Raw genomic sequence first — 144,179 nt, forward strand, 5'->3', positions numbered from 1 at the left:
TATTTGGGGGCCATGAACTGTCAGCCTCCACCCCAAACCCTGCTTCACCTCCAGCATTTATAATAGTGTTAAATATAAAAAAATGTGGTTTTAATTTATAACAGGAGGTCACACTCAGAGGCTTGCTGTGTGAAAGGGGTCACCAATACAAAAGTCTGATAACCTCTGAATATTACTACAGTTTTACCTCATTTGTCTCCTCCAGTATCTCAGAAGAAAAGAGAGTTGTTTCTTCTCAAGTCCATGGACTTCAGTACATCAGGTAAGTCTTTTTCCAGCCCTACTGAGAGCTTGCTATTGAGATTGCTCTTTATGACGCATGTCAGATTATCACTCCTGCCTTCGTAAATCCATGTTAAAGGATAATTGGTCAAAGTTTTTGAAATGCAGGTTTCTGAAGTTCAAGAGCTCCCTCAGCCTCTCTTAGCCGAGGAAGCCTGGCATCACTGGTAGCTTACTCATGCTGTTCAAGGTAGCCTAGATGTTAATTCTCATGTTTTCAAATATAGAAGGAAGAGTTGTTTTTTTCTTGTCCTAATTTTTGAATTGTAGCTTTTATCCTTTAAGAAGGCCTTCTTGCAAGAAAGCAAACATGCCCTGCTCTAAACAAGCCATACATACATACATTGTATATCCCCAAAGTATGAGTAGGCTTTACAAACTGAGACTTTCCCTACCAGCTGTGAAGATCTTCAATTATATCAAACTTGGGGATATTTTCTTCTCTCACTCAGATGTTTTCATAGAGACTTACTCTTGCTACAGAACAAAAATGGTCCTTCCTGTTGCATAAGGTGAACTACTGAGGCTCTTCTAGTCCTTATGTGCCTAGGACTATACTGATACTTTTGGTTAAGGGATGCCAAAGTTTAAAAAATGTTTGGTGAGAAATAGGGTCCCTCTTTCAGATTCTGTCATTCACACCTTCTGAGACAGGCAGGTGCTTTTAGATCAAGACCTATCAGGATAGGTACCTATGGGGGAGAAAAGATTTTTGGTAACAACTCTTTAATCTAGCAGAACAGACAACATAGGGACAATAAGGTTGAAAAGAAAAAGTGAATATCTCTAGTGACTTTTTAGTCAGATAGTAATATAATTTGAGATTTTTCTGACAAAGTGGAAACATTAAGGAACATGTTTTTTTCCTTCTTCTTTCCTTTTACTTTTTAAAAAGGAGAAAACACTAGAGCATATATTATTAAAAATTCTGTAAGTAAAAAAGCTTCAGCAATTTCTGAATCTGCATCCTGGCCTCCACTCTCAAAAGTTGTCTTTGTATTTTTTTTTGTAATATGTAACTGACATAATAAAAAAGACTTAGCATTGTTACAATCAAAAAGATATTCCTTCTGATGTTTAATTGAGGTTTGGAAACACAAGAGACAAATTCCTTAGGCTGAGTCATTAGAATGTGTGCTCAGGAACACTTTAGTATGCACTATCACTAAAATTAAAAATAAATGCAAGTAATTACCAACATGGTTTATCTATTTATTTCTGTTTTAATAATTTTTGCTGAATGTAGCCTGCACAAAATGGCAGCGTATCAGATCAGACCTGCCATATGAAATGAATTTGATACCTCTGCTCTCAAGGATCTTTACAGAGTATTTTCTAACTCGCCAGGTGGGTTCACCACATCCCCATTTCTTTGCAGGGCCCTGCAGTTGAGCTTTGATTGGTCCAACATATAATCATTTTCTCCCCTTCTCAGTTGTCATTCCTTTAGGAGGAAGAATCCCATATCATCTTTTTGGATTGACCCTTTGTTATGTATTTGTCTCAATGTATTTGTAGTTCAGAAAGTGCCATAATAGTTTATGGGACAGATGAAATCATTTCAGTGCAGCCAGTCTCAGGGCTCATCTAACTTCTCCATAGGGAGATTGCAGTCCCACTGCAGCTTGGGCAACAAAAATAGTAGCTTCCTACTTATAGTGGATTAAAGGGACAAAAGCCCAGATCCTCAAGTGTTTTTAAGCACCTAACACCTACATTGGGCATTAGGCACCTACATGCCTTTGAGGATTTGGGCCATACAGCCAGCACCAAAGCCAAAATAAGTCAATGGGAGGCAATGGGAGTGTATCCAGTGGCTTTAATAGAAACTGGATCAGGTCCACTGTTCTTAGACAGGTTTTGGCGTAATAGGTGAAATCCTTGCCCCACTGAAGTTTACGATAAAACTCCCATTGTCTTTGGTGGGGCCAGGATTTTACCCATTGAGTGCTACATTAACTGATGTTGCTGTTGTTAATAAACCAAAACACTGCATTAATTCCACCTCCATTCAAAACAAAAAAGGGGAAATTTAATAGGGGAAATATTTTCAGGATCCCAGGAGCAGGGTTTGAATTGAGGAAAGACAGGGAAGAATACTGCTTCCGTTGGTAAAAGACTTGCTAATATTGAGACGCTCAGGATAGGGATGAAGGAGAGCCACTCATGTTAAACATTTAACATTTAATCTTTGCCCAACATCATTTCACAAACCAATGGAGTGTTAAAAAAGAGTGATGGTCACAGATTCCTGCACACCCTTGTTTTTACAATTATGACATAACGGTGCTTATTTATCCTACCTAAGCATAAGTATCTACACAAATTTACAGCATGTACTTAAATTCATTGTCTGCAAAACAAACTTTACACACCACAGATGAAAACACTTCAGGCTTATTTGAATAGAAAATAAAAGGGATTGCATTACTCTACTCCTTTGCAAATTGGAAAAAAAGAGGCATATACCCCTTCAAAGTTCAGATTTCATTTTCTTCAAATGAAGTTTTGGCAGTTATATTTACAAAACCTCTATTCTTTGCACAGATCTATAAATATTCCAGATTTTTTAAAAACAAAACCCTTGTAGTGAGTTAAAAAGAAAATAATAGGCTGACAAAAATTCAAACCGAAGGTCCCAATTTAGCAAAAAAATGGCAAGAATGAAATTTGAGCAGTCTCTAATAACACTATAACTCTGGCCTAGATCACTTTAAATTGTTAAATTCATCTCCCCAAAGCAATTGCATTTTATATATAACAAAACTGAATATGAAGTGGAGAAGAAATGTGTATAAATCACTTGGATTGTTAGAAAATATACCTGAGTAATAAGCCAATATACATAACCTATCTTATAGGCATGTATACAGATTTATGGTTTGTTTTGCAATTTGGCATTTTTTTCAGCCTGCCATGATTTTGTCATTTTAGTACATTAAAACAAACAGCACGGAAACACAAAATACTTCTTCCACAGCTGTGTTTACTACTTTTTTTTTTCTTCTCAACCAGGCAACCAGTCTGGAGATAAGAGGTTTTCCTGCTGTGCAACACAGTGTAATCAGTTGCACACACAGTACCCACCTGGAGTATTCCAATGTGCAAGAGTAGATGGAAATTAAAGCATTAGAATGGAAAAGTCAATAGCTTTTCCAGCGAGACATGTTTGAAACAGCAATAGACTCATTCCCTTTTTAACCATATACACATATAAAAAGGAACTTGGAGTATTTGCTCACAGTGTAAGTCTGGATTATACAGGAAATAAACAAAAGGGAACTCAATTTTTTTAATCAAAACTTTATTTTAAAGGCTTTCCAAAATATTTCCATATTATCTGTTTTTTACTGGTAAGCATGATCTGACTAGCTATTTTACAGTGTTGTTAATACTTTTTGATATAGATTTGGCATTTGTGAATGTGAAAACCTAATGGACAGAGATCCAATACAAATTAAATTATTTCACCACAATTTTGAATTTTTGAAACATTGCAACAAGTCTGTATAAGATGGTCAACCCCTCCCCCAACCCAACTAAAACATTGCTGAATTCTTTTACAAAATATTTTTGAAAATGTTCATAAACAGTTTTGACCAGCCCTAATATCTACCTTTGAAATGAAATGTACATGTCTATGGCACCCTTTCTACCCCAGGAAAAATAGTAGACCTGGTGTAGAGAAAAATACTCTCTCATCTTAAATCAATAATGCTGCTTTCTATTCTTCATCCATTAGTGACAGGCAATAACATTTTCTAAAGCACCTATATGACTTAGGAATTTAAGTGCCATTTTCAAAAGTGTCTTTGGTACTAGGGAGCGTAAGTCACATTTGTGACAGATATGGTGATTTCCTGCAATATCCTGGACATACGTTATTGAATTACATTAAACCTTATTGAATTAAGTTTATGTATCACTGTGGGCCAGGGATTGGGTGTAATTCCGTGGGGGAGGGTGACCATAGCTCTCCAGGAAATAAGAACAGTGGCGCGTGGTTAGGCAAATTCACTCAGGTTGTAATACCTCCAGCGAGCTACCTCCGCTGAGGGAAAGATTCACATATACTGGTTCAGACTGGATTTTCCAGGGACCAACAGACAAAGAAAAGATTTTTGGTTAAATAGCTTGAGTTTAAATTGACCCCGGGCCTTATTTCTGATCCAACAACTGGATTGGACCTTCAATAGGGCCCTCATCCTTCCTGGGAAGGGTTGGAAGGACTTGGCCCAGTCTGGGGGCTTGTTCTGAGCTAACAGCTGTTATGAACTGGAGATCACAGGAAAACCCCTGGGTGGGATTTGAAGGTCTGCTCACTGGACAGAGCTCTTGTTGGAATGGGGGTGATCTCTGCTAAGCTTATTAGCATGCATGTAGGTTCCTTTTATTATTTTTACTATGTTTTCTCTGTAATGCGTTTACCTTAAGAATAAATGTGCTTGCCAAGTTAACTTACCAGCAGTTCTTTATAAGCAATTACACGGTTAAATTTCTGAGGAGAAAAGTAAAGAAGGCCTGCATAGGCAGCTTGATTTGTAGGCTTATTTTTCAGGTTTTTGTTATGTTATATGAATCCCTATGTTATAACGGGTTAATGTAATGATGTTTGTGTGCTGCTTATGCACATTTATGGTTTTGGATGCAAACTTGTTGGCATCGCCATATTGAATAGGGCTAAACAATAGCCCTTCTCTACAGAACTTTCGCGCCATAGAGGTTATATATATATAAGGACACTGTGTCCAGCAATGATGGCTGTCTGCCCTAGAGGCAGCCCGTGAACCCATCACTTTGCGTGGATTTCAAGAGTCAACATTGTCGGCATCACTTACCTGCAAACCATCCAGGAGGATCCTGAGCATGTGCCGAGCCGTACCATTTGCTCCATCTCAGCCAGGTTCCTGCGGTGAACTCCATCTTGAGGCAGTGGAAGGTCCGGACCCCAATAGCCGCTGTAGGGACTAGGTTCCCGGTCAGCTGTCTGCTGTCCACTTGCCAGTCACCACCATCACCCCGCAAGTATTAAAAGGATTCTAATTAGGGATACCCATAGTTTGCTAAGGGTTATTTGGGAGCCAGGCTTCAGGCCCAACTGGTTCCAACCACTGTGCTGTTTTGCTCTGTTTATTGTTTCTCCCCCTTAACTGTGTTCACTTTCCCCAAATAAATAACACTTTGTTTGCACCTTAGGCTTGGGTTAAATTTTACTTACCTGGGGAACGGGGTGGGGTCTGAGGGATTTTATTTTCCCAGGTGATAGTTACTGGATGCTGGGGCCGAATCACAATCTTCTAATTTTGTTTAACTGTTGTCATAAGTTCTCCAGTACAACAGACTTTGCTGGGGAATTCACAATGTAAGCTGAGGGCTGTGCCACCTGGAAATTCCCTGGTCAGGAAGGCAAGAGACATGGGTATCATCCCAAGAGAAGTGATGGCTTAGAGTGGGTGCCCTTGCTGGACCATGAAAGGGAATACAGGTGCAGTTGCCCTGAGCTGTGACACCATTCCATTGACTTTCACTGAACTATATGCTGCTAAGTGCCTAAGGCCTAGATTTTTAAAGGTATTAAGGCATCACTGTGTTCTACATTTCAATACCTAAGTCTTATTTTAAAAAGCGATTTAGGCCCTTAGGAACCTAAATCTCATTGTCAATGGAGATTTTGGCCCTTAAGTGCCTTAATCCCTTTTGAAATGAGGTGTATGCTCCTAAATCAATTAGTCTTGCAACACTGAGTGCAACAATGCCTAAATACCTTTAAAAATCTGGACCTAAGTCTCTTTTTTGAAAATGGGACTTAAGTTCCTAAGTCAATGAGGCACTTCTAAAAAATTGTCTCATAAGCTGGGATTTTAGGCAAATTTGGGTGCTTAACTCCTCCTTTGAAGATCCCAGCTGTAAAATTATGTTCTGTTTCCCTATAAATTGATCATTTTTGAAAACTGTCACATGATAAAACAGAGTATTGTTTCCTCTCATGTTCAGAAGATATGGTGATTTTGAAAGGTACACAGTAGGACCATAGTGCTTTATAAAAAATTCCAATATTTTTTAGCATGCACATAGAGATACTTGATAAAGGATACAAACTGACATCTTTAGAGGAAGCTCACTAATATATTCCCTTTTCTATTTGCTGTATCTATCTGGTAAATCTCTTAGAGTGTCGAGAGGAAACTCAGTGCAAATCCTGAAAATATAGAAAATACCTGAAAGCAGATCAAACAGAAGTTTGACCTCTTTCCAATCCTAGAAAAAGCAAGAGAAAGATAATGATCACTTCTTAGGAAGGAACCAAGGAAGTTGTATAAGTACATACCCAGACTACTACTCATACCAAGGATACAGGTTGAATAAAGTAAAACATTTATAGTGGCACTGGCTGCAGTGTAAGGTAGCTACCAAACTTGGCTTGTCAAGATGAATGACCCAATTATCTCTCCTGTAACATGGTATGTCTGTTCAGAATTGTAGCTATACATGATCCACTAGAAGTATAGAGCATCAACATGTCAAGGCAGTTCTGTGTTGTATAAACTTTCAGTTGCATCCAGAAATGAAGAGAGGAGCTTTCTATAACTGTGGGTTATATCTTTTCATTCTTCAAGGGTCATATAAACAAATAAAAAAACCAGGCCATGTCTTTCCCCCAAAGCCATATGGACTAATAGATTAATCCCAGGACAAAAAGCTATGAGGTCCTATATTCTAGCCAATGGTTGGAAGCTGAAATCAGAGAGTTTGAACTAGAAACAAGCTACAAATTTTTAACAGTGAGAATAATTAATCATTAGGACAACTTGCCAAGGAACATGATAAATTCTTTATCACTTGGGGACATCAAATCAAGACTGGATGTCTTTGTAGGGTGGGGTTTTCAAAAGCATCCAACATTAACCTTAATCTGCTCCTGTTGAAGTCAGTGGGGGCTTATCATAGATTTCAGTAGAAGCAAAGTTAGGCCTTTTTGAAAATCCCACTCATAAATGATTTTCACTAGTCCAACTCCCAGTTGTTAAGCTAGATGCAGGAATCTCTGGGCAAAATTCGTTGGCCTGTGTTATGCTGGAGGCAATAGTTCTAGCCTTAAACATATAGGGCACTTGTTACAGCTGTTACATGCATTTCCATCTCTGCTACTGCCTGGCCTTAAAATACTTTGCATTCATCTAGCAATATAATAATTGAGCCTCATTTCCCCATACTAATATAGGGGTAATGATGCTGACCTACTTCATAACAAAAAATGTCTATAGAGTGCTTGTATAAGTGCAGAGTATTAAAACCTGAGAGCTGCATTTTTTCTGAGTTACTAACCATTTTCCTTTCCAGTATCTCCTTTGTAACAGCTTCCTGCAAATGTTTATGCACAAGGGTGATTTTATGTTTGGGCATGGTTCCCCTGAATTCACTTGGACTACTCATGTGCATGGGTTTGCAGGAATGGGGCCTGTACATTTATAACGCACCTCATCAAAATTCTCTTACAAAACGTCAGATAATGCAGGAATTCCTGCATTGTGGTGTAATCTATAAATGAACACTTGCAATACCAAGATTTTTCCTCAAAGAGTGTCAGCTTTTCTAAGGATTTACGAACACTATTAAGTAGAAAAATAGATGTATGTAGACATAGACTGATCACATCCACAATGCCTATGCATTCCTTTCCTTCAGGATTGTTTACTATTATATCCCTATGAAAGACACTTTCAGTGCTGGTGTCCATAGAATATAACTGAATGAGGAGTGTTTTCCTTCTCATAGTTTTTAAAGAAAGGTGATAATCTAATTAAATGAGTAATGGGCCTTCAAATTAAATATTGAAAAAGAAACAAAGACATGATTCTTAAAAATGTGAACAGATTAAAAAGAAACAACCCACATTCTGTGCCCAAAGATCTCCATGCAGGGAAATTAATGGACAATCTTGAGAAATCCGTTGGATACAAAGCTATTTTACTGCCATGTGCCAGTTTCCTTTTTACGTTGTTTCAGCATTTCTGTCATAACAAACATTGCCCAAAACTGTGGCACCCTTTTCTCTTACCATTTTTCGACTGGTAGTGGAGTACACATTGATCTGATTTCTTTCATTTTTTGACATCGTTATGTCATCTCTATCCATTTACTCTGACAGCATTTCATTTTGACATTGATATGTCATCTCAACTGACTTTGCATTGAGAACACCACAAGCGTGTTGTGATGATACTATACTAACTGCAGTTTGAATAAATAGGGTCTTATCATGACTGCAGAAAAAAAAATTATATCAGAAGTAATTGTTGTGCATGCTCAGTAACAGAGTTTCAGACTCAAATATTTCAGCTATTTCAAAGCCTTTTCTTTTAAAAATGATGAAAAGACTTTATACTACATGCTATGGGCAACATTTAGTCCAAGTGTAAGCAGGTGCAACTCCAGTAAAGTTTATATTCCTGTTACATTAAAAAAAAGATGTTAAAACAATGTTGTTTATGTTGCAAAATCAAGCACTCGGTAGTTAAGAAATGCCAGAATTTAGGATGCCATGCAACCTTAATTCTTCGGCCTTGTGTATATGCATTATGATAGTCTTTAATTACATGCTCACATAACATATTGTTTTAGAGGATCTCTGCCTCATTCAGTGCAGAGGATGGAAGGTGCTCAGGGAATTAGATTGTTCAATATTTTTTATCATCATCATTACATTAGTGGTCCCTAACTTATTTACTGCACACCATGCAGTGAACACTTCAGTCTTTATTTCATAGTCTCTTCTAGGACTCTCATCACTGCAATATTCAAGTGCTGGGTACACCCAAACTTAGGTTAAAATGTTCATGATCAGTTATTATTTTGGCAGGCTGCCAATATTTTGTTGCTGCTCCAAGTAACAGAATGGAAACGATGATTTTCAGAAATGTGTATCTCAGTCAAATCTGAACTGAACACCTTGGGGAAAAGAAAAGGCACTTGTCTGGCTCCAGGGCTTTGTCCCAGTTGACTTGCAAAGGCATGGTACAAAGAATGGAGGTGTTAGTACTACTCACTAAAGGTCAAAAGAATCTTTTATAATGAAAAGTATTAGGCAGCCTAAATCTAAGGGTTTCTGCCAGCTCCTTCCATAATAATTGCCACAGAATTCTTTCCTCCAAAAAACAATAGACCTATTTTTGATCTCACTTTAGATCAAAGCAAATCAAGTGTAACTTCAGTTTTTACACTAGGGCAAATCAGTTATAATTCTACTGGAATCAAAGAATTTACAGTTAGTGTGAGATTAAACTCATCCTCTATGAGAGGAAGCATGGCCCAGTGCATAAGGGTACTGGACTGAGACTTACAAAATGTGGCTTCTATTCATGACACTTTTACTGATTTTCTGAATGGCCTTAGACAGAGCACTTTACCTCTTTGTGCCTATCTTTCTCCTTCCACCACTTGTTTATTTAGACTGTAAGCTCTTCCAGGTAGGGAAACTCTCTTATTAAGTGTTTGTACAAGGTCTCTCTGAAGGGGCCCTGATCTCAGTTTAGGCCTTTATGCACTACTGCAATACAAACAATAATATATGGCTCTCTCAGATCTAAATTATGGTTTTGCTTCTTCATAACTTAGGGTATGTCCACACTACCCGCTGGATTGGCGGGTGGCGATCGATCTATCGGGGATCGATTTATCGTGTCTTGTCTAGATGCGATAAATCAATCCCCAAACGTGCTCCCTGTCGACTCCAGAACTCCACCAGGGCGAGAAGCGGAAGCGGGGTCGACAGGGGAGCCGCGACTGTCGATCCTGCGCTCTAAGGATGGGAGTCAATCTAAGTCAATCTAAGATACGTCAACTTCAGATACACTATTCTCGTAGCTGAAGTTGCGTATCTTAGATTGATTCCCCCTCCCCCCCACCCCAGTGTAGACCAGGCCTTAGCGATGATGTAACTAGTTATACTATTTTGCACATAAAATGTTCATGAATTATTAAGTTTAGAAAAATTACCTTTATAGAATTAAACTTGGTATCAACATTGACAAATGCTACCAGTCATTCTTGGCTTTTTTGTCTGAAGATAACAATACACACTATGCTGTATACATCAACACAGGGGGTTGGATGAGATGCCCTCCTGAGGGCCCTTCCAGCTCTACAGTTCTCCGATTCTATATAGATATGGATTTTTTTTTCTTCTGCTTGGGCAAAAATTGCTATCTTTTATTATTTTTATATACTTCTATAGCTGTGCATGGTGCTTTTCAGTCTAATAGAAACATGGAGGGGGGGGTTGTTCTCGCTTACACAGATGTAAACAGTGTAATATACTGGAGTAGTGTCATTGCAGTTAATGTGTGATTGGAAGCAAAATAAAAGTCTGTTCCATGAGGAGTTTGCAATCAATTAAATCCCGGACAATACAACATGACAATAGGCCATTGTGGACAGGGACATGGGACTGAGGCAGAGAAGGAAGACAGTAGGATAATTAAGATCTTGGGGAGCATGGTTCTCCAATGAAAAATATATAATATATGTTGCTTATTTAATATCTATTGATCAGGCACTTTCAACCTGAAAAATGACTTGCAACTGAATCCCGCTTGCCTTATTCATATGAATAGTCCCAGTGAAGTTGGGAGTGCAGGGGGCTGAGACTGTTTTTGTTTAAGTAACTCAACAGCGTACTTTATATGTCTAGGATAGCAGATAATGGCAGGTGAGTATTTATGACACATATATGTCATGGTATGAGGGACGTGGGTCTGATTCCTGTGGTTTGGCTTGGAGATTGGAGTTGGCTTCAGATGCTCTCCTGTTGCTGGCAAGGAGGGGAGGGATACATATTGAGTTATTATCCACAACATATACTGCACTGCTGATGATTGCTGTGTGAGCTTTCTATTGGCAGGGAAGTGTGGTAATAAAACAGTGGGTGAGATTCTGGGCTGCAACTCTTGCAGGCCCAGGAAAAGGGATAGCTTTAAGCCATCTTTGCTCTTTTCTGATCCTAGGGTCTTCCAGGGGGTTAGGACCCCCCCCCCCATAATTAAGACAGCCTAAGGGAAGCTATGGCAGACTCTGCTGCTGTGTGGGCCCCAGATGCCTGGAATATCTCTGCAGTGCTGTGTGCTGTGGCCCCCTCCCCAATAATTCCACCCACCCACAGAGCCACCTATCCCTCCCTGCCATGTCCCATACACCAGGGATTTTAAGGGGATCCAGAAAGCCATATAGTGTCTCCAGGGTGCCTGCACACAAGAATTCTTCACTGGCCAGAAATAGGTATTTTAGAGCCTTTTAATCTGCTTCGGCCCTTTTACCCAGTGCAAAGGGGACACAGAGAGAGAGAGGGTGAAGGTCTGACCCAATGTGCCTATCTGTGGTCCTCATGGTGCCTGCACATCTAGGGTAGCCATTGTTCATCGGTTATCCCACCTAAAGGGTAGAATATTTTTTATACTGGACATGACCTCATTTCAGCCAGATTCAAACTAGTAGGACTTGAAATAGAATTTGTTGAGGTAAAATGCTCCTTTTAAGTCAAAGCGCACTGCCTTTTTCAGACACTTTGGCCCCAACAGAGGTGTGTGGGGCACATCCAATGGAAAACCTAGCTGTGGCCTATTCCAGAGCCAACTGAAGTCAACAGAAAGATTCCCATACACGTCAGCAGGCTTTGCAGCAGGCCCTTGGAGCATAAATCATCTTGCAAAGGGCTACTTGAAACAGAGACAAGGGGCCACATTCTCTACTGGCCCAATTAATGCAGCCCAGCTGAAGTCAATGGCTTTACACCAGTTTACATCAGTAAAGCATTTGGGCCAACGTGTCATTTCTGACACTCATCACATGTGAATATTTCACCCTCACTTTGTATTGCTTTTGTTTTCAAACTCAAGCTCCAGGTTCAGCATTTCCATTTCAGAAAATGAACTATAGTTCAGAGTAAAGGTTTTTTTTTAAAATATCAAACCGTATTAAAATAACTAGGTAAGCTTTTAAAAAGCTGTTTTCCAAAAAAGCTTAAAATGAAGTTTCTTGAGTTTCCGTTGATCAAAAACCTTCAGTTTCTTGCAAAGCTTAAATCTGGGATTACTGCCAAGTGTTTGCTTCTCTATTGCTACCATATTTTGACCTCAAATGGAACTCTCTAACTACATTACAAATATTATTATATCATGCAAATTAGGAAATGTTTAACATAAAGCCTGAGATAAAATAGTTGCTACTGCTATTTTCCGTTATTTTATGAAGTGAGAAAGCTGTAAAGTATTTTAAGTACTCAATCCTGTCACTTAAAATGTTGAAGAATAAGATACTCTGCAGAGGAGTGTCTCTCAGAAGTTTGCTGAGCCATGATATGGATCTTTGTCTCCTTCCCTTGTCATTTTCAGTAACAGTTCTTCAACAGTGCTTTCTGTCCCACTAAGAGTTATGTTTACTTTATATCATAGGTACCATATTAGATTAATCCAAGGGTATTCTGGCCAGTTAGTCACACATTCCTTAAACTTAATTTTCATCGTTTTTTATAGTAAAAATCTTAATTTTTAACATATACTTTGCTGGAGGGGGAAAAAATCGCAGAACAATTAACAGTATTGTTTACAGGACTGGGTTCTTCATTTGCAGCCAGATGAATATGATTAATATGCTATTGGTGTGGAACAACAGTGACACCTAGTGTTCAGTTAGAGTGCTCTTAGGAGTGTTGTCACTACTAATATATGTCATATGTGACATGTAGTTACCAGATTTTCTGTTCCTGTGCCGGGGCAGCAGATGGCAGGATAAACTGAACACGAAGAACATAAAATGTTGTTTTAATAACACTTGCATTATATGGAGAAATTAGCTGGCAATCTGGTAGAAATAATAAAACAAATCAAGTATTTTACAATTGTACAATTACTATTTGAATATAAAAATAATGGGCTAGCTCCTCAGCTGGTGAAACTGGTGTATCATCATTGAATTCAACAACATTTTTAGTTATGCTTTGAAACTATAGAGAGAGTGGAGCTATGCTGATTTATAACATCTGTGGATCTGGCCGAAGAAAAACTAAAAGCAGAGGCAGGAAGTGCACAATAAATCAAGCATCTACTCTTCTCTTTAAAAAGAGATATACACAAATAAAGGCTTCCAACATTTAAAATGATATAGTCATCACTTGTGTGCCACATTGCTAATGCTATTTGCCAGTTTTGTATTAGAATAATATAAATTCTGTAAACTTCATGCAAAATATTGCATACAATCCCAAAGAGATACATGGTATTCCAACAAACACTTTACAATGTAATTCATATACCACGGTCTTTACAAATCAATAAAATAGGCAATCAAAACAAGTATTTTTCTGAATCGTGGAAGGGAAGTAAATTTCACACTAGCTAAGTTCAAAATGTATCATTTTGAAGTGCCCTGTCTTCCATCAACTCTACTCCTATAATTTTTAGTTCTGCTGCTTCTCCAAGATGATGCAGTGCAGCAGAACCAGCACCATAGAAAATCATCATATTCTCCTTCTAAAAATGCTAGGTTGTACCAATTTACTGGGTGAGTGGCATGGGCTTGGAAATGTAACACAGCTAGTGCCAGCATACCATCCAGAGGAGGAATACTGTGCTTGGAAAGAAGGTTCTGACTCAAGGCCCATGAAAGCAAATCAGTCCACAGTTAAGTGCAACAAAGGCCTTGACTCATCTCACTGGACTGGACCCAGATCGGGATTACCTGGGGTTCCCAGGTGAAAGGCCCCCAGCAGCAGAACATCTGTGGAGGCAGCAGAAAATATCCTGCAGGCAGCCAGTACTGCTCAAAGAATGGCCAGTACTGGGCAGGGAGAGTATAGCTTGGGGAATGATTCAAATGTATGGATTAAGAGGTAAGGCCCTGATTCAGCAAACCACTTGAGCATGTACTTAACTTCAAGCAGGTGCTAGTCCCATTGACTTCAGTGGGACTTAATAAGGTGCTTAATGTTAAGCATGTGCTTAAGTGTTTTACTAAATTGGGGGTTTACAATGCAACAGAGCAGCTGAAATCCCCAGTACAATTTTTAATGTATTTTTTTACTTACCTTTGCTACAATGATGTGCTCACTGGACAGCAGGAGGAGGAGGAGGCTGGAGAACAGCATTAAAGGGGATGGGGGAACTACCTCTCATGTCACAGCCTTACTACCCAGCAATGAGATTTTCACAAGGCAGTAGCAAAAAGAAGAGGAGGAAGAGAGAACGGAGAGAAGGGAGGAGAAAAGACACAAAGTGGGAAAGGAACAGAAAAATCAAAGAGAGGCAGAGCAGCACCTGTTATGCTAGTAGTGATATTTATTTGTTGTAGTAATAAAACAGAAATCTGTGATGACAATGGTCAGATGTTTGAAATACCACAGAAAACTCTAGGAAACCTTATGCAATGTATAGGACTTTACTCTCCTGGTGTGCACTCCAGGCAGGGCCGGCTCCAGGCACCAGCTTATCAAGCAGGTGCTTGGGGCAGCAACTCCGGAGTGGGGTGGCACTTTCAGGCATTCGGGGGCAATTCGGCGGAGGGTCCCTCACTCCCGCTCGGAGCAAAGGACCTCCCGCTGAATTGCCGCAGATTGCGATCGCGTCTTTTTTTTTTTTTTGGCTGCTTGGGGCGGCAAACCCCCTGGAGCTGGCCCTGGCTCCAGGCTTAGAATTTGTCTTCAGGTCTTCCTTGCGGTAATCCTAGCAGCTGGAAAATTGTGAACTGAATTCCCCCTTCCAGGGGCGGGGGGGGCGCAGCAGCGGGCCGCGCGCCCGGGGGGGGGGGCGGGGGGGGGGGAGCGCGGCTCCGTGGAGCCTGCCGTGCCTGTGCCAGCAGCAGAGCCCGGAGCCCGGGCCGGCGCGCCTGCTGGCGGTCATGCTGCCCGCGTACCGTCCCGCCCGTCCGCGGGTCCTCCCCGCGCCCCGGGGGGCAGGTGGCCTTGTCCCGGCCCCGTCCGTCCCCGACCTGCAGGCCGGCGGAGAGGAGCCGGGAGCCAAAATGCCGCCCTCCCCAGGATGCGAGCCGCGGAGGAGGGGACCGGCCGGGGACTGGGGGGGGCGGCGCGCAGCGCCGCGCTGCTTGGGGCAGCCTACTTTGTAGAGCCGCCCCTGCCCCCTTCAAATGCCATCAGAATGTAGCATTTGAGTCCTGACTTGCAGCATTCAGGATGCAGGACAAAACAGGCATGCATGTATGTGTTAAGCTGCTTGTTTGAATATGACATCCCGGCTTTCAGTTTTGAATGGGTAGATTGTATATTGAAAAAAATCAAGACCAGGAAAACATTTTCCATATTTTCTGATACATGTAAGTTCTTTTAAAAGAAATATCATGAGATGTGAACTTTCATGTTAAACACAGTGACCTCTAATAACAAAAAAAGAATAAATCAGATGTAGACTTCCAGGCTGCTCTCCCAAGTTACTAAGTCACACCCAAGTCACTAATAGAGATCAGTCTAGATCAGCTGATAAACTGGGCATAAGCAAATAATATGTGTTTTATCATGGCTAAATGAAAATGTATAAATCTAGGAACAAAGAATGTAGGCCATACTTACAAGATGGTGGAATCAGTAGGAAGCAGTGACTTTGAAAAAAGATTTGTGAGTGGGGTGGATAATCAGCTGAAAATGCGCTCCCAGTGCGACACTGGCCAAAGGCTTAATGCAATCCTTGGATGTCTAAGCAGGAGTGTCTCGAATAGGAGTAGAAAGATTACTTCACCTCTGTATTTGGCACTGGTGTGACTGCTGCTGGAATACTGGGTCAGGTAGTTCTGGTGTGAACAATTCAAAATGATGTTGACCAACTGGAGAGGATTCTGAGAAGAGCCACGATAATGATTATAAGATTAGAAACTCTGCCTTATAGTGATAGACTCAGGAGCTCAGTCTATTCAGCTGAACAAATAGGTTAAGGGATGACTTGACTACAGTGTATAAGTAGCTACATGAGGAACATATATTTAATAACGGGCTCTTCATTCTAGCAGAGAACGTTTTAACATGGTCCAATGGCTAGAAGTTGAAGCTAGACAAATTCAGACTAGAAAATAAGTTTAAATCGACAACGGTGAGGATAATTAACCATTGGAGCAATTTACCAAGGGTTGTGGTTGATTCTCCCTCACTGATCACTTTTAAATCAAGATTGGATGTTTTTCTAAAAGATCTGCTCTAGGAATTATTTTGGGGAAGTTCTAAGGTCTGTGTTATACAGGCAGTCAGACTAGATGATAACAATGGTGCCTTCTGTGCTTGGAATCCATTAATCTATACTGTGAGAATCAGAAACTATTTTGACTCTCTTTTAGAATTCTTTGTTCTACTTTTATTTAAATTCCCTGCAGAGTCAGTTACATGCAATTTTTGTATATATAAAAACGTTTGTTAAGAAAGATAATAAGGGGGTTTTCTTTTAACCAAACCAAAAAAAATTGTAACCACCAGTCTCCCACTGAAAAACATAGGCTTGCTTAGGCTATTTGTCTAAAGGGATATTGTGTTGTCAGACTGGAACCTACTTTTAGGATATGTAAATGCAAGTTTTAACATTTCCATACTGAAATTTTCAATGGAAACAGGGGATTTTGTTTACTACAAATAAACCTCTCCCTATAAGGTCTGCAGCTCAAACATTACAGCAGGGGTAGGCAAACTACGTCCCACGGGACCGTCCTGCCCGGCCCCCAAGCTCCTGGCCCGGGAGGCTCACCCTCAGCCCCCCCCCCCCCCGCTGTTCCCCCTTGCCCGCAGCCTCAGCTTACTCACTCTGCCACCAGTGCAACGCTCTGGGCAGAGGGGCTGTGAGCTCCTGGGGAAGCGCAGCTGCAGAGCCCGGCCTGACCCGGTGCTGTGCTGCATGGTGGTGGCAGTGGCAGCAGTAGCGTGGCCTGGCTCCAGGCGGGCGGTGCAGCTGTAGTGTCGCCAGCCACCGGTGCTCCAGGCAGCGTGGTAAGGGGGCAGGGAGCGGGGGGTTGGATAGAGGGCACGGGAGTTCGGGGTGGTGGTCAAGGGTGTGGGTGGTGGTCGGGGGGGAAACAGGGTTGAATGGGGGCACGGGTCCCGGGGGGCAGTCAGGAAGGAGTGGGGTTGGATGGGGTGGTGGAGGTCCGGGACAGTCAGGGGACAGGAGCGGGGCATGTGGATGGGGCAGGGGTCCCAGACAGGCCGTCAGGGAACGGGGGGGTGGGTGGGGGGTGGGGTTGGATGGTGCCGGAGTCCCAGGGTGGGCAGATAGGAGGTGGGGGCCGGGCCCGACTCCCTCCCCTAACTGGCCCTCCACACAGTTTACGAAACCCGGTGCGGCCTCAGGCCAAAAGGTTTGCCTGCCCCTGCATTACAGCCTTGCACTTGTGCATAAGAGCCAGAGAGTGAAACTGACTAGAAATGAATTACATACAACTGAAACTAATTTGTCCATTTTCCCTGTACAAATTGAGAGACCTGTGAAAACACAACCAAGCAGCTAAATGGTGTAAAATAAATCAAGTCTTTGCAATGATATAAGGTGTTATTAGTGAAAGAGTTCAGAACATTGGTTTTTTAAAAAATATATGGGGAGAGGTCCTTAGCTGGGCCATAGATCTGCTCCTAAGGAGGCTATTAAGCCACTTCGTGCTGCCCCGATCTTTTGAGCAGCTGGGGCCTGGGTCAGTTCTGCTTCTTTCTGGAAGAATCATTTAAATTCAGATACCCATCCATGGTGACCATCTAATCCAAAGAAATCAGACTGCATACCTCTCAAGTGAGGTATTTTCTTATGTGTAGCATGTCCTCTTATTGGCATGTTTTGTCCTAGACCAACTTCACCCATAGCAAAGTAAACAATGTTTGATGTGTCAGAAGCTCTTGTGTGTTAGTGGCCTGATTTTCAGTAATCCGGTCTGCTTACAGCATGTGTGTACAATGATGTACCAACTTTGCATACGCACCACTGTGTATGTATGTGTGAATTAGCCATTGCACACACATGGCTAGATAGACCATAATGGCCTAAATTTTCACCAATGATTTTGGGCGCCTCAACTTGAGACATCTGAAAAGGGCCTGATTTTCAGAGACACTTCGGTATACTTCTGAGCTGTGTCTTGCCATCTGAAAATAAGGCTCCATTAAGATGTCTTAAGTTGGGCACTCAAAACACTGGTCACTTTGGATAACTGAGGGCTTATAATAAATAACTATCACAGACATTATCAACCAAACCCATCAAACTGCAAATTTCTTGTCTAAATTTAGGACTGTGAGAGGTCGTTCATGTTAATCTGCCAAATGAGAAACTCTTCTCTTCATCCCGAGGGACATCCAAAAGATGGACATGTAGGCTATTTGGGTTGGAGAGATGAGCAAAGAGCTGGAAGTGAGGATGGTCTGAGTTCTAAATCTGGCTCTGCCCCTTACTTGCTACAGGGTCTTGGGCAAGTCACTTCATCACAGTCTCAATTTTCCCACCGGTAAAATGCTGGTACAGTACTAAACTATCGCACAAGGGTGTTGTAAGTATTAATCATTAGTGGCTGTACAACCTTGGGAACAAGCAACACTCTATATACGCTAATTATTATAATGAGCTTAGAGTCTTCCTCCTCCTTACATGTTTTCCCTTTGTGGGCATGGTCAGCCTCCCTCCTCTGATCATGGACTGCAGCACACTGGCTGAGACGTACCTTTCCATCATCATGGGACAAAACAGTCATAATGTTAAGTTTTTATTTTTTTTTAACTCAAACGCTACAGCCAGCCAGTGCTGACACAGGTATCCCTCCTTCTCTCCCCTCTCTCATTTTAGAGACTAAACAAAGACAAGATTAAGATGTGTTTAAAGTCTTCTCAGATCTACAAGCATTCTCTTATTAGATGGTGTTCAAACTATTTCTGAATGTTTCAGCATATCTTTACTTTTCTTTGATTCTTCTGAGGTTATATGGGTGGTTACTGGCAGAACTATACAAATACAGTGTTCACAGCTCAGCAATCCTTGGATCCAGATTTGGAGTTCAATGTGGGTGGCATGTGAGTAAATGCCAATAAGGAGGCTACGACAGGGTTGTTCCTTACAGAAACTAAATGACTCAGTACAGAGCCTTTGCAAGCTGCAATTTAAGGGCCAGAAGTATTTTTTTGTAACTACTCAAATGCAAGTAGTAAAGCTTAAATTTTGCAATGTTATTTATATTTTTATTAACATTTTTAATCTTGCCTGAAGGCATCTTTCTGCTAGCCAGTGTCAAGAGATAATCAATGTCTTTCAGTACTATTGCTGCTAAGGACATTTGCAACTCTCTGTGCTGCTGGAACATAATTCAGTTCATTTTAGGGTTAAGACTTCAAACCTCAGTAAATGTATGTTCCCTCTGAGACATCTAAATAATCTATATATAGATTTCCTTAGCACACCCTGTACTTTTCACTGGTTTCGTGGATAACTTATCTCATGAGGAGAAAACATCACCCAAACTACTTTTCAGAAAATCCATCATATAGATATATTGCAGACCAATACAAATCTGTGCAAACCATAGAGGAAACAGGGTCTAGTGGACAAAGCATGGATTTGAGAGTCAGGAATGATGGCAATATAATCCCAATTCAGCCACTGACTCAATGTGTGGGTGGGTTTGGGGGATATCACAACCTCCCAGATTCTCCATGTGTAAAGTGGGAATGCTAGCACTTTCTAAGGTGTTTTGAAGCCTAGTTGGATTAAATTTGTACAGTGTTTTGAAATGAAAAGCAATATGTAAGTGGCAAGTATGTGTAACTATATTTACATCATAAGACACACAAACACACAATAGCCAGGTGGGAATCTGGAACAATATCAATGACAGCAAGAAAACAGACTTTCAATTTATGCAAATACTAAGTATTTTATCCATATGTGTGATATCATCCATCTAATGAATATATATATAAAATTAAAATTGGTGATATATATCAATTGCAGCTGATGGTCACCTACGGAGAATATCCCTTGCTGTTTGTCACCAAGGGTACATCTACACTACAGATGAGCATGCCATCTTTTTAATGCTTCTGTAGGGTCCCTCTGTCTGGACTAACTTTGAACATGTCTATGTTAATCCTCAGATTGAAGTTCTTCTGTCTGCACTATGTTTCTTTGCAGAAGATTCCACAGTCTTTGATATTTTCATAAATGTATTTAATCAGTCCATTAGCAATGGAAAACTCACTTGTTACCAGTTTTCTAAGTCTTAGTTTGGTCCAACACCAGGAGGATGGAACAGCTGTACACATCTGGTTTTTTTCTCCTTATCAGTACAATCATCATTGTTTCTTAAATCCGATGTGACTTGTGTACTGTGATCATTTTGCTGTATTTCTGAGCTGGGTCTTGATGTGTTTCTAGTAAAGCAATAGATCTGAAATATTTCAAAACTGGTCCTTGGTATTGTTCAGTAGCTGAGCTCAGGGGTGATGCATGCTATATGTTTCAAGAGTCTCAGAACCTTAGATTCCCCCTAGATCTACAACAAAATAGTTATAAGAATCTGAAATTGTTATAAACATTCATTTTAGGGTTGCTGTATCTCAGGAATCCCTTAACCAAACATTCCCAATTTGCACCATGATCTGCACCACAATCCCTGTTGTGGAATACCAGTTTCAAGACAATTGCCTTATGAATGTGCATTATTCCAGCAATTTGCATATTAAAAGCAGCTTCTTACTGAGGGAAGTGGGGAAAGGGCTCCATCTGAGGAACTCTTGGATCAAATGACTACATTTGCACAACCAACCCTACTCCTGTTCCTCTTAAGGTACAGAAATTTTCAAAACAACCAGGGTACGCCTGTGGATTTTACAGCTGTTAAGGTTGAGATTAGTGTAGTGTTTAACTATAATGGTGCCATTACCCCGGTATGATACACTTTGCTTAGATATGCCCTGAAGGCTCAATTTTCATTGATTTTCCAACATGTGAATTAGGTGTTTCACCCAGTCATTAATATAAAATAGATATTTTCCACCTTTGTTCAATGATCAACATTTTTATTTAAAATAGGAGAATATATGTTACCAGAACACATTATTCATAGCCACTTAAAAGCAGAATTTCCTCAAAGTGAGCATTCTAACTTTAAGAGGTCACTGTCCAGAATACTTTCTACAGTGTTATAATGAAATATAATAATTGTCTATATATTAATTTGATTCCCCATAAAACTGGCATGTTATTTCCATAAAGTCTCAATATATTGTTGTGTCAAATATGATAACACTAAACCATCACTTAATATTTCAGTGTAAACCAGGTCACTGAAAGGTAAAAAGCAAATGTCTTTCACAAATTAGCTGCGAGTTTGTAGTTAGTAATCTTGTTTTTTCCAATTCTGAAAACTAGTTTTATGTGGTACGTAGAAAATATCTTCTATTTGCTATATCAGGGGTTCAAGCCTATGAGCCACAGAGCTAATTAACTATATAACTAATTAATATTAAAATCCATATTTCATACATGTCATCTTCTCAGTGACGAGAGACACAGCACTTCTTTTAGATTATTATTAGCCCTGCCTCCAGATGTTTTTTGAAATGCAACCATGGCATTGTAATCTCCAATTTGGCCAAGGAACTTTCAGTATTTATATGCAGAACTATACTTTTCCATGTGGTGCCAGATTTAAATCAGGAACACTGATACCTGGTGTCATACAAAGAATCCACAAAGGAAACATATTTAGAAGAAAATCCCTGTCAAGGCATCAAAAAACAAATTTGCAGATCAAATGAACAGAGAGTGAATAAACAGCCACTCTGATGCCCTCAGGCTGTAATCTAGTACTGATTTTTTCAACTAAGGAATGCCATAAACAGAATAGAGTGGTTACAGTACTGCACATTGTTTCATGTTGGGTTTATATTTGTCCTATGATTGCAACCTCTGAAATTGCTTTGAGAGAGGAGACTCATATCTGACAGTCTAGGGAAAAGCAAAGTATTTTAATAGACAGCCAATAGGTTAAACTTCCCTGGACAAGTAGGGTGCAATCAGAGAGCATCTAAGGCGATAGCCATGTAGTTTACTGGTAGAATATTGTTTATGACAAAAGATGAGTGCCAGCAGATTATGTATATTTTGTTTTACCAATAGAAAATTATTTGGATTCTTTAAATGCCAACTCATTTTAAAAACAAAGCCTTGTATCTGAAATCCCGCAAACTCTGATGAAGTGGATCCACATCTGAACTTTGTCGCTTTGTGCTGAATCAAAATGATGAACACTCTCAAACTATGGAAAAGTTCAGATTTCAATTCAACTTTTGCAGTTCAGGCTCCAGCTGTGTTTTAAAGTCTGCAGCATGTTTTGGCTTGTCTTTCACAATTACATTTCCCACTACCAGAACACTGAACACCTGCATTGTTCCTACAGTGGTTGGGTGTAGTAGAGTGTATAGCAGGTATAAACTGTCACAACATTTAACAAGGCTCAAGCTTCATTACTTTCATGTGTTTTTTCTCATCCCTATGTCTTGCCATGTTGCAAAGGTAGAGGAATAATAACTGATTTGTGACTAGACAACTTGGTAAAAAAGGTATGTTCTTCTCAACGCCTTTGCCACGAGTACTGCTGCCAAAACTGAAGCAGCCACATAGAGTGCTGAGGAAACTTAAAAAACTTAATTAGGGGAGACAGGCAAACAAAATAATGCTGTAGTGTATTTACTTAGAGCTGCAAGATCACCAGGGAAACCACATATGCTTCTCATATAAAACATATTTAACTAAAACAGGAGATGGGACTACAAGCTTACGTCTAAATTCATTTCAATACATGTTTGTTGTGTTCAGATTCCCTTTGGGTTAATGTAAAGTTGATCTGAAAGCTTTAAAGCAATGTAAAGCAATCAGTTTTTTCCCTATGGCCTTGGGGGCCCTATCCTGTGAGATTTGGAGTGCCCTTAATTCCCATTAGTCAGTGGAAGCTGCAGATTCTCAGCAGCTCCAGGAAGTGCTCTGTTCTTCACAGGCTTGGGCCATAAACAATGCTATTGTTTTACAGTCATATACAGTTGTTCTACCTACCCTGGCAACTTTTTATAATCTTAATTAATTTGATGTAGTGATATTCCCCATAGGAGGTGTTAAAGAAATATTGGTCATTCTTTATGTTTTGCATATTTTGTTTTTCAAAACACCAAATGGGACTCATTCCACATTTAGGACTAATTTGAACAATTCGAATGTATTTTGCCATCTGAAGCTGAAATCAAAATAATTACCCTACAGAATCAGGGTATTTTGGAGAGGATCTGCCTTCATGGAGATCACTGCAGAATTAGGACCTAAGTTCTTGGCACTACATCAGCCTGGGTTTCTTTACCCTGACCTAGCTGTGCCAGGCCCTCAAGCCTTCTCTAGCACACACACAGGTAAGGCCACACCCATCGGCAGATGGACATCACAGGGAGTACCCTCACCAGTGGGCTATGGGATATTCTGATGTAGGTCTCCCTCAATCTCTCCTGTTAAAGTTGTTTCACTTTGGGTAACTAAGTAAATATTACTGGGCCACAGAGACAGTGAAAATGATGCTATAGCCTGGTGGATAGAGTAGGGCACTCACTGTGGAAGGGGTAGACCCAGGATCCAGTCTGCCTACTCTAAAGACTCTTTAATTATTTATCCAAAGGAGAACAGCTTCAACAGCAGAAACTGAGGGAGCCCTTCATCAGAAAATCACACAGCGCAATGATGAAGGCACTCACCAAGGGATGGCAGATCCCTGTTCCAATCCCTTTTCCTCATCAGGTGAAGAGGGGACTTAAAAATGGGTGGTCTCACATTGTGGGTGAGCACACTAACCACTGCGCTAAAGTTATGAGGGAGCTCCCTCCTTCTCTCCCCTCAGGCTGTTTTGTGTAGCACTGCGTGGCCTCTGAGCACGCTTAGTGGATTTGGCCCTGCATATGAGTTAAGCAGACAAATACCTTCCCTCCCCGCCCCAGGTTCATGAACTGTACTGGAGCTTAGATCTTGAGTGAGGCTGCAGGACACATGCATGGAGGCAGAAACATAAGCATCTAGAGAACTTTTACTGCAGCTACAGGGTTAAGCAGCAGCCACGTGGAGGTTTTGTGAATACCAGTGGTACCTAAATCTGGAAGTCAGGAGCCTAAGTAGCTTTGTGGAATCAAGCCCAATGTGCCCACATGCAGAATTCCAAATTTCCACAGGCTGGTATCTTTTTTTGCTAACAGTCACTTTATGTATTTAGACATTAATGAATATTTTCTAATTTCTGTTCTACATAACTTCTCCCCCAGTTCATAATTTAGATAATTATGCTGTCTCAGTTATACAGACTTCCCATATAGAAAACAATGTTGGTTACTATGGCAAGGTAACTAAGACCAAGCAGCTATACATATACAAAGACCTAAGGGTGGGGGGATTTAATGCATGGTGGTGACATTACACCATGTAACGCTATATTTTATTATGTTAGTTAAATTCAACTTCATGTTTTGAAATTATTTGGCTATTTTCATTGTTACTAATTAATTTGGTGGGTACAGCTGAAACAAATGAGTGTTGCTATTTGAAACCCTCACTCCCCAACCACATACAAACACACCTACCCCTTCCTTCCTTGATGGGCCACACACAACTCTACCTCCCCACAGAGACATTTTATATAGAGCATTTTCATCTCAGCCTTGCAAAAATTTACTTCTTTGCTCGCCTGGGGAAAGCGCTCTTTGGAAAGGCAAATAAAATATTATTTTTTCATTACCCGGGTAAGGATGGAGGAACAAATAACCACAGCACTGTAGACACAGCAGGGCACTGTCTGGCAGTGATCTGGGGAGAGGGTTATTATTTTTATTTCATAGTGCCCACATGTCTGCTAGGCACTTCACAGAACATGCATTAAAAAGGCAGGTTCAAGCTTTGAATTGCTGAGGATCTGTATGATAAATTTATCAGGAGTGAGGATATCACACATGCCAGGGAAACATGTCTTCACTCAGGAAAAAAAAGTATAGTTTTTAACTCATGTTAAGCAAAACAGTGTTGAAATCCTAGGTTGTCTTCAGTGAAAAAAATGTGTTTTTTACATATAGATATTAAGGTTAAGATTTGGTCACGGTTAGTCTTAATTTTTGTTTATTGCCTGCAACCCGTCTGTGACTTTTACTAAAAATAATGAAGTGGGGGAGTGTGGTGGGCTGGCCGCTGGGGACAACTGACAGCTCCATCCCCTGTGGCCATGGGAGCTGAAACCAAAGTAGTCACGGAGATTTGTTAAAGTCACAGAATACGTGACCTCCGTGATTAAATTCTATCCTTAGTTAGCATATACATAAGGCACTTGTAGTTTTAATCTGTTACTGGTTCAGTTAGACTATAGGGCCAGCAAACACTATTTAAAATTACAACTGTCTACAGGTACTTCTACACAGTACACTCCTTGTGGCAGTGTGTAGCACAGGGTATACCAGCATGGGTATAAATAGCAGTGTAGATGGTGAGGAACAGCTTAGGTGAGAAGAGTAAGGACATAGCTGAACTCTGCGGGTATGCACCCCACTTGCCAAGCAATTCCTTCCCCCAGTGTACTGCTGTCTCCCTGCTGCAGTGAAAGGCTTCAGTATCAGGGAAAGACTAAGGGGGAGGCAGCAGGAAAAGACTCCTGCAGTGCGGAGCTGCCAGAGCCTTTCACGAATAGGTGTAGCTGCGCACTGCAGTGTGGACACAGCCTGCTTTTCACTTCAGCGAGTAGCTACACCCTGCACCTCGCTGCCAGGAGTGAGCAGTACAGACATAGCTTAGGTGGGTTAGTTAGCAAGGGTTAGCTTCACACTAGTTTAAATGCACCATTTTCACCCAATGAAGACAAGCTTTTGACAAAGCCCAGTGTAGGAAAGGCCTGTTTCCTGCACGCGGAAATCTGAAGGCCAGGGTGGCACCTAGACTAGCAGGTTTGGAAAGAGCTAGTGGCATGGGTGGTGGGTGGAGCCCTCCTTAGGGGAGGCTAGCACTCAGCTCTACCTCTTCCGCCCCCCTTCCCCTCCCCCAGTCAGAGCCCTGAGACCCCTTGCTGCTGCCCCGTGCCAGTGCCGAGTACCCCCTTCCCAGAGGAGTCCCGAGCACCTGCCCCTCAGCCAGAGGATCCGCACTAGCTGGAAGCCCGAATGCTACCCCCCCCCCCCTCGGCTGGAGGAGTCCTGGGCTAGCCGAAGCCCTGAGCCTCCCCGCCGCGATCCGGAGGTGCTCAGGCCAGCCACAGCCGTCCTGCGCCTCCCCTCCACTAAACCCAAGATACTGCAGGGAAAAACCTCTCAGCAGGCTGCCCTTGAAGGCTACACAGCTCCTCCCATCACACCTCCCTGGGACCTTTCCCTCCCCGATGGGCTGCTCAGCACCTTCTTCCCCTGACAACCGTTTCTTTCTACCCTCCCCTTCCACACTTTGGAAGCTCCTCAAAGTCACGCCATCACAAACTCAACACAAAATTCTCAGGTCTCCCCCTTACTGTCACAGTGAAAATCGTAACAAAAGGAAAACAGACAGGAGGCCAGCCTGCTGCCTGTCCACTTTTCTCTCTTCCTCGCCCCTTGACCAGCTGCCACCCTGTTTGCTTTGGCGATTGTCCCAATGCCTGAGGCCAGAGTATTTCCCTTTGCGACTCTGAAACGTGCACTGACATGCAGGTCTGGAAGCTGGGCCCAGCGGCGGAAGGTGATGTAGAGGCTTTTGCTAGGGCAGGCAGGCAGGGGTGTCCTTGATGGCTAATTGTCTCTCTGGAGGTGAAAATCAACACTGTGAGGTATCAACAGAAGTCGCCCTGGAAGGAGCAGGTGAGGAATGTGCTGGCCAGGAAAGGCATTTCTTTCTCCCCATTCAAAAGGTGTTATACTCCCCGTTCTTTGTAGGTGACAAATCTGAGTAACTGTCCCAGATTGAGATGTCATTAGAGGAGGTTTTGGAACAAACTGATAAAATAATAAGTCACCAGGACCAGATGGTATTCACCCAAGAGTTCTGAAGGAACTCAAATGTGAAATTGCAGAACTACAAACTGTAGTCTGCAACCTATAATTTAAATCAGCTTCTGTAACAAATGACTGGAGGATAGCTAATGTGATGCCCATTTTTTTTAAACGGGCTATAGAGGTGATCCCAGCAATTATAGGCCAGTAAAACTCACTTCAGTACCAGGCAAACTGGTTGAAACTATAGTCAAGAACAAAATTGTCAGACACATAGATGAACCTGATTTGTTGGGGAAGAGTCAATATGGTTTTTGTAAAGGGAAATCATGCTTCACTAATCTACTAAAATTCTCTGAGGGAGTCAACAAGCATGTGGACAAGGGGGATCTAGTGTACTTAGATTTTCAGAAAGCCTTTGACAAGGTCCCTCACCACAGGCTCTTAAAGTAAGCTGTCACAGGATAAGAGGGAAGGTCCTCTCATGGATTGGCAACTGGTTAAAAGATAGGAAAAAAAGGGTAGGAAGAAATAGTCAGTTCTCAGAATGGAGAGAGGTAAATAGTTGTGTCCCTCAGGGGTCCGTACTGGACCCAGTCCTATTCAACATATTCATGAATGATCTGGAAAAAGGGGTAAACAGTGAGGTGGCAAAATCTGCAGAGGATATAAAATTACTAAAGATAGTTAAGTCCCAACCAGACTGTGAAGAGCTACAAAAGCCTCTCACAAAACTGGGTGACTGGGCAATAAAATAGCAGATGAAATTCAGTGTTGATAAATGCAAAGTAATGCATATTGGAAAGCATAATCCCAATGATACATATAAAAAGATCTAAATTAGCTGTTAGCACTCAAGAAAGAGATCTTGGAGTCATTGTGGAACAGTTATCTGAAAACATCCACTCAATGTGCAGTGGCAGTCAAAAAAGCAAACAGAATGTTGGGAATAATTAAGAAAGGGATAGATGATGAGATAGAAAAGATCATATTGCCTCTATGTAAATCCATGATATACCCACATCTTGAATACTGCATGCAGATGTGGTCGCCTCAGCTCAAAGATATATTGGAATCAGAAAAGGTTCAGAAAAGGGCAACAAAAATGATTAGGGGTGTGGAATGGCTTCTGTACGAGGAGAGATTAGTAAGACTGGGACTTTTCAGTTTGGAGAAGAGACAACTAAGGGGGTATATGATGGAGATCCAGAAAATCATGACTGATGTGGAGAAAGTAAATAAGGAAGTGTTATTTACTCCTTCTCATAACACAAGAACTCGGGGGCCATCAAATTAAATTAATAGGCAGCAGGTTTAAAACACATAAAAGGAAGTATTTTTTCACACAATGCACAGTCTGTGGAACTCCTTGCCAGAAGATGTTGTGAAGGCCAAGACCATAACAGGGTTCAAAAAAGAACTAGATACATTCATGGAGGATAGGTGCATCAATGGCTATTAGCCAGGATGGGCAGGGATGGTGTCCCTAGCCTCTGTTTGCCAGAAGCGAGGAATGAGTGACAGGGGACGGATCACTTGATGAGTCCCTGATCTGTTCATTCCCTCTGCGGCACCTGCCACTGGCCACTGTTGGAAGACAGGACACTGGGCTAGATGGACCTTTGGTCTGACCTCGTAGGGCCATTCTTATGTTCTGTTCTTCCTAGGTCCATCAGTAATCTCCCTGCATAGGGAATACTAAGCAAGAAGTCGCCTCCAAACCCCCACAACCAGGGGTACAGGGGAGGCAGAGCCTCCCTTGGTCTATTACACCCGCAACCCATGGCTAGTGGAGTCATACGTATGAGGCTCCGGAGGCTCAGGCCAGCCCAGGGAGAGGAAGTGGTTGCAGTCCCAGCCAGGGAGCCTCCACGCGTGGGCATGGGGGCGCCTGAGCGCGCTGGGCCGGGGACTCCCGGGCTCCGCCGCCCCTCCTCTCCCAAGGGGCGCCCCGCCCCGGCTGCTACTCGGTGTGGGTGGCGGGTGGGGGCGAGCGAGCCCCTGAGCTAGGCCGGGCCGGCTGGCGGGGAGTCGCTCACTGATCCGCCCCCCACCCCGGGCCTGGCGGAGGAACCCGACGCGCCGCGTCCCGCCCCCGGTGCTCCCGCCTCAACCCTCCGGCACAGGAGCGTTTCTCTCCGCGCTCCGCTGCCCACCCGGGGAGCTGCCCCAGCACCGCCCTGCCCCGGCGGCAGCAGCGCAGGCCGCGGTAGCCCCAGCCATGCCGGGCCCTGCAGCCCTGCACGTGTCCCGTGTGCGGGCTCTGTACCGGCGGATCCTGCTGCTGCACCGGGCGCTGCCCGTGGCGCTGAAGGCGCTGGGCGACGAGTACGTGAAGGAGGAGTTCCGGAGGCACCGCTCGGTTGGGCCTGCTGATGCCCAGCGCTTCCTGCGGGAATGGGAGGCAAGTGCCCTAGGACCAGCCTCCCCCGTCTGCTGGGAGGGCTGCGGGCATCTAGTTCCTCCCTCACCTCGGTCTTGCTTTAGGGCCCTGCCTCAGCTGCACCTATCAGCTCACAGCCTGGGGCTGACGCAGGGGACGGGGGGAGTCAGGAGATCTGGGCTCTGCTCCGACTTTTGTGGCGTGACCTGGCCTGGGCGAGTCCGTAGGCCCAATATTTTCAAAAGTAGTTGCCGAGCACCTGCAGGGTGCTTTGAGCAGGGGATTGGACTGGATGACTTCCTGAGGTCTCTTCCAACCCTAATATTCTATGCAGCTCCCAGTGATTTCATTGTAGGGCTTAATTTCTCTCTGCCTCAGGCCTTCCTTGTATAGTATGGAAGCTGTGCTGTTGACACACCTCTGCAAAGTACCCTGAGAGCTGCAGATTTTTTTTAATAAAGCTGGATAAGTGTAACCTATTTATTATTATTGTATACTAACCTCCAGCAACCTCAGCACAAGATTAAGAGATACCCATAATAATAGGCTTCTCTCTGTGCAGGATTCTCATTGCATGGCACCAGTCTAGTAGAACTCTTATAGCTCTTAAGGTTTTTGGCTGGGGTGGGGTATGTAGGTCTCTGAGTATCCTTTTGCATTCATAAGCTCAAAGTGACCACAGAGGCAGAGTTTCCTGATATTGGTATGTGTAGTGGTCTGTCACAATTATTCTTAGTCCTGTGCAGGTCTACCACAAAACCCATAGTATCTTTGAGGCATTCTTCTGACCCTGCATTGGCAGAGGTAGAATCTCTTGATGCGTTGGAGTGTTTTTTGTGTTAAGGCTGATGCTCATGCACCAGGAGTCTGTTTTTCCCAGGATAGGAAGTCTTGACAATGATGATCCCGCACCTCTTATGGTGAGGATTTCACAAAGCAGATAACATGCTCTAGAACCTCTCCATCACTTCCAGCTGTGTAAATGAGGGAAGGCTGAGTATCAGGGTGATAAAAGCTGCTCTTTGGACTCAGGTGAGCAAGAAGACTAATTCTGTGCCAGATAATCTCAGCAGTAGAGGAACACACCAATGTCTGTACAGGAGAGGAGCCCAACTTTCTCCAGTTTTTCTAGAAGCTGACTAAACAAATGCATTTTAATTGAAACTGGTCCAAAAATTTACAAAGTCCCCAGTTGAGGTACATAGGCCAGGCTGCTCTTGCATCCTATTTTGGACCAGCAACTGAAGGAGGTGTAGCAGACCCTTCATGCAACTGTCCAAGCCTGGAAGACAGCCAAGGAAAAAAATATTTTCTTTGTGAGGCTGATCCCAGCTATCAAGCTTTCTGGAGAGACTCAATAGCAAAAGTACCAACCTGAGGGCAGAGTGTTAAGAACCAGCACCAACCCCCCAAATTGGTCATGAGTTCTATTAGATTTCACCAACCAATTATCAAGTATAAACTCTCAGGTACTACAAGTGCCTTAACATAGAGTCACAGACAGTCCCCTTGGGTACTCTATCAGGCTTGCCACCCAGATAAGCCCACCTTTGTGCTAGATGGTACCTTACATCAAGAGTCTCAGCAATATTCAGGTTACTTGTAGTCCAAAAGGACCAGTCACTTACCTCAGGTCAATTGCACCTTAGAGCTTACACCAAAGACAATGCTTGTAGCCAATCCTGAACTATCTAAAGATTTATTAAATAGGAAAAGGAAACAGAGTTATTTACAAGGTTAAAGCGAGTAAACATATATACAGAAATAAGCTACAATCTTAAATTTCAAAAGGTAATAGTAGATTCTCTAATAAGCAAGCTCTGTATGTCCTTTAGGGCTAATCTAGGTTAAAATGCAGGGGATCCCTGGTTTATGACTAGGAACCTTGCCACCAGGGTCCAAGCAGCAATGAGAAACAGTTCCTTCTTGTTACAGGTTTTTATTCCCTCCCCTTCTGCTCTGAGCTGCAAACTCATCTGATGGGAGGAATTCACTTGCATGATTCATTTTTATAGGGATGGCGGAGATCAATCAGCAAAGTCTTTTGTCCTCTTTAATGTTCCATAATAGTTTGTTTGGAGTTGATGGGTCTTACCTGTTGGGCAGGACATAACACCTTCTGTGGGAGACCAGCATTTCACACTAGTTAATGTGCCTCTCCTGTCTAATGATTTACACAGTTACCGAGGCTTACAATACAAATGCTCAGATATTATTGTATAATATGGGATACATGTTATAAGTGAGCATGCATGCAGCAACTCACAAGCATTCAATAAAATCTAACACATTCTTATAATTCTGATATCTATTATAACAATACTAATACACAGGTAAGCCTGACTGATTCCAGTTATAGATTTGTCAGTGTTCAATTGAGGCATGGTGACCTTGGCATGAGCTGGTACCTGGTCTCTCAGCATCACACTGGCTATAGCTCTCGCCCTCCTTATGAGAGTTTTGTGGAATCAGCCGTGGCTAGAGGGAAGACCATTTGTATTGCTCCTGAGTATATTTGGAAGAAGAGTTTACAAGATCAGAACACTATCTCAGTCTGAGTCAATCAGTAATATATTCTCACTAGTGGTCGGAGAGGAGGGAGTGGTGGATTAGGCCTTCATCCGAAGAGGGACACCTTTCTCTTTGCCTTTCACTGGAAGAAAAAGCTACTGGTCTTCTGCTCATGGCATCAAGAAAAGACCATGTTAGCTAAGGATATTTTCTCCACCAGCTGGGGAAGGATGCTGCTGTACTTCTTTTCAACAGCCTACCTCTGGTAGCAAAGGACCTGTTAAAGCTTATGAGACACAAAGGTTTAATGATCCTAATAGTCCCATATTGGTCCAATCAGGTTCAGAATACGGCTTCAGTAGTCATTCAGAACTAGTACTTCTCTATCAACCTGGGAGCCATCTCTCTGACATCTTGTTCTTTTTAGGTTAAAGATCTTCAGGTATGGTATCTCTGAGCAGGTGATTTGGTCCTCCTGGCATTTCAGAAGCCATCTACAAAAAGGAGCTACAACTCCAAGTGGATAATTAAGAGTCCTCTCCAAGGTGGTGTTGGAGTTTCCACAGTAGTGAGTCTGTCCTCTTGCCAATGCTCTTTTCATGCTAGAGGAAGGCCCTTCATCATGAGTTTGGTGTAAAAGGGTCTTGGAATAGACTGAGACATTTAGAAAGTCCACTTACCTTCTTGTTTCTTTTGTCACCAGTTCAGTGGGCATGGCTGTTACTACAGGACTATACCTGAATGAATATCTGATTGCATTTCACATTGCTAGGACCTGGCTGACCTGAAACTAGAAAGATATGTCAATGTTCGCGCAATTCAGGTGAACACTGACCATAACCTACCTTCATGGATGTTTCCATCAGACATGCATAAAGCAGCTACATGGTTTTCTCTCCACACGTTCACAAAGCATTATTGCATAGGCTCATCCTCCAGGAGGAAATCCTGTTTTGGATTCTGTGTTCTAGAACGCATTTCCAAGGTGGAGAAGGCCAAACTCTTCCACCTGCAGAAGTTTTTGTTTTATGTCAAGATATCCCAAATTTTCATTGGTCTCACTTGTGTGGGTTTTTCTTTCTGATAACATTCAAGTCTGCTGAAAGAAATAATTATGTCCAATTATTTGATTTGTAAGAGTCACTTGCTGCTCTTTATACTGTTTAATACTTTACATAATAAAAGAAGATCTCAGTTAATGCTTTTGTCATTAACTTTGTTATTGCCACTTGTTTTAATTTCTCTCTCTTTGGACATTTTTCAGTCTTTCTTTCCTGAAGTGAGAGTCCTGCACAGATGCTCTCATTAGACAGGGAAAAATATTTAATTTATAATTCTCCTTCTCTGAAAAGATCCTCTTTCAGGATTCTCGTTCACCTGCCTGGTTCCTCTAAGAGTCTTTTAACTTTGAATTTTTTTTTAAAGACAGCTTTCTCTTACACCTTGTTTCTCATTTTTTGTCTGAGGTGCACTTTTTTTTATTTGTAATCTCACATTGATCATCTTGAATGGTTTTTTCTTTCTCTTACCTTCATGTGCTGCTCAGTATAAGAACTGAATAATTAGAAGGCAGCACTTTTAGAATCAGCAGTAGAGGCGTGCAATGGCTAACAGGGGGCCTGACTTGCATTCTTTATCTCACTACCTCTAACCTTAAGGGTCAAAAACCTTTTGAGAGTAAGAACAGTTCTATCAGCTTTTCACTAAGGAGTCACAGCTTGGGTGTGAGAATCCTGCAAGATATCCTTTTCAGAATAAAAAGTAAATAATTTTCCAATTTTCATTTCCCTCACCAACTGATAGAGCTTGGGTTTTATTTGGTAGTGAATTCTATAATTAAAGCTGTAAAACAGTTTCCTTTCATAGCTGCCTGTAGCTTACAACTTTGGGGTTTAAATTTTCCATGGCTGGTTCTTCTCCAAAAGTTACTTGGAATTTTTTTATTTTTATTTTTAACAAAATCCCTTTTAGTCCCATTGGAGTTGTGAGAAAGTGGTAAAAATACGTTTTTCAGCAAAAAAACCTGAATTTCAAAACCTGAAATTTTGGATGATCTTTAATGAGCATTAATGGTTTTGCAAGGCATGGGGTTGGGAGCGGGAAATTGGTTTTAGATTTAATAGTGTCTGTTTGAAAATGGCATAGTGCACACTTCAAGAGGGATGTGTTATATGGACAGCTTGAAAAGATGCCAAGGTAGATTCAGGCTTTGGCAAACTGTTCATGTGGATCTTTTTACCTATATCTCAGTCTTCTTATTTCCTCCCAAAATTATGTCAATCTGAAGGTGTGATTACTAAAAATCTCATATTCATTTCACAGGGCTAAGGGACTTTTTGCACCTCAGAATGCGTTAAGACTCCCAGAGCCTTGGAAACATGAAATAGATAATTGGGGAACAAGTCCCAAAGCATTTCTTCATCATTCTCTTCCCTTGCTGGGAAACAGGTTCTCAGGCTAGTGTTTAGCTCCTTTTATTCCAGTGGGATATAGGTTGTCAGTTTATCCCTTGGCTGGAGGGAATAGCCCATTCAATACTAACTTCATGGAGGCTGTAGATTAGTTCTTGAACATCCTGCAATAGTGCATCTATGAAGTGCATGCATATGGTACACTTAAAGAAGTGTGCATTAGCGGTACTAGCATATTGCTTATTACAAGAAACACAACTGTGCTTTCAGAAATTCTGCATGCACCCAGATGTTTTTCTTTCTTTAAAAAACATCTAGAGGCATTTTTAAAACAACTGACAAAATCATCCAAAGCATAGGACTTGGTGGTCATGGTGGACTTCAGCTACCCAGACATCTGGGGAAAATAATACAGCAGGGCACAGATTATCTAGCAAGTTCTTGGAATGTATTTGAGACAATTTTTTATTTCAGAAACTGGAGAAAGCTACTAAGGGAGAGGCTGTTCTAGATCTGATTTTTAACAAATAGGGAGGAACTGGTTGAGAATTTGAAAGTGGAAGGCAGCTTCAATGACAGTGATCATGAAATGATGGCGTTCATGATTCTAAGAAAAGGTTGGAAGGAAAACAGCACAATAAAGATAATGGATTTCAAGAAGGCAGACTTTATCAAACTCAGGGAGTTGGTAGGTAAGATCCCATGGTATGCAAATCTAAGGGGAAAAACAGTTCAAGAAAGCTGGCAGTTTTTAAAGGAGACATTATTAAGAGCAAAAGAGCAAACTAGCCCATTGCGTAGGTAAGAACGGAAGTATGGCAAGAGACCACCCACTTTCAATGATCAGAAACGCAATAAAGAGTCCTACTAAAAGTGGAAACTAGGTCAAATTACAAATGATTAATATAAACAAATAAAACAAATATATAGGGACAAAATTAGAAAAGCCAAGGCACAAAATGAGTTTAAACTAGCTAGAGACATAAGGGTAACAAGAAAACATTCTACAAATACATTAGAAGCCAGAGGAAGACCAAGGACAGGATAGGCCAATTATTCAATGAAGAGGGGGGGAACAATAACAGAAAATGTGTAAATGGCAGATGTATTAAATTACTTCTTTGTTTCAGTTTTCACCAGAAAGATTAGTAGCAACTGAACATCTAATATAGTGAATGCCAGTAAAAATGAGTTAGGATCAGAGGCTAAAATAGGGAAAGAACAAGTTAAAAATTACTTAAACAAGTTAGATGTCTCCAGCAGGGCTTTGGAGTGGAGCCTGGAGCTGGAACGCGGAGCAGTGGAGCTGCAGGTTTTTGCCCAGAGCTGGAGCGGAGCCAGAGCACAGAAAATCTTGACTGCTCCACTGCTCCAGTTTTTAAAAAAATTTCAATCCAAAATGAATTATATTTAGCAAGAAAGCCCTAAAGGTGCCAACAAGTTTCAGATTGTATAACCATTGATATTAACATCTACGTTACCACTTTACGTAATATGTCATAGTTATTCTCACTTCAGCCAAAATCAGGATTTAATGTACAGATACAAAATTACAAAGTTTTTTGGAGATATGTTTTATTAAAGAATCACATAATTATCAGACATCCGGCAACACTGCAGACTGCTCCCACCCTTGTGCCAAGGTTAGGCTAGTACGTACTCACGTAGATTAGTTAGCTAGATTAGTATGTGTTGATACTTCTTTTGTAAGGGTTGATCAACGAGACACGCTGAGTGCTGCGATTATGAAAAGTGTGACGCAAGACGCAACATTTAAGATATCACAAACAGGTATATTGCAAAAAAAAATAATGTTTTTGTTTATTGATATATTAAGATATCGCAAGAGATATTAACCAACTTGTTAAATGAACCTGTTATTTGCTCTATCTTTTATAATCTATTCAGGCTGATGAAGCAAAAACAGATTTCTGAAAATTTGCTCTCTCTATTAAAAGGACTGTGCTTGCAATTTGAATCTGCTTTCCCGTTAATGTTTATTTTCAGCCTTGTAACGTGTAGCCACTGTTCTACAATTAATGTTGTAGAACAGTGATAGCACGTACTAACGCTACAGCACATACCAAATTTAATTGATATATCTATATTAAAGCGTTTTTGAGATAGTAATTAAAAACTTGGAAAATATTTTATAAAAAACCTAATTTGCAATTTATACAATAAAGTTTATATTAATTATGTATATTAAAATACTTCTTACTTCATTAAAACTGCAAGAAACATGTTAAAATATTAACATATACTTTAATAATAATTTTATGTAAAAAGAAAATGCGATAATTTTTGTACAGAAAATCCAAAATAAATTCGATGTACCTTAAGTGGTTAAGATATCACAAGCAGGTACATTATAAAAAATGTAATGCTTTTGTTCATTGCTTTTCGAAGATCATAACAAGAAACATTTGGATGTGGTAGCAGCACAAGAAGATTTGGCCATGGCTTCAACAAAAAAATCAAATCTGCCCCCCATGATTGATAGCTGATTTATGGAAAAGGATCTCAACAACGTCTTTACTTTTGAATTTGAAAAGCCAAAATTTGGGCATTGGGAAAGGAAAGAAGAAATCGGCAATGTGCAAGGTAGAAAAGGAAGTGAATGGTGAGCTCAAACCATGTAGCTTCAAGACAAGTGAAGCAAGTGTCATGAAAAGTTTCAACCTTTGGCAGCATGTAAAATGTAACCATCCTGAAAACTATGCGGCTCTGGTTACAAAAAAGGACCAGGAAGATGAGGCAAAACAGAAAGCTGATGCAGCTAAACAACATTCATCTGGCTCTTTGAAAACTCCTGGAGAAAAGATCTTTTGCAGAGCTTCATCTGAAAAGAAACCCAAAATTGAGCAAACAAAACATGACTCATATTTGAAGTCCCCAAAGGTTACAGTCACCGTGGATGCCAATACTTTCTGTGAAGGGCTGATTGAAATGGTTTGCTTGAGTTCAACACCGCTCACTACCTTCAGGCTAAAGAACAAAGGATTCCAAAAAATTGCAGGTGAAATGGGTCGGCAGCTTGGTGTTTTTATGGGGCATGATGCAGTTTGTCATTTAGTTGTTGACACAGCTGAGTCTGGTTGCGAAGAGCTCAAGAAAGCTTTGGAGCAAAAATTGTGCTACCTGAAAATGGATGTGGCAACCTATGGAAACAGAAATTTCCTTGCAATCAATGCTCAGTACTATGAAGACGGAAAAGATAAAGCTGTGGTAAAAACCTTGGACATAATCAACACTGAAGGGCATCACAATTCTTTGTACGTGAAAAGTCAAGTAAAAGCTATTTTAGAAAAAATTGGGATCAGTGAAATGCAAGTGCTGAGCATCTGCATTAACAATGCAGAAAACATGACCTGTGTCTTCAAAAATTTCAGTGAGGACAATGAAACCATTTCTACCTCTGAGAATAGGGATGTGGACAGAACTGAAGCTATTTTGCCCGATGAAGGAACTAAAGGAATGGATGAAGTCGAACTCAACATGGATGCTGCTGCGCAATGGGTTAATGACCCTAGCCTCATACTTCCAACATGGCTTCATGAGGATGACTCAAAGTCCAACTGATGATGTGTGGTATTCACACTCTTCAATTGGCAATTTGTAATGGACTGAACAAAGAACATGTGAAGAAATTTCTGGGAAAAATTCGACAAGTCATTGTCAAACTACAAACTCCAAGGATTCGAAGTGTTCTGCTTGATCTACATGGGGTAACTCAATCATTGGATTCTGTGACTCGCTGGGGTTCAACATTTGCGATGATTGATCAGCTTCTCGTTTTTCAATCTTACTGTGAACAAGTGACTGCTGCTGGAACAAGAGAACTCAAGTTAACAAAAGCTGAATGGGATGAAGTGAAGAATCCGCGAGACCTCTTGGCAAAGCTAAACCAAACAACCGTGAATTTTCAAGCTGTCAATGTAACCCTGTGAGTTTTAATGAAGGAATGGTGAAAACTGTCAAAATTCTTGCAAGAAAATGGTGGGCAAATTGCAGAAGGAATTCTATCCTCCATGCAGAAACGCGAAGAGAAGCTTTTTGACAATATTCATTTCCTTGCTGGAGTTTATGTTGATCCACGGTGTCGGATTCTTCTTACCGCAAGGAAAATACCAAAGGCAAAGGAAGGGCTCCTTGATATTGCTCGACGACTCAAAAAACAAAATCTATTGCTACATTTGAATTTGGCGAAAGAGGTTGAAGAAAACAAAACACAACAAAAGGAGTCATCAACAATAGAATTTGCTGTTTCGGAAAGTTCACATCCTTCAGAAATAGCAGGCTGTTCTCAAACTTCTGTCTTCACTCTGAACTTGTTTGAGCATCCATCCCTGAGAAGTCATCACGGGGAACTGGAGATAATTCAAGCATCAATTCTTCAGAAGATGACTTTGAAAAGGAACTGGATAAACAAGAAAGACGCCGGCGAGTTTCTGCGATTTATATTTGTAATGAAACATTATTCGAGAGAAACTTTTGAGAAGACTGTGAGGCGATGGAGTCTATTTGTAGGCTAAAAGTTAAGTCTGTTTTTGAGGCCATTTACAGCTACCCACACCGCATTCAGGCTGCCTGTAGAATTGCTTCGAGCATGCCAACAACTCAAGCTAGTGTAGAGTTACTGTTTTCGGCTTTGAAGTTAATTTTAAATTATTTGCAGCAGGCTATGAAAGGCAACTTGATTGCTGCAATAATTTTTTACAGAATGAATTATGAACGATTCTAGTTTGTATAATTGTTGATGACATTTAAATTGTTTTAAAAGTCTGAATAAAAATAATGTTTTTTCAAAATTACAGTATACACTTTTTTGTTTAGTTAAAAATTAATTTGAGTCAGCGCGCGGAGCGGAGCTGGAACAGTCACTATTGGTAGCAGAGCTGGAGCGGAGCAATTCAAAAATCTGATTGCTCCAAATTCCTGGTCTTCAGGTCACCAGGGCCTGATGAAATACATCCTAGAATGCTCAAGGAGTTGACTGAAGAGGTATCTGGGCCATTAGCGAGTATCTTCAAAAAGTTATGGAAGACAGGAGAGATTCCAGAGGACTGGAAAAGGGCAAATATAGTGCCAATCTATAAAAAGAGAAACAAGGACAACCTGGGAAATTAGACCAGTCATCTTAGCTTCAGTAGTATCCAGAAAGATAATGGAGCAAATAATTAAACAATCAATTTGCAAACACCTAAAATATAATGTGACAAGTAACTGTCAGCATGGATTTGTCAAGAACAAATTATGTCAAACTAAATGAATAGCTTTCTTTGACAGGTTGACATGCCTTGTGGATGGGGGAAGAGAGGCAGATGAGGTATATCTTGACTCTAGTAAGGCTTTTGATACTGTCTTGTATGACCTTCTCATAAACAAACTTGGGAAATACGGCCTAGATGGAGCTACTATAAGGTGGGTGCATAACTGGTTGGAAAGCCATTCCCAGAGTAGTTTTCAATGGGTTCCTGCAGGGATCAGTTCTGGGCCGAATTCTATTCAGTATCTTCATCAATGATTTAGATAATGGCACAGAGAGTACACTTATAAAGTTTGTGGGCGATATCCAGCTGGGAGGGGTTACAAGGGCTTTGGAGGATAGGATTAAAAATCAAAATTATCTGGAAAACTGGAGAAACGGTCTGAAGAAAACAGGACAAAAGTCAATAAGGACAAAATGCAAAGTACTCTACTTAGGAAGAAACAAATAGTTGCACACATACAGAATGGGAATGACTGCTTAGGGTGGACTACTGCAGAAAGGGATCTGGAGGTCATAGTGCATCACAAGCTAAATGTGAGTCAACAGTGTAATGTTGTTGCAAAAAAAGCCAACATCATTCTGGCATGTATTAGAAGGAGTGTTATAAGCAAGACACTAGAAGTAAATCTTCCTCTCTACTCCACACTGATTAGACCTCAGATGGAGTACTGTGTACAGTTCTGGGCGCCACATTTCAGGAATGATGTGTGCAAATTAGAGAAAGTCCAGAGAAGAGCAACAAAAATGATTAAAGGTCTAGAAAACATGACCTCTGAGGGAAGATTGAAAAAAATTGGGTTTGTTTCGTTTGGAGAAGAGAAGACTGAGGGGGGACATATCATCAGTTTTCAAGGACATAAAAGGTTGTTAGAAGAAGGAGGGGGAAAATGTTCTCTTTAACCTCTGAGTATAGGTCAAGAAGCAATAGGCTTAAATTGCAGCAACGGCGGTTTAGGTTGGGCATTGGGAAAAACTTCCTACTGTCACGGTGGTTAAGCACTGGAATAAATTGTCCAGGGAGGTTGTGGAATCTCCATCATTGCTGTTTTTTAAGAGCAAGGTAGACAAACACCTGTCAGGAATGGTCTAGATAATACTTAGTCCTGCTGTGAATGCAGGGGACTGGACAGGATGACCTCTTGAGGTCCTTTTCAGGCCTATAATTCTATGATTCTATTAAATGCTAAATAGTGTGTCAAAGCAACTTCGAGGTTTCACAATTAAAATAATGTAACAGTTAAGTTTCTTATAGCAACATTAACTTGGCATGTTGCACATGTGAAGTATTTTTATTCCTGATTTTCTTGTTAGATGTACAAATACAATTTTAATTCCTGGACAGGCTTTTTCCTCACTCACTGCACCATACAAGATGCATATTGCAATGTGGTTTGATATATTGTGTTAGTGGAGAGAGAGAATGTGTGATCTTATAATTAAATATTGTATCTTAATGTAAACACATGAGAGCTGAGCTGTTCCAAATGTGATGTTAACTTTGTCATTTCCTGACTCTGAGTATCTAATTATACAACCTTAATATTCTCAGCATTTTTTTGTTTCTTTGTTTTTTAATGGATTTTCCTGGATTTAAAAAAAAATCCTTAATCTGGAGCTATTTGACTTTGTGGTTGAAACTCTTGTTAACTCCAAGAGAAGGCTTGGCCTTGCACCACTGCAGTCAATAGGAGTTTCAACATTGATTTCATTCGAGGGAGGATCATGCCCACTGTGTGTCATGCCTTACTGAGTATGTATACTGGGCTGATTATAATTGGGACTGTGGTTGTGTTGTGCCTTCTTGTTATCCAACCTTCTTCCTGGATACTTACTAATCGTTAAAATAGCCTTGGCATTTTTTGACCAAAACTTACCACTGTTCCAAACAATTTTATTGTTCTCACTTTATTATTTACATAAAACAGCAGATTCAGGAAGGTGAGTGCATCAGGTGTTTATGTCAAGGAAATCAATCCGCATCATTTAAGTTCTCCATATTTCTCTATTTTGTGACCATCTTTTGTATCCTAGTATTTTAGGATTTTAGTTTCTGGACAGATATCCTTAGATATGAACCCAAATCTCAATGTGGAACTTGAACCTATGATCTAGTTCACAGGCAAGGATGCTGCCATCTTAAATACATTTGCAGAATATAAAAAGATAAGCAAAAGATTAAACAGATTTCAAGACTAATTTGAAAGAAAAATGAGAGAAATGGGATCAAGTTTGAGATATGTCTTAATAGACGAACACAGAATAACCCTTGAGTTACTGTAATATTGCTGTATTTAAGATCCTACTTCATTTGCGATATTGCAGAAATTGCAGATTCTGCAATATTAGGCTTTCACCACAGTTTTGTTTTAAATCAGCTTACCTTGCACAGTCCACAATTTGCATACGTTTTGAGTTTTGGAACACGTACTTTTTTGCTCATTAGTACATTAAATGAGCTTGGAGAGTTTTGGGATTCATCTGCAGTTCTACAGCATTTTCCAGAGTTAGCAGAGACAGCAAAGCGATCACTATTGATCTTACCTAATTCTGTGGATGCTGAGTGTGCAACATCTTGATACAGACAAGTGTTCACAAAGCAAAGATAGGACATGAAGGAGACCACTGTAGCAGGGTGTGCTGCACTAACATTCAATCCCTGTAAAATATAAATGGCTAAAGTGAATGAATTTCTGTAGCAGTTCTGTTAAGAATTTGTCTTCTGAATTTTATATTGTACCAGTCACTTTTTAAAAAATGAATAAGAACATAAGAACTGTCATACTGAATCAGACCAAAGATCCATCTAGCCCAGTATCCTGTCTTCCGACAGTGGCCAATGCCAGGTGCCCCAGAGGGAATGAACAGAACAGGTAATCATCAAGTGATCCATTCCCTGTTGCCCATTCCCAGTTTCTGGCAAACGGAGGCGAGGGACACCATCCCTGCCCATCCTGGCTAATAGCCATTGATGGACCTATCCTTTATGAATATATCTAGTTCTTTTTTGAACCTTGTAATATAATATAGTTGCACCAAATTGACTGGTTATCTTAAAAAAATAAATAAAATAAAATTAGCAGGCATAACTGATGGATTCACAGGTCTCGTGCTCTGGAACAGCCTCTGGGAGAACTCCCTTCATTGTGTCAACCTTCCTTGAGTGTTGCACACAATGGGGTAAGCCCCTTGGCTTCACCGCCTCTTGGGACCAAACCTCGCAGCCTTCAGCACCTCTGCATCACCTTATGAGCTCCCCTCAGCGAGTCCACTTGAATTGAACATCTGGGGAAGGCTTGCACACTCAGAGGGCAATGCAGCCTGACTTTATTAAACTGGAGTGACTCATAGACAGCATTGTAAAGGCAGATGGGTTTATTAGATAAAGTCATTCCATTAGCATAAAGAATGGAGAAGCTACAGCAAAGTCAATCTGGGTCTGTCCAGGACCCTCATCTTTCGTGCGCGCTCTCTCTCTCTGACCTTGCTTGAGTCCCAATCCTGAAGCGAGAGTCTCGCTTCTAGCAGGCTGCACTATACCTCACCCCAAAGCCGTCCTCTGTCTTTTGTTCTGATTCCTGGGAAAAACAGGTCACCTGGCTACTCACCTCAATTCTTTGTTCTCTGGCTGGTTGCAGCTGGCTGGCTTCTTGCAGAGGGTGGGTCCCAGGGTCATGAATTGCTAGGTTACAAAATGTCTGGGACATTGTCTGGGACATTGTATGGGCCCAGGCAGCTAGGTGGCAGTCACACCTGGTCCTCTGGGTCTCTGCAAAGATTAAACCACCTTTTCCTACCACCTAGTTAAACATGCAGTACATAGGGGAAACTGAGGCACACACAGTATTCATACAAAATATTAAGAAAAATTCCCACTTTGTGTTAATAACATAATAAATGAGTGTTTATATCATTCCAGCAAATTTTTTTTAAACAAATAGGTGTACTGTGGCTTTTCCAAATTACAGCTATTAATAAAGGTCCATTACTTTTCTATGATTTTCCATGTCTTGTCCGCAACTCAGCAGCAATTATTTGAAGAACATCCCACGATTCAGGTAGGGTCTTAGCTATACTATAATTTTTACTAAAAAGAGACAAAGAAGGGTCACTTTAATTTGCTTAGTACAGGAATTTAGGAAGCTTGTTAAAAAAATAAATCCCTAAACTCTTAAAAAGATGTAAGTGGCTAATGAAATATTTTTACAGGAAATCTAATTTGACTTGTTTGAACTTACAAAATAAAAAAATGAACTGCTTTTTGAATGCTGTCGCATGAAACAAGGCCTCTAAGAATTAGATTAATAGAAACAGTCTGTATGTAAATGTTAACTTTATAAAAATAATTAGTAGTGTAATGTCATGTTGTGCCTATTTATTTTTTATAGCAGTGGGCTCAGATTAATGATTTGTATCTTGAAACCCATGGGGAAGTATTAATACTAGAAGGAGATTCTTCTAAAGAAAACAAGCTTTGTTAGTCAAGAACTATAGCTCTTCAGGTGGATTCAAATGAAGCATATCAATTATTAATATACATTGCTTTCTATTTTCTAAATATTTAATATTTTAATTAAAATAATTGGTGCTCATTAACAAGAGGCAGCTGGTATAATTAGATTGATAATGATTATTGCCTGGGAATGTTATTAATGTTGACAGAGCTGATAAGTAATTTAGCTCAACCTCTAAATTGTACAATAATTGATGAGTATGTATTGCTTAAAACAAATAATAAGCTAATATTAGTTACCGAACTGGTTGGGTTACAAATTATGGGTTAGTGTTGCTACAGCAGAAAATTCAGCTGAATCTTTTTTTATTCACTTCTAAGACATTTGAATTGTCCTCCTCCAATCCTTAAGGCTGCCATGTTATGAGGACCAGTCTTCTAGCTAAGAAGGCTTAGGCTGTCTTGGGGCTACAGAGAATCACTGAAGAGTGACGAGTCCATCTTCCTAACAGGCTAAATAAATTGCCCTGTACCCGTTTCTAGCCATTATTGGCCCTGGAGCATGGGATTCTGACAGCCTTTCTATGAGCTGCTACGTGGACTGAAATTGATTCAGAGTTGTGCTTTACCATAGTTGCTTGGCTCATTGAAAAAGAGAGATGCTTGTATTACTCTCTAGTAACACATAAAGGCATATCAGGAGCTGTGGAAAACATAATTCCAACTATACATATAAAGTGATGGGGTCTAAATTAGCTGTCAAGAAAGAGATCTTGGAGTCATTGTAGAAAGTTCTCTGAAAACATCCACTCAGTGTGCAGCGGCAGTCAAAAAAGCAGATTGTTGGGAATCATTAGGAAAGGGATAGGTAATAAGACAGAAAATATCATTGCCTCTATATAAATCCATGGTACGCCCACATCTTGAATACTGCGTGCAGATGTGGTTGCCCCATCTAAAAATATATATATATTGGAATTGGAAAAGGTACAGAAAAGGGCAACAAAAATGATTAGTAGTATGGAACAGCTTTTGTATGAGGAGAGATTAATAAGATGGACTTTTCAGCTTGGAAAAGAGATAGCAAAGGGGGGGATGTGATGGAGGTCTATACAATCATGACTGGTGTGGAGAAAGTAAATGAGGACGTGTGCTATGAGAAGGAGTAAATAACAAGAACTAGGGTTCACCAAATGAAATTAATAGGCATAGGGTTGCCAGGCGTCCAATTTTCAACTGGAACGCCCAGTCGAAAAGGGACCCTGGCGGCTCTGGTCAGCACTGCTGACCGGGCCATTAAAAGTCCAGTTGGCCGCTCGCAGCAGGGTAGGAAGGGTGCCTGCCTAGCTCCGCACGGCTCCTGGAAAGCTGCTGGCATCTCCCTCCAGCTCCTAGGCATAGGGGTAGCCACAGGGGCTTCCGTATGCTGCCCCATCCCCAAGCATCGCCTCTGCAGCTCCCATTGGCTGCAAGCAGGGGCAGCACACGTAGAGCTGCCTGGCTGTGCTTCCACCTAGGAGCTGGAGAGAGCTGCCTGAGGTAAGTGCCACCCAGAGCCCGCATCTCTCACTCCCTTCTGCACCCTAACCCCCTGCCCCAGCCCTGAGCCCCCCAAAACTTGAACCCCTTGGCTCCAGCCCGGAGTCTGATTCAACACCCCGAACCCCACATGCCCATGCCCACCCCAGAGCCTGCCCCAGCCCGGAGCCACCTCCTGCACCCTGAATCTCTCATTTCTGGCCCCATCCCGGAGCCCACACCCCCAAATAGAAAGTTGGCAACCCTAAATAGGCAGCAGGTTTAAAACAAACAAAGGGAAGTCAACACACAGTCAAGGTGTGGAACTCTTTGCCAGAGGATGTTGTGAAGGTCAAGACTATAACAGGGTTAAAAAAAGAACTAGATAAGTTTATGGAGGATAGGTCCATCAATGGCTATTAGCAAGAATGGGCAGGGAAGCAAAACGATGCTCTGAAGTATCTCTAACTTCTGTTTGCCAGAGGCTGGGAATGGGCAACAGGGGATGGATCACTTGATGATTATGTGTTCAGTTCATTTCCTCTGAAGCATCTGTCATTGGCCACTGTCAGAAGACAGGATACTGGACTAGAAAGACCATTGGTCTGACTCAGTATGGCTGTTCTTATGTTCTGGAGGGGCTGGTCATTTAGACTGAGGACCTCTAGGATTATTAATTATTCTGTTTAGTTTTTCTCACTAATGTTGTCACGGAAAGATAAAAGCTCTGATAAATCAATGTTATTTAATCAGATTAATTTCCAAACTGTTGATATGACTCTAGGTGTTGGGTTTATTTACTTGTTTTTACATCCTGGATGACTGCAGGATGTGGTTTTAGGGATCTTATAATATTTTACAGAACATAAATTAAATGCTGCTATTCACACACACTGTCTGATGTTCTGCAGGGTCTGCCTTTAATAATGGCCTTATATGATCCTGATGTGACTCCCTTTAACTTCAGTGAGTGTTGGGTTGGGCACTATTTGAAGTAACATGTGAAAGGCGCCATCCAGCTTCCTCCCTATCAATGACTGGGTCTCCTACTTTCACATAACCACAACATCATTTCCTGCTTCTGAACTCCTTGGGCTCGTGTGATTCTCCCTACGCCGCTTTTACTTGTTCTTAAGGTCTTTGCCCACCCACAAATGGACTGAGATGTTGAGAGGTGAAACCGAAAAACAATTTTTCAGGTGATGGTTGAGGAATTGCATTTAGGGTACTGAGCTTCTGCTATCATCTGTGAATGCTGAAATCAACCTGGGCTATGAATGGAAAATCTGGGGTGCCTGTTTGATTGTCCCTCAGCAACTGTATTGGATATATAAGCCTAAGGGTATGTCTTCACTACTGGCCGGATCGGCGGGCAGTGATTTATTGTGTCTACTCTAGATGCCATAAATTGATCCCTGAGTGCTCTCCCGTGGACTCCTGTACCTCAGCTCAGCGAGAGGTGCAGGCAGAGTCGACGGGGGAGCAGCAGCAGTTGACTCACCATAGTGAAGACACTGCGGTAAGTCGATCTAAGTATGTTGACTTCAGCTACGTTATTCAAGTAGCTGAAGTTGTGTCACTTAGATTGTTTCCCTCCCCCCGCAGTGTAGACCAGGCCCAAGACTGCTGCTACCTTTCTATATTCTGCTGTAAGTGGCAATGAAGTACATTACATAGATGATCTGCTCTTTGTCTAACAGTATAATAGATTTTTGAAAGTTAAATATGATTTTGAGGGATTTGTCATTTCAGATTTTATAAAAATTGTGACATAAGGAGTGCTATTTCATTGACATAGTGCAACATTGCCAGATACAGTAGCATTGGTTTTTAATGACCTTTTGATTATGTGGATCAAAAACTATTAACAGTAAATTCCTATTGCTGCTGATAACCTTAACTCTAACTTAGAGTGTTCAATGGGCATTTGGTTGTAAGGATCACATTGGAAACTGTTTCTTTAGTTTTCTTTGATATTTCCCAAAGTCAGGAAAGACTTTCTCACTCTTTTGAGTGCCTTTAGTTGTGGCTGATGAGTGAGAGCTTGTGAGAGTCAGACAGGACCACAGATAGAAAATCAGGATGCTGTTCTGACCTGTCAGGCTAGATGTGTGTGGTGTGGCTGCAGTGACTTCCCTTAATCTGCTTGATCTGCTTTGGCATTAAATGCTGAGTCTTATTCACTCTGTATGCAAGGTGAAGATTTTGTTTTTTCTGCATCTTTGATTTGGGAAGTTTCCATAAAACAGCATTGAGGTGTAGTGATCATTTGGATAGAATAGGGGTAGGCAAACTTTTTGGCACAAGGGCCACATCTGGGTATGGAAATTGTATGGTGGGCCATCGATGTTCATGAAATTGGGGGTTGGGGTGCAGGAGGGGGTGAGGGCTCCAGCTGGGGGTATGGGCTCTGGGTTGGGGCTAGAAATGAATTCAGGGTGCGGGAGGGGGCTCTGGACTGGGGCGGAGGTTTGGGGTGCAGGTGGGTGGGACTGAGGGGTTTGGAGGGTAGGAGGGGGATCAGGGTTGGGGCTCAGGAGGGGGTCAGAGGGTGCAGGCTCCAGGCAGCTCAAGCAGCTCCCAGAAGCAGCAGAATGTCCCTCCTCTGGTTTCTACGTGGAGGCATGGCCAGGCGGCTCTGCGTGCTGCCCCGTCCGCAGGCTCCGTCCCTGCAGCTCCCATTGGCCCCATTTGCTGGCCAATGGGAGCTGTGGGGGAGGCGTTTGGGTGGGGGCAGCATGAAGATCTCCCTGGCAGCCCTTAGGCATAGGTGCCGGAGGGGGGACATGCTACTGCTTCCATGAGCCATGCGGAGCAACCCCCTGACCCTGCTCCCCGGCAGGAACTTGAGAACTGGGTTAAAATGTCTGAAGGGCCGGATGTGGCCCCCGGGCCGTAGTTTGATCACTCCTGGGATAGAACAATCAAAATGAAGGTTCCCAGACAGATTCATAAAACAGGATTCAACTGTAATATAGCCTTAAAATTTCATGGCCCCATTCTCATTCTACCGGTGCTGCCTCCAAATCTAGAAAAACACAAGCAGGGTTAGGGCCCTTAGTCAAGAATCCTTACCATATAGTGGAGTCTTTTCTTGCAGAGAGAGTTGGAATGACCTGGGAGTATACCCAGTAGATGAGTGTGTGTGTGTGTGGGGTGGGGTACACATCTGTCCTGAGAAGAAGCATTTGGTACCTCTCATTTGGAGAGTGACGTCATTCTCTTTTAGATTAGTCTGCCCACTACTGAGGTCGGTAATTTTGTGTTTTTCTTTGTTCACGTGGATATGGTATAATGTTTGATTAGCTTCTTTTGTTAACTCTGTTATATGTAAATACAGCACCATTTCCCCTCCCATTCCAATAATGGTGTGGTCTTGAGTTAATGGAAAATGAGACTTAAAGGAGGATGTGAGATGTGCATTTGGTACAGGCCTTTACTGCATTTTCCAAGTTCAAAATGGCAGGGGCAATACTATCAGTATTTTTAACACTGCTGCCATATTGCGATACCAATTATTCTTTTTGTTGTTAGTATATGGATTTTAAAGCTTACCCTGTAGTTGTACCTGGGTGATCTTATGTCTAAATATTTAATGCTTTCAGTAACAACAGCTTGGATTTTTATACCAGGGAAAGTATCAAGAGTTATACTATTACTAGCACATTATTTAAAAAATTGTAGTTTAAGTACAGAATTATGTCCTAGAACCCCTTTACTCATCTTTGGATGATCCCTACTTCTCTCATAAATACAGTTTAGTAATAGCCAACACATGATTAGGTCTCTCAAAAGAAAATTATAGTGAACATATTTGTTATAATCAGCATTAGAAAGAATATGAAGTTATCTTTTAAAAGATAATTTAGGTTTCCACCTAGTGGTGGTAGGGTATTCTGTCCAACAGAAATGAGACAAACAGGAAAAACATCTCAGCTACATATAACCTATTTATCTTGTTATGGGATTTGTAGATTTAAAACGTAACAAATCAGAAGATTGTGAACGCAAATTATGTGCACAACTGTACATGACCTTGGGCTTTGAGGTTTTTGTAACTTAGGGTCATAATGATTAGAACCTGCTGTTATCACAGGAGTACATTCAGGTTCCGGAAAAACTTCTGAATCTATCAGAACCTTATCTCTTGATCTGTTGCAAATTTGCTAATATTTCTGTTTTTTCAGTGCTCTTGGATTATGCTTTAAAAAAAGTCTAATTGGATATAAAAAATAGAGTGAAGATCAAAATCTGTAAAGCCCGTCTTTGTTTTTATGTGTACAAGTAAACATATTTTGTTAAGTTTCCAACTTTAGCACTCCTTACTTATTTGGGCAAAACTGACTTTATTAGGCGATCCCTTGAGTAAGAACTGCTGAATATGGCTTTAAAGAAGTTAAAGAGGAAAAGTTACCAGATGTTGCCTTTTCCATTTTGTTTTTCTTCTACTATCCAGTTTTATTATTTGTTTCACAGTAGTGCCTAGAAACCCTAACCAGATTAGGGCGCTATTGGGTTGAGGATCTATACAAACACATAGTCAAAGACAATAACTGCTCAAAAGAGCTTGCAGTCTTAAGCTTACAACAAAATGTAACAAGTGAGTGAAACAGGCTGGGGAGAAGTAAGATGGAGTAACAGAAAAACAAAGTTATTTTTTCATAGAGCTGCTGTATGCATGATTTTGCAGATAGGGAGATAAATAAGGAGATTTGTGCCAGTAATCTCTGCTTGCCAGCTGCCTAGCTATTATCAGCTCGAAATGATCTATAAGCATTGCAGTAAAAGTGAATTCAAAAATAAAAAAGTAGAAAAAACTAGCAAACCCTCTTAAAATCACTAGCTTTCCACAATAGCTATAGATAAAGTAGCATGTTCTGGAATAATTGCAGTCAAGTATCTAGTGTTGTATTTGTGTATACATTAAGCATGTCCACCTCAGTACTGTGAAAGCCTGTATAAGACTGAGGATACCACAAAAAAGTTATTTTTTATGACCTAATGTTGTGGATGTATTTCATATTTAATCTGGAACTCTTCTTAAATAGTAACTCTTATCATAGATGCATAGATTCCAAAGCCAGAGGGACTACTGTTATCATCTAGTCTGGCCTCCTGTGTAATACAGGCCATAGAATGTCCCTGAAGTAATCCCTAGAGCATCTCTTTTGGAAAAACATCCAATCTTGATTTAAAAATGTCAGAGATGGAGAATCCACCATGATCTTTGGTAAATTGTTCCAACTGTTAATTACCCTAACTGTTTAAAAATGTATGCCTTATTTCCAGTCTATTTCTTGCTTCAACTTCCAGCCATTGGATCATGTTATAACTCTCTCTGCTAGACTGAAGAGCCCATTATTAAATATTTGTTCCCCAGGTAGATACTTATAGACTGTAGTTTTAAACTTAACAAAGAGAAGATGAATCAATTGAGCTTTTTGAGTTTATCACTATAAGACATGCTTTCTAATCCTTTAATCATTCTTGTGGCTCTTCTCTGAACCCTCTTCCATTTATCAACATCCTTCTTCAGTGGTGGGCACCAGAATTGGAAACAGTATTCCAGGAGCAGTTGCTATATATTGAGGTAAAATAACCTCTAAATGTGTACTCAAGATTCCCCTGTTTATACATCCCAGGACTGTATTAGCTCTTTTGGCCACAGCGTCACAAAAGGAGCTCATGCTCAGTTGATTATCCCTCACGCCCCTAAATCTTTTCCTAGTCACTGCTTCTCAGGATAGAGTCCCCCATCTTGTAAGTATGGCCTACATTCTTTGTTCCTAGATGCATACACTTACAGTTAGCTGTATTAAAATGCATATTGTTTGCTTGCACCCAGTTTACCAAGCAATCCATATTGCTCTGAATCAGTGACCTGTCGTCTTCATTATTTACCACCACCCCAATTTTTGCCATCTGCAGACTTATCAGTGATGTTTTCTTCCAGGTTATTGATATAAATGTAGAAATAGCATAGAGGCAAGAAACGATCCCTATGGGACCTTAATAGAAACACACCTGCTTGATGACAGTTCTCCATTTACAGTTACATTTTGAGACCTATCATTTAGCCAGTGACTAATCCACTTAATGTGTGCCATGTTAGGTTTTTAATCAAAATGTCAAGCAGGACCAAGGCAAATGCCCTCCTGAACTTGAAAGTGTATTATGTCAACACTATTACCTTTTATCAACCAAACTTGTAATCTCAACAAAAAAAGATATCGTTAGTTTTCCATAAACCCATGTTGATTTGCATTAATTACATTACCCTCCTTTAATTTTTTATTAATCAAGTCCCTTTACAGCTGTTCCATTATCTTGCCCAGTATCAACGTCAGGCTGACAGGCCTGGACTACCTTGGTCATCCCACTTATCCTTTGTAAAAACTGTCACATTAGCTTCCTTCCAGTCTTTTGGAACTTCCCCAGTGCTCCAAGACTTATTAAAAATCAACATTAATGGTCCTGAGAGCTCCTCAGCTGGCTCCTTTAAAACTCTTGGATGCAAGTTTTCTGGACCTGCCATTTAAAAATGTCTGACTTTAGTAGCTTCTGTTTAACTTCCTCCAGATTTACTAGTGGAATGGAAAGAGTGTTATTACCATAAATGAGACTATATCATCTGTTTTCCCCCAAAATTCAGAACAGAAATATTTACTGAGAACTTTTTTCTTTTCTGAATTATTATTGATAATTTTACCCTTTTCCATCCAGTAATAGACCAATACCATTGTTGGGATTTTTTTTTTGTTTCCAACATATTTTAAAAACTCCTTTTTGTCCTTAACTCTGCTGGCCATAGATTTCTTCTTGTATCCCTTTGCTTCCTTCATCAATTTTCTACAATTCCTAACTTCTGATTTGTATTCATATCAGTTTCCTCTTTCTTCCATTTGTTATATATTACCTACTTATTTTGTATAGTTGCCTTCACTTCCCCTCTTTAAACCAGGTCATTTTTTTAAACCGGTACCACCTACTTCCTCAATTACAAGATTGTGGCTTTTGGGGCATCTAGTAAGGTGTTCTTAAATGATTCCCAAGTAGTATTCACATTTTTTTAATTAAGTTCTTCCTCCCAGTGGATTTAGCTAATAATTTTGTTTAGCTTTGTGAAATTGGCCCTATTAAAGCAGCAGGTGTGTATGTACACTGGTTTGTAAATGTGATCAAGACATGATCACTGGTACCTAAGCTGCTATTAATTTTTAGTTCTTTGATCAGTTCCTTTTTATCTGTTAGGACGAGGTCTAATAAAGAATCCCCCAGTGTTGGCTGCAACATCTTTTGTGTTTAGAAACTCCAAGGATGTTTAAGTACTGGCAGCATGAGACCTCCAGCGTATACCATTCAAATCGAAGTCCTCATGATCATGCAACTTTTGTTCCTATACATCATATATAAGTGTGAAAGGAGGTGGTCATCCTGTTCCCAGTGTGATTTGGTGGTCTGTTGCAGACACCAACTAATGTTGTGCATTGTCTGTTAGTACATTGTTCCATAAACATTCAAGATCATTTCTTCTAAGTTATCAGTGACTTGGAAACAGGTAATGACATTTTTGACATAGAGTGGTAATCACCCTCCCCTTTTGTGCACTCGATCCTTCTGAAATAGATTATAACCACTGATTTTAACATTCCATTCATGCAAATCATCCCACCAGTTTCAGTAACACCAACTGGAGGGAATTTATGCTGATAAATGAGCAATTCCAGTTCCTCCTCTGAATTACCCAGACTCTAGAATTGGTGTACAAGCAATTCAGGAATTTCTTCTTTTCATGTTCTTTGGTTTCTTGATTAATTTTATTCTCAACATCTGAATTTTGTGCTGAATGCCTATATTTTCTCTCTTTTTACCCTCCCTTTTTGCTGTTAGTTTTACCCTCTCCTGACTACTCTAGCTAGCCTCTTCCCAAGGGGTTTCTACTGAGATGGAGGCCATCTAAACTGTAGCGTCCACTCCCCTCATAGAAGGAGTGGGGGCAATGTTCCACAAACCAAAACCCTCTACCCTACACCACTTAGCTAGTCAATGCTTTACTTCCAGGATTCTCTGCCTTCTTTCTTTGCTTGTGGGACTAGAAGGATCTCAAAAAAAAATTGCTTGAATTTCTTTTTTCAGCATGCTTCTGAATTCCCTGAAGTCATCTACTATCTACGAAATATCCCATGACTTAGTGTTATTAATGCCAGTATGAACCATCACCAATGGATCCTTGTGCATCAACTTCAGAAGCCTATCCAATCTGACATCTCATGTCTTGGCCCTGGGAAGGCAGCAGACTGTCCTGTTGTCTGCCTCTCCCATGCAGAATGTTCTTTTGATTCATCTGAGTATTTGATTCTCCAGCAAGAATTGTCTGTCCTCCTTGGACAATAGGAGAACTTTCTGCAGGCAAGCTTGATTTTCTTACATGTTGGACTGATCTGCCATCCATGTGTGTCTAGTACATCTCTCCATTCCCTTGGACCTGCAGGATCGTGAGAGGTATATCTTCCAAAGTTTCCACATTGATGACCTGGTATTGATGTGAAACTTCTAGCTGTGTGGAATTCCTCCCAATCCTCTTTGGTGGCTACAGTCTGCCTATCCTTATACGTCTGCAGCCATGTCAAGTGCTGCCATGACCTTTTTCCTCTTGTGGTTACAAATGGCCAAGCCTCTTTTCTGACTTTCTCCCTGTCTGATTCCTTGATGGCCAGCTCAAGTGTTCCTTGAGCCTAGGATATTGGTATTTCCCAAGCCTGGCTGTCTCAGAACTCCTCAACTTCTCTGATTCTCAGTAATGTCTCTCTTTGGCCCTCCAATCCAAGATGTTTTTTCCGGCTGGAGCATCATGAGGAATTGCCTGCACAAATGTCAATATGCAGGTTTCAAAATTGTTTTCCTTTTTTAAGGGTATACTTCGTAATTGCATGTGTGAGTGTGCACCTCTGCACTTTTGTCCCATTGGCTTGCTTGCATGAAGTCAATTGCAGTATCAGGGCCTAAGGTAGAGTTTACTGTGATATTGGATTCTGTCAAATCAAGTATGCATGTATGTGAGATGAGGAGTTTAAAGTTTTGTCTTTGTAATCTTGTGTTTGGATTATAGAGGATCTTCATTTTGCTTGAAAAGACTTTTGTATTGCTGAAGGTTTTCACCACTTGAAGCTGGGCTGTATGAATGTACATACAGTAATAGCTCCTATAATTGATTTCTTGCTGTTTACACTGTAACCTAATACTTGGAGTACATTGAGCGGCTTGTTGTTTGTACTGAAATCTTTTTCCTGTGCCTGGGAGCTACTAATTTCAAATTGTATTTTAATTGGCAATTACTTGGAAAATCAAGCTCTTGATAATTATAGTGCACTACAAAGTACATTGTTTATCTTTCTGATTTTTTTAAGGTCATATCCTTTAATTTCTTTTATATTAGATTTGTTGGAGTGCAATGGGTTTAGATGACTCATTAAAATGATTTGTACATTTTCTTTAGTTGCAGCGATCTATAGTACAGGTGAAAGTTGAAGCTGCGGCATGTTGATAGTTAGCATAACAGGAATGTATCCTGTTGTTTTCTTTACATTAAGAAATGAAGCCATTCCACAGACTCAAAAAGCCAGATCATAGGTCATCCATCCACCTGCCTTATCTAGCCAGCACAAAGCACTGGAAAGTGGCCCATAAGGGGCAGCTGCAGATTTCCTTGTTATAGGGGAATCCCTGGGTGGCGTAAAGCTAGTGCAGCCAACTCTCTATTACTTCTTTCCCTTCCTCCTCCTGCTAGTTACTCCATTCCTGACATTGTAATTCCTATAGGCCATAGAATCATAGACTTAAAGGTCAGAAGGGACCATTATGATTGTCTAGTCTGACCTCCTGCACAACAGAGGCCACAGAATCTCATCCACCCAGCCCTGTAATCAACCCCTAACCTACGTCTGAGCTATTGAAGTCCTCAAAACATGGTTTAAAGACTTCAAGGTGCAGAGAATCCTCCAGCAAGTGACCCGTGCCTCACGCTGCAGAGGAAGGCGAAAAATCCCCAGGGCCTCGGCCAATCTGCCCTGGAGGAAAATTCTTTCCTGACCCCAAATTTGGCGATCAGCTAAACCCTGAGCATGTGGGCAAGACTCACCAGCCAGACACCCAGGAAGGAATTATCTGTAGTAACTCAGATCCCACCCCATCTAACATCCCATCACAGGCCATTGGGCATATTTACCACTAATAGTCAAAGATCAATTAATTGCAAAAAAATTAGGCTATCCCATCATACCATCCCCTCTATAAACTTATCAAGCTTAGTCTTGAAGCCAGATATGTCTTTTGCCCCCACTGCTCCCCTTGGAAGGCTGTTCCAGAACTTCACTCCTCTGATGTTTAGAAACCTTCGTCTAATTTCAAGTCTAAACTTCCTGATGGCCAGTTTATATCCATTTGTTCTTGTGTCCACATTAGTACTGATCTTAAATAATTCCTCTCCCTCCCCGGTATTTATCCTTCTGATATATTTATAGAGAGCAATCATATCTCCCCTGAGCCTTCTTTTGGCCAACCCATTATATCTTGTACAGGTCAGTGTAGGCTATAGCACGTTACTAATTCAGTTTGTCTGAATCTGGACCTGAACAGACCATCTCTGAGGATGAATGTGCAGTTTAATTCTCCAAGCCATTCAGTCCCTAACCTCAGCAGAGAAGCTATTGGCAAAGTGCTGAGTTGTGATGATGGTTTTGTGAAGTGAATACCAGCCCATAATGAACTGAATTCACCAATTTGTGTTATGGAGATCAGTGAACATCTTAATCTGATATCTACTGTCACTCCAGAACTTCTTGTTATAAAACATACGGAACTGTGAATTCACATAGTGCTTTACAGAGTTGGATATAATCATATATAGGAGGAGGGATAGCTCAGTGGTTTGAGCATTGGCCTGCTAAACCCAGGGTTGTAAGTTCAATCCTTGAGGGGGGCCACTTAGGGATCTGGAGCAAAATCAGTACTTGGTCCTGCTGGTGAAGGCAGGGGGCTGGACTCAATGACCTTTCAGGGTCCCTTCCAGTTTTATGAGATAGGTATATGTAATCTGCCATACTGTTAAAAATAACTCCATATCCTATCACCAGTCTTCCAAATGATTAATTCTCCCTTTAGATAAAAACATTTAAAAGTTTAAAGCTTTAATAGGTATTCTGGCAGTTGTCTGTTTTTATGCATTATCTTCAGTTTTTGTTTACATAAGTGCCATTTCTGAAGTTTCCACATGATGGCAGCAAATACTTACATTTCAAAAGCTTCTTCCTAGACTGGAAGAACTCAGGAATTTTCATGCTTTAAATGTAATGTAATCAGATCACTTACACTGTAAACTCTTTCCAAAAATCAAATGCTAATCTTATGCTTAGAATTGTAAATATATAGTATGGGTCCATCCCTCAGTCCTCCAGCTCTGGCCCATTTGTTTTATCCTGCCCTTTTGCTTGGATACATACCTCTTGCTTTTTTAATTATTCTGATTTTCTTGTCTTTGGATGACATTTTCTTTTAATTTTTTTACAAGAGATTCTGGAACATGCAAAATTTATTTAATTTTTTTTTAAATTGAACGTATAGATTAATTTTATGTTATTCTCCATTGTGTTTGTTCTCTAATATGTTTGAAGACCTTACATGTCTCTGTATCTTACTTCTATATTACACCCAAATAATCTATGTTTTAAAAATGTCAAAGCTGCAAATTTCAGCACTCAAAAGTCTGGAACTGCTAGAATTAAGGTTGCCAGTGCAATCTGAATTCACACACCCCTCGTCCCCAGGCACATGCATTATGGTCTTTCAATACATGATCACTTACTACTTTTTCCACAGGACACCCACCTTATTCAGTGAATAAGGTAGTTATTCAGTATTTCTTTTTATCTTCCTCATTCATCCAAACTAGAGCTGGGTAAATAACTGATTGTTGGAAGTTCTGAAAAACAGAAAAAAAAATCTATTTGGGTATGAATAACAATGAATAGTCATTGGGCCAGAGAAAGCATGAGAGTGACTCTAGCTTGGTGGTTAGGGAAGTCACCTATGATGTGGGAGATGCAAATTCAAGTCCCTGCTACTGTAACTGTTTCATTATTTATACACAGGAGAGATTGTGAGAGGCTCACCCTGGAATACCCTACTCTTCTGTAGTGAGGGAGACTTAAATTCATATCCTGTCTCCATATCATGCAGAGTGAATCTGGGGGTACGTCCAGACTACCTGCTGTATCGGTAGGTAATGATCGATTTATCGGGGATCGATATAGCGCGTCTCGTCTAGACGCGCTATATCGATCCCTGAACACGCTCCCCGTCGACTCCGGAACTCCACCAGAGCGGCGGTAGCGGAGATGACGGGGGAGCCGCAGCCGTCGATCCCGCGCCGTGAGGACGGGACGTAAGTCGGAATAAGATATGTCGACTTCAGCTATGGTATTCCCCCCCTAGTGTAGATCAGGCCTGGGTCTCCCACATCCCAAGGGAGAGCCCTAAGTGCTGGGTTAAAAGTTATAAAGGGTAGACTGCCACTGCTGCTATCTCCTATTCCTGTTTTGTGAATGGCATATAAGTCCCAGAAAGATTATTTTTGGGTTGAAACTATTTGGCAAATTCATGTCAAATTTGTGAATAGTTTGGGGTCAACTAAAACTTCATTTTTTGGTGAAAAATTTTGCTCAACTCCAAAACTTGCCCTGAATATAAAATTGTCAGTCTCCTCCTGCATGTCCCTAGGGTGCTTTCACCAGAGTATGTGAGCGCTTCACAAACATTAATGAATTTATCTTCACATCACACCTGTAGGGTGGTATTATCTTATTTCACAGCTGGAGGATTGAGCCACAGAGAGATTAAGGTCAGAATTTTCAAAAGCGCTCACTAATTTTGTGACACTTACGGTTTTCTGAGTACTTTGCATTTTTATAGCATTCTTACGTTCAAAGCACAGCTCCAATCAAATTAATTTGCATTTGTGAGTGCTCTGGACTTCAGCAAATTTGATCCAGAAGATGGGGAACGCACAATTAGTGACCAGCTGTGAAAACATTGGTTCAAAAGACTTGCCTGGCATCATATAGAAACTCTGGCAGAGGCAGAGATAGAATCAAATTATTTCAGGTGGCATTCAGCTGCATGAACCACAAGACCATCCTTTTTCTTCCTGCAGTTCCCTGCCTATTCTCTCCATATTTTCCAACTTCTACAACAAATGAGGCAGGACCCTGTGGAGAACAGCCTTAGTCGCTACACAATTGTGCGCATTCCCAGCACAGGTTCATCCTGACCTGTCACTGAATGAGGCAGGCGTCTGGTGGAAAAAATAGTATGTGATCATGTAATTACTATAACATAATTGCTTATGCAGCCTTAATTCTGGCATTTCCTAATTTTTGGCTGATTGACTTTTTAACATAGCTTATTTTTAATGCAATTTCTTAGCTTTTATATAAAAAATCCAAATTGAAAAAAACAGAAATTCTATCAAGATATTGACCCTCAGCTTGGGTCATCAGCTGGGTCTAAAACTTCAGAACCACAGCAGAAACCTCTGCCATTAATGGAGTAATTGGTAGCAGTAGTAGACTGCTATCCTTCATGTGGACAAGTAACTATAATGAGGGGATGAGACACGCTCTTTGCCAGCAGAGGAATGTAGAGACTGAGGACTTCTGGGTTCAATTCCAGGTTCTGTAGAGGAATGGGCCACAGTGGTTATATACCCTTCTGCTGCTGGTCTTACCCTACCCCCCTCTGCCTCTGCTCCTGTCCACACACGTTGGCTCCTCCCTTCCCTCTACTCATATCCACTCACAACCTGGCCCCTGTCCTTCTCCTCCTTGGCTATTATCCATCTCCTGGCTCCAGGCTCCCTGCCCGTTTGCCCACCACCACCTTTCAATCACCTTCAAATTCTGTTCCTCCCTCTCTAGCCTCTCTGCATCCCAGTCATGTTCCTTCCATCTTTTCCTCCTTGCTGTTTGGGTACGCAGAAGGGACATTGAGAACACAAGGGAGGCAGTTCTCAGTTCTGTTGCTTGACATTGGTCTCTGGCAGCTGGGATGAGCAACTGCAGAGAAAGTCCTGCATGCTCAGTGGACACAGAATTTATCTGCTAAACTTTAGCAAGCCTTTACTGAGCGTGAGTGAACTGAGATCTTTGGAGGCATGTAACTTGGCCTATTTTGGGTAGTTTTTCACCAGGACAGCCAAAGGTCCATCTGTGACACCGCTGCAACCCTTGCCTCACCCCCTTGCCAAATATCAAGTTCCTGCTCCAAAACATGGAAGTGCTCCAAAACTTCTTAATGAAACAGTTATATATATGGACAAAATAACAATTTTTTCTAATTTCAGTTTCAGAAATGTCAACACCCAGCATAAAACATTTCAGCCCAAATGGTTAAAGTTCAACAAAGTTATAAAAACACTAAAACAGGGTCTTATAATGGGAAGTGTATGGTAACCTTAACCATAGGTGTCAATGCCATCTCCCCTTATAATTATGTTCCAGTTTCTCTAGAATTATTAGTTCACTCTCTGTGTGTGTGTGTGAACACATCTATACAAAACCTTTTAACTTCATTTAGAATAGTTAAGCTGTGTAATTTAAATTCTTAATTTGTTTCACAATTCTTATTTTAATTTACACCTGTTTGAAGATTACAGCAAAATACCATAGCTATTCTCTGTTCCTCTTAGATTGATAGATTTGTAGAAATTCACTTTGGCACATGTTGACAAGCTTCCTAATATGATTACAGTAAAACAAAAGAGTTTCTGTAAGATAGCCATTCCTTTGAGGTGTTAGATTCAACAAAGCATACAATATCATGTCTTTAGTACCTGGCAAAAATGGTATCTCAGATAGGTATATTTTCTGCAGTTCTGTTATTGATACACAATTCTGTATGCTTTTTTTATTCTTTTCATGACTCTACTGTTGGTACTGAGCATCCTGGTTCCTATCTGGAAATACCGTACCATCATTGTCACTATGAGGAAAATATATTAATTGTATAGTTCTCCTTAAGAAAAATAGTGCTGTTCCAGGAACTGGTGAGAGGGGTGGAAAGTGCTTTGTGAACAATGTAATTTGTTATCATGAATGTCAGTTTTGCTTACCAACTGACAGCAGATGGCAGTCCTGAGCAGGGAGACCAGCATACCTCGTAGGAATGACTGAACGGAGGACAGTGTTTGTGATGTCTTGTTCCTTAGAAGCCTTCATGACAATAATCTTGGTATTTTCATTCGTCTCTTTAGAGTATGTAAATTATACTACAAGCGATTAAATATTTATTGGTTATTTTCTAAGCACTATCTCTCAGTACAAAATATTGTAAAAACTGTTCTGAAGAATTTTTGTACTGTTGCAGTGAAAACAGATGGATTAAAAAGCCAGTAAATAAAACTAGCTTTCTGATGCTGCAGAGTCATTGAATTTTGGAATTAGCTGAGTTGAGCAGCTGTTTTAGTTGACTGGAAACTGAAGTAGAAATCTCTCACAGCTCAAGCAGCTTTGTTAGGAGATTGATCTATATTATACTTTAGGGTTCACTGAAGGGATTAGGGGTCTTCACTGGGAACTGGAAAAGCTCACTCATTATCATAGTTTTCAAAGTACCTAACTGGTTTTGGAACGCAGGTCCCCGTGACTTTCAATGGGACTTTTTCTTTGAAATCATTTAGGCTCTTTGGAAAATAATACCCAGTCTCTAATATATGTGTAATTACATATGTCGAGAAAAAGAATGGAGTTGCCAAACAATAAAAATGGGCCATGATATTTTAGTCCCTAGTAAGAATTTTCTATTATTTATGTATTTACTATTTATTTTGGAAAGAACTTAATGTGGCTAACTGTCTTTGGTTATGAATGATGGCATGTCCTCATATCTGAACTGTAAGTAACATGCATGTATATTGGAAGCAGACTCCTATTTTTTAATGGTTGAGGGTTTCATACACTCATGGCATGGATAAACCTTGTGTTGTCCAGCATAGAAGCCTGCATTGGAGAACTAGTGGCTCTAATAAACTGCAGTTGGTGAGGACAAACTGTTGTTGTTGCAGCCTATAGGCTGGAATATCAGCCTTGCCTTGCTCAGCCCCAGGTTATGGGGATGGATTTCATCTCCCTAACCCCTCCTTGCTCCACCAGTATAGAGCCTGTTCTGCTAAATGTAAAAGGCTTTCCAGTTTAGTTAAAAATTGATTTAAGGTATATGTATTTAAGGTAGTATTCTACAGTGCTGTATTGAATAGTGGACGAGGGACCATTGTAAGGATCTTTTTATTTTCTATTGTACTTCAAGAATGTGCTAGATTCACTTGTGTTGGTGCAGGGAAACAGATAAGGACAATGGTGTCCCACCCACTCCAACCCTGGGGGATTCACTGTGGAGGAGAGCAGGCAGTGTCTTTATCACTGCACTTCCCCAGGGTTTCCACCAGAGGAGGGCAGCTTTAAATTGTGGCTGGGATTCCATAGAGGCTTTGTCAGTTTAAGACTACCTGAGGATATTCTGAATCAGTGCAGCCGTTGCCACCTTAGCCGTACCTTGGCTCAGCCAATACTCCTGCTGTTTGTAGCAATGCTACTGTGTGCCCTGTGGGCCTTTTGGAAGAGCAGTAATTGCAAGGTGCTTTGCTCCTCTTTAATGCCCCAGATCAGAGGAGTTTTAAAGATACGGTGTTTATCATCATATGTGCACAAGTCTTTTTTTAAAAAAATGGTTAAGTGCATTTCCCTCCTCATCTAAATCAAAGGGACTGAAAAGATGGTTTCTTAAAAAAAAAGAAATCATTTTGGGGCTTGAGGAGAAAGTGGAAACAAGCAGTTAAAATGAAAGATCGACATTCAGTAGTGTAAGTGCTTCTATCGTATGTTTTGGATTTTATTGTATGTCTCTTGTCTTCAGATGGATAGCTATTACATTTAACCTAATCTGTTTTTTTTAATGGGGAAATTTGGAATGCACATTCATATTTCTGAAATATTGGATGATCAATGCATTGAGCAGTAGAGGTCAGCTGTATATTAAAAGTCCTGCATTTGAAAATATGATTTCAACGTTGAAATGCTAAAACCATCTGCTTTTTTCATTAGTATGAAAGTTACAAGAATGAACTGGTACAAAGACACTTTGTAAAATCCTTTTCCGGCTGTTACATATGGTAAAATGGGTTTTGGATAAATAGCAGAAAAACAAATCTGAGAAATCTGTTTCTTAAATTGATACTTTACAAATGATGTCCCATAGTCTATTTATGTAAAGGAGAACATGAGTACCAGAAACAGTTTTATAATATGCATTTATTCACATTAGTCAGCTTTTGTAGTGAGATTTTTTTTTCTTCCAAGGACACCTTGTTTTATTCCCACTAAGTTTCAGAAACAAGACTTCTGACTTCGAATTCCACTGTAACATGCTGAATCCTTCCTTTTTAAAATACTCTCTGTAATCTTTCCTAGTATGAGCTATTAATTCATTGACTGCAGTTTTCCTGATACTGATGTGCAATGTGTTAATTGTCCCCAAGATTCATTTGATGTCTATTCCTTTGTCTTGTTATACATATTAAATAATAAGACCTGATCCAAAGCCCATTGAAATTGATAGAAAGACTGCCAGTGACTTCAGTGGGCTTTGGCTCAGTCCCATATTGCAATAATGCTCTGTTTAGAGGTCAGTGAGGTCCACATTGTGCTAGGTGCAGTCTGAACATATGGTAAATTCCAGACCTTGTCTCAAAGCCACAGACACTTACTGCAGTAACTGGCAAGGTCATGTAGCCACAATCAAAACTGTGGCCTGATTTTGCTCTGGTTACTCTGGTGGAATTACTCATGATTCATAACACTGTACAGCTGTTATATTGAAAGATGTCCCGGTAAGAGACTGTGCCAGTGCTAAGGGAAGTGGGGTGAGAGGAGTAAAATAGCATGTAGCAAGCCAGGTGGCTGGCTGTGTTATGGAACAGCTCCTGGAGGGCACTGCACTTCGTCTGAGCAATTCTGGGTTTAATATAAAGAAGGCTAAACTGTGAAAGTTGAGGTTTAGTCAATGTGTGTTGGACAAAATATTCCATTTACTGGGCAATATGCACCCAGCTCCAGTGCTGGCTGAAGTCACCCTTTCAGTCAGAATCGTGGAATGATTAAATAAATGCAGTCCGGTTTCTTGGTGTTTGTTTTTTTCTGCGCTATATCAGGCTTTCAAACTATTGCTTTTTAATTGAGACCATGGCTTTTTGTGATACTTTTTGCAATTGCACTATGGATTCACAAACAGCAAAACTTTTATTATAGCCTTTTTAGTATCAGTAGTTTGAAAATTGCAGCCAAATATAAAAAACAAATACTTAACAGTTGTTCAAAATAATCTGTTCTTCTTATGCTCCTCTTCCTTGTTTATTTTCCTTTGCCGGGCAGAATTGAAATCTTACATGCTGAAAACAAAACTGCGTCTGTCCTAGTATTTGTTTGCTTTATTACATACACAACAATTTTATTTAGTGGCTTTTGTACAAACAATTTGTAAGTGTCACTTAAAACATAGGTAGGGAAACCAGAAAAAGAAAATAAGTAACAAGTAAACAAAATTATTACATTTTTGTAAGTGTGCAGAGTAGAACAATAATGAAAAGACATACCAGTCTATTCCAGACTTTTAGCAAAGACTAGCTAAAATATAAAGAGACAAAACAGTTAGGGCAACTAAAATGGTTAGGGGTTTGCAGAGGGTCCTATACGAGGAAAGATTAAACAGGCTAGGACTCTTCAGCTTGGAAAAGAGGAGACAAAGGGGGGATATGATGGAGGTATATAAAATCATGAGTGATGTGGAGAAAGTGGATAAGGAAAAGTTATTTACTTATTCCCATAATACAAGAACTAGGGGTCACCACATGAAATTAGTAGGCAGCAGGTTTAAAACAAATAAAAGGAAGTTCTTCTTCACGCAGCGCACAGTCAACTTGTGGAACTCCTTACCTGAGGAGGTTGTGAAGGCTCCACATCACTATAACAATGTTTAAAAGGGAACTGGATAAATTCATGGTGGCTAAGTCCATAAATGGCTATTAGCCAGGATGGGTAAAGAATGGTGTCCCTAGCCTCTGTTCGTCAGAGGATGGAGATGGATGGCAGGAGAGAGATCACTTGATCATTGCCTGTTAGGTTCACTCCCTCTGGGGCACCTGGCATTGGCCACTGTTGGTAGACAGATATTGGGGTAGATGGATCTTTGGTCTGACCCGGTACGGCCGATCTTATGTTCTTATGAAAGTTGAATTTAAGGAATGAATATATATATATATATATATTCTGAAATAAGTGAAGATCAAAGTAACAATCACACAAGTTTGAGGAAAGATACATCTAATTTGAAATACATTGGATTTTAGAAGGAGAAATGCTGGGGAATGAGATAAAATATAGGGAATATAGAGAAACTAAATTAGTTAAATTCTAGTTAAATTCTTACTCATATCATAGAGAGACTGTTGAATATGGACATAATTCTGAAGGTGATAGAATCATATCAATATATGCAAGCAGCAGTTATAAATTCTCCCAGTAAGATTTCTTCATTTAGCTCAGAACACAGTTCAAGGCAAATGATGGCTGGCAGTATCCCTCAGATTTATATTTTCTATCAACCAGCATTATCAGCACTAAGTGAGCATGTGACAATTCGTGTTTAGTGTTGTGTCCTGCATTAGGATATGTAGAGAGACAAAGATATGTTCTCTTTAAAAGAAGGTCTGATGTTCCTCTTCAGTTATTTTACTGAAATATACCTTAATAATATAAAAGAGACCATAAAGTGTGAAGATGGACCAACGCAAATAGAAAACTATTCAGCTAAGAAAATGGAGACAAATTCAGTTTTCCAGTACTTCCTAATTGGAGAAAACTGAGAAGACTGAAGAATGTGAACTAAACTTTTATTCTCGTGTACATCCTGCTTTTTCACTCAGTCTTCTAAAACACCATTAAATATTCCAAAAGACAGATCACCCGGTGATTCTGGTAGTCCATAACTAGCCTCAAAGAAATTGGTATCTGGATTTAGTAAACATGTTAGTGTATTGACTGATTCCAATAAAAACTACTCATCCTAAGATACAATGAAATACTTGTCTTTGCACTGAAATATCGTTAAAACTCAAGCAGTTATGTGAAAGAAACATTTGCCTCAGAAAGGTAACCATTGCAGAGAATATTGAATTCTCTACAGCCAGGGCTGTCCCTGGGCCTCAGCACTGGCACTCCTAGAGTTCAGTTGTCAGCACTGAGTACCGTTTTATTGTCAGATGGACAAAATCTAATCTCTTCCCATTATGTTATCAAATTCTCATAAGCTGTCAAATTTTATATAGTTGTCTCCAAATCAGGAAGTGTCCTCTTTGGAACCTGAATGCAGTTCTGAAAGCTTTAACAGATCTCTATTCTGAACTTCTTTCTTTGGTGTCACTCTATTTCCAACCTATTAAAGCAGTAGTCCTCACAGCCATTACCTTAGCAATAAAAGGTTTCAAAGGTGGGAAGTCTATTCAGTGAAGAACAATTCTGAGTATTCCACAGAGACAAAATCATATTGAGAACTTCGACTCAATTAATTCCTTAAAAGAGAACGTAGTTTTCCAGAGGGTAAAATAAATCTTACTGTATTTCTAACCAAACTCTCTATCTGTGTCAGGAAAGACTGTGTGGTACATGCTTGATATGAGAAGAACTATAAGGCTCTTCTTCAGCTGAACAAAGGATTTTAGGCAGTATAGCTTGCATTTGTTATTTTGCATTCTGGAGGTAAAAGGGGGGAAAATCTTCTTTCTTTATAGCCTGGTTTTTCTATCCATTAGATACACTTATATAAACCTATTCAGTTTCCTATAAAGAAGCACATTCATCTAGAACTTGTGGAAGTCCTTTGCATTAATAGAGAAAATGTGCAAAGTTTCCTGTCAGTCCATTGTACACCCTCTCCTCACAAAACACTATTGGCTAAATTTAGACTAAATTCTGGTGACAGTCTTCAACAGATAATCATCTGGCAGAGGTGAGACTGAGGGTGTGAAGGTCTACAATCTCCATTCTATCAGGGAGACTTTTAAGTTAGCACAGCTTGAAAAGTGATGCTGCCTGGGAAGGGGATGTGACCAGGGCAAAAAGGGAGGTATCCTGATTAGCACGTCTCCAAGTGGTGATGGCTGTGGAGGGAAACTGTGGAGCCCTCAGTAGAAATTAGAGCTGTCCCCATCTGATGGAAACACCAAAGAAGGTCAGACAGAATGATCATCACCTGCTTTCCCTTGGGGTGAATACCAATAAGTGGGTTTGCTGTCACAGGGATTGTGATTTATACCTTCTGTCACCAGTCTGTCTGAGCATGATTTTGTGAATTAGAATCTGCAAGTTTCATTGCATGCATCCTTCAGTTCAAGGTGCTCCAGGATGTACTTGTCATAAAGTAGATTGTTCTTAAAATAGAAGGTATTTTCCTCTCTTTCACTCATTTCCTTCCTTGTGGTACTCAGCTATTATACATTCCATATGTAATGGCTTTGTGGATATGCAGCAAGGTAGGCAGAAGAAAATTTGGCATACCTTTTTATTTTTTTCTCTAAAATGACTGCCAACCATGTTCTATATTATTTGTTTTAATAAAGTATAGTATAGAATTTTGGGGGCAAAATTCACTTTATGCACATAAGCAAGTGCTCGTATTCTTAAGGTTATTTACTCAAATTACTTTTTTCTGCATCAGTCTCAGTTGATGTTACAGTTTAATGTGTATACCCCAAATTAAAAAACATAGTAAGAGAACCAAAAAAGAGCCACCGTCGCTAAACAACAAACGACAAAGTAAAAGAAGCAGTGAGAGGCAAAAAGGCATCCTTTAAAAAGTGGAAGTTAAATCCTAGTGACAAAAATATAAAGGAGCATAAACACTGGCAAATGAAATGTAAAAATAATTTGGAAGGCCAAAAAATAATTTGAGGAACAGTTAGCTAAAAACTCAAAAAGTAATAGCAATTTTTTTAAAGCACATCAGAAACAGGAAGCCTGATAAACAACCAGTGGGGCCACTGGACGGTCAAGGTGCTAAAGGAGCACTCAAGGACAATAAGGCCATTGCAGATAAACTAAATGAATTCTTTGCATTGGTCTTCATGGCTGAGGATGTGAGGGAGATTCCGAAACCTGAGCCATTCTTTTTAGGTGACAGATCTGAGGAACTGTCCCAGATTGAGGTGTCATTAGAGGAGGTTTTGGAAAAAAATGATAAATTAAACAGCAGTAAGTCACCAGGACCAGATGGTATTCACCCAAGAGTTCTGAAGGAACTCAAATGTGAAATTGCAGAACTACTAACTATAGTCTGTAACCTATTATTTAAATCAGCTTCTGTACCAGATGACTGGAGGATAGCTAATGTGATGCCCATTTTTTAAAAGGGCTCCAGAGGTGATCCCGGCAATTACAGGCCTGTAAGCCTGTCTTCAGTACCGGGCAAACTATAATAAAGTTTATTATAACTATAATAAAGAACAATATTGTCAGACATATAGATGAACATAATTTGTTGAGGAAGAGAACGTGGTTTTAGTAAAGGGAAATCATGCCTCACCAATCTACTAGTATTCTTTGAGGAGGTCAACAAGCATGTGGACCCAGGGGATCCAGTGGATATAGTGTACTTAGATTTTCAGAAAGCCTTTGACAAGGTCCCTCACCAAAGGCTCTTACACAAAGTAAGCTGCCACGGGATAAGAAGAAGGTGCTCTCATGGATTGGTAACTGGTTAAAAGATAGGAAACAAAGGATAGGTATAAATGATCAGTTTTCAGAGTGGAGAGAGTTAAATAGTGGTGTCCCCAACGGGTCTGTACTGGGACCAGTCCTATTCAACATATTCATAAATGATCTGGAAAAAGGGGTAAACAGTGAGATGGCAAAATTTACAGATGATACAAAATTACTAAAGATAATTAAGACCCAGACAGACTGCGAAGAGCTACAAAAGGATCTCTCAAAACTGGGTGACTGGGCAACAAAATGGCAGATGAAATTGAATGTTGATAAATGCAAAGTAATGCACATTAGAAAGCATGATCCCAACTATACATAAAAAATGATGGGGTCTAAATTAGCTGTTACCACTCAAGAAAGAGATTGTGGAGTCATTGTGGATAGTTCTCTGAAAACATCCACTCAATGTGTAGCAGCATTAAAAAAAATGAACACAATGCTGGGAATAATTAATAGATAATAGGACAGAAAATATCATGTTGCCTCTATATGAATGCATGGTACGCCCACATCTTGAATACTGTGGTTGCCCCATCTCAAAAAAGATATATTGGAATTGGAAAAGGTTCAGAAAAGGGAAATAAAAATTATTAGGGGTTTGGAACGGCTTCCGTATGAGGAGAGATTAATAAGACTGGGACTTTTCAGCTTGGAAAAGAGACGTCTAAGGGGGATATGATAGAGGTCTATAAAATCATGACTGGTGTAGAGCAGTGGTTCTCAAAGCGGTTCCGCCGCTTGTTCAGGGAAAGCCCCTAGCGGGCTGGACCGGTTTGTTTACCTGCTGCACCTGCAGGTTTGGCCGATCGCGGCTCCCACTGGCCGCGGTTCACCACTCCAGGCCAATGGGGGCTGCGGGAAGCGGCGCGGGCTGAGGGATGTGCTGGCCTCCCTTTCTGCAGCTCCCATTGGCCTGGAGCAGCGAACCGCGGCCAGTGGGAGCCGCGATCGGCCGAACCTGCGGACGTGGCAGGTAAACAAACTGGCCTGCCTGCCAGCGGTTTTCCCTGTAAAAGCAGCAGACCGGCTTTGAGAACCACTGGTATAGAGAAAGTAGATAAGGAAGTGTTGTTTACTACTTCTCATAACACAAGAACAAGGGGTCACCAAATGAAATTAATAGGCAGCAGGTTTAAAACAAATGAAGTATTTCTTCACACAATGCACAGTCAACCTGTGGAACTCCTTGCCAGAGGATGTTGTGAAGGCCAAGACCATAACAGGGTTCAAAAAAGAACTAGATCAATTCATGGAGGAGGTGCATCAATGGCTATTAGCCAGGATGGGCAGGAATGGTGTCCCTAGCCTCTGTTTGTCAGAAGCTGGGAATGAGTGATAAGGGGTGGATCACTTGATTATTACCTGTTCTGTTCATTCCCTCTGAGGCACCTGGCACTGGCCACTGTCGGAAGACAGGATACTGGGCTAGATGATCCTTGGTCTGACCCAGTAGGCCCATTTTTATGTTTCTTAAGTTCTTATCAACTTAATTTGAGATGTTACCTATTGTGACATTCCCCAGGATACAATCTGGACTACTGAACAACTGTCCTCTCAACTGTTGAACCTGGGGTGTCTTTTACTTGCTTTGTTGTGAGAACAATCACTCCTGGCCTGTTTACATCCAGCCTCTAGCATGCAAAATCACTCCCAGCTGAAATATGAGTGCTTCTAGCCAGCCACTCCTGAACTGTATTACAGAGTGACACCAGCGAATTCCCGGTCCCAGACTTGTCCCCAAAAATGTTTGTCTTGTACTGCCCAGCTCTTTCCTTCTGTGCAGTACAAGCTCATAGAAAGTCCATCATTTCATTAATAGAAAATGAGGCATGAAAGTCAGAATTGGTTACAAAGAAACAAAAGGTAAAATGCAAACTAATACCTAACTTATCAAGCTAAGTGAATCCAAAGCAAAGATTTCTCTCACCGTATGATTACAGCAGTCTGGCTGGATCTTTCACCCAGGACCCCACCCCTAGTTCACTGATGCTGCTTTTGTCTTTCAAACATTGTTGATGCCGTGAGTAGAGATGAAGGGAGAGAGGTGATTTGTGTCCTTTGTTCACCCTTCTTATAGCATTTCTCTTTGAAAATTATCTGCAGCTGGGGTTCAGGGGACAGCAAGTCTGATTGCCAAGATGTAAGTTTCTTGCTCACACTCCTCTTCCTGCCAAAGAATGATTGTCCAATTGATTTTGTTGATACCTGGCTGAGGTGTCCATTTGCCATTAGTCTCTGAAGAACTGGTTTGGGCTGCTTCCTCAGATTTGGAATATGCCTTAGGAACATCATACAGTAGAATCTTACAACTTTGCATACAATGTTGCCATGCGTGTTTTACCAGGACAATAATGATCAGTGAATTATGAGTTTTCAAATGGTACCTCACAAGGCATACTTTTTAAACAAGATTTATCATAGTTTTGTATATGTGGTGAACATAAGGGCACAGTCTGTCATACCTTTACCAAAGTTAATTTTGTAATTTAGTTTTAGTGGCTCTATACATTTGTCTTCAGCGCTTGCCCGGTATTGTGGTATTCAAACAGTTCCACCTCTGCAGTGTTCACTCATATATTTCATCTTCAGCAGGGTTAACTGCATGTTAACCATACCAGCACCAGGAAAAACACCACCCACCTAGTAGGATCTCAGCATAAGTATTCCAAAGAGTTTACATGTTTTACTGCCATGTCCTTAGAGTGGACTCTTTCTAGTAGATTTCCAATTTCATTTAATTATCCTAAACTATAGGAGTCCATTCTATTCAGGTTTTTCACCTGTGTCCATCACCATGATATCCAGGTACCTAAGATGTTTCAACCTTTGCCATTGGCTCTAATGTGCAGCTAGAAACAATGAGTGCACAGAGGCAGATGCATCTACATAAGGTGTAATAGCTTTAATGAAGATAACTTGGAAGTACCCCATACAAACTAGTCCTGTCTAGGAACTAGTGGGCCAAGCACTCTTTGACTATAACTTAATTCCACATTGGCCACCTCTGATGCATTTTGCTGCTTTTTATGCAGGTTGGTGCAGTGGACTGTTTTTCTCTAGCTACTGTAACTGAGCCAAGGGCGCCAGTTACCACAGAGTGTGTCCCTTGATGGTTATACTGTGGTACATGTTCTGTGTGCATGGGTCCTAACCATTTTCTTTAATCAAGCTAAAGCTTGAAGCATGGATGCAGAACATGGTTAGGTCCCATCCATATTAGAAATTTTGACCAGGTTGCAATGGGGTGGGGGCACAGCTCTTATCACCGGGTTCCAGGGCTCAATGACAATTGAAGTGTAGTTAGGTCCTTGAGCTGACCAGCTTAATTGTCAGTCTTGATAAGTCCGAGTTGAACCTTTGTGTATATTTGAGGCATAAGGGCCAAATTATTCTTTCCGCTTCTTCCCTTTTGTGCCATTCAGCTGCTATAAAAGGACAGATTCTGGCCATAGCAGAGAATTCACTTAGTGGTTAGTAAATCTTTATTGATGTAAAACCAGAAGAACTAGTTTCTGCATTAGGGGCTACGTGCAACTGTGTAAATTAGAGCAGCCTAGTGCTGTAACTCATGCTTGGTCTGGAGCAGCCAGGATTAGAGCACCAGAACCAGCTGAGCTCTGATTCCCTGACCCCTCAGTCCCTCCACATATACATACCTGTTTTCCTACAGAGAGCGGAGCTCACCACAGGACAGAATCTGGCCTCAGGTTCAGGTGCCCTGATCAGAACCCCATTTGATCTTTGGGTGGGAATTCTGGACTAGGGGATGAATTCTGTGACTAAGGAGGAGAGAGCTACTTACTGGAGTGTCAAACTGTCCAGGAGGCAGCAGTTGGAGGGGGTAACCTGTCTCACCCAACCCAGTGTTTGGGGGAGGCTGGGGCAAGTGGAACCTGCATACTCTAGCAAAAAAAAGCAAAGCTTCAGGAACACACAGTGAAGTCAGGCTTTAGTTATTTTTGGCCATGGTCTTTTGGAAAGGGTGCCCATGGGAGAGACTGTAAGAGAGATCACAAGTGCAGCTCATCCCTGAACTGTAATGGTGAGTTTAGGACCAAATTCAAAGCATCCTTCCATTTATGCATATGTTCAAATTTTGCACACTATAATATGTACACACTAGCCATAGAATTTGCATGCACAAATCCATTTGTGTTAAAATCTGGTACAAATGGGTTTTGCACATGTTCATTCTGTCACTTTGCACAAGTAATGGTGCATCAAAAGTTCATGCATGAATGATTAGCGAATGGAAGCTGGGTTGAGAGTTATATGAAAAATTGGCTCTTAATGCCTTCATGTTCTATACCTGGGGGAATTCTGTGCCACTGTGCATGCACATAATTCATGTCCCCCCTCAGATTTTTTTCTCTGCAGACTATAGATTCTGTTGTAGAGGTGCTGCACTTATACCTGTTGCCCACCGGGTGAGAGGGCAGCCAGCGGACGGAGAGGGATGGGAGAGACTGCTTTCCTCACAGTGAGGCCAGGTGAGGAGGCTTGGGATGGACAGCATGGGACATACGGGGCTGCTGTGGGGTCACGGACTGGGGTTCAGAAGTGAGGAGCAACCAGAACTAGACCAAGTATTCAAGGTGTCAGCACACCCTGGATTTATATAATGGGGTTATGATATTTTCTGTCTTGTTTTCTATCCCTTTCCTAATAGTTCCTAACATACTGTTAGCCTTTTTTGACTGCTACCATATAGTATATGCAAATTAGGCATGTGAATATTTGAAGATTTTAATTCTGAAAATCAGTCCCAGAGTATCAAAAAGATTTAGTTCCAGATGATTTCTTTCACAAGAGTTAAAACATTTGGCAGGCATTAACCAAATCAGAAAGTAATGGTACCTCACATGAGTTTATTTAGTAATCTGGCAGAAAGCAAGCAACAGCAGATAATGAATTTATTTGTGAATGAGCACTTCAAATTCGGGTTTATTTTCTGTTTTGTGTCTTTTGTTCTTCACCTTCAAATGTGCTCATTGTGTAGCATTTATTGGCATTCTAATGACCTTGTCCTAATTATCATATTCCATTTGTTGATTAAAACCTTCCAGAGAGTATTATATCAATGGCATGTGTTCCTATGCTTGCCAAGGTACATAAAACTACAGGGTCTCCTCTTTCATGAGTATTATAACTTTTTTGTTTGTTATGTTTTTGGTTAGAAATTGCTTATACACCACATTTCTGAGGGAACACATGATCCCAAAAAGAATGAGGAGTACTTGTGGCATCTTAGAGACTAACAAATTTATTTGGGCATAAGCTTTCGTGGGCTAAAACCCCGCTTATACCCAAATAAATTTGTTAATCTCTGTGGTGCCACAAGTACTCCTCATTCTTTTTGCTGATACAGACTAACACTCTGAAACATGATCCCAAAGATTTTTCAAATAGGCATGATAACTTTGACAGTAATAGTGGTAGAATTTCCCTAGAGAAATTCTACACCCACCTGGTGAAATAACTAGTGATGGCATTTTGCTGTTCAGAGGAGAATATTTTACACAGTTATTGCTCAAAAAGGTCAGTTACTACTTTGTCATATTTTTATACTTTACTATTTTAAAAATAGAAATGGGAGGAAGTTCTGTAAAGGAGGATATAAACATATGCATGGGATTGGTCTGTTTTTAAAAAATAAGAAAGTGTAGGCTACACATTATCACATCGTGCTTTCTCAGCCAGTAAAAAATAGAAGACAGACAAGAAATACAAACACATATATCAGTCTTTTCATTGTGCAGCTGTATTTTGCATTTGTACAGCATAAAATTAATTTCAACTTAAAAAAAATGTTTGGGCAAACACTTGTCAGTTACAATATTTCTGAGTTAAAAAATTCTTTCATTTTTTTTTTTGGCTAGTGAAGGTCCTTTGGCTTCCACTACCCACAACCGGTTCCAAAAATTAGGAAAGGCTGAATACTTTTTTTGCAATAGGGCGAGGAACATTGTGGTATTGTGGAAAACTTGGTACTGTGTTGCTTTTGCTTATGTGGATTTTATTTTTGATAGAGAAAATATTGACGTGCAATTATGGACAGAAAAGCAGTCATGTAAAAATAACCCTTTATTACTCAACAGATGTACACTTTGAATGTCTAAAGTCATATCTGCTTACTGACAAACTTTGTTTTAAACTAATTTTTACTTCTTTTTGCACTTCAGAATCAGCACAACTGTGAGATAATCATCTGGATTCTTTTGTGTCATGCTTCTTTCATAGAACAATTTAACAGTTCCAATTACAGAATATTTTTTTTACTGGGTTTGAGCCAAAAATAGCTCATCTTACCTTTCAGATATCAGGTTAATTTTACAGGACTGGTTCTCTCTAAAATAGTAGTTGTACTTATAAGATGAGCAAATTTGATATAAAGTTATTGACAGACAATATACTTGGAATCCCATAATGCTATTTACAGGGGCTAACATTTCCAAATCTGGGTACCTAAAATTAGCTCATAAATGCATATTTAGGCTGCAAAATTACAATGAGCTCCTCACAGTCATAGAGCTCATTGCAGGATCAGGATTGTAGACTTAGACTCCCAAATCTATCCTTATAACTTTAGGCACCCATGTTTGAAAGATTTGGTCAGTCATATCTCCCTGTAAGATTTAAAATTGTAGCTGTGATATACATTTATGTTTTGGTACAACTAAAATGCTTTACTCGATAGCTTACAGAAACTTTCAGTGGATTCTAGCTTGCTTTTTGCTTATATAGTTATGCCACAATGTGGATGGGTGACAGGGTTAGAGGTTTTTTTTAGAGAATTAGAAGTTATTTTTTAAGATCTGTGTAACTTTCTATAGGCTCATCAATTTGCTAAAGAGCTTCTGTTAAAAGGTACTTTTTGGTCTCATTGTCTAACCTGCATTGGTAGCTTAGAATGTTCAGTGAAATCAATGCTACTTGCAAGTGTGTTTTTTTTATTTGAACATAAGCTTTTGTGGGCTAAAACCCACTTCATCAGATGCATGCAGTGGAAAATACAGTAGGAAGATATATATGCAGAGAACTTGAAAAAATTGGTGTTGCCATACTAACCATAATGAGAGCAATCAATTAAGGTGGGCTATTATCAACAGGAGAAAAAAAAACTTTTGTAGCGATAATCAGGATGGCCCATTTCCAACAGTTGACAAGAAGATGTGAGTAACGGTAGGGAGAAAAAAACTAGCATGGGGAAATAGGGAGTATTGCAAATTTGAGGTCTGCAATTGAGTGACCAGGGAGGTTGAAGTGTTCTCTGACTGTTCTTTTTTTTCCCCAAGGGGAATCAAAATACTCCAACAAAAAAAATAATTCAAAAACAGACTCCAACAGGAAACTGCAGAATTGGAATTAATTTGCAAACTGGACACCATTAAATTAGGCTTGAATAAAGACTGGGAGTGGATGGGTCATTACACAAAGTAAAAACTATTTCCCCATGCTAATAAATTTGTTAGTTTCTAAGGTGCTACAAGTACTCCCCGTTCTTATAGCTATGTATGTAAACCTCCTATGCCAAGACCATAAAATGATGCCACTGAACATACGAAGAGCAGAGGTGGTTATCAGAGACATTTATGTGTAATAATCAATGCTGTTTTCTATTGATACTTCATTATACAAGCCCAGTGTGTTCTCCAAACATTGATACTGTTGGCTAAGGATTTCCTTAAGTATTTAGAAAAAAAATAATCAATCCAAAACTAAACTTAAGAATTTAAGAGTTGACACAAGTCAAAGAGAAAAGGGGAGGCTGGCAGCAAAACAGAGCCTAATTAAGATTGCTTGAGAAACCTTAATGACACCTACTGTAAATTATTTTCTTCTTAAAGCTTTCCCTTAACTTAACATTTCCTAGCTTTTCCGTTTGTTTTTTACCCCTTAACATTCTTTCTTGGAGTGCTTGCACATGTCCATTCTATACTATGTGTATGCATGCTGTGTGCACTGTTGCCAGAGATTTTTCCCTTAGTGGCATCCATTGGGCCGGCTCTAGCATCCCCTGGAGCCACGCACATATGTGCTGGTATAAGGGGCACCACCAGCCTTGCACCCTCTCAGTTCCTTCTTACCGCACATGACAATTGCTGGAACGACATTTTCTTGCTCTGGTAAAGATTCTTTCTTCCCAGTAGTTTTGAACTCTTTCTTCATTTGTAGTGTTAATAGTTTAGTGTATATAGTTTTTGCAAGTAGTGGTGGCATATGTAGTTAGTGTATATTGTTCCTATCATCAAGGGACTTTTCATCCCAGGGGCCACACATGCTCCAGTCCCTGGGCTTCAAGCTTTGTACCTCCTGTGGCAAAACTATGCCTGTGAGTAACCCGCACTGCAATTGCTTTATGTGCTTGGGGAAAAGTCACATAAAGGACAAATGATAGATCTGTTGGGACTTCAGATCCTGCACTAAGAAGGACCAGAACATCTGGCTAAAAGCTATCCTCATGGAAGCCACCCTCAGATCTGTCTCAGATCTGAGCCTCTATGATTTGGTGCTGAGTAATTTGGCCCGCTTCCAAACCATGGCAGATCTGATATCTAAGGTCATGGCCCACCCAATCACAACAGCTCGGGTGCGCCTCAAGCTATTGGTTCACAGGTCAGCTTGTATTTAGCTGGTTTGATATGCAAGGCTGTGCTACAGATCCCTCCAGATGTGGCTAGCATCAGTATACTCCCTGAGCAGACAGCACAGGGACTCTGTACTTACGGTCCCTCCCCTGGTCCTCACCTCCCTGGGCTGATGGAAAGAACCAAGATTGGTAATGATGGGAGTGCTCTTTGTTAACCCACAACCATTGGTGTCTTTAGTCTCAGATGCATCAGACCTAGGATGGGGAACCCACCTCAACAACCTCAGGACTCAGAGCCTCTGGTCCTGGAAAGAATTCTCCTTGCACATAAATGTCAGGGAGCTGCGAGTGGTACATCTAGCATGCCAAGTGTTCCTTCCCCACATCTTAGGCAAGGTGGTGCAAGTTCTGACATACCATGGCCATGTTCTATATCAATGAGCAAGCAAGGGCTCAGTCCTCTGCCCTGTGTCATGAGGCTGTCAGTCTATGGGACTTCTGTGCAAGACACTCCATTCATCTCAAGGTGTCTCACCTCCCGGGAGCTGGGAACATATTGGTGGATCACCTCAGGAGGTCCTTCTGTAACCATGAGTGGTCTCTTCACTCGGAGGTTGTCAGTGTCATCTTCCAAAAGTGGGGGCCTCGCCAGGTGGAATTGTTCGCCACCAGGCAGAACAGAGTTCACTGTGTGGGCATAGCCCAGGCTCCCTCTCTGATGTTTTTCTGCTCTTGTGGGCAGACTGCATACTGTACGCCTTTCCCCTGATCTCCTTGGTTCACAAGGAGATCTGAAAATCAAATGGGACAAGGCAAGAATTATCCTGATAGCACCAGTGTGGCCATACCAACGTTGGTTTGGCATGCTTCTAGACCTCTTGATGGCAGCTCCATTCTCATTCCCACTCCACCGGGACTTGATTTCACAAGACCACGGCCAGTTGCTTCACCTGAACCTCACCTCCCTGCACCTAAATGCATGGACACGACATGGCTCAACCCTGAAGAACAGGCTTGCTCGGAACAGGTTCAACACGTCTTGCTAGGTAGTAGAAAGCCTTCCACCAGTGCTACCTACTTGGCCAAGTGGAAATGTTTCACTTGTTGGGCTTTCTCCATCTCGATCTTCTCTTCAGTCTATCTTGGACTATTGGATCTGGCACTCTGGTCTGTTAAGGTTCATTTAGCAGTCATCAGCCTTCCACACCCCAGTGAATAGCAGATCTGTGTTCTCTCATGAAATGACAGTCCAATTTCTCAAGGGGTTGGAAAGACTATCCTCAGGTTCATGAACCAATTCCCCCATGGGACTTAAACCTGAGCCTGGCAAGGCTTATGGGCCCCCGTTTTGACCCATTAGCATCGTGTTCCCTACTACTTCTCTCCTGGAAGGTCGCCTTCCTAGGGCGATCACCTCAGCCAGAAGGGTCCCTGAGATCAAGGCCCTTATGTCAGAACCACCTTACACAGTTTTCTTCAAGGATGAGGTCCAACTGCGCCCCTATCTGGCCTTTCTGCCAAAGGTGGTGTCATAATTCCACAACAACCAGGTCATTTTTCTACCTGTCTTCTTCCCAAAACCCCACAAAAGCTCTGAGGAATGATGGTTTCATATGTTGGACATTAGGTGGGCCCTTGCCTTTTACACTGAGAGGACTAAGCCCTTCTGTAAATCCACGTAACTCTTTGTAGCAATAGCAGAAAGGATGAGAGGGCTGCCGGTGTCAAGCCAAATCTTATCCTGGATAACTGCCTGTATTCAGACTTCCTATGAGCAGGTGAACGTCCCACCTCCAGCCATCATGAGCACTCATTCCACAAGAGCCCAGGTTTTGTCAGCAGTGGTCTTCACACAGGTACCAAACCAGGACATCCGCAGAGCCGCAACCTGGTCATCGTTCATACCTTCATGTCCCACTATGCCATCCCCCAACAGGCCTAAGATGATGCTGGTTTTGGGAGAGCAGTGTTACAGTCAGCATGTCCATAAATTCTGAGCTCACCACCTGGGGTACTGCTTGTGAGTCACCTACAATGGAATGGACATGAACAAGCTCTCAAAGAAGAAAAAAAAATGGTTGTTACGCTTTTGTAACTGCTGTTCTTCGAGATGTGTTGCTCATGTCCATTCCATGACCCACCTTCCTACCCCTCTGTCGGAGTTACCGGCAAGAAGGAACTGAGATGGTGTGTGGCTGGTGGCGCACCTTATACCAGTGCATATGTGCATTGCTCCAGAGGGCAATGGAGCCAGCCCAACAGATACCACTAAGGGAAAGATCTCCAGCAACAGTGCACGCAGCAAGCACACACCTATCCTGGAATGGACATGATCAACACATCTCAAAGAACAATACTTATGAAAGGTTAGTAACTGTTTTTTCAAGACTTTTTCCTCAAGTTATTCAAATATAGTAACAACTTTAATGCCTATTTTAGAAATATTTTTGCTTCACCATATATGCAAAATAGATGAGAGTTCTATGGAGGCATTTAGGATTTTTGTTGGTACAATGTAGGGAATTACAAAACTGTATGCATTTCTAGGCAAAATAAACATGTCTGAGCAATTATTCTGGCTTTTTTCCCCCATCTATTTTGGGCTCATAAGGCAAAGCACACATAACATTATGAAAAATGCTTGTATTGTAGCAGAAGTAGAAAAGGAAGACCAGGAGCACATTTAGGTGCATTTGTCATTCTAGCAGGATTTATTTTATGGAGTTAACAGCAACAAGTTTTTCAAAGAAACAGATTTGACACATTGTATTTGATCTCTGCTAGGAACTTAAAGGTGGATTAAAGAGGATTTAAAGGTGTCTTCTCAAAGTGCTTTGAAATAAGTCAGTCCTACATTAAAATACTTTTTAGTATTGAATTTCCTAAATATCACAGGGACATTCAGCATATAAAATGAATTCTGATTTTACCTAATTTTCTTTCTCTATTTGGGTCCTTAAAATCTTGCCTCTGAGACAATCCAGCATGTACTAGCTATAATGCAACAGCTACCCTGGGGTCCGGGTGCGTGGGTGGATGGGTGAGTGGATGGATGGATGGATAGATGCAGATTCAGACTTTAAGGTCAGAAGGAACCATCGTGATCATATTGTCTGACCTCCTGCACATTGCAGGCCAAAGAACCTCACCCACCCACTCCTGTAATAGACCCTAACCTCTAGTTTAGTATATGGCATAGTCTTGAAGATTTCTTTCAAATAAAAATAAAAAATTTATTTTAAAGACTTTAAAACATTTCAAAAATACTTGATAAAATAAGCAATCTTCATATCTCTAACCAATCTGTAGGGAGGCTCTGTGGTAGCTATGACATTAATCATAACTAGATTTGGCAGAATTCAACTTTTTAAAATATATAATTTCAACAGATAATATAAATGTTTATTTTTAAACTTTGTTTTTTTAAACAATTTGGGGTTTTAAGCATTTTTATTTTTATCCATATTAAATATTCATGGTTGCAGGAAATTATGCAGGGGTCAGACAATATATATTTAATGACAGTGGACACTGATTCAAAAAGTTAAAGCTTTAATGGTTAAAACACAAATTGTCAACATCACATGCCAAAATATATAAAATACATATCTTAAATCAAACTAATCCTCAGGCAGCATTTTTTCTTACTTTGCATTTCTGGAAATTTCAGTTATTGATGGAAATACTTTTTCATCGGTATGTGTGAGTATTATGAAATCAACTTTTCTTGACTTTTATTGATTTAAAAACTAATCCTTCCAAGCCTAATCATAAAATGCTAGAGTATCAAAGCAGAGAAGGAGCGGTTGTTACTTCGAGAGACCTAAAATTAAAAGAGAGAAATTTACCATAAATGGTCTGAATGCCCTTCTTACCCTTGCAATTTGGGGCATGCCGTACAGATTGGAAGGTTAATTTAAAAAAAACAAGCAAACCCTGGTCTTCTCTGAAAAACAGTATAAGTCTTTTTCCCAAACGGAATCATTAAAGTTTAGAGTTCGATTACTTTAACTCTCCCTTTTTTCTTTTCCCTCCCTCACCTATCTCTGATCCTCTCTCATTGTAATAAGCAATCACAAAATAGAAAATAATCCCAGTATCACTTCTGGCCTCAAACAAGAATTTCACTTGTAATTTTGTATTGCTCTGGAACTTGAGATTTGAAATCAGAAGTTAAATAGTCTCCAATTCAGAGACTAGAGACTTTAACCCCACAATTCTACCTTAAAAGAAGACAGGTTAGGCCAGATTGGATGAAATAAGAGCAGGGAAATGGGAAAGTTTGGATGGAAAAAGCCCTCTCTTTTTTTCTTCATGTGCTGGTCCCAATGGATATTCACTGTGCTCCACATGCCTGAGACTAGAAATTCTTTAATAGCAATATCTGTTGCTCTGTACCTTCATGTTACATTTCCTTGTGCTGCGAAATCAGGACATAAATGGCAATGCGGGCCGACTGCCTACGCCTGCACCATCAATCCCAGCACTGAAGACACCAGCCAGCTCTTCTTTGGATAAACCAAGATACATCCTTCTAAAGTATCTGGTGATCTACTGGGCTCTGGAGTCCCCAATCCATCTATCCATGAAACTGCTGTTACCATGGGAAAACAAAACTCCATTCATCCACTACTTCCTGATCCCCAGCCCCAGCAGAGTTATGATATTGAGGCACTCTCCCCAACCCATCTCCAGCTGTGCACCTTCATGCAGATGATGCATGAATGCCCTTCTTGCAGCCCCACCTCTTGAGTCTGAGGAATCTTTGGAAGAAGAACAAGAGTTGGTACCACGGTCTGATAAAGGCTTCTTCACAATAGCCTACTATAGTTAGGTCTTTCAGGGCTTCATGGAAGACCCTCCCACTGAGGGAGCACTGGTACTCATTGTATGATCCACCTACACCTACAACCTAAGGTGGCCACATTGGAGCACACTGAACTGTTACCACTGGGCTCTGGAGTTGGAATATTACAGATACTGACCTCACCCTCCAACATTTAGAAAAGAAGCACTGGCAGAATATCAGGAGGCACAGCCAAAGCAACCAGAACATCTAGTATGGTCAGAACCACCTACAGCTTCATCCTTATCCCCAGATGAGATGGTACTGCCTCTCCACCTGACAATTACAGGCAATACTAAGAGCTGCTCAGGAGGATAGCTGACACTCTCCAGAGTCCATTAGAGGACATGTAGGATCCAATACACAAGCTGTTCCACTCAATGGTTCCCACCAAAGTAGCCTTACCCATGAATGAAGCCATCTTAGACCCGGCTAAAGACATTTGGCAGACCCCAGGCAACTACATTCCTACTCCAAAGAGAGCTTAAAAAAGTTATTTTGTTCTCCCTAAGGGAACAGACAGAATACTTATTTTCCCACCCCAACCCAATTCATTGATAGTTCAGAAGGCTACTGAATGTAGAAGACCCCATCATACAAAAGCCACCCCCTCAGATAAAGAGGCTTAGTGGCTGGGCCTACTGGGACAAAAGAACTTCTTTTCAGCCAGCCCCCTCCTCAGGATTGTGAACTACCAAGCCTTTATGTTGAAGTATGACTTTCTCCATTACTATAGGCTGATAGAGCCGGCTGACAGACTAGCTTCAGGGAGTAAGCTTTAATTTCAGGCCATATTTGATGAGGGAAGCTAGTGGCAGGTTGTTATTACAGGAACCACTTGATGCAGCAGACATGGCATCATGCTCACTAGCAACCTTTGTGGTCGTGAGACAAACCTCCTGGTTACAGATATCTGGGTTGCCTAAGGAGATTCAAGCAACAATAGAGGACCTCCTCTTCGAAGGGAGCGCTCTCTTCAGCAGAAGATGTACAAGGCACTCCATTCATTGAAAGATTCTTGCGCTGACCTTTGCACATTGGATTTACCTCACCTTTATAGAGAAAATTCTTGGTATTGGTTGTGATCTCAACCAATACCAATCACCGCCACAGCTGTTTTACCACCCAGGTTCGTATAAGCTACCAAGAAAGTGGCAAAGACTGCAACAAGGCAGAAATAGGGCTTCACCATTTTCCCTCCAGACTCAGAAGCCTTCTAAAATGGTATTTTAATTAGAGCTGTCACCAGTTGTTATTCACTTCTTCCCCATTCGACAATTGCCTAGCCTGTTTCCTCCCACTGATCTTAACCTCGGACAGATGAGTACTGGACATTATTCCCACTGACTACCTTCAGGTTGCAGTCCACCCCACCTTCCAAACCCCTTTTCCTGTTCCTCTTCAGGGATCCCTTTCATGTGAGGATTCTCGAATAGGAACTGGATTGCTTGATCCAGCTAGAAGCCACAGAGCCTATAGCTCTTGAACGCAGAAGGAGGAGTTTTTTCTCTAGGTATTTCCTAGTTCCAAAGAAGATGGGTTGGAGGCCAATCTTGGACCTCAGACAGTTGAATGTTTTCATCTGTCATACAAGATTCAGGATGGTTGCACGGTCTGCCATAATCCCTTAGCTGAAGGAACATGACTGGTTTGGAGCTCTTGATCTGAAAGATGCATATTTCCATATTGATATATATCCAACCCACAGAACATTTCTGCATTTTATGGTGGGCATGAACCACTTCCAGTACAAAATACTCCCCTTGGGGGCTATCAGCTATCCCAAGGGTATTCATGAAAGTTATGGCAGGGGAGTAGCCCATTTCCACAAAATACCATATTTCCTGTCCTCAATGAACCAACTAAGAAGTACACATAATATTGACCACCCTACTAGTCCTGTGCCAGTCCTTGGGCCTTCATGTAAATCCAGGAAGGTCCACTTTAATACCTACATGAACTATAGAGTTTATCGGAGCAACTCTGTACTCAATTATGGCCAAAGCATACTTACCACAAGACAGGCTCCTTGCCCTCATGGACCTCAGTGCTCAAATCCTTCTCATGCCTCACCTGAGTTTGTTTCTGCCTGATGCTGTTGGTGCGCATGGCAGCATGCACCTATGTGACCTCATTCACCAGATTACACCTGTGAAGTCCTCAAACCTGGTTTAAAATCAGTCTCTACCCTAAACAAGGACTCCTTAAAGAAGAAGGCCTTGTTCTTGCTTCCAGTTTGAATGCTTCTCACCTGGTGGGAAGAGAGGAACAATGTATGCATAGAGATCCCCTTCACTCCTTTTCCTACCTCAAAGATATTCATTACTGATGTGCCTCTCCTGGGTAGGGGAGCACACCTGAACAACCACATAGCCCAAGTCTCATGGACCCTGCAGGAGTCCACGCATCTTATTAATCTGCTAGAGCTACAGGTTGTCTGCAGATACTTCCTATCCAGTTCAGATCAGGTCAGACAACATGGCTACTGTTTATTATATAAACAAGCAGGGAGAGGCTGAGATTTTCAAAGGGACTCTATTGAGTGCCAAATTCCGTCTGGAACTTTTGAAAATTCCAGCCATGTTGCCCAATGCCAATGACTCTTCATACTTAAAAATCACATGGTACCATATATAAGTTTTCTTTTTATTGAAGTCCTAATGAAATTTCCAGGATTAGCTCCAGGGGAGGATGTCTAAAGATTCACATGAAATTTTGCTGAAATAATGACCCCCCAGGGGCTGTAATCCCTATGGATAGTTGGACTGCCACCGTTGGTCTGTACTGGGGTGGGGAGGTGCTCAGGATAGAACTGGCCAAAGTAGTGCAAAGAATTGCAGGACAGAATCATGTACAGTATTTTCTATTACCAGTTTGTTTTCCAGATTGACCACTGAAGAACCCAATTTTATTCTATTGAAGTAGAAAATATGGAATTTATTCAGATAAATGGGTGTTTTTTTCTCCAGTTGGTGCTTTGTGCTGTGCATGTCAGTTTTTCAGACTAGCAACTTTCTGGATGATTTATGAAATATTACCTAAATCTGATATAAAATTATTCTTTTAACGGATTATTCTCAAACATCTTGTATTTATATTAGGCCAGTAACAGCAGCAGTTCTTGTCTGTGTGTAGAAAGAATTCCGTATTCTCCCACAGGAATTTCAGTGTTTAGATTTTCATTGCTACGTTAATTTCTAGTATATCTGAGTTTTTGGTTACAATCATCCTACATGACCAGTAAAAGAACACCAGTATTGAGTAATTTTTGGAAATATTTATGCTTGAAGAGCTTCATTGGGTATAAATTAAGTATATGAATGTGCACTGAAACATGGTGCGTGCTCTTTAAAGTGCCATCAGCTGGGATGTGTAATCTTTCATGCATTCTTGTTTAGTGTCTGCAGATCTGGAAGCTAATGTGGTTGTCTTGGAAACAGGGTTTTTCCCTGCAAATATCTACATGTTCTAGCATATACTATTTCTGATGTATATGGCTTCCAGGAAAGCCTGGAAGTAGTAGGCTTGAACTTCCCAAGAAAAAAATTGATGAATTTAAGGTGATCGTCCTTCAGCTAGAGAACTTTGTATAGAGCAGTGTAAGAGATGTTTCCATTTTGTGCTTTAATTATGTGCTGCTGATTTAGATTGGCAGAAGCCCTATAATTTATTACATCAAATGTCTGAATGAGATCACAATTGCAATTAACTAGAAGCAATCAATGTTAGAAAAATCCCAAGCTATAATTTGCTTGAGTTATATTTTTTAGTATAAAAGTGAAAAAATACAATACAATCTGTTAAACCTTTTTTCTTATGCTTAATTGATGGTGTGGTTAAAAATGTTGTTCCTCATTCTATTCTAGTTGTAGGCAAGTGGTAAAACGTTGTATTCTGCCTGCGTGTGTGGCATTACATTTGCCAGACAAAATAGCAAGTGTAGGCAAAATGCATTGGACAGATTGTTTAGTTGGCAAGAAAGTTGCCAAATAAAGCATAGAAAATCAAAACAAAACAAAAACAGAGTCATCTTTGGAATTGATTTTTCTTCTGAGAATTTATTAGAATGTGTATGAATATTTCTCAACAAAGCATTTATTTCCTTTCTATAACTTCTTTGGTTACTGTCTATTCTTCTAGACCTAGGTATACTTTATCATCATATAGAAGATTATAAAATAGGTTTATCATCCTGTTTATATATTAGAGCTCCAAAAAGAACAATTTTCTTTGCTTGTTTTGAATTTTTTAATTAGATTCATTAAGGTTTTTTATACTATCCCTCTGAAAGTAAATATTTTTCTCTCGGTACCATTTTAAAAGCCTCCCAGACCACGCTGACAGATAGTTGGAGAAGTAATTTTTTTTTCTTAAAAGAAGATAGTGTCTTTTAAGGCTAGATTGAAACCTTGATATGTCCAAGCAGGGGAAAGTAAGAACCACTGTTGAGCCGCTACATGGACTACTCAGACATGTTCTTTCCTCACCCCATTCCCTTCCTTCTGTTAATTCCCTCACTTACTGTGCAACATTAAATTTCAGATGGAAATCTCTTTCTACAGTACTAAAGCAACTGCTTTCCTTCTCCTCCTCCTCCTCACCACCTCCATGTGCAGGGTTGGTGACTTTTATAGCTTTCTTCCAAAACTCATGAGAGTATGTCTGTCTATTGTACATATTGATCTCTCGAAGACAGGGGTGGGCAAAGTTTTTGGCCTGAGGGCCACATTGGGGAATAGAAATTGTATGGTGGGCCATGAATGCTCACAAAATTGGGGTTGGGGTGAGAGTTCTGGTTGGGGGTGCGGGCTCTGGGGTGGGGCTGGGGACGAGGGGTTTGGGGTTCAGGAGGGTGCTCTGTGCTAGGATCAAGGGGTTTGGAGAGCAGGAGGGGAATCAGGGATGACAGGAACACAGTGACCGAGTGGCGCTTACCTCAAGCGGCTCCCGGAAGCAGTGGCATGTCCCTTCTCTGGCTCCTATGCATGGTGTGGCCCCCAATCCTTGGAGTGGGGCTATGCAACAGCTTCTGGGAGCCATGTGATGCAGCCCCCAACCTGGCACCCTGCGGGCCATAGTTTTCCCACCCCTGCTCTAAGGTCTGCTAATATCTGGTTTGTGTACCAAGTCTTTGGCCTCCCCCTTGGTCATCTTCCATTCAAGATCATTGCAAGGGCCCTCCTACCAATATAACTCACAGGTCTCCACTGGACTTGTCCATACCACTGTATGGAACTTAGCTTCCCTCTTCAGTTGGGGCAACCCACATTAGGCCCCTCCCATCCTCATTTTTTTTCTCCTGTCCTGGAATGCCCAAACATTTGACCATCTCAACATCTTTGTTTCTGTTTTGGAGAGTAAACTGATATTTTTTCTTGTAGGTGGCTAAGTCTGTTCCATACACTAGGAGGGGTCAAGTTACAGTTTTATACACTCTGCTTTTTAACTTAATGGCATCTTGTTATCACAGAGAAGTGGGCCCATCTCCCGCCATTTGCATCAGGCAGCTTCAGTACAAAGTCAGGCATCACTCAAGAGGGCACCATAGATAGCAACTGATGACCCTAGGTATTTAATTTCTTTTGCTGTTCTCTGCCTGTAATATCCTTTATGGTGGGTCCTCCTCTCTCAGTTATTATAGCCTCAGTCTTACCAACATTCATTCTAAGTCTCGCCTGCTCAAAACTGTTGCCATTTTTCAAAGTTGGTTTGCAGAGTCTCACAATCTTCTGCACATATCACTAAGTTATCAGTGAACAGCATATTTGAAGGCCGGGTCCCTTTATATATTTTTACTCATCACATCCAAGAAAATCGCAAACAAAAAGGGTTCAACTCTGACCCCTGGTACAGGCCGGTGTTTACTGGAAATTCTTTGCTGTAGCCTCATTGGTTTTGATTATAATAGTAACTCCATCATACATATCCTGGATAAGACTAATGTATCCTTATGGTGCACCACTCAGTCGTAAGCTCCACCAAACTAATTCTTGGTACATGATCATAGGTGTTCTCAAGTCCATAAAGATTATGCCCAGTTTCAGTCTTTTTTCTGAACTTCTCCAAGAGGATTCATAGGACAGATGTAGCATCAATTGTACTACTTCCTAGCATAAATCCATACTGACTCTTCCAAAGTGCAACTGTTCTATGCAGACATTTTTCAATTATCTTCTCCCATAGTTTCATAGCATGTCAATTGCTTTCTTCTTTCTCATACTTGTTTTTCAAATAGACTTTGTTTCCCTACTTTTTCACTAAAATTGGGGAACAAGTTCTAAATTTAAGGCCTGATCCAAACCCCATTATCATTAGCAAAGAGGCCCTTTAAAGATTGTGGGTTATTATGAGACCATGTATAAGGCTTTCAGTGACCTGGAATTTAGCTCTTAATTATTAAAATCACCATGTCTAGTCATAAATAAGAACATAAGAACGGCCGTACTGGGTCAGACCAAAGGTCCATCTAGCCCAGTATCCTGTCTACTGACAGTGGCCAATGCCAGGTGCTCCAGAGGGAGTGAACCTAACAGGTAACGATCAAGTGATCTCTCTCCCGCCATCCATCTCCACCCTCTGACAAACAGAGGCTAGGGACACCATTCCATACCCATTATGGCTAATAGCCATTAATGGACTTAACCTCCATTAATTTATCCAGTTCTCTTTTAAATGCTGTTATAGTCCTGGCCTTCACAACCTCCTCAGGTAAGAAGTTCCACAAGTTGACTGTGCGCTGTGTGAAGAAGAACTTCCTTTTATTTGTTTTAAACCTGCTGCCTATTAATTTCATTTGGTGACCCCTAGTTCTTGTATTATGGGAATAAGTAAATAAACTTTTCCTTATCCACTTTCTCCACAACACTCATGATTTTATATACCTCTATCATATCTCCCCTTAGTCTCCTCTTTTCCAAGCTGAAAAGTCCTAGCCTCTTTAATCTCTCCTCTTATGGGACCCTCTCCAAACCCCTAATCATTTTAGTTGCCCTTCTCTGAACCTTTTCTAGTGCCAGTGTATCTTTTTTTGAGATGAGGCGACCACATCTATACGCAGTATTCAAGATGTGGGTGTACCATCGATTTATATAAGGGCAATAATATATTCTCAGTCTGATTCTCTATCCCCTTTTTAATGATTCCCAACATCCTGTTTGCTTTTTTAACCGCCTCTGCACACTGCGTGGACATCTTCAGAGAACTATCCACGATGACTCCAAGATCTTTTTCCTGATTTGTTGTAGCTAGATTAGCTCCCATCATGTTGTATGTATAGTTGGGGTTATTTTTTCCAATGTGCATTACTTTACATTTATCCACATTATATTTCATTTGCCATTTTGTTGCCCAATCACTTAGTTTTGTGAGATCTTTTTGAAGTTCTTCACAGTCTGCTTTGGTCTTAACTAATAGTAACATAACTTTGTTAATATTCACTACTAAAACATTGAGATCAAAAGCATTCAAGACATATATATTCTACATCAAAACACCACACTTAAGTACAGATTAATTATCCATAATTTGTAATATTCCTACCTCTGTTATGTTTTATTACTGTTATACCATATTACTGACTTAACAGCATTGCTCTGCACCTTGCTTAACAGTGAGGACACAAACTTTCCAGCTTTGTCCCAATCTAAGATGTCTCATGTAAAAAAATCATGTCCAATTTGAAAGTCCTTTATGACAGGGTGCTGGGCAAGAACTGCTGACTCAGCCCTCTGTCATGCCTGCTCCCATTAAGGAAATTAAATTGGAGCTGGCCTAATTGGTGAATGGGAGACAGCTGCCCGCCCAATTAGCCTGGGTCTATATAAAAGACTGGGAGGAAGGAAGCCAGAGGAGGGGGGAGTGAAGGAGTGGAAGCAGAGCGATAGTTTTCCCCTCGTGGGTGCAGACACTAGAACCCAAGCTGTGTATGGTGAAAAGGTGGTGGGAGCAAAACCTGTGAATAAACACCCGTGGTAACTGAACCCCAGGGTCTCCAAGTGACTTTGTCAGCACAGCCGGGGTAGGAGCCAAGAGGGCCCTGCAGCGACCCTGCTACATCCTTAAACAAACTAAAAACAAAATTATTGAATCTGTGATTGAGCCGTTTCACATTCCTCTAAATAAAGGTCATTCCTTCCTCTTAACATCATTAGTAAATTATGTTCAAATAAAGCAGCCCACTTACTATCTTCCTGATCTAATAATACTTCTCCATGATCATTACTAAATACTGCATGATTATATTCATCAGCTCCATTGTAACTGAACAATCTTTCATTCTCTTCTCCCAAATTACAAAAAACAAAACAGGAAATAAATAAATAAATGAAACATGACTTATGTATATGTAGTTGTAATTCACATGAATCACCACAAGGTCTTGACCCCTCTCCTTTTTCATTACAAAATATCTTTTCCTGAATCTCAAACAAAATCATGATAATAGCCAAATACTTCTTCGCTTATTGAGCTTTTTGTTTTCTTGCAAATTGGAATTTAGGACTCTTGGAAGTTTTCTGATTGTTTCCGTATTTACACAACACACAGATTTCATCCTGGAGAATCCCCAAAATTACCAATTTACATTTTAATTATGGATTATTACATAGTTTCTTGTACTCGGAGGCTAAAACATCACATAATTTAAGGTCTCCTAAGTATAAAGAGAAATGACAACTGCATTTTTCCTTCCATCTTTTCATGGTCTGACCTGGATAAAATCTTACTCACCAGAGTCACCAAAAAAAGGACACGCAAACTCTAGGGGTGAAATCTTGGAGCCACTGAAGTTAATGGGAGCTTTGCCATTGACTTCAGTGGGGACCAGGATTTTCCTTAGGTCTACAGAGGGCTCCACAAAAGCTCTTCATCCATCAAGGGAGCTGAAAATAGTGCAGCACTTACTCAGGTAACATGACACACACTGCTTTGAAAACCCTCCTACTTGGTATAGTTTGGTACAGAAGGAATATGCAAAGGATTGAATTTTTGTCTACTGAGAAGTGATTTTTTTATCTGCTTTTCCCCCTCCCCCTTTCAGGGTTGAAAGTTCCATTTGGTGCACCCGGGGGGGGGGGGGGGGCAGAAGTGGTGTTATGGAGTGGTATGGTGCCACCTCTTGGCCATTCTGGGGAACAGCTCATGAGGTTGATGCCTCTTCCTGCAGTTGCACATCGCCTCTCTCTGGGTCTGCAGCCCCTCTCTCGCTCCAGGAGCTGCTGCAGCCTTTTCATGACTCAGCCCTCCAGCCAGGTCACTACGCATTTCCACCTTCTGGGGTACCAAAGTCTTCCATCAGCAGTCTTCCCATTCACTGCCTCATAGTGCCACTCCCTCAGTGGCTGGCAGGGGAACCCAGGCCCACCTTCTACCCTGGGTTCCAACTCAGGGACCCACTAACCAGCAGTCAAGGTCTGGTCCATTCTAGACTTACTGCCTTTCCCTGAGCCCTCTCCTATCTTCCCAGCCTCCCCCCTCTCTGAGTTTGCCAGCCAAACTGCACCTCCCTTCTCTCAGGGAGTGACTGCAGACTTTCCAGGCAGTCCCTCTTTACTGTCAATTTCCTGCCTTTATAAATCCAGCCCAGCTTCTTCCTCATCAGCTGGGCTCTCTCTCTGTCAGGGGTTTACTTAGCCACCTGATTCCTCTCAGCTATGGCCTGTTGGTTTAATTAGCCCCCTTCTTTTGTGTTCTTTAATCCTTTCAGGACAAGTGTGGGGTGAACACCCCATCACAGGTGGCTTTACACCATCTTTCTACCCGCCAGTCCTGAGGACAGCTGAGTTTGCCCCCTCAGTACAAGTGAGAGTGGCTTTTTTCTTCTGCAGCCATATGATACCACTTTCAGTGTTCTACTTTAGTCATGTTTAGTGTGTCCAGGAAAAGAAACACCTGACCTGGCCCAAAGGATGAAGATGTTGTTTCATCAGTTTTGTCATTTTCTTCGTTTGTAATCTAACCCATTTTGAATAGATAAATATGTTATGATTTTCCTTTTCTGGATTAGCAAAACTAATCTTAGGAATTTTGCTTTTAAAAGAATCATGCAACAATTTGCTGACAAATCATACAGGTATATAACTGAATTATCCTTATTCTCAGTCTCTTTTGTCTTCTACGTCTAAGTTCATGGATGTTTGTTTGTTTTTGTTTTTTCTCCTATATAGTGAACCCAAGTCCTCTGGGACTTTACTCAGTGATGGGCCAAACCCTACCTTTTCATCTCCATAAATTCCAGAGCCAGAAGGAACCATTGTGATCATCTAGTCTGACCTCCTGTATAACACAGGCTATAGAAATTCCCCCAAATAAATCCTAGAACATATCTTCTAGAAAAAAAAATCCGATCTTGATTTAAAAAACTTTTAAGTGATAGAGAATCCACCACAATTCTTGTAAATTAAAAAATTATGTCTTATTTCCACTCTGAATTTGTCTAGTCTCCACTTCCAACCATTGGATCATGTTATATCTTTTTCTGCTAGATTGAAGAGCCCATTATTACGTATTTGTTCCCATGTAGGTACTTTATAGAATGTAATCAAGTCACTCCTTAATCTTCTCTTTGATCAACTAAATAAGTGCATAAGGAGGAGATCATCCTGTTCCTTAGTTTGATTTGTTGGTCTATAGCAAATACCAACTAATACCCCATCTTGTACTTTATCTGTTAGGACAGTGTTTCCCAAACTTGGGACGCTGCTTGTGTAGGGAAAGCCCCTGGCGGGCTGGGCTGGTTTGTTTACCTGCCGCATCCACAGGTCTGGCTGATCGTGGCTCCCACTGGCCGGGGTTCATTGCTCCAGGCCAATGGAAGCTGCTGGAAGTGGCGCAGGCTGAGGGACTTTGATCCATTCAAGATAATTTTCTTCTGAGTTATCAGTGACATGGAAACAGGTAGTTGCATTTTGGACAGTGTGTGCCTCTCCTTTTGTGCACTCAATCCTTCTTAAGTAGGATGTAACCATTAATTTTAACATTCCAGTCATTCAAATCATCCCACCAGGTTTCAGAAATATCAACTAGATCAAATTAATGCTCATAAATGAGCAATTCAAATTCCTCTTCTTTGTTACCCAGGCTCGAAGCATTGGTATACAGGCAATTTAAGAATTTCTTCTCTTCATGTCCTTTAGTTCCTTGATTAATTTTGTTCTGAATATCTCCATTTTGTGCTGAGTGCACATATCTTCCCTCTTTTTACCCTCCCCTTTTGCTATCAGTTTAATCCCCTCCTGACTATTCTAGCCAGCCTGTCCCTGAGAAGATTGGTCCCCCTTCTACAGAGAGTATACAAAATATACTGCCTCCTGTCACCATAGAAGGTAGACTAATGTTCCACAAAACCAAAACCCTATACCACATATGTAGGCAATTATTCATGTGGAGAATCTTCTGCCTTCTGTCTTCTTTTGCTCATGGGACAGGAAGGATCTCAGAAAAGATTTCTTGTATATTCTTCTTTAGCATGCTTTTGAGTTGCCTGAAGTCATCTACTATCTGTGAGTTATCCTGCGACACAGTGTCATTAGTGCTAATATGAACTGTCACCAAAGGATCCTTGCCCATTGACTTCAGAAGTCTTCCCATATCTTAGAGTGGCATCTCATGTTTTGGCTCCGGGAAGGGAGCCTGTTGTCTACTTGTCTCTTGAAGAATGTTCTTTTGATTCTTCTGAGTATCGAGTCTCCAGCAAGGATCATTATCTTGAATGATTGGAAATCTCTTTGTGGGCAAGTTTGATTTTCCTACAGCTACCATCTGCATGTGTGTCCTGTACATTTCTCTGTTCCCTTGGATATGATGCATCATCAGAGATATCTTCCATAGTTTCTACATTGAGGACCTGTTATCTATTTGAAACTTCTAGCTGTATGTAATTCCTTCTGATTGTCTTCTTTCTGGGGGACACAGACTGCCCAGTTTCATATGTCTCCAATCGTGTAGAGTGCCCCCATGTCCTCTTGCCTGGTTATGAGCCACCAGACCTCTTCTGACTTCCTCTGTGTCCAATTCCTTAGTAGCAAGATGCAGTTTTCCTTGAACCTTGGGTACTGATATTTTCACAAACCTTGCTGTCTAGGAACACCTCAGTTTCTCAGTAATGTCTCAAGTTGCCCCTCCAATTCAAGAATCTTTCCCTCCAGGACAGCCACCAACTTGCACTTCATGAACATGAAATCCCCTCTGTTTTCAGACAGGAAAGAGAACATGGCACATCCATTGCAGGTCACCACCACTGTTCCATCGCTGGCCATCTTGTTATCACATGTAGTGCTGAACCTGGAATGAAAGCCTCTCTCACTCATGTTTTCTTTTAACCTTTCGTTTTGAAGAAGAACAAAAATGAGGATATTGAACTTTCTCAAAGTAGAAGAGACAGTGAACCCCATTCTCCCAAGCAAAAATGGTCTCTTATGTGTGCTTTCGAATTTATTTCTGTCATTAGCATAACATAACAGCATTCACTGAACTAGGTGGCAGTCTGTACATTGCAGTTCAAAGGAGATGTTTTTTCTTTCTGCACTTTGGAGCCAGCAAGACTGATACTTTCTTCCTTTATTGGTCATGATATTTTAGAACTTTGAATATCATGCATTCAATTGCCTTTTTATAATTTATGAATTCCATGGGTGTTAATGATTCAAAGATAGGAAGAAAACTGTATGAACCTCATTATTATTTGACTAACCCATTCATTTTATCTCTGTAGTTATCACTTACTGTAAATACTGTCTTGCCCTTTTTTGTAGAAAAGGCTTAAAGATGATTTGCTTTTTTAAATTAACATTATAGATGGGATTTTTAAGGAGCCTTAGTGATGTAAGACACAAGTGTCATTGAGATTTTTTTTAAATGGGACTTGTGCCTAAGCCACTTTATTTAGGCTCTTTTTGAAAAATCCACCCAATAAGCCTAAAAAGTATTCTTTAGTATCTCGTATTTCACTTGCTGGTGGCTTAAATGTAGTTTTATTGGGGACGCAATTCTAAATTGCTCTTAGGAGTTTGCTTCACAGAGTGGTAACATGTAGAATTAACTAGGGTCCTGATTTAGCACAGTTTTTGAGATTGGTGTTTTTTGACAGCTGTACATTTAGCATGTAAACTCTTTGGGGAAGGGACTTTGGGCTTGATCCCTGCCCCTTCTTGTGCTCTTTGTATGGATAGAGTGAGACACGAGGGACAGAAAGCTGCTTTAGCAGTTCTCCTTGCATAGCCAAATACCCAGGTGGTGTAAAATTGCTGCAGTTTGAGCCAATAAGGAGTCATTCAAGCCAGTGCTAGTTAGAGCAGTCCTAAGGCTGTTCTAATATGCACCAGGGACCAAACTAGTGTTGACTGGCCCTGGCCCCACCTTACCTTGGACAGGGAGACGGAAAGACACCTACATGCCTTCCTTTCCTCCTCAAGTGCACTCAGCATGGCTGTGAAGCACCTGCAGACCTAGCCACTTGTCTTCAGTTTTGTCCATTTTTCAGAGTGCCTGCTACAAACTATTAGTAATAAACTGGGCAGAATAATCCTTCCAGTATGTATTGCTTTGTAAGGTATTGTGATGTACTGAGGAGTTTTTCTATAGTTGGAAGTTACCAAGAAAACCCCCAAAAAAACATTGTGGCAGAAGAGAGGTAAATTACTGATATGGTAGTGAAAAACAAAACAATTCATTAATTAAATTGATTGCAATTCTCATTTCAAGGACAATGACACATTGGTAGGTATTCACAGAAAGGTGATCTATATCTAGAGTATTTTACTACATGAAAACTAAGACATGCTGCAGGCACTTCATTCTTGATGCTCTTGTTACCTACATATAAAGGATTGTATTCATCTCCTCATTGGGACATAGAGGAGATGCATATTTATTTGAAGATTAGGTTGTTTTCCCATTATGGCTTTTAACTTACTATTGGAGTTTGTGTAAACCTTGCATGTCAAAATCTGTATGCAATGAACAAAATGTAACTTGATATTGTAAGCAGAACCTTAAATTTACAGTTTTCCAAGTCAGCAAATTATACAATACATTTTGTAGATGTTTGCAAATTACGTAAAGAATAAATATGAATTTCAAACAGCAACATCATTGAATTCAGTAAGTATTCAAATCAAGTTTGGGTGGTTGCTGAAATGGCACCACACACAAAGTCAGATCCAGTGTATTTGTTCTTTTAGATGCCACTTTTGTAAATACGCTTTTGTGTTGATGCATCATTGCCTTTAGGTACGATAAGGTGAGACTTTCATTTTCTGGTACATGCAAAAGAAAAGGATGACATGTCTTTAAGCTCGTATTTTCAAGTCTCTGTTTCGTATCAGTTTGTGATGTATGCAGGAACTATTGAAGTTTTCTGAGACATCCAAAGCATTTTCACCTAGAGACAAATTCTGATGAACACACCTACCCTCACAGAGGCAGATGTCTCCAGGCAAAGGGGAATCAGTGGTGATATGCATCTAGATAGCAATTATTAGGTGCCACCCTTGAAATGTCCTGGAGCAGAGAACTGTCACACAGAAGAGGTGGAAGGCAAGGGATGGGTATGCCCAGGAGACATGTATTCAAATCCCTAGCTCTTGTCCCTTCTTGAGTGGGGATGCAGGAGCTAGGGAAACTGCTGTATCCTCAGATCTGCAGTAGCAATCACACAGTAGCTCCCAGGCTGCTCACCACGATGTGGGGGAAGGTATTCCTGCCCCTTTGGAATCTAGCCTCATTAGGAATGGCATAGCTGCTGAGCTATGTTCTCATTAGCATAGGTGCCTTGCAAATTGTGATGTCTGAATGCCAGAATGTAAAGAAAATTGATATAATTCATTATCATGGCCAACATTTCATTTGCACAATTTATAGTGTATATGGTGGTCTGCTTTAATAGAGAGAAAACCCACACAGTCTGTAAAATGACTTTAGATTCATTTACTATATTTTGGATTCCTTTTAGGGTTCTTCTTTATTTTTCGATTTCTGTCCTAGAGATACGTTGCATAAATGCCAAGAGCTTTACATTGCTTGTTTTCAGTATTGTTACTGAGCAAGATCATACAGCTGTTGCTGTTTGGTATTCTAAGAAGGACTGCACAACAAGAAGTTGATTTTTTTCTTCTAGATCTACCACTTAAAAATCAATACTAGTTGGATTGTACTTTGTGTAGAATTTTGCAACTACAGTGAAACTAAATAATTTGCCTCTGTAACATGTCAGTGATTTATTAGACTACTAAAGGCTTTGGAATTCAAATTTGGCCATCTAACTTTACAAGAATTTGTACAGACTGTAGAACTGAAGACTAGCTAATCTATCATATATGTTGTTAATAACATTGGATTTTCACTTATCTACATACAATCCCATCCACAAACCTAGGGCCAGTTCCTGCCTAATGGAACTCCACTAAAATCAGTGGAATTACAATAGGAATTAATTTGATCTCTTGAGTATAAATCATAGTTAAAACTGACAATGTTTTGAACACACTCCTAATTTAAGAAGGGGAAAAGTGTAGTGAGGAAGAAAACACGTTATGAAAGAAAGATGGAGGTAAAGTTTTTAAACGCAGAGTTATAGCTCCTTTTAATGTTAATAGAAATCATGGACAAAAGTCCCTGGACTAATAACGTGGAGCATCTGCCTTAACTTAGATTTGCTCATTTAATAGTTTTGTTCAAAGACTTAGTCATCCGTGCATTAAACTTCAGAGTCATGGGATAAATTTATATAGACTCTGATCCAAAGGCTATTGACTTGAATAGGTTTTGGATTAGGCACATATACCATATATGTGGGTGTGCTATATTTGTGATGAATTACACATATAGAAATACATCTATCATATGCCTATGAATACATCATTTAGCCACTAATTCATTTCCCCAGGATATATTCTAAATTACAATTGTAATGGTGGCTTTTGTAATGAGACTATTTAAGCGCTAGTAACTGGACTGATATCACCAACTCTGTTCACGTAAACCTCTGAACAATTATAAATGGGAATATATCTCTATTCCCCCTCATCTAGTCCTCCCCATGATTAATCCTTTACAAAAAGTGTTGCCTATTCAGAACAGAACAGTTATTCAATAAAATTCAGTTAAAACAATATTTTAATCTATGCAAAATGTAGTCTCTTTAGTAATTCAAAGTGTTGTATTCAGAGTTACACTTCAGGATTTATAGAAGATGTTAGTGTTGCTTGTGGAATGGACCATAAATACATTATGCTCAAATGCATTTTCTGCTTCATTTCTAACTTTTAGAGTTTCATTGTTCCCAGGTCTTCTTAAGAAAAGTAAATAATTAGGCTCCAATCCCACAAAACACTGAAGCCTGTGTTTAACTTTAGTATTTGAATAGTTCCATTGATTTCAATCAGTGAGCATCCTAGGCAGCTCAAAATGCTCAAATCCTGTAGTGATCTCCCTCAAATCCCACCCTAGATCTGAACTGTCTTAAAAAATAAATCTACCCTTGAAAACATTTTGCTTCCCTTTTCACCCACCTCCCCTGCACTTCAGAACTGACATCCAGTCTTGTTGCATGAAACTGAGGTTTCCCAGCCTGCTCACAGTATCATTTTCTTCTCAGCTTCAGCAAAAGCCCTTGTGCTGAGCGGCACCGAGAAGTGTGTATATATAGGAGGTAACAGCTGGGAATCTTCTGGCTCAAAACTGCAGCTGTCAGAATCAGCAAGAAGAGACCACTGAGTAGGTGGAAGGCTTGTTGAGATGTTCCAAGCCCAGCAGTGTTACAGCTGTATTCTGCTGCTGCAATTCCATTGCCTAATTACCTGGAACAAATTTACAGAACCTTAGGCTGTCTGGCCAAACCAGGAGTCTTGACAGTCAGCAAGTTATAGTTGCGCTTTTCAAAAGAGGGGGAAAAGTAAGTTTTAATTCTTGTCCCCCTTCCACTTTAATCCCATGCCACTTTAATTTCTCATTATCTCTTATAAAAGCTAAATTGGGGGGCATTTTAAATAGCTCTCCTTTTAATATTGAGGAATACACAGTGAGAATTGTACATATTCATTGGCCTGTGCTCGACTGTTGAAAAGCTGGAATGGGATTGAGGAAGTGGTTTGTAATATGAGAAAAGCAAAGGGGTCTTGAACAAACTTAAGTAAATATCCAAAACAATATGGAAATGTTTATCCCTTTCCTTGCCCTTTTCCCTTATCTTCCTACTAGCAATTATTAGAAGAGATGGTTACCATATTAGTGCACAGTGTATGAATCCCCATTAAGGATTCTGCCACCCTTGTTTCAACGTGCGTATGTACAATGTGCCTGAGGTGGCATGTGAGTAGGACTCATCACTGACTTTGGTCCACTGGTTGAATCATTAGCTTCCCTGGCCCAGACCGTGTACTGACAGGGAGTACAACATGAACACTGCTCCATGTCCCGCACCACCTTTGCTTATGGTACACAGTACCTTATACTTTGAATAGTCCCACTGAAACCAGTAGGGCTGTCCAAATAGTAAGGTACTACACACCAAGGGCAAGTGTGGCAGAATGTGGGCCCTTAACCTGTAAAGGCTAGTTTAAACAAAAATTATTTTAGGACTATTTTCACCACTGTTGCTCATGTTGGTTAGTACCTTACTACGTATTGTGGTTAGATGTTGATAGATGTGTGTGTGTGTGTGTGTGTGTGTTTCCTCTGTGTACCGTACCAGCCCTGCGCAGACAGCTGGCACGGCAGACCTCGAGCAAACCGCCCAAAGATCCATTAAGGGACGTAGGCACCCAGCCAGGTTTATTGTTGACGAAGCTCGGTACTAGTATCCCACAGACTCTGCCAGACCACTAATACACGTATGCTCGTAACAATGGACTAGCTCAGTGAACAGCGGGACTTTCCATTCCTCTGTAGGCCAGACAAAGATACTCCCTCTGAGACACATCTTTATGCCCTGATACAAACAAGTCAGTACTGCCCCCTGACATGGCTAGTTATTACTAGGGCTGTCAAGAGATTAAAAAAACGTAATGTCTATTAATCACATGATTAAAAAAATTAATCTTAATTAATTGTGCAATTAATCGTGCCGTTAACAATAGGATATGATTTATTTAAATATTTTTCAATGTTTCTACATTTTCAAATATATTGATTTCAATTACAACACAGAATACAAAGTGTACAGTGCTCACTTTATATGTATTTTTTTTACAAATATTTGCACAGTAAAAAAAAAAGTATTTTTCAATTCACCTAATACAAGTACTGGAGTGCAATCTCTTTTCCATGAAAGTTGAACGTACAAATGTAGAATTATGTACAAAACCCAACTGTATTCAAAAATAAAACAATGTAAAACTTAAGTGCCTACAAGTCCACTCAGTCCTACTTCAGCAGGAGATAATGCTGCCTGCTTCTTGTTTACAATGTAACCTGAAAGTGAGAACAGGTGTTCACATGGCACTGTTATAGCCGGCGTCACAAATACTTACAGGCCAGATACGCTTAACCTTCATATGCCCTACATGCTTCAACCACAATTCCAGAGGACATGCATCCATGCTGATGATGGATTCTGCTTGATAACTATGCAAAATCAGAGCTGACCGACGCATGTTCATTTTCACCATCTGAGTCAGATGCCACCAGCAGAAGGTTGATTTTCTTTTTTGATGGTTCGGGTTCTGTAGTTTCCGCATCGGAATGTTGCTCTTTTAAGACTTCTGAAAGCATGCTCCACATCCTGTCTCTTTCAGATTTTGGATGACACTTCAGATTCTTAAACCTTGGGTCAAGTGCTGTAGCTATTTTAGAAATCTTACATTGGTACCTTCTTTGCGTTTTGTCAAATTTGCTGTGAAAGTGTTCTTAAAAGGAACATGTGCTAAGTCATCATCCGAGACTGCTATAACATAAAACGTATAGCAGAATGCAGGTAAAACAGAACAGGAGACATAGAATTCTCCTTCAAGGAGTTCAGTCAAATGTACCAGTAATTATTTTTTTAAATGAGCATCATCAGCATGGAAGCATGTCCTGTAGAATGTTGGCCGAAGCATGAATGAGCATATGAATGTTTAGCATATATAGCATGTAAATACCTTGCAATGCTGGCTACAATAGTGCCATGCGAACTCCTGTTCTCACTTTCAGGTAACATTGTAAATAAGAAGCAGGCAGCAGTATCTCCCGTAAATGTAAACAAACTTGTTTGTCTTAGCAATTAGTTGAACAAGAAGTAGGACTGAGTGAACTTGTAGGCTCTAAAGTTTTAGATTGTTTTGGTTTTGAATGCAGTTATGTAACAAAAAAAAATCTATATTTATAAGTTACACTTTCACAATAAAGAGATTGCACTACAGTACTTGTATGAGGTGAATTGAAAAATATGATTTCTTTTGTTTATCATCTTTACAATGCAAATATTTTAAATAAAAATAATATAAAATGAGTACTGTATACGTTGTATTCTGTGTTGTTCTACATTTTTAAATATATTGATTTTTATTACATCCAAAATGTTTAATACATTTCAATTGGTATTCTATTAACAGTGCAATTAATTAAATTAACTGTGATTAAAAAAATTGAATTAATCACATGAGTTAACTGTGATTAATCAACAGCCCTAAAAATACTATTTTATTTTTTTACAGTGCAAATACTTGTAATAAAAAAATAAATATTAAGTGAGCACTGCACACTTTGTATTGTGTTGTAATTGAAATCAATAGATTTGAAAATGTAGAAAACATCCAAAAATATTTCAGTAAATGGTATTCTATTATTAACAGTGCAATTAATCACTTGAGAGCTCTAGTTAGTACCCATCACCTTGTACATGTTGGTTTGATCAAAACATTTTTATTACGTACTGTTTTCCTGGCCGTATCTTTTAGGAGGGGTCAGTGTGTTCCTGTTATCCCTGGGGAATGTGTTTGTACCATCCTTGATATGGGGATGTTTTGGGACCACTTGATACTGGGATGTATTTACGTGACTACTCTGTGACTAGCACTTCTTAGGAATGTGTATTTTTGCAATATCAGCCCTGTTTTTGCCAGATTCTGCCTCATACCAGGCCTCTGCTACAAGGGCTTATGTCTCAAGCTCTCTTCCTACTACATTCCCCTGCTTTTTGTCTTTTTATGGGGAGAATATTTACCCATTGTTTTGTAAATGCATAATGCATGGACGGAAGCTGGCCTAGTGGGCTAAACACTGTTATGTGGCCATCTTACTTTTCCATTCACACATATCTGCCCCATCTGTCCCTTCATTTGCACATTCCCTTGTACGACTGATGGACAGATTTTAATTGTTTTTAGTTCCTTATAGTGGACCTGGGAATGTTAGGCCCAGGACCATGACTGAGGTGTGGGGTGTAGAGTTGTGCTTTGATAACCTATGAGTGACATGAGGAGGCCTTTATACTTAGTTGATGAGATGGGCTTTGGTCAGGATTATAATAATACGCATATGTGTATATGTTTGTACCTTAAACATTTTTATAGGACACATTTGGTTCAACACACCTTACAGAGTATTCAAGTATACAGATGTTCAACAGTCCTTACAAACTGCACAAGTACAAACATTTGCTTTTAAAACATGAATAAGCATTTGATTATTCCTTATAATTATTATTTATTACTATGGCAGGGTTGCTAGCTAACTGGGTTTTTTTTTTTAACCCAGTGTTGTAATTCGGCTTGTTTGGTTTGATGTTTCATGTAGTAACACATTTCCATTAGTGCAGCTACTGTTATGGCTTGTATTTTCATTAATATGTATTATACCAAGTGTTTGGACTGTTGGGTGGAGAGTAACATCCTTTGGGATTGCCCACCAAGGTATTTTTATCTTTTTTTGCACACTTTTATCAGTGTGGTTAGATGTTTGGTGTGTGTGTGTGTGTGTGTGTGTGTGTGTGTGTGTGTGTGTGTGTGTGTGTGTGTGTGTGTACGCGCGCCGCCCCAGCCCTCTTCAGACAGCTGGCATGGCAGCCCTCTAAAAATAAATCCTTTGCTTCAAAGATTAACAATTGAATGTCAGTAATACAAATGTTAATAATGAGAATTTGGTAAAAATTGTGAGAAATATAGTGCTATACCTAAATATGCCCTACTTTTAGCAATGCAGTTTTAAAAAGCAGCAGCAGCTAAGAATTGTCCTAAGCATATGCTGAAAAGGAGCATTTATTGTAGCCTAGACTGTTAGTGTTGGAATGCAACATTTAGCCAGTAGCATGCTTTTAAAGTTAAACATGTTATGAATGATTAGGGTAGAAAAAGTCATAAGCATTCTACTTCGGCAAAGGAAATGATATGTCAACATTCTTCATTGCACCTATTAGTATAAGGCTATTGTGACTTAGAAAGATGCAGTGTAAGCTTATGGATTTAATACATTTTGTAATAGTTACAATGGTGTTGAAAAATTGGAGATGGTATAGAGGAGAGCCACAAAAATGATCCAAGGGCTGAAGAAGATGCCATATAATGAGAGATTTAAAAGATCAAACTTTTGAGCTTATCAAAAAGAAGATCGGAGAGGTGGCTTGATGACAGTGTATAAATACTTTCAGGGGGAGAAAATACTGGATACTAAAGGCTCCTGCTCAGTCTAGTGGAGAACAGCATAACATAAGACTGGACAGGACCTCCTGGTTCATTGAGTCCAGTCCCCTGCTTTTGCAGGCAATTGTGTACCAAGAACTCATGGCTCAAAGTTAAAGCCAGACAAAATTCAAATAAGCAATCAAGCACAAATTTTAGCAGTGAAGGTGATTAATCATTGGAACATGCCACCTAAGGAAATGGTGGGTTCTCCATCTCTTGTAGTCTTCATATCAAAACTTGGATGCCTTTCTGAAAGATATGTCTTAGTCCAGGTGTCAGCAACCTTTGGCCCGCAGCCAATCAGGGTAATCCGCTGACAGGCCGCGAGATATTTTGTTTACGTTGATTATTGGCAGGCATAGCTCCCAGTGGCTGCAGTTCGCCGTTCCCGGCCAATGGGAGCTGCAGGAAGCAGCGACCAGCACAACCCTGTGGCCCACACCGCTTCCCACAGCTCCCATTGGCTGGGAATGGTGAACTGCAGCCCCTGGGAGCTGTGGGAGGCTATGCCTGCGGACAGTCAACATAAACAAAATGTCTCATGGTCTGCCAGTGGATTACCCTGATGAGCCACGTGCCAAAGGTTGCCAACCCCTGGTTTAGTCAAACACAAGTTATTAGGCTCAATGCAAGGGTAGCTGGGTAAAATTCTGTGTCCTGTGTTATACCAAATATCAAACTAAACAACTTAATGATTCTTTCTCACCTTAAAATTTGAATCTTTGCATAGTGAGATACTTATTTTTCTAGTGTGCATACTTTGGGGGGTTTCTTTTAATAAGATTTTTGGTTACGTTTAATTTCTTCTCTCCTGCCCAATAAAGAAAATGCTATCCGTAGGTCGGGCTCCCCTGGATAGATGTGTAATTGTGGGCTAAGCTGTAGGATTTAAATTTAAAAAAATGAAAGAATATAATATAATCTTAATAAATCTTTTGGTAATTGACAAAGCTAGGACCTTGGGTGGTGAGATTCCCTATTGTGATGGTCTTGAATTTGGAGATATTAGTGTTGTAAAAATAATTAAGTAGGGTCATATTTTAAGTTTAGATAACTATATCAAAATGCAATTAGCATAAAAAATAGTAGTAATGTTCATTACCACTCCCATGTACTTTCCTAGTAGACTATTGCTGTCCATGGCAATTATTTAATGCTGAAAGGTAAAACAAGGTAAAAGGCAAAAGCTCTGTGTAAAGGAAAAGTTGAACTCAGATATCGGTGCCATAAGCAGTCATCTAAGTAACTGATAAGCATTTAGAATGTCTATCCACCAAATACATCTTTTCCCATGAGAATATCTTCACCATTTCAAGCAAGTAGAACCTTGGACCTTGCGAAGAGAGTTAAAACTGGTGTAAATGCAGAATTCTCTGTAACTTGACGTCTTTAAACCACGATTTGAGGACTTCAGTTACTCAGCCAGAGATTAGGGGTCTATTACAGGAGAGGGTGAGTGAGGTTCTGTGGCCTGCAATGTGCAGGAGGTCAAACTAGATGATCCTGATGGTCCCTGCTGACCTTTAGCTCTATGAGAACCATTCCGCCCTTTCACATAGCCCTTTCAGTGCCTTTCACATAGTCATTGCCAATTCATAATATGGTATTTCCTTCTGTTAGTTTTCTGACCTCTTTCTGAATGCCACAGGATTCTTTTTGAAAAATTGCTTTGTTTATAACTTTTCACTTTCCTAGCTTGTGACACTTATAGAATTATTGTAATGTATATGAGACCTGATCAAAAACCTCACTGAAGTCAATGGAAAAACTCCCATTAGATGGTTGGGGGGCATGATAACCAATGTCAGCATGAGACCAACTGGAAATCTTGTATGCATTTTTAAAATTATTTGTACATATGCTTTGAGTGCTGGAAAGGTGCATTTAAAAAAATGCATTATAGATAAGCACCCCCAGGTGAGGAAGACACATCAGCCCCAATTCAGGAAAACATTCTTGTCCAGTAAAACACTTAAACATGTCTTGGGTCAATAGGGCTCAGGCATGGTCTTAAGCACTTTTCCAAATTGGGGTTAGAGACAGAGTATTCCAAATTAGGTAGGGTTTTATGGATCAAAATCTGATTTTACCAGGAAGCATGTGACTAGCCAATAGTTAGCTCAGGCTTTGGAGCACAGAATATTGTCAGCATGCTACTAAGCAATCAGAGAGCAATGTTATAGATTAGCGGTTGAATTATTCAGTAATTTTCAAGGCTAGCCCCATGAGTGTCTTGCAGTATTCTAGTGTGTATTTGCAGGGAAGTAGTATCAGTCCAAGCACACCAATGTGCAAAGTGAATTCTGTTGATACTTTTGCTCAATAAAGTCTATAAAAACATAGCATCTAAAATTAAATATACTATTGGACAATGGAGATGCATGACTAGACAAAATATGCAAATAAAGTGGTAGAGAGCTGATGCAGATTTTTTTTTAAGCAGAACTGTAAAGTTATCAAAAGATATTGGAATTTTGATATATATATTTTAATAAGTTTTCATTCTTAGTGAAGATGCCCATTACATCATTTTGTTTTGTGAAGGATGCATGGTAAAAGGACTTTATACTTCGTACATATTAGCAGAGTCAATCAACATAAATCTTACTTGTGTCATCTTTCTTTGACTTTCCCCCTCCCTTTCTGTACTAGATCTATGCAGAAATGCTGTGGCAGCAAGCTAACGAAGACAGACAAAACTCAAGAAAAAAGACTTGCTTTGGAACCCCCCTCACAGAGGAGAAACTTAACGACTTCCATAATGAACAGATTGGACAGCTGCAGGAATTGATGCAAGAAGCCACTAAACCTAATAAGCAATTTAATATTTCTGATGATTCTGAATACAAGAACTAGATTTTTAAATGCACTTAAAAAGCATTTTATAGAGCTTCCTTTTTCAATTCGAGTAGAACATTATTATGAAGAATAATGAAAGCTGATGATGTGGTAAATTGTGTGTTTTAACCTGATGTATCTGTTTCCTTATGCAGTGATGTTAGAATTACTTTATGGTCCCAAGTTATGTAAATTATAACAAACACTTGTACTTTGCATTTTAGAAAATGTGCTTTATTTTAAGAATTTGGTAATTGTCATGTTTTCAAAATGGAAAGTTTTATGCTAGAATTGGATTTAAGCACCTGGTAGGTCTTGATTTCAAGCCAAGTCATTATTTGTATATCATCCACTTTTTCCTCTAATAATGGAAAGGATGCAATCAACAGTAATTTTTTGATGGGGATTCAGCAACTACTGTACAAAGAAGGAATGTGTGCTACTGATTTGGGTTTATTGCATTGCAAAGAAGTAAACCGTGCTTACAAGGATGTGTTGTTCTTTCATTTGAATGCTAGTTTTCTTCATAAGTTTTATTGTGGAATTTTCCTTTAAACAAAATACATTTTTTATTCTAAAATTCACCCTGCTTAAAACCACAGTCTTAAGAGCAAAATAATCTGTTTTTCAGTTAGATCCCTAGAATCTATCAAAGTATGATTCCCTTCCTTATCCCTGAAATCCTGCTATTTTACAGCTAAATTGTCTTATTAATTCAGCAATAAAATAATTCTTTAGTAGAAATGCATACACTGAGTCATTGTTATACAATTAAAATATAAAGAAGCTTAAAGGCTCAGTATCATCCTGTATTCTGCTTTTATACAGAATCCAATAACAGGAATGACCCCCTTTCATAGTATTTTATAAGTATTAGAAATAGATTAGACAAGCTTTAATGGAAACAAAGCACTGCATTCTGCAATACAGTGTGTGCCTATTGTAATGCTCAGATCATTGTGATGTATGATGTACAGAGTTTTGTAAAAAAAAAAATGCCTCCCATCTCTTCAAAATGCACAACCTACGTGCTCAAAGGCAATTTTCTCTTCAGTATTTTAAACCTATATTTATTTATAATTATTGCTCATGTTGTTCTACTTTTGGATCTTCCACTGACTGCTACCTGAGTGTTCAAGATAACAATTTCTTTCCTCTTTAGGGACAGCAGCTTTGACAAGGAATTACATTTACAGATATCTCAAGCTGTAGCAAAATGCTGTGTTTGCCTAAGTTACTGTTCTGAGAGCTAATTCTGAGAGGTTTAGGGAGTACCCTGTATCTCCCAGCTCCTGAAACCCTCAATAGGAGTTGCAGGCTGTTTATCACCATTCAAGGATCAATCCCTAGATTGTGTACAAGGGGTGCTTTTGATTGCTGTGCAGCATGTCCTGGCAGCATGCCTTTGCTGCTCTTGGTACCACCCAAAGGCCCAGCTAGTATCAGGACCTCGTGTTATGATGTAAACACATAGGACGACATGGTCCATTCAAAAAATCTTTAGATTTTTTTTTTAATCAAACTCCAGTTCAGACCTTTGAATACAGTTCCTAAACTTATCAAATTTAAATTGGATTTACAGTAAATGTGGTAAATTTCTGTAATAAGTCTACTTCAAGTTTTAATGGGGAACAATGTGTGCTTTCATGGGAAAGCCTCTTTAAATAACCTCACTTGTAAAACCTTGTTTTTATAGTTTCAAGCCAAGTCAGCACCCAACATTTTATATTTCTGCCTCTAGAACATTAATATTTGAATGTGTTATTCTAAGACTTGTTAAATGCAGCTTCGTCAGTACATAAAATGAAACCAATCTGACTCTTAAATAGCTAGTAGAGTAGGTCTTTAGTCATATAAAAATATTTGGTGGCGGAGTTAGTCACACATATGTCTCGTAGACAAACTGGGTAATAGAGTGATTTGGTATGTAAATATCTATATTAAAATATTTAAATGGACACTGGACCTGAAACTTAAGGTAAATTGAGGATAAGATTAATCTGTATTTAAAAAAAAACAAAAACCACCTCCTTTTTAAAAAAAATGCAAGGCCTCAAGTTTAATTTTGTCCCTGAAGTTCAATTTTTTCAGTGCAGAGTTTTTAATAAAATAATAATAAATTGGAGATATACCAATCTCCTAGAACTAGAAGGGACTTTGAAAAGTCATCAAGTCCAGCCCCCTGCCTTCACTAGCAGAACCAAGTACTGATTCTTGTGCCAGATCCCCAAGTGGCCCCCTAAAGGATTGAACTCACAACCCTGGGCTCAGCAGGCCAATGCTCAAACCACTGAGCTATCCCTCCTTCCCATCTTATTTTATTATCAGCTTGGAAGTAAAACAATATTCTTTACCTACACATTTCACAAAAATCCAGTATTGATGGAAAAATCTCAACACATTATAAGCTTTATAAGACTATTGGTCATAACGAAAAAGTTTTGCTCCAATCCTACTAACACTGCAGGTGCTTAACTTCCCATACATTAATAGTCCTACTGAGTCCTTAAAAAACAACTAGCTACAGATCCAGCAACAAACAGTGAGGTGGTGAAATGCTTTGGTTTGTAATACAATGAATGAAAGATAAGGGACAGTGGGAATCTGCTACAGCCCACCAGCACTGAAAGAGAGTGAGAAAGTTGTTAAGGAATGCATCTATCGGGTTCCTTAGAAGTACAGGATACACTACTGATGGAGGATTCTAAACTACCTTGTGTTGGGTAACAAATATGGCCAAACGTGCATCCAAAAGTCTTCAAAATTATGTAGCAAGCAGGTAATGATCTAAAATGTTAAGTCTCAATTAGAGGAAAAGCAATATTGGATCTACTATTATCGAGAGGAACAGAGTATATGAGAATCTTGGGAACTACCTGAGGCTACTTGAATTCTGCACGATAAAGACTGGACTCAGAGAGCATAGAGTGCCCAGATATTAGATTTCACACTGCAGATTTTGGAAGATTAAGAAATCTGGTGAGTAAGGTCCAACTGAGGAAGTATTAAAATCCCCTAGTGTAGAAGGAGGTTGGGGAGTCCAAAAAGATGCATAATTAGAGCACAAACTACCCTTTCACTGGAGCAAAGGAGTGGGGAAAAGACAACAAACAGAAAATGTGGCTTTATGAGGAGCTGATCAAAGGTCTGAGTAAGTGGGTGTTGTTAATCACTAGAAATGGAAAATGGAGAGGTAAACAGGAATATAGTCTGTAAATGCATGACCTCTTTCCAGGGGCCCCCAGGGGCAGCCCTACAGTAGCTCCTCACCTCAGTTTCCCTCATGGGTCCCCACTAACACCATATCAGCTTAGCATTTAGTCCATTAACAAGACATAGGCCATAACAAAAATCCCCAAATATAATCCAATTCCACCCCCACCTCCCAGTACATGTCATCTGTAAAACCCAGCTCACTGTACTGTCTTCTCCCACACCTCTGTCCCTCTGCCAGGACTATCACCCCAGCTTTTCCTTGTGGAGTTCTCCCCTTTCTTACTTGTGGGATCTCCCACCACCTCTGTGCTAGGAGCATTCTTGCCAGGGGATCAGCTTTCACTCCCCCAGCTCTCTCACAGCTCCTCAGGCTCCAGCTCTCTAGCAAGGAAACCAGCAGGTAAACCCCCTTTGCTGCTCCCCCTTCCTTTCAGCCCTGTCTGGCCCATGGCTCCAGCTTAAACTACAGTCTAAATAGATAAGTACCTAGGGAATAGGAGAAAAGATACAATAAAAGCAAATAAGACCCACAATTAACAACTCACCTGTAACTAGATTTTTTGATTAGCTCATCTTGATGCACAACAACACAGCAGTACATAACCCAGCTTCCTTGAAAGTTACTTAGCCCTTAGTGACTTTTCCTAATTGAGTGCTACCCTTTTATTGGAATTTCCCCCCAACATGCATTTTGTGGGGGAGGGGGAGGAAAGAGAGACTGGCTCTTTAAATTTGCTAGAAAGAAGCTGCTGCTCCCCTAGAAGCAGCCATTTTAATTGAATGCTTTTGGATGTGTCTCTCTTTTTTAGCTGGTAAGTACTTTAAATTCCTGGGACATTTTCCCCTTCTTATTTTTGAGAAAATATATTCCTGTGCTTTTTCAGGAGGCTCCAAGAATATGCTTTTGGGAAATTTCCCTAATTTAATTAGTAGTATAAACATGCTGAGTAACAGTACATACCATTTATGGCTATTAGCAGCACCCTGAGTAGAGGAAATCAAATCTAGAACACTCCTTTTGTCTTTTTATAACTAAGGGAAATATTTAGAGGGAGTCAGTCAACTTAAGACTTTAATGCAATATGAAGACAATACTTATGTTCAGTATTATTAAACATGGAACTCTTGAGAGGAAAGACTATATATTTGTGCCTTGTACAGGGCTGGTACTTAAATACAAATCATTATTCATGAAGCAGTTAGAGGCTTCTAAGCATTGTACAAGAACAGCTGTTTGTTATTATGGTACTGGCCTGAACCAAAACTTTGTTTCTAAGCACCCCCAAACTTTGGGACAGTTAATGAACTTAATGGCTTGGCTCTTATCAATATAAAATACACATTGGATGTGAACAAGTATTCAGTTCTATTTGAACAGGATGCAGTTCCCATGGATTCTTGCATCAATAGCATTGGGCTCTTGTACCATTTTTAAACAAAGCCTGTAATGTCATCTGTTAAAAGACAACATTATGTATTCTATCATTATTATTTGTATTACAGCAGTGCCCAGAAGCTCCAGTCAGATTGGGGACCCATTGGGCTAGGTGCTGACAATCCCTGCTCTGCAGAGTTTACAATCTAGATTAAATCAAGATGCGGAAAGGGAGTGTAAACAAACAGAGGCAGGGAGTCATGTAGGGAAGTTGATGGTAGCAGTAACATGGTGTAGGTAATTTAAAAATGTATAAATAAACCATAGAATAATAACCATAACTCCTGATGGGTACTTGCCTAGTTATTATCAGTTGGCAATTTACTATAGGCATTGTGGTAGGAGTGGTCGTGAAAGAATGAAAAGGAAGACAGAGTAGTGGCTATGCAGTGAGGATGAAGCTTGGAGGTGCTCATGGGAAGGAAGAGGCCAAATCAGTGATCAAGCCTGGCATAGTTGACACAATTAGAACATTGGGCGTGGAAGATGATCTTTACAGGAGTGTTTAGAATGGAACTTTTGGGTGAGGTGGGACAAGAAAGGCTGTAGAGGATAAGGTTACAGGCACCCAGATGGGAGAAAGGACCTGGATGAGAGTTTTAACACGATGGACAGAGAAAAGGGATGATCTTGGAACCAAGGAGAGGAAGAAACAAGATTTTGATATGGCCTGGTTGTGTGAGGGTTCCGTCAGAAAAAAGGCCAGTGCCTGAAGATGGCGATGACAGGACAGAGCTTTGGGAAGGGAGGGCTGTGCCCAGCCTAAAAGTGGGGCTGAAGACTCTTTTGGTTTTGTGCTTGTTTGCACCTTGGAAGGGATTGGACTTGTGTCTTAGAGAGAGGGCCAAGTCACCTCAGTGGCCTGCCCATGCTGAGGGCTGAGAGAACCAATGTGTGTGAGGGGGAAACTGAGGCAGCAACAAGTCTGGAGCCAGACCACATAGGTGTATGCTGTTACAGTGTGCAAGCATATAGATCATCTAGAAAGAGGGTGTAGATGGAAAGATGTGTCAAAGACAGAGTTCTGACAGGAAGTGGGGAATGGGAGGTAGAGAACCGATCAAACAAGACAGTGAATGAACAATCAGAAAAGTATCTGAACTGCTAAGAGAAAACTGACGACTATGCTTCTACTTCGGGCATTGAGAAAGACTTGAAAATTGTGTGTTGGAAGGGGGAGGGCTTGAGTTAGGAAGATGTCTTAAGTTCTGTGCCATGGAAGCCAGAATTTATGTTGACTTTTGTCTCTTTCATAATTATAAAATCTGTCACCTCTGTACACTATCAGTATCATATCTTTTCACTGATTATTTTAAATTTACATAGTCCGTGGTATGTCATTATGCCATTTGTGAATGGAAGCACAAATCAGCTGGCTCTAATTCACATTCATCATAATCAATTTCACAAGCAATTTCTGCCTGTAGCAATTGCTTAAAACCTCAAAATATATGCTGTAATTGAATGTTCTAGCAGAATATATATAGCAAAACATACCTTTCCCCTAGTTTAGGCAATAGATAAAAGCATAATGGTTAGGTATAATAATTTGGAGGCATTTCAATTGCTTTTATGGTATAATTGCCAAGTACAATAATACAAACCTAAGAAAAGCTAAAACATTAGAATGTGAGTTCTTTACTTTTGGATAAAAATAATTCAGGGGATTTACATCAAAAACAATGATTTTATTTGCATATACTTGTATTTATCTGTTTAGAAAACAATTATTTAGAAAATAATTATTTACTTCAAACCTTTCTTGTTTTTCCTTTGCAAACAAGTTGCATTCTAACCCCCCTTTTCATGATTAAACCACAGTCAATAGAATTGTGTATAAATCTGAGTAATTCCCTTGTTCTACAAAAAATGGTATTTAGCTGCACATTTACTGAGGCTGTCAGAGGCAGAATAACAGATCAAGGTTCTCATCTAATGAGTGTTGAAATGACAGATCCCTCAGAGATGTGACAAACTCTCCCACTCAATGTGCCCCAAATACAATTTTGGCAGGTAAGTAAAGTCTAAATGTCTTCATGCTGAAAAGTAACTAACATCTGTTGTGGTCAGTGGGCTGTTTTGTGGACCCTTCCAGGGGTAATATATGTTAAGGGCTGAGCTCTGTTAAAATTTACTGTCTTTTCATGCCACAGTGCTAGATTCATAGTGTTGGCTTCCAGAACAAGCTGCTAAAAAAGCTTTGTTTTTATGTACATTATATGGAAGAGCTATTAAACATTGCAAAAGAAATAATGGGTGCAGTACTAGATGGAAAACAATATCATTTAGAAATGGTCATTTTTTTTTCATTTAAACATTTTTTGATTAAAAATGACTTTTTGACTAAAATTTTTGTGAATGATTTTTCTTCATGCTTCCTTTCCCTTTTTTTCTTTTTTTCTTTTCAGGTGGAAAAAAAACGAGGAAAGAGGGAGGGAATGAATATTTTTTTCAGTGTGAAACTAAAAAATGTTGAGCATTTGTCCACGTGGATCCAACTGTAGGTGTGTGCAGCCCAGATGTGTGAACTTGGAATCTTTTAGCCAGCAGTGCCCTGCATGCTGTCATGCCCCCCTTTCCTGAGAGCATAAAGGATGTAGCAACCCCAACTTCCACTCAGTTCCTTCTTACTGCCTGTGGCAGTTAGACAGAGCTACAGTGTCCAGCTGCTTCCCTGTAGTTTTTTTAGGACTCTTCTATACTGCCCCGAAGTTCAGATTATGAGGTTGAAAATAGCAGTGTGCACCAAAGTGCTGCATTGTGACTGCCATAATGTGCACGCTGCAGGCATAGTCCTCTTCAAACAGGAATCTTTTAGGCCTGGTCTACACTGGGGGGGGTCGATCTAAGGTACGCAACTTCAGCTATGTGAATGGCGTAGCTGAAGTCGAAGTACCTTAGCTCGAATTACTTACCCGTCCTCACGGCGCGGGATCGACGTCCGCGGCTCCCCCGTCGACTCCGCTCCCGCCACTCGCTCCGGTGGAGTTCCGGAGTCGACGGGAGCGCGTTCGGGGTTCGATATATCGCGTCTAGATGAGATGCGATATATCGAACTCCGAGAAATCGATTGCTACCCGCCGATCCGGAGGGTAGTGAAGACGTACCCTTAGTTTGCACCTGCTGTGTCCACACAGGGAAGTTATAGCACAGTACTTTGATGTGTGCTGATGTTCACACCCCTGTAGACTGAACTGAATTAGATAGTTTTAGGATAGTTAATTTGTTAGTGTTACTGCTTGTGTAGCTGTAAATAGAGGTGGTTGGAAATTTTCCAATGGTACTTAGTTTCATTGGAAAATACTGGTTCATCAGAAAATGGCTGGTTTCCTAGCAGGCTGCTGGCAATCATGGGTTCTGGGATCCACAGTTCCAGGGCAGCCTGCCATGAAGATTGTCCCAGGCCAGGGACCCCAAGACTACCAGACTCTCTGCTGCAGCGCATGAAGCCTACCAGCCCTGATAACCCTGGCCAGTCACCCCAGCTGAGAATGGTGCATTCTTCATCAAATCAACCTGATAGCCCTTCATTTGCTAGGGCAGGGAACAATTTGGTGGATTACCTCAGCAGGAAGGGCTGTAAATAACTTGGAAAGGGAAGTAAATAACTTGGTTCTAGGTCAAGTATTCCAGAGATGTGGGGCTGGGATTCCCTCTGTAGACTATTTGCTACCAATATTAACATGAGGTGTTCCATATTTTGGTCCCAGGGAATAGTGAATCCAGATGCACTCTAGTGGATATGTTTCTGATTCTTGGGGGGGGAAAGCTGCTATATGTCTTCTCCCCCTGCCCTTATTCCGCTAACTCCTAGCATTGTCAGGAAGATTAGTCAGGATAAGGTCTGGGTAATAACAATATCTCCAGCCTGGGCAAATCAGTTTTGGTTCTGATTCATTTCTTAATCCGCCCACTTCTTCCACTTCAAACCTTCCAGACAACATTTCACAGATCCAAGGTCTGGTGCTTTATCCAAACCCAATGTTTCTACATCTGAGAATGTGGCAATCAGCTGATTAATCTTTGTTGACAGAAGCTGTTCGGCAGCAGTTGGATTCAAAGCAGAAATGCCTCTAAAGGACTGACACACAAAACTAAATGGAGGCACTTCAACCCTTAGAGCCTTCTATCTCAAGTTTTCTTGGACTACTTATTGTCTGTCACACACTCAATCAGTTCTATTAGAGTGCATTTGGTTGCTATCTCTTGTGTATCATCTGTAGGTGAAGGGTCATTTGTTCCCCACTCTATTGTTTCCAGATTTCAAAAGGATGACTCATATAGTTCCATCAGTTAAAGCCTTTCCTACCAGTGAGTTGACTGCAATGCTCCTGTCCTTAATGGTCCATCCTTTTGAACCTGTCAGGGCTGGTGCAAGGATATTTTGCGCCCTTGGCGAAACTTCCACCTTGTGCCCCCACCCCCTTCTTCCCCTCCCCTGGAGCATCGCTTATTATAAGCTTTCAAAAATGAATACTGCATAATGTGGCATTGTTCATTAGAATTAACACAAGAGGGTCAGAAGAAATTATCACAACTGGCCCGGGGGAACCTAAGAGCAAGGAAGAGGCTGAGAATGCCCCCAGGTCACAGGGTCTCTAAACATTCCCAGGTTCTGAGTACTTCGCTCTCTGGGGGGACCCAGGGGCAAGGAGGGCAGAGCCGGGGTCTCCCAGGGAGCAGGTGAGGATCTCCCTGGGGATCAGGGCCAGCTCCCCACATTGGCACAGTGCCACTGGGGGGTGTCAGTGTTTGGAAGCAGCACCTGCGCCAGCCCTTTCCCCTCCTCAGGCGCAGCGCATTGGAGGGCGAAGCTCGCCTGAGGTCAGGACCACGTCCTGCCTCCCCCAATGGCTCCGTCCCTCGGCCGTGCTTGTCACCGCACCCGGCCAGCTGTCTCCTCCTTGCTCCACCACAGGCTCCCACTGACCATCCTGTGCGGTGCCTTTCACTGCGGGGGAGGGTTTGTTATGGAGACGTCACTCCCTGCCCTGCCCCGCTCAGCTGACTCCCATGATGCCGGACACCGCTTTTTGGTGTCCCCAAATCTCGGTGCCCCATGCGGCCACCTAGTTCGCCTAGTGGTTACACCAGCCCTGGATCCTGTTAATTATATCCTTTCCATCAAAACAGCATTTTTAGTGGCTATCACAGGGGTTGGCAACCTCCGGCATGCGGCTCGCCAGGGTAAGCACCCTGGAGGGCCGGGCCAGTTTGTTTACCTGCTGCGTCGGCAGGTTCGGCGGATCGCGGCTCCCACTGGCTGCGGTTCACCATCCCTGGCCAATGGGGGTGATGGGAAGCCACAGCCAGCACGTCCCTCGGCCCGTGGCACTTCCCACCACCCCCATTAGCCTGGGATGGCGAACCGCAGCCAGTGGGAGCCGCGATCTGCCGAACCTGCCGACACGGCAGGTAAACAAACTGGCCCGGCCCGCCAGGGTGCTTACCCTGGTGAGCTGCATGCAGAAGTTGCCGACCCCGGGGCTATCACTTCAACTTGCAGAATGAGATACAGGTTTTGATGGCGGGCCCTCCATAACTGTATTCCATAAGGACAGAGTTACTCTTGGGCTGCTCCGGAAATTTTGAATTTTTTGGATTTTAATTTAAATTAATTCATATATTTCCCAGGGTATTTTTCTGCTCCCAAGCTTCAAGGCTCTCCGATGGACACTCAGCTTCATAAACTTGAAGTTCTTAGAGCCCTGCTCTTTTACCTTTCTAGGCCAAAACATTTCCGAAAAGTCTCCCAAGCTTATATTAGCTGGTAAAAAATCCAAGGGAAAGGCTCTTGAAGTAGATTTCAAATTCTATTAAGGTCTCTAATATATTGAACAAACCACTCTGCCCCTCTCAAGTTAAGGCATACTGTTCTAGGACTCAGGCAACGTCTGTACCTTGTTCTAGGCGAATCCCTGTTTCTGAGATTTGTAGGGCAGCCACTTTGAGTTCTGCTCAGACATTTACCAATCACTACTCCATTCTAGATCAGATGCCCTATTTGGCAAGGATGTTTTACAGTTATTTAGATAGGACTCCCATCACTCACCTCCTTGAGTCAATCACCTACAGTGGGATCCATGTGGGAAAAATGTTCCAAGAAGAGAGACAGGATCCTTACCCTAGAGTAACTGGAGTTCAAGATGCCTTTGTCCACACAGCTCCCACAACCCATCCTCCTTCCCCATGGATTTGGAGAGGAACCGCCCCTTTACATCTGGATGTCTGTGTGAACGAAGGAACTGAGTGCTGGGTTGGGGTGGCTAAGGCCATTTGTGCAGCTCCAGTGGATGCTGCTGGTTAAGATTCCAGGCATGCACACATGGGTTACACACATATATGGTGAGATCTGTGGGGATGAATGCATCTCCAACTCCAGAGACTGTAAGGAAAGTAACCTCTTTTTCATTGAATTTAAAGTCCAAAAAGTTCAGCAAAAAATTTCAAACAAAAGTTAGGAAGTGTCTTGATTTTTTTCCACAGACAATGTAAAACATTTTTCACCAGCTGTATTATCAATTATTTGAACATTTTCAAATTGAAGTTCCACTGTGGTGTTGCTTAGGTGTTTTCATATATAGGTTTTCCTTGGTCAGAAAGTGAAAATATTTCTACAATTAAATGTATCCATCCAGAGTGGGGGTGCAGAGTGAGGGCAGTCCGGCTTCAGCAGCATTACTGAGCATGCTCAGTACAACTCAAGCAACAAATCTTGGGGAGGCACATGACGCAGCATGCCCCCCCCCCATGCGTCACCTCTGTATCCATCTACAGTAGTTAAAAGAAGGCATTATGGGCTCGATCCAAAAACTGCTGGAGTTGATGGAAACGATCCCATTGAGTTCAGTGGGCTTTGGATCAGGACTTAGAAAGGTACTAATAGATGTGCAGTTTCAAGTCTTTGTCATTGGGACTGAATATGGCTATTTTATACAGTTAAATTGGCACTGTTTGTTTTTTTCATCCTCAGCGGAACTGAATTTTATTTGAGTGTTTCTGTCACCATCACAAGTGTCATGTGAAAAGCCATTTATAAAATGATATGCAGGTGTGCACTGTTCTAGTATGCAGGTGTGCACTGAAACTGGTATTGGAGATCCTATAATTCAGCTGCTAAGCAACTGAGAATTACAGTTTAATTTCCTAGCCTTGAATAGTTCAGGTTGCTGGTGAATGTCAGGCATTTCAAGAAGCCCATTGAAATGCAGAGGATGTGGAGGAGATACCCACATCAGAGCTATTCTTTTCAGGTGACAAATTTGAAATACTGTCCCATGATGTGTCAAAAGAAGAGGTTTGGGAACAAACTGATAAATTAAACAGTAATAAGTCACCCAGACCAGATGGTATTCACCCAAGAGTTCTGAAGGAACTCAAATATGAAATTGCGGAACTACTAATGAGGTGTGGAGCATGCTGTCAGAAGTCTTAAAAGAGCAACACTCTGATGCAGAAACTACAGAACCCAAACTACCAAAAAAGAAAATCAACCTTCTGCTGCTGGCATCTGACTCAGATGATGAGAATGCACATGTGTCAGTCCGCACTGCTTTGGGTGGTTATCAAGCAGAGCCCGTTATCAGCATGGATGCATGTCCTCTGGAATAGTGATTGAAGCATGAAGGGACATATGAATCTTTACTGAATCTGTCACATAAATATCTTGCAACACTGGCTACAACAGTGCCATGTGAACACCTGTTCTCGCTTTCAGGTGACATTGTAAACAAGAAGTGGGTAGCATTATCTCCTGCAAATGTTAACAAACTTGTTTGTCTGAGCAATTCACTGAACAAGAAGTAGGACTGAGTGGACTTGTAGGCTCTAAAGTAGGTAGGTAGGTAGGTTTTACATAGTTTTGGTTTTGAGTGCAGTTATGTAACAAAAATCTATATTTGTAAGTTGTACTTTCACGGTAAAAAGATTAAACTACAGTACTTGTATTAGGTGAATTGAAAAATACTATTACTTTTGTTTTTTACAGTGCAAATATTTGTAATAAAAATAAATATAAAGTGAAATCTGTGTTGTAAGTAAAATCAAAATTTTTGAAAATGTAGAAAATATTTAAATGGTATTTTATTACTGTTTAACAGTGTGATTAATCGTGATTAATTTTTTTAACTACGCTATTAATTTTTTTTAACCGTTTGACAGTCCTACTCATAATACAAAAACCAGGGGTCACCCAATGAAGTTAATAGATAAAAGGTTTAATACAAACAAGAGGAATTACTTTTTTAACACAATGCACAATTAATCTGTGCAACACATTTCCCCAGGATGTTGTGATGACCACATGTATAACTGGGTTCAAAGAAGAATTAGATAAGTTCATGGAGGATGGCTCCACCATTTCTGGCCAATGGGAGCTGCAGGGGTGGCGCCTGCAGGCAGAGGCAGCATGCAGAGCCCCCTAGCCACGCTTCCACCTAAGAACAGCACTGACAGGTTGCCGCTTGCAGGGAGCTGCTTGAGGTGAGTGCCCTCCGATCCAGCATCCCGAACCCCCTCTTGCACCCAAACTCTCCCTATAGCCCATGCCTCTCACCTCCTCCTGTGGCCCAGCCCCCAGCCCTCCACCCCCTCCCTCACTCCAAATCCCTCATGGCCGTTCCTCTGCCTTGGAGCAGCAGGGGACATGTCGCCGCTTCCGGGAAGCCATGCGGAGCCAGATAGGGAGTCTGCTGGCCCCATACCAACTGGACTATAAATCAGACTTTCTATGAAGATTAGAAATGCTGGTTTATAGAGCTATCCAGTTGGCACAGAGCTGGATAACACAGCTTTTACTGTATTTATTTTTGCATATTAGTTGATGATTTACCACAGTGAATTTCCACTTCTGCAATTCAGACATTAGCAAATTTCACAAAATGACCTTCGTTGTTCAGCATTTGTCAGCTTGTTATGGAAACGCTGTAAAACACAGAAACAAGTCTGTGTTCTTATCTGTAATGATTTTAAGGTATAGTCAATTGGAAAACTCAATTTGAAACATACAACTCCTGGCAAAGGTGAGTCTTCTCTTTCATATCTTTTGAGATGTTGACCTTAACAAAATGAACTGAAATCTCCAAGTGCTGTTAAGAAAGCTAACTACTCCGTTTACTGGCTTTCAACAGGCTAAGAGCCCTGTTTTGACTGGTGAAATAGCAAAATTTTAGCTTGTTACTAAATGGTTTCTTTGAAAGAATATTTTAGCATATAAAATGAAATGGACCAAATTGGCCTCCTGTGTAACTCCACTGGAGTTACATCAAAGGCCAGACTTTATTTGGTTTATACTGGTGGAACTGAGACACAAAGTCCACAGTGCAGAAAGCCCACCTAGGAAGACTTTGCAGTGGCAGAAAGTAACCACAATCTGCCCTGTGCTGGGGTTCTGTCCAATAAAAAGGGTGCTGCTAACTGGGAAGGGGTTGTGGCCAGGCTGAGTGATGCAATAATTCAGTAGAGCTCTCCAGCAACCTCGCCAACAGGCAGGGCCAGCTCCAGGGGTTTTGCCGCCCCAAGCAGCAAAAAAAAAAAAAAAAAAAAAGCCGCGATCGCGATCTGCGGCAATTCACGGCAGGGGCGGCTCTAGGCACCAGCAAACCAAGCTGTTGCCTAGGGCGGCCAAATCTAGGGGGCGGCAGGCTGGGCCGGTGGACCTGCCGCAGTCATGCCTGCGGGAGGTCCACCGGAGCCGCGGACGAGCGGACCTGCCGCAGGCATGACTGCGGAGGGGGCGCTCGTCCCGCGGCTCGGCTGGACCTCCCGCAGGCATGACTGCGGCAGCTCAAGCGGAGCCGCCAGACCCGCGAACCGTCCGCAGCCGTGCCCGCGGGAGGTCCGCTGTTCCCGCGGCTCCGGTGGAGCTCCCGCAGTCATGCCTGCGGCAGGTCCGCTCGTCCCGGGGCTCCGGTGGATCTGCTGCGGGAGCTCAACCGGAGCCGCGGGAAGAGGGGACCCGCCGCGGGACCGAGGAAGGGCGGCGCAGCACACCGCGCTGCCTGGGGCAGCCTATTTTCTAGAGCCGCCCCTGATTCACGGGGAGGTCCTTCGCTCCGAGTGGGAGTGAGGGACTCTCTGCCGAATTGCCGCTGAATACCTGAAAGTGCCGCCCCGCTCCGGAGTTGCCGCCCCAAGCACCTGCTTGATAAGCTGGTGCCTGGAGCCGGCCCTGCCAACAGGCCTCCTATTAAGCCCTGGCTGTAAACCAATTCAGCTTCCCACATCCCATATTCTCCTACTGGAGAAGCCATCCATTGTGGTAAGTCACCCAGCTTAGCTGCAGCAAGGGCACCTTCAGTGGCTCTTTGTTTGGATACGGCCTAATGTGTTTAAATGAATCTATCAAAAACTTGGGGAAATAACCTGCTGTGCTTTTCTTTGTTTTAAACATGTTTATTGTTTTTATATGAAATATAAGCACATAATAGAACAAAACATACATAAATACATACACAAGATGGAAATAGCATATAAATAACACAGTTCAATGTTCAGCTTTTGCAAAACCTGAACCCGTAAAGGTCATGCAGGGCACTGATTATTAAAGTAACAAAATAGATAAATAAGTGTGAACATAGTCTAGGGACTAATATATACCACACTGCAAAGGTATGCAATAGCTTCATGTCTGACCAGACATCCTTGTATTTTTTCCAAGCATTTCTGAGGGATTTTTTCCCATTAATGCATCAGTAGAGAGTTAACTCAGCCAGTCTGTGAATGAGGGAAGAGTTGTTGATTTCTATTTTCTCAAAATGACTTGTTTGGCCACTAGAATAATTATTGGAATCCATTTCTTAATGATAAATGGTAAGTCCAACTTATCTAGCACCTCTAAAATACACTAGCTTAGAGAAGGGAAAAGAGTTAAACTAAAGGTTTTTGAGAGAGCACTGAGTATAGTATTCCAGAATACATCAATATCCCACTTTTCAAAGTCCCACAGAGAGTTTGTTTGCAAGTTTGCTTTTGTGCATAAAATTTAAATATTATAATATGGCATTTGTAGTTACAAGATGCCAGGTGGTTCAAGAGTGGCTCAGACCTGATTGTGACAAAATACCTGTAGTTCCCATCAGTGTTAGGATCATACCTGACTTTTCTAATGTAATCAGGGTCTGAATGAATGCTTCCCTGACAGCTAGCTGGGAGAGGAAGAGACTTTGGGTGTTTATGTAAATAGGGTTTGCTCCTGCTCTGTTTATATATTCATCAGATACAGCAGTGTCAAAGTGATCAACTTTGGCTGGTGTTGGGTACAAATCACCTTAGTACTTGCATCCGAAGAAGTGGGTATTCACCCACGAAAGCTCATGCTGCAAAACGTCTGTTAGTCTATAAGGTGCCACAGGATTCTTTGCTGCTTCTTAGTACTGAATGCAGGGGTCGTGAAGTATGGTTACCAATGTTGTAATTATTGTAGGAATACAGAAAAGCAGGACTGTGCTTACCGTCCCAAATGAGGGGGCCACCCTCAATTGAAAGAACCTCGTTAAGCTAGACACTCAAATGTCAGAGCCCTGTAAAAGTCAGAGGGGTGGGGATAGGTATCCCCAGCCATGAGGCTGCACACTCTCAAGGGTCCCCCCTAGACTGGTTTAACCTGTTCCTCCCCACTGTTCAAAGAAGAGAGCTAAATAGGCTTTGTTAGAACCCTCTTTGTTATGTTCAATGCCCTATCAGAGCTGAAATTAGTTATGGTAGGACTGTGTTTCTGCCCTGCCTGCTAAGAGCTAAAAATCACTGAGAGCTGAAATCACTTGAGATAAGGCAGTGTTTCTGTCCAGCCTGCAAAGAGCTGAAAATTACTAAGAGACTGATGTGCAGAGGTCATACAGAGAGGCAGGTGGCAGCAGAAGGTGACTGACAGTCAGCTGGTGTGGTGAAGAGGTGCGATGAGTGGCCAGCAGGGCAGCTGGTGCAGAGGCGCAGTGAGAATGGTGAGCAGGTGGCCAGTAGGGTGGCAGCAGAGATGTGTGCTGAGCAGCCAGCAGGGTGGCTGGTGTAGAGGTTCAGCAAGAGCGATGAGCAGGCAGGTGGCCAGTGGAAGCAGCGAGCTGGCAGGAGCGGCCAGTGAGTGGCTGGCAGAGAGGGGCAGTGAGCGAGTGCCCAAGCAGCGAAGTGAGTAAGGTACCTCTTTACCCCACCCAGTGGGGAGGTGAACTCTGCAGATGCACCTCTGAACTCTGGGTCTGCACTGACCAAGGACAGCACCTGTGAGTGGGGTGCAGAGAAGGGTTGGGCACGTGAAAGGGGCTTTTGGGTTGCTGGACTTAACCTGAGGATAAAAGGACACTGTCCATCCTACTTGGGAGTGGGTCTTTTACTCATGGTTTGTTTATGCACCCTGTTTGCAGTGTTTTCCCACATTAATACCCAGTTACTTTCCTTTTATTAAAAGTTTATTTTCTACACTCAGACTCTGTGCTTGCGAGAGGGGAAATATTGCCTCTCAGAGGCACCATGGCGTGGTGTGTAAGTTTCCCAGGTTACTGGATGGGGGCTCGAGCTGGTTCTGTGTTGGATCAATGGAAAGGACCCCTTAGATATTGAATCCAGCCTTGGTTGCTGCTGGCTCCAGCTGACAAAAGGGTTACTCTCACATGAATAGTTCCGCTGATTTAATAGGGTCACTGAAGCTACTCACATAAATAAGGGTTAGTGGAGCTATTAGCATATGTAAGAGCTGCTGAATCTCATCCGAAGCATTGTGAGAATGGGAAAAGATATGTTGAAGCATATTGAGGTATTTCCATTTGTTAAAGTCTATATGAAAAGCAAGGACAAATGAAGGGAGGTGTATTGTAGATTCAAAGACACCTTTTAGAGATGTGGCAAGAAATGTGGAGGGAATTAGGCAGGTGAGTTCAAAGGTTCTGCCAAGTGAGAGTGAAGAAATTGATACAGGAGACTAAGAATGGATTTGTTCAAGGTCTATAAAGTGGATAGGGTTGCATCCACAGAGCGTTGGAGTGCCTTCTCTGATTATATAGTCTCTTAGGTAGCTAGGGTGCTAACCTTCTGGGTTTGAGACTGTCAGGGCTTGTTGTACAGGTATTTTTCAAGTTAAGCATTAAAGACTTATCTGGACAAATTCCTGAAAAAAATATTGCTATCTTCCCAGCGGATAACTCTGCAGATGGAAGCCATGAAACTTCACCCTTAAACATTTTTAGAGATTTTCATGAAAAGCATTTAAAAAAAATATAATTTCTCCATGTGACAGTGTACGTAGCTGAGCTGATGACTTTGCACACCTCTGTGCAAGCACGCCATGACATGAATAGGCTTTAGGGTTGCTAAGCAAAGAAAGTACCCACTTGCTGCATATACTGTGTCTGGGCTTTATTGTAACGGTGCATGTCCAGAGTGAGCCACACTTCTGCATCTGCCATTTCATCTACAGGTACCCAGATATTCTGGGCAGTAAAACATTTCCACAAAGTTGGTGTTTCTGGGAGTGACAGCTCAGCAACATGTGCAGGATGTTGCTTCAGGGGGTAAGTAGAGGTACTTAGAATAAACTGTACAGACTGTCTATTGGTTACAATGTGCTTACAGTTCAGAAATATACCAGATTTTCAGGGGATGACCTGACCACTTATTGTATCTAGCATAAGTCCATGAGTTTTGTCATGATGCTTTTGGTTTTCAGGCTCTTTTTATTATAATGGACCTAGAAGATTAGGTTACCAAATATTTTGTTGCTGTTGATATCGTAGTGCCGTGGAGGAGCCCTAGTCACGGACCAGGACCGTGTTGTGCTAGGCACTGCACAAACACAGAACAAAAAGTGGGTCCCTGCCCCAAATTGCTTACAATCAAACTATAAGAGGAGACAACAGGTGGATACAGACAAGGGAGAACAAGAAAACAGTGAGATGATATTGATTAGCATGATAAGCAGTGATCTTTGCCCACCAGCAGCCTAACTGGTGTCAAGTGTTTTTTTGTAGGCATCACAACAAAGGAGAGTTTTAAGGTGGGGTTCGAGGAAGTTTTGTGGATGTTGATTGGGAGCTTCTCCCAAGCAGGAGGGGCAGTTACTCTTCTACGTCATTCTTGTAGTATAACAGGGGTGGGCAACCTGCGGCCCGTCAGGGTAATCCACTGGCAGGCTGCTAGACTGTTTGTTTACATTGACCGTCCGCAGGCACGGCTACCCGCAGCTCCCAGTGGCCGCGGTTTGCCATTCCTGGCCAATGGGAGCTGCAGGAAGTGGCGGCGGCCAGCATGTCCCTACAGCCCGCACCGCTTCCCGCAGCTCCCATTGGCTGGTAACAGCGAACCATGGCCACTGGGAGCTGCAGGCAGCTGTGCCTGCGGATGGTCAATGTAAACAAATGGTCTCACGACCTGCCAGCGGATTATCCTCATGGGTTGCAGGCTGCCCACCACTGTAGTATGTGTTAACTTAAGGATGGTCAGTCAACACCAACCTAAAAAAAATATGATATGGAATTGTCAATATCACCATGATTTCCAATGTGATAGAACAGGACTCTTCACAGCAGGGCCAGCTCCAGGCACCAGCTTAGCAAGCAGGTGCTTGGGCGGCCACTCCGGAGAGGGGCGACACGTTCAGGTATTCGGCGGAGGGTCCTTCGCTCCTGCTTGGAGCGAAGGACCTCCCGCTGAATTGCCGCAGATCATGATCACGGCTTTTTTTTTTTTTTAGGGCGGCAAAACCCTTGGAGCCAGCCCTACTTCACAGTTTTTGGATACAGTTTTGGACGTCTTGCTCCTCCTACCTGATATATGTCAGAAATGACATGTTTGATGGGGGTGCGGGGGTTGGGAGGATGTGGATAAAGCAGAACCAGCAACAATTGGGTTAATCAAAAACAAAATGGCGGGAAATGAAAATAAGAGATGAACCTCAGAGGATATTAAGTTTCTAATTCTTAATCTGATTTTGTGGTTTATAATATGAGGAGATGATAAAGTTTGAGTTTTAGCCTTGTTGTAGAGGATTCTGGTGTCTTGAGTTTACTAAAACAGGTCCAGATTGGGGGTTTTAATCCACAGCCCATGCTGGAGGTGATACAGATGGGTTTGTCTGCTGCCCTCAGACAAAATTCTTCCTGAGAGCTCCTTGGACGTGTCCATTGCAATGGTGGAAATTCTGTTGCCCTTTTAAAAGGGTCAAAAGCCTGTTGTCTGCTGCAGAAACAGAGGTGCTGTTATGGCCTGCCCCCTTCCTGCTTCCTTTTGGATAGCAAGTGTCCAAGGAAAGAAGATGGTGAGGGAAGGAACCTTTTAAAGTTCTGTCTGGCCCCTCTATAGCTGTACAAGTCTGGGCACAATTCAAGCCCTTAACTTTTGTTATACTTGCTGTTATATGGCTGGATCTAGTCATTAAATATAACTTTGGTTCTTGTCTTTATATAGAAATACACCCAGTTAATATGTAGGTAAATAACAGCAGAGGGAAGACTAGTTTATCTTGGAGGCAAACCATTTTCTATGAAGTGTTCCATTTGAGAAAAAGGAAATATAAACTTTTCTAAAGCACTTCATTGAATCTCATCTGACGTTTCATACCTAGTTCTCAAAACACTTTTGAATAAAATGAAGCTGCAGCTGCTGTTTCCAAGGATGCTTTTGGCTGAATTATAATTTTGGCTATTTGGGGATGAGGGAAAAAAAAAAAAGCTTAGGGCACTAAAGGAGTTATTTGTTCTCACCTCTCTGTTTGACACCAACCTTTTCACATATAGTGATGTGCTGAAGTGCAGTGGTGGTGTTTTTTTCTTTCCCCCATTTAAGCTTGCCTAATGCTCTTGGAGTAACAGACGTGTGTGTGTACTGTACAAATAAGCTGAAAGAGCCGACTGGTTATTGAAGCCTGGTAGGTACGCTTATGGTTCACATAAGACTCACAGCTCAGAGCTTTCATTCACTTAATGGGGCAAATGGATCTTTGAAAGTGTGACTTGTGGGGTCAAAAGGTGATGACAACTTTGCTAACTTTTCCTTCCCCGGAATTGTGCTAAACGTCTGTGCTGTGGCCTGAACTTTTGATAAAAGCAACTTCATCCTCATCCCAGCTCATCATGTTAGTTAGTCCCCTCACACCGAATGTACCTTATGATTCAGCTGAGTCACCAGTTGCAATTTGCACTTGTCGCACAGAACTCTCAAACCATCAGTTTGTCTGTTCATGATATTTTGCCCTTCATGATGCATCTTTTTATTACCATAGGAACCACTTGAAGTTTAAATATAGTGGCTAATTTTTTCAAGTCAAAGAATAATTAGGAACAATGGTACAGGTTCTTAAGACAAATAGGTCTGAAAACCTGAGACGTTAGAAATCTAAAAATGCCTGATAAATATACTTAGGCTGCTAAAAAAATTAATGAGATGATCGTTTGATGTCAAATGCAATACCTGGTCCAGGACATACTTGTAGCTTTATATACACATAAGAAGACTCCATCTGAGAGCTATAATCACTGTGATGATTTTAATTATTGCTGCAACATGCTGTACATAATACACTTTCATTAAAGCGAATGAATGACCCGTTAGTTAGTTAAGGTGTAGTAATTTGTAAGGGTTTTTACTTCCCTTTCTGCCTTAAGAAACTTGGGTACATCTTGTAAGATGGAATATGGGTGCTACTGTAAATTAGATACTATGATTAATAGCACATTCTACACCATTGTTCTTCAATGTGGATGTTTCATGAGTATCAGGTGTAATACTTAGCAGTGATTAAAAGCAAAACCACATTGTTTCTTGGCTTTCATTTTATCCTAGCTCCCTCCCTTAAACAGAGATTTAGTTGGGCAATTTGGGGTCTCAAAACATGCTGTGTTCTGAGGGACGAAGACATCCTTTGCCCAGGTCACAGGGCTGATCTGATACAGTTTACAGTATTTTTGGGCTGTACTAATCCCCAAGGCTGCTGTACCTCTGCCTTATGAAGGCTGCATTGGCCATCCAAATCCTGCTCTTGCCACTCCTGCATAGCAAACCCACAGGACCTCTCTGTTTAGGGCCTCCTATACCCACAGAGAAGGTAAGAGGATCGGCAGGATTTCCCCCTACAACTACTGTCAAATTCACCCACTGTGCCATGTTGCATTACACTGCGAGAATATCATCCCTCCTTGTGAAAGGTTCTTAGTCATTGAGCGATGCTTTATTGCTGCCATGGAAGTGGTGGATTAGCTGAGTTTGCGCTACTGCTATATTGAAATCTCATTCTCTTCTAGCAAAAGAAACACAGTAACTATAAAGTTACCAGTAATATCTACCAACTCCTTTCCAAGGCAATTGCCCTCAGAAATGATCTTCAGTGTTAAGGAATCAAGAGAAAAAGACCACTTCTTAAAAGGAACATAGTCATCAATAATTTAGTCTTATTTTGTGAAGAGCATCCTCAACTCCTGGGAATTGAAAATGTTCAGTGCTTCACAGAATCAGGCCTTCAATCTGGCAACAAATAGTTTTCTATGGAGTCTAAGTGAATATCTCATGTAGAAAATATTGTATTAAATAACACTGAAAGTACACCCAACAAAATGAAATTAACATTTTAGAACCCCATGGCAAACAGTAAGCAAAATAGAAAAACGTAACATTTTCAAAGAAATTATATCAATTTTAAGTTTAAAAATGTGTGGGTCTCATGTGTGTCTGACTCAAATCTGAATTGATAAGTGATACATTCTAATGAGATACACTTAATCCACCGTCCTTGAATTTCCCTGGCCTTGGAAACTGCTCAGTTATTGTGGAATTGTGTATGATGAAATGAAAAGATCTTCCCCACATCAATCATTTCTCATCAGTACTTCTAAGATGGGAAAGTGTTGTCTATTTCAGAAGTGCTTTTAAGGAAAGTGTTGTCTATTTCTGCTGGGCTATCTAACTATTAAGTCCCACTCTAGATTCACATTTTCATTTTTTATTCTTTTATACAACAGCTCTTAGCTGCTTGTTTCTCATGACCCTTTCATTCAGTCTTCTGTTTTAGTTTTCTCTTTATTTATTGAGTTTTAAAAATGTTTCAGCTTTTATTCAGAGCCTCTTCTCATGAGTTTTTCCTTCACAGTACTATATAGTCATCAATATTTCGCTTACTCAAATGGAATCTTCATTCTTAAGTAATTTCTCCACACAGTCCAAGTCGAAGTCTAATCTCAAAAAGATCTCCTGAGACATGGCCTTGCATACAGTGTGAATGGTACTACGTTCACTTCAAATCTACACCTTGAGTCCTCAGAATCCCCTTTTTTGGCTGAAAGACGGTATGTGAATTATGTTACACAACATTCACTAGCACAGACCGCAGCCACCTAAGAGTCAGGAAATATTTGTGTCTCGTGTTGTGAGAAATGATTATGATCTTGGTGCTGATGTAACAAACTGTGCTCTTCTACTGCCCAGGCATTAGGTACCGTGGTGTTCAGTGGGCACTAAAATCTAGATCTACAGCACCAAAAGTGAAGCCTTTTACTCCTTCAGCAGTGAGAATTTTGTAGACTTTTGGTCACAAGCGTTAGGCCAGCGTGTCACATAATCCTCCTGCTTAATAAGCTTACCAAGTCCCTGAAGTCCACACAGGAGTGCGAATCCCAGCTGAGGGTACCATTATTAGGGCCCTACCAAACTCATGGTCCACTTTGGTCAATTTCACGGTCATAGGATTTTTAAATATTGTAAATGTAATGATTTCAGCTATTTAGATCTGAAATTTCATGGTGGTGTAATTGTATGGATCCTGACCCAAAAAGTTGTTTGAGGGGTGGGGTTTTGGCCAGGTTGCAAGTTTATTGTAGGGGGAGTTGCAGTACTGCTACCCTTACTTCTGCACTGCTGCTGACGGTGGTGCTGCCTTCAGAGCTGTGTAGCTGGAGAGTGGTGGCTGCTGGCAGGGAATCCAGCTCTGAAGGCTGAGCCACCGCGAGCAGCAGCACAGAAGTAAGGATGGCATGGTATGGTATTGACACCTTTACTTCTGTGCTGCTGCCTGCAGAGCTGAGCCCTAAGTCAGCAGCTGCCACTCTCTGGCCACCCAGCTCGGAAGGCAGCCGCGCAGAAGTAAGGGTGGCATGGTATGGTATTGCCACCCGTACTTCTGTGCTGCTGCTGGTGGGGTGCTGCCTTCAGAGCTTGGCATCTGGCCAATAGCCACGGCTCTCCTTCCGCCTAGTTCTGAAGGCAGCACAAAAATAAGGGTGGCAATACCGCAACCCCCCTAAAACAACCTTGCGATCCTCTGGCAACTCCCTTTTGGACCCCCAATTTGAGAGACACTGGTCTCCCCCATGAAATCAGTATAGTATAGGGTAAGAGCACACAGAAGATCAGATTTCACAGCGGGGGACTAGATTTCACGGCTGTGAATTTGGTAGGACTCTAACCATTATGTTAAAAAAAAATTGACAGATGTATAGACACCACAGTGATTCCAAGTTCTATCCCCTGTTACTTTCAGCACCAAAAACAAAGACTTCTAATACTTGAGCTGAAAGAAAACTTCTTTAGCTACTGCTAGTAATTGGTTCCTTATCCTCTTTTCATCCACTGGGGAGAAACAATCATATAAACAAAGACCTTTGGGTGATCACAGTGATAACTTGCTGCTAGGGATGATTGATAATTTTCTTTCCAAACTGTTTTTGAACACAAAATTGAATTATCTACACAATGAATTTTTTCATGAAGTGTCTGCTTTCCAGGGAAAAATTTGATTTTTTTTTAATTGAAAAAACAAATATTCAGATGTTTCAGCCAAAACTGCAAATGTTTTGATTAAATTATCCTGTCATGGTGCCTCATGGAAGTTGTAGTCTTGAACAACTCTGGCTGAATCTTTCTGAGAGCTTCCTCTGCTCTTGCATACACTGCTAAAATGGTCCAACAAGCTGGCTTCCTTGCAATGCTGTCCTGGTGCGGGCACACCTCTTTTACCCTCTCATAATGTCTCCCACAGTAAATGCCTCATTATGGGTATGGAACCCTAGCCAGCTGCTCTCCTTTACTGTTGTCTCACTGCATGTACCTCTGGGGGTGTTGTGACTCCTACAGCTTTCATTATTTCTCTTGAGGCTTCTGCTGTACACCTCTCTAATGTGACATTGCCTTCCCAGAGCAGCTGCTCCCTCAGGTGGTGACCCCAAGTGCTGCAGAGTATCCTGTCCTGAATCAGAGAATCTGTCAAGTCCCCCAAATTGCATGTAGCAGCTAGTATGCTTAAGGCAGTAACAAAGGGCTCTATCCCCTCCCCTTTGGATTGGTCTCTAGAGAGAAACCTGTGTCATTGCATAGTTTATGTTCTGTGTCAGGGAAAAATAGCTCTCCAGGGCTCCTAAGATGGTGTAATGCTTGAGGCAGTGGTGAGCTTCGGAGTGCTGCAGCCATCTTGGCCATGTTCCCCAGTAAAGTTAAAATAATAGTTTCATTTTCCAGCTGTTGTCATCCTCCTGCATGGCCACGTCTGTGTACAGCTCAAACTCCTTCCACTAGACCCATCTGTGGCTAGGTTTGTGTCTGCAAAATCCAAGACTCTGGGGGGCTTCAAGTTTCATGGCTCACTGCCAGATATGGTACTTTATGGACACGTCATTCAGATGCTGCCACCATGTTTCATTCGCAAAGAGAAAAACTGAATGCAGGTTAAGTTGAATAAATGGAACTTTATTAAATCCTGTGAACTTCTTTGGCCATCAGGCTGAGTTGCTTCAAGCCAAACTCATTGTATTCCCTGTTTTCCTGGTGCCCTGTCAATAGCAGTCCCTCCAGGAAACTTGGGCCTCTGACTCCAGTTCCACTGATCATGATCCACTCCATTTCTTTTATATCATATTTTAATAGTGATTTTATTTTTTGTTTTAATGTTATGCAGCACCTGAGCTTGGTTAAGGAATGGGGGAATCTTCTAGAAGTAAACAAATGACCCTTATGAGGTGTGACCTCACATAAGGTTCAGCCCAGGGTGACGTGTCCATAAATTAACCAGAGGGTAAATCAATTACTAAAGCATGTATTCAATTTTCGTTTTAACTAATGAAGCTTTATGTAGAAAACAACAGAGATCATGTGAGTCAAACAATACAATCTGCTGAGTAACCTCTAGAGCTTGTCTAGCTTTGTCTTCTCTTCCTTGCTTCTTGCATGATTGAGCAAATGTGAGAGTTGGAAGTCACTCTAGTCAGGCCTCAGAAAAATCAATGATTTAGGTTAAAGCTAGTTGTTATAACATGACATGAATAGATACAAAAATTATGAAGTCAGGTGTGACACTTGGGGCTTGCTTCTGCTCTAAATGAAGTCAGTGGAAGTTTTGCCATTGACTTCAACGAGATTGAATGTGGGCTTATTTGTATACAAGTACCCAGAATGCTTTGCCAGCAGATAACTGTTTTCATAACAGTACCATAATCTGATGTCCACTGGTATCCATATATGGTAATTCCTTTGTTGGGGCCAAGAAATTATCAGTTTTCTTTTCATTCATCTATGTGGGGATGAGAATTGCCCCTGTGGAAGAAATAAGGTCAGACCCACAAACTCCAAGGCTCCCTTGCATCCACAGGGAGAAAAGGGACATCTGCATGGAAGTCTAGTGTCTCTGCATTGGCTCTAGAATCCCTGCCGCTCTAACCGTGCTCTCTGACAGTACAGGTCTATTGGAATTGCATTGCCAAGAACCCTTCAGCTGGTGCCTGCTTATGGGAAGTCCCTTTGGCTAGATTAGCTTTCCTCTTTGATCTCTGCTAGGAACTGAATCTCCCCCCAGTCCTTTTGGCCACCTTGCCCCCTCCCCATGCATGGATGCCCAGACCCAGAGAGCTCTCAGTGAGGGAATGAGGGAGCACTACGAGAGCTATTTGATCCCTTCTGCCTATTTCCCTGGGGAGAGGAGCTGAACCGCACACATTTTTATTATTAATATTTATTCATCTCACAGTAGTACCTAGAGACTTCAGTCTGCTCAGTGCCCTATTGTGCTAGGCAAATACAAAGATGGTCCATATCCCAAAGGGTAAGCTCTCTCTGCATGCAGTTTCTAAGTAGATGACCTACCCCTGAGCTCCCAGTGGGAAGCCAGCTGATAGCTTTGAGTGAGTTTACTTGTGTGTCTATTCTGAGGTTCTTGGAATACCTGGCAAAAGGGATTGTGAAAAGGAAGGTTTTCTTCACATCTAACCTCTGTATTTGAGTGAGGCTATGAAATTACTTATTGAAACATTATGCAGCTCAGATGCTCTATTCAGATTTTAATTACCTGTGGATGCCTATTTCATATTCCTATTATTGGTGGACACAATGCATGTTACTGCCTCTCCATAGTCATTTACATATTATAAGGGTCAAAATGTTTCCTGCTTGTGGTTTTAAAGTCCCATTGCACCATTTTATGCCTGATCTATCATTTATTCCAGGAATGTATTTTAAAATGCAGGCTCTCAATACAAAAATGTATTTTTATATGAACTACTGTGGCAATATCCAAACAACTTTTTTAAATAAAAAGTTGAATAACTACCTCCTCATGTGTGACAAAAGAATCATTGGTTAGTAATGTCAGAACTGATGTCTGCTTTCTAAAATGTTTAACAGCTGCACATCAGAAATATATGGTATTGAGATTGGTATTGAGAAAAATATAACTGGATTAAAAAAAGAATTAGATAAGTTCATGGAGGATAGGTCCATCAATGACTATTAGACAAGATGGTCAGGGGTGCAACCCCCTAACATAGAATCATAGAATATTAGGTTTGAACTAGACCTCAGGAGCTCATCTAGTCCAATCCCCTGCTCAAAGCAGGACCAACACCAACTAAATCATCCCAGCCAAGGCTTTGTCAAGCCGAGCCTTAAAAACCTCTAAGGATGGAGATTCCACCACCTCCCTAGGTAACCCATTCCAGTGCTTCACCACCCTATTAGTGAAATAGTGTTTCCTAATATCCAACCTAGACCTCCCCCACTGCAACTTGAGACCATTGCTCCTTGTTTGGTCATCTGCCACCACCGAGAAAAGTCAAGCTCCATCCTCTTTGGAACCCTCCCTTCAGGTAGTTGAAGGCTGCTATCAAATGCCCCCTCACTCTTTTCTCTTCTGCAGACTAAACAATCCCAGTTCCCTCAGCCTCTCCTCGTAAGTCATGTGCTCCAGCCCCCTAATCATTTTTATTGCCCTCCGCTGGACTCCCTCCAATTTGTCCACATCCCTTCTGTAGTGTGTGTGTGTGGGGGGAAACGACCAAAACTGGACGCAATACTCCAGATGTGGCCTCACCAGTGCCGAATAGAGGGGAATAATCACTTCCCTCGATCTGCTGGCAATGTTCTTACTAATACCATCCAATATGCCGTTGGCCTTCTTGGCAACAAGGACACACTGCTGACACATATCCAGCTTCTCGTCCACTGTAATCCCCAGGTCCTTTTCTGCAGAACTGCTGCTTAGTCAGTCAGTCCCCAGCCTGTAGTGGTGCATAGGATTCTTCTTTCCTAAGTGCAGAACTCTGCACTTGTCCTTGTTGAACCTCATCATATTTCTTTTGGCCCAATCCTCCAATTTGTCTAGGTCACTCTGGACCCTAGCCCCTTCATCATATCTACCTCTCCCTGCAGTTTAGTGTCATCTGCGAACTTGCTGAGGGTACAATTAATCCCATAATCCAGATAATTGATAAAGATGTTGAACAAAACCTGCCCCAGGACCGACCCCTGCGGCATTCCGCTTGATACCCGCTGCCAACTAGACATCAAGCCATTGATCACTTACCCATTGAGCCTGACAATCTAGCCAGATTTTTATCCATTTTATAGTCCATTCATCCAATCCATACTTTTTTAACTTGTTGGCAAGAATACTGTGGGAGACCATATCAAAAGCTTTGCTAAAGTCAAGATATATCACATCCACCACTTTCCCCAAATCTGAAGAGCTAGTTATCTCATCATAGAAGGCAATCAGGTTGGTCAGGCATGACTTGTCCTTGGTGAATCCATGCTGACTGTTCCTGATCACCTTCCTTTCCTCCAAGTTCTTCAAAATGGATTCCTTGAGGACCTGCTGCATGATTTTGCTGGGGACTGAAGTGAGGCTGACCAGTCTGCAGTGTCCCTAAATCTCCAACTGCCGGAAGCTGGGACTGGATGAAAGGAGCTGGATCACTTGAAATTTCCCTGGTCTGTTCAGTCCCTCTGAAGCACATGGCACTGGCCACTATCAGAGAAAGAATACTGGACTAGATGGACCATTGCGCCAACCCAGTATGGCTGTTCTTATAAGACAGAGAGATTTTGAAGGGACTAATGGAAGAAGAATAGAGATAAGAGAGCAGTGTGAAAAACTGACTTTTCAGTTCTCTGGCAGTTCCAATAGAAAAAAATTCAGGTCAAACCAAATGAAATTTTTCTGAAGTTTTGGTGAATAAGAAGTTGGAAAAAATTCATTTCAGGTCGCATGAAAAATGTTTTGTTTGAGCCAGAATGTTTTGTTTTAGGTATTTTTACCAGAAGCAAAGGAAATGAAGCGCTAGGTTCACAGCAAGTGGTGATAGTGGCACCTCCTCTCCCACCCTTTATACCCAGTAGCCCAGAGGTTAGGACACTCAGCTGGGATGTGAGACCCAGTTTTGAATCCTTGCTGTTGAGCAGGGACTTGAATAGTGGTACCCGTGCCCCCTTGTTGAGTGCCCTAACCACCGGGCTATAGTGTATTGTGAGATGACCTCTCTTGATCTTTCTGAATCTTATCCACCTTGTAAATAGAATTAAATAGTCATTGGAGTAGGGACTGGAAGTCCCACATCTCAGGTGAGTTCTTTAATCTCTCGGCTATAGAGTTTTATGATGCAACAGAATGCAACAGCTTCAACAGGCCAGCCTGAGGGAGACCCACTCCACAGTAGTTTGTTGCCTGGTGGTAATGGCACTCATCTGCAATAGGAGAAACCTGGGTTTCAAGTTGCTGCTCTGGAGAAGGGATTCCCACCTGGCTCTTGCCTGTCCCCAACCCCTAGGGAAGTGCTGTTTGGTCCTGTCCTGTGGCTCCACTACCTAACCCAGCTGGAGTGATTTCAGCTTTAGTTAGTGGCCAGATTCGAGGGCTTTATTAGAGTTCACTCAGCTCTGTTATTTCCTACAGCTTCAGCAAAGAGCCCTCTCTGCATCATTTGCTGTTAACCCGCCAAAGAGCACAGTGTCCTCAGTGGAAAGGAGCCAGGAACATATAGAACTGTTGAGCAGAGTTCTTACAACCAGAGACTGCACTCCTTGCCATAAGATGAGAGCTTTTTTACCCTCTTGCAGGTCAGTTTCACCTCCCAACAGATTCTGAGTTTGTTCCCAGTTATGGTGACTCCCAAAGCATCACTGGAGAAATTCTGGATAGAAAGCTTATGCAAATGAAGCTCGCTCTGTAACCATATTTCTCCCTGTTCACCAATAGGTGGGGACAGAGAGCTCCTCCGCCTCTGTAGCTTCTGTCCATTTGGAGTCCTGTGTAAATAGCTAATGCAAATCAAGCAGTTCTGTGGCTGTTCTTCCCCCAGTTCCCCATCTTTAATAATAGAAATATAGTGCTGGAAGGGACCTGCAGATGTCATTTATTTCATCTGCTTGTGCTGAGGCAGGATTAAGTATACCTAGCCCATACTGACAGATGTTTGTCTAACCTGTTCCTAAAAACTTCAAGTGATGCAGATTCTACAACTTCTGTAAGTAATCTATTCCAGTGCTTAACTATCCTTATAGTTAGCAAGATTTTCCTCATATCCACCCTGAATCTCCTGTGCTGCAAACTAAGCTGATTACTTCTTGCCTTACATTCAACAGCAGATCACTGTTCTCTTTACCTTTTACATATCTGAAGACTTATCACATCCCCACTTAGCCTTAGCCAGGTACCAATAGATATGAAGACACCTCCCAAGCTTGTACCAGGGCAGAACATTCATGTATCTTTTTGACTTTGACAGGTTTCCTATCTGCCTATGGCATGCCAAAGGCTGAATTGTACTGTTACAAGTTATCGTGGGCTATATATCTTGACATGAGTGAACAGAAGTGTACAGCATTGTGGGAAAGACATAGTATAATTCAATTACCATAACTGTCCACATTCTGGATGTAATGTAGTGCACACTATATCTATCATATATATTGGCTAATATCATATTTCCCTAGTTTGCTTATGAGAATGTTATATGTTATATACCAAATTCATGGCCATGAAAAACGCACCACGGACCATGAAATCTGGTCTTCCCTCCCTGTGAAATCTGAATAGTACAGGGTAAAAGCATACAAAAGGCCAGATTTCACGGGGCGAAACCAGTGTTTCTTAAACTGGGAGTCCTGACCCAAAAGGGAGTTGCAGGGAGGTCACAAGGTTATTTTAGGGGTATCACAGTATTGCCACCCTTACTTCTGCGCTGCTTTCAGAGCTGGGTGGCCGGAAGCGGCGACTGTTGGCCAGGCGCTCAGCTCTGAAAACGGTGCCCTGCCAGCAGCAGTATAGAAGTAAGGGTGGCAATACCATACCATGCCATCCTTCTGTGCTGCTACTGGCAGCAGCTGTACCTTCAGAGCTGGGCTCCCAGCCAGCAGCCACTGCTTTCCATCAGCTGAGCTCTGAAGGCAGTGTCACCGTCAGCAGCAGTGCAGAAGTAAGGGTAGTGGTACCGCAACCTCCCTCCCCCACAATAACCTTCTGACCACCCCACAATTCCTTTTTGGATCAGGCCCCTTACAATTACAGCATCATGAAATGTCAAATTTAAATAGCTGAAATCATAAAATTTAGGGCCCTAGTTATGTGAGACTGTGTCCAAAGCTTTAGTAAAGTCCAGCTCTGTCACATCATCTGCTTTCCCCTAATGGGAGCAGAGAGCTTCTTACCTTCTAGAGTTTCAAGCCACAAGGTTTATGATATCATAATCTTTGCTTTGTAATGTGCTTAGAGAACCTTCAGAATGAAAGATGCTGTATTATACATAAGGGAGTTTTATAGTAGCACTTCTGCTCTGTTTATAGAGTATCCATATAAGTAAGATGTTGTCACTAATTATGTTGCTAGTTTGGGTGAGTCATATGATAAAAATGAGCTAAGTAATTTGCAGAAAAGGAGCTAATCTAGAGCTGCAGAAATAAGATTTTCAATTCTGCATTGCCAGTGACTATATGAGAGTTTGAAAAGCACCTATCAACCAACAAATCACAATCATTAAAAAAAGAGAGAGGGAGAGACGGCAAAGTTCACCTAATCTAATTCCCAGCACGCACGCAGGTCCAGACTCAAATTGTTTTTGACAGGGAGACAGAATGGAAATGGAAATGGGTCAGAGCAAAGCCCTGGGAATGAACCCTGAATTCCAATCAATGTAGCAGCACATTTGCTGCTGCTATGTTTTTAAGGAGCAGTATTAATTACCAGGCGAAGGTTTAGTACAAACCTCCTCTTCCCCTTCCCCCCGCCTTTTCTGTAGGAAAACCTAAATCACAAGGGACTGAAATATTTGTTTAGGAATATGTACAATGTTTACTTTATTTAAAGGAAACAGTCTCATTTTCTGTATACACAGATAAATAGGGATGTAAAAGAATAAATAATGAACACAACAATAGAAAACATTAGCTAAGAGATTGTGGCAGACATAGCTATGATTCTGTTTTCTGTGACAGCTAGAAGCCAGGGCCGTCAGGATTCAAGACTCCTCTTTTGCTCTCATGGAGATTTATATTGGTCCTTTCTTTGTTAGCTTTTTCCCCTTTAATCTAAAATAAGTCATCCAGACTGACACTACATGTTTTGCTCTCTGTTTATAGAGAAAACAACCCATGTAAGTAACGCTTTCCTCTGGCTATGGGTACATCTCACTGAATAGCTGACAGCTCCCACCTGGGGGGAGAGAGCAAAGTGGGGATGGGTTGTCATCTTCTCCACCCCTCACGGTTCTGGTCACATCACCACACAGGTGTCACCGTTCACTGATCTGACCATTTTATCAACAGGTAACATTTCATAGCTCCTGCTTCTTCCCCAGGCAGACTGCTAATAATTCTCTGGTGTTGTGAAGGGTATAGAACATAACCTGGCAAGGGTGGGACAGATAAGTTATAGCCATTTTGTGGTCTGGTCTGCAAGATGGCAGCTGTTAGGCATTAGGCCAGCTTGACCTTTCTCTAGCAGAAATTCCAGTGGCTTCCATTGGGTATCCTGCAGTTAGTTCCAAACTCTAGTGATTTCTTTTCACCCCGCCCCCCCTGGAGCCAACAGATCTTTTTGCCCATTTATTGGTTCCAAAACCTAGTTGGCCAACTGGAATCAGCAGGACATTTTCAACTGCTGTTTCCACTAACAGAACTAACTACAATGTTTGTTTTTAAAGCCATTTTTGTACAAACCGAGTTGATTCTGAAATTCGCGGGGGAGAAACACCCAGTGGAATTTCCCTGTATTTGAAATATTCATCTAGGTTAGCCTATAGAAATAGAACATCTCAATTTTTGGGGAGTGATGATTCCATTTATGGCTATCCCTCTTGGTGGGAGTTTTGGGGGCAGTGATAAGGAGACAGATGCTGGCTTTCAGGAGCACACAACTTAGTAGGGAACTCTGGCTAATGGTGATGAGGCATAGGTGATGGGCAATGACAAAGCAGGACTGGTGTGGTTGAGAGCCTGACAGCATCCTCCTGCATAGGAACACTGATGACTAAAACAAAGGCAGGTTGTAGAGTGTAGGTCCTATGCCAGCCATAATTAGGGTGACCAGACAGCAAGTGTGAAAAATCAGGACAGGGGGTGGGGGGTAATATGTGCCTATGTAAGAAAAAGCTCCAAAAATCGGGACTGTCCCTATAAAATCGGGACATCTGGTCACCCTAGCCATAATGTTTGGTGAATTTAACTTTTGTATCCTGCACCTCAATGCTACAGTGGTCAGATATGGTTTATTATTTTATTGAATCAGCAGTTATGCAGGTCAGAATGAAAAAGCTTCATGAACAGTTTACAATATTGTTATATTACTTGCATGGCACCCTCTGGATACATGGCACCAAATGGCTCATCATTAATATTAGCGTTTACTATTCATTGTACTTACATTAGATACTCCCATTATGAACTCATTTGGTATTAATGAGAAGAGGTAATTATATTAGGAAAATGAAATTAATCATCTTAGAGTGTAACCAATCACCAGGGTGATGAAAACAAACACAAATAAGGAAGCAACCCAGAGCCCTTTCTGAAGATATTTAAAAGGAAAGAGGCTTCTGCTTTGAGGGCACTTATTATCAGGCAGGATGCATCTTCTGTTTGGCCAGCCAGAAATACCAATTCCCATCAGTAGTACTCATCACTGCCCACTCTGATCGTCTGCGCTGGGGATTTACAGCTATTCATCTGGTTGGGTTTTCTACAGACACATCTGACCTTTTGCACTCAACCTGCAGCTGGCGGTTTAATCAAACAACTTGTGTAGTAATGACCCTGGGAAGCACATTGAAAATAGCAATTCATCCCCTCTGGCAGAAACTCTCAGAGCTGTAGTATTCATTACTGCTGTGGGGTTCTGCCATTACATAGTCCCAGCTTCACCTCCTGCATTTCTGACTGGCTTTGCTTTTTGCTAAAGACCTGAATGCAGCCGCATGCAATTTCTTTCCATTAGGACATGATAATCATGTCTGTCTTTGTTGCAGTTTAATGAGAGGATGCACTAGAGTAACACAACCCTAGCTTTGCAAAATCAAACCTGCCCTTGAGCTTTACATAAGGTGCTTTAGAAATGGGACGGTAACTTCATTCTTACTGAATTACTGATTGCCTTTATCTCACTGGAGGGACAAGGTGGGTGAGGTGATACCTTTTATTGGCCCAACTTCTGCTGATGAAAGAGAAAAGATTTCAAGCTACACAGAGCTACAGGTCACCTGAAGAGGAGCTCTGTGTAAGCTTGAAAGTTCTCTTTCACCAGCAGAAGTTGGGCCAATACAAATATTACCTCTCCCACCTTGTCTCTCTGATATCCTAGGGCCAAATCAGCTACCACAACACTTTATCTCACTAGCTCAGTTAATTCAGATTCTTGTGGCTTGTACTGTGTAGAAAAATCTGACATTCTAGTTCATCTGGGCGTTATTGCTATTTATTTATTTATGTTGGGGTCGTGCCCAAAGGCCCTAATCAGAATTAGGTGCCATTGTTCTAGACACCATACAAACACACACACAGGAACTGGAGAGTTTACATACTGAAAAGAGAAACAGCAGCCAGGAAGGGATGCAAATGAAGTGATCAGGGTGAGAATGGATGCATGGATTGTTAGCTTCCTATCTTCTGCCTTCCAGGGGTGGGCTGAGGGGGGAAAGGTAGAGATTGGATGAATAGAAGCCAGGGAGTTAGAAAAAGGAAAAGAGGGGAAGGGGGACATTGCTGGGAGGGAAGGAGATAGAGTGGAACGTGGAAGGCAGGGAGAGTGAGCCTTGCGGTGAGGAGAGAAGGAGGTTGGGGCAAATAGCCTCTCGGGAGACAAAATACATTTTAAAGCAGGGCTGGGTGAACTACAGCCTGCGGGCCACATCCTGCCCACCAGCCAATTTAATCTGATCCTCAAGCTCCCACTGGGGAGCGGGGTCTGGAACTTGCCCCACACCTGCACTCCAGCAGCAGAGCGGGGTCGGCGGCTGCTCTGCATGTGCATGCCGCAGCTCCACACTGCTTCTGGAAGCAGTGGCATGTCCCCCCCTCAGGCTCCTACCGTTAGGGGCAGCCAGGAGGCTCCGCACACTGCCCCTGCCCCAAGCACCACCCCCGCAGATCCCATTGACCTGGAATTGTGGCCAATGGGCACTGCAGGGGCAGCGCCTGCTGATGGGGCAGCACGCAGAGCCGCCTGGCCATGCCTCCTCATAGGACCCAAAGCGGGGACATGCTGCTGCTTCCGGGAGCTGCTTGAGGTAAGTGCCACCTGGAGCCTGCACCCCTGGCCCCTTCCTGCATCCCAACCCCCTGCCCCAGCCCCGATTGCCCTCCAAACCCCTCGATCCCAGCCCGGAGCACCCTTCTGCACTCCAAACCCGTCATCCCCAGCCCAGATCCTCTCCTGCACCCTGAACTCCTCATTTCTGGCCCCACCCCAGAGCCCTCAGCCCCAGCCAGAGCCCTCACCCCGTCCTTCACTCCAACCCCAATTTTGTGAGCATTCATGGCACGCCATACTATTTCCATACCCAGATGGGGCCCTTGGGCCAAAAAAGTTTGCCCACCCCAGTTTTAAAGTTAAAATTACAAAAAGCTGTCTGCTGCCATTAATGATGTCCAGGGGTGTGTGCTTGGTGAGGGGATATAAAAGAATGTGCAGCGGCAGTCAAAAAAGAGAACAGAATGTTGGGAATCATTAGGAAAGGGATAGATAATAAGACATCTGAAGAAGTGAGGGTTTTTTACCCACAAAAGCTTATGCCCAAATTCATAGATTCATAGATTCTAGGGCTGGAAGGGACCTCGAGAGGTCATCGAGTCCAGTCCCCTGCCCTCATGGCAGGACCAAATACTGTCTAGTCTTTAAGGTGCCACTGGACTCCTTGTTGGCATTGTGGATACAGACTAACACAGCTACCTCCTGATACTAGATAATAAGACAGAAAATATCATATTGCCTATATATAAATCCATGATACGCCCACATCTTGAATATTGCATGCAGATGTGGTTGCCCTGTCACAAAAAAGATATATTGGAAAAGGTACCAAAAGGGCAACAAAAATGATTAGGAGTATGGAACAGCTTCCATATGAGGAAAGATTAATAAGACTGGGACTTTTCATCTTGGAAAAGAGACCACTATGGGGGGTTATGATAGAGGTCTATAAAATCATGACAGGTATGGAGAATGTAAATAAGGAAGTGTTATTTACTCCTTCTCATAACACAAGAACAAGGGGCCACCAAATGAAATTAATAGGCAGCAGGTTTAAAACAAACAAAAGGAAGTATTTCTTCACACGACACATAGTCAACCTGTGGAACACTTTGCCAGAGAATGTTGTGAAGGCCAAGACTATACAGAGTTAAAAAAACCCTAAAGGTCATGGAGGATAGGTCCATCAATGGCTATTAGACGAGATGGGCAGGGATGGTGTCCCTAGCCTCTGTTTGCCAGAAGCTGGGAATGGGCAACAGGGGATGGATCACTTGATGATTGTTCTGTTCATTCCCTCTGGATCACTTGATGATTGTTCTGTTCATTCCCTCTGGAGCACCTGGCATTGGAAGACAGGATACTGGGCTAGATGGACCTTTGGTCTGACTCAGTATGGCCATTCTTATGTTCTTAAGAAATGGGGGCTCCTGTTGGACTTCTGCCCTGTTGTTGCTCGCTAGGATTGGCTGCAGCCCTCAGAACAGTTCAGCTTCTCCCAAACCCAAGTAGCTGGGAGAGGGAAGGAGAAAGGGGTGCTAGAGCTTCTGTAGTGGGGACTGACTCCAAGGGGCTATCACCATCTGCTCAAGTCTGGCTCCCGTGGAGCTGTGGGGAAAGCAAGGTCCTCACTGGGTTTCTCCCACTGCTGTTGACTGGCAATGCTATTATTGGCAAGTAAAGCTAATTTTAAAATGTGCCTATATAACTAGGTGACTTCATAAAATGAAGAATTTATGAAGGGCTGGCATGCACCTGAATTGTATAACAGTCTTCCGTCTACTACTCCTGAAGTGCTGGTTCATAGAAACTGGCACCCTCGTGCCATCTGCATAGATTGTCCTGGTTCAGTGACACTGTATGATGGAGAAACAGGAAGGTTTGACACAGAAGCCTCTATGGGAGACTATCTTTGAATATGACTCATGTGAAGCTTTGGGAATTTGCAGAAATTTGATGCAGCATCAGCAAGGGAGGCCAGATAGACATTCTTCTCTTCCATCATAGTCTATGTGAAATCATGCCCAGTAGAACTGCTTCAGATAGTCAGCCAAGACTTCCTTCACCCAACTTAAGATCTCCTGCTGATAG

The 144,179-nt window shown here is 41.3% G+C and overlaps 2 protein-coding genes across 2 annotated transcripts; both read left to right on the top strand.

The window, feature by feature from the left end:
- Positions 1 to 29,203: 29,203 nt before the first annotated feature.
- Positions 29,204 to 107,380, top strand: SDHAF3 (succinate dehydrogenase complex assembly factor 3). Its single transcript, XM_039526237.1, has 2 exons — positions 29,204 to 29,660; positions 106,345 to 107,380. The coding sequence occupies exons 1-2, from the start codon at positions 29,478 to 29,480 to the stop codon at positions 106,546 to 106,548; spliced, it is 387 nt and encodes a 128-aa protein (XP_039382171.1). The 5' UTR covers positions 29,204 to 29,477; the 3' UTR covers positions 106,549 to 107,380.
- Positions 35,832 to 39,314, top strand: LOC120398679. Its single transcript, XM_039526236.1, has 2 exons — positions 35,832 to 36,352; positions 36,971 to 39,314. Exon 2 carries the CDS (start codon positions 37,157 to 37,159, stop codon positions 38,141 to 38,143), a length of 987 nt encoding a protein of 328 aa, XP_039382170.1. The 5' UTR covers positions 35,832 to 36,352; positions 36,971 to 37,156; the 3' UTR covers positions 38,144 to 39,314.
- Positions 107,381 to 144,179: the final 36,799 nt, after the last annotated feature.

Source organism: Mauremys reevesii, linkage group 2 (assembly GCF_016161935.1).
Source record: "Mauremys reevesii isolate NIE-2019 linkage group 2, ASM1616193v1, whole genome shotgun sequence".
Classification (NCBI taxonomy): domain Eukaryota; kingdom Metazoa; phylum Chordata; order Testudines; family Geoemydidae; genus Mauremys; species Mauremys reevesii.

Excerpts from the sequence above, each read along its gene's own strand:
- SDHAF3 (XM_039526237.1), top strand. The coding sequence starts at position 29,478 with ATGCCGGGCCCTGCAGCCCTGCACGTGTCCCGTGTGCGGGCTCTGTAC. Across the intron at positions 29,661-106,344 it reads GCTTCCTGCGGGAATGGGAG|ATCTATGCAGAAATGCTGTG; the intron begins GCAAGTGCCCTA and ends TTTCTGTACTAG.
- LOC120398679 (XM_039526236.1), top strand. The coding sequence starts at position 37,157 with ATGTGCAAGGTAGAAAAGGAAGTGAATGGTGAGCTCAAACCATGTAGC.